Source organism: Mya arenaria, chromosome 11, assembly GCF_026914265.1.
Source record: "Mya arenaria isolate MELC-2E11 chromosome 11, ASM2691426v1".
Lineage (NCBI taxonomy): Eukaryota > Metazoa > Mollusca > Bivalvia > Myida > Myidae > Mya > Mya arenaria.
In genome coordinates, this window is record NC_069132.1 from 20,443,863 (window position 1) to 20,548,163 (window position 104,301).

Sequence of the window (104,301 nt, forward strand, 5' to 3'; positions counted from 1 at the left end):
GATGCTTTCTTTTTTGACGTACATCTGAAAGAAAAGGCGCCTACACGAAGAGGAGTTTTATCTGTAGCGAGCTCCTTATACGATCCGTTAGGATTTGTAGCTCCGGTGACATTGATTCCGAAGTTGATACTACAGAACGCATGTCGTCAAGGCTTAACGTGGGATCAAAAACTTAATGAATCCGACATAGAAAAGTGGTGTGATTGGCTTACAAATTTGCCAAAGTTGTCATCTGTCAAAATTGAAAGGTGTCTAAAGGCGGGTGACCTTGATATCTCGTCATGCAATGTAGAGCTGCATATGTTCAGTGATGCTTCACAATACGCCCACGGAGCAGCAGCATACATTAAGATATATGACAGACAAGGAAACGGCAAATGTTCGTTTGTGATGGGGAAATCTAGGTTAGCGCCCATCAAGACCGTAACCATACCGGGACTTGAATTAGCAGCTGCAGTAGTATCGGTAAAATTGTTTCTGATGCTGATTAAAGAACTGGACACAGAGGTCGACAACTGCTATTTTTGGACCGACTCAATGATTGTTCTAGGGTATGTTCGAAATACTTCACGGCGTTTTAAGACGTATGTAGCTAACAGGTTAGCTCTTATTCATGAACTGACTTCCCCAAATGATTGGAGGTACGTGCCCACAAACATGAATCCAGCTGACTTAGCTTCCAGGGGTGTACACCCGGAGGAAGGAGGGAAACTTTTTATATGGTTAAACGGACCAAATTTTCTGAACATGGAGAAAGATGATTGGCCACATGAACCTGATGGAATCACGACGGAGTACGAAGATGTTGAAATGAAACCAGCTGTAGTGACTAGTATGGTCCAGTCTCAATGCCAGGACGTGGTATCTGATATCCTAAACAGATATTCAGATTGGTATAAACTGCAACGAGCTGTTGCTTGGCTGCTTAGGTTGAAGACATTTATGATACACAGATACTTGAAACAGGAAACAAAGGAGATATTTACAGGTGGTTGTTTGTCACTGAAAGAAATTAAAACTGCTAGGAAGTTGATACTAATGAAGGTGCAGGAAAGTGCCTACGGTGACGAATTTATCAAACTGACTTCAAATAAGAAGATAGCAACATCAAGCTCGCTAGTAAAACTGTGTCCAGTGCTTAATGAGGGTCTGTTACGAGTTGGCGGGCGATTTCAGTACACTGAATTTTCCGAGGATAGCAAACATCCGATCATTTTACCAAGCAAACACCACGTGACAGAACTTATAGTACGGAAATATCACGAGGTTAATCATCACATGGGAGCTCATCATGTATTATCGTTGACTCGACAGTCGTATTGGATAATTCACGGAATAAGGACAGTGAAACATGTAGTCAGTGCATGCATGGATTGTAAACGGCGCTTCAGGAAAACATAACGACAGCAGATGGCACCGTTGCCAGTTGAGAGGCTTACTCCGGACAAACCTCCATTTACGTATGTTGGTGTGAACTATTTCGGGCCTATGTATGTCAAGGTCGGTCGTAGCCAACAGAAACGATACGGGTGCCTGTTTACCTGCTTGACGTCACGAGCAGTACATATTGAAATCGCACATAGTTTAGGAACAGACTTGTTTGTATGTGCATTGCAACGTTTCATGAGTAGAAGGGGAAAACCAGAAAAGATTTTCAGCGATAATGGTACTAATCTTACTTCCGGAGAAAGGGAATTAAGAGCAGAAATTGCCGAATGGAACCAGAGTCGTATCATGAATGAATTGGTGCAGAAAGACATAGAATGGCAGTTCATTCCTCCATATGCGAGTCATATGGGTGGAGTGTGGGAAAGACTGGTTCAGTCAGTAAAGAGAGCCTTAAAATCGGTAGTCAAAGAGCAGCTTTTGAATGACGAAGCACTAAATACTCTCATGACGGAGACAGAAAAGATTGTAAATGACAGACCGATTACAAAGGTAAGTGATGATAGCAGAGATCCAGAAGCACTATCGCCGAGCCAACTGTTGCTTTTGCGCCAAAATAGGTGTATACCACTTGGTGTCTTTAGCAGGAATGACAATTATTATAAGCGTTGGTGGCGTCAAGCTCAGTATCTTGCAGACGTATTCTGGCGACGTTGGGTAAAAGAGTATGTACCAAATCTTCTTGAGAGGCAAAAATGGCAAGATGTACAACGAAATATCGAGGTAAATGATCTTGTTCTGGTGTGTGATGAGTCACTACCACGTGGATGTTGGCCTCTTGGACTGGTAAACGAGGTAAGTAAGGGACGAGACGGTTTGGTTCGTTCATGTAGGGTACGTGTGAATGGATCAGTAAAGGTGAGACCTATTACGAAGTTATGTCTGCTAGAAAACAGTGCATAAACACGTTCATGTTTAAAACGATAGAAGGGTAGAAGTAGTTTTCAAGTAAGCCGTTGGTCTTGTAGTGTATGTTGGTTGGTAAGTATACAACATGTATTTGTGTACGTCTTATAATCACGCATTGTATAACCTTAAGATCCTATTTTGTTTTTGGAGCATTTAATTCCTAGTTGCTTTAGGTAAATTATTGAATGAACTTCAAAATTAAGGTTCATTAAGGGGCGATGTGCCGCAGCTAGGAATATGTTTATTAAATTCATCAGCTTTGTAGGTCGCTAACGAGTATGATTCATTGTAGTAATAATAGAACAAATTAATCAGACCCATTGTTTAGATTATTTGCTTGGGATATGCAAGATACGTATACAAAATATATTTAGCATGGTTACCATGAGAATGTTTTGTGTTTTGATTGGCTGGCAGCTGCGAGGGCTCTGGGCGAAAGTAAATTTGGTCAGTAAGTGAGGTGCGAGTGAAAAGACTTAAACGAATGTTTGGGCTTTGGTTAAATAAATCGGAATACGTACCAATGTTTAGTAAGTTATATTTTGTTACATTTTTGTTTTTTATAAATGAAGTTAATCTACAATATATAACGGAAAGGTTAGTTAAGGCAATTGTTGATAGCTACAAAACTTTAGAGCATTCGTAACTTTAAGTATTTTTGAATGTCCTGAAAATACTCTGTGAACATCTATTTGCTATGTTAATTGCATTATTTGGATTATTATTGTGTATATGATGTATGTGTCTTGATTATTGTGTTTGGGTTATTTCAGATAACCGTTCATACGTTCCTTAGCGTTCATGTACGTTCCTATACGTACAATAGCGTTAAGATGAGTTTCATTACGTACTGTTATGCTGACTGATTGACTGTTTGATTGTATGGAATAAATGTGAACGAGTATATTACAACGAGTTCCGGTTTATTATGTGAAAAAGCAGATCCCGCGGTTTAGTGAATTTGAAACCGCGACACTAATATGTATGGTGTGTACATAATCAAACCAGTGGTTCACTATTTTTACGGGCATAAAGACACTATACAAAGATTAATGATTTTATTTCTCGAACAACATTGGAATAATAAAGTTGTTATAGAGTTCTAGTCCGTCCACTATTTTGTGTCCTCCATGACTCCTCAACCGATAGAAGATTTTCAAAGTTAATTGGCAGTAAGGTTAACCATATGAAGTCGATGTTTAGAGTGCATGTGTCAGTTACCTCCCCACATAGGCAATGCTACATTAAGGAGTCGACGTCCGTTTCATGACTCCAAAGGCGATGAAAAAAATCAAAATAACTTCAAAAAGTGTTGCCTCATCGCGAGGGCGGTTCCATCCATCTACCTTCAAAATCAATGCAACACTTATATAGGGGCAAAGGTCGGATAGCCTTGTAAGTCTTTTTTGTGCCATAACACTATAAACCACGATGAGTTGACATATGTATATCAAACTACCTGTAGAAGTAACGTCAGCCTTAGGTGGCAGTTCTGGGCACTTTCACGCCTATTTTTAGTCTTATGATATTTATCTTACCAAAAGGGTAACGTGTATTTAACTACATGTAGATAGCTAAATAATTAAGTGGTTAACACGAAACAATTCGCGAACGCTATCAGGTTATCTTACGGCAGTAATAAGCCACAATACTTTTCATATTATTTATGATAGGTAAATGAAGATAGATAGTGACCGACGTCCTCCGAATTCGAACCCCGTCGATGAGTGGGGGGGGGGGGGGGGGAGGGGCAAACATCGTTCCAGGAGCTGCCTTATACGTTCTTTGATTTTACCCAGCAAAACCTGGTTTTTGAACAAAGCTGGTCATTTTTTAAGTAAGCATTACAAGTGGTTTAAAAATCTGTATTTATTCTAAAACAAAGGCCCGTTCCGAATGCAAACTAAGCCATAGGTTTCTTTTGTTATTGCGGTGAAAAGGATTGTTGTTTTGCAAATATTAGATTATCTCGATAAACAGGTTTAATTGAAAAAATCATTGCTCATTCAATTATACGTCAATTGATTCAATACTACGTTGACCGTTGAAATGATTTACTTTGGTACCACTGAGTTGGACGCAATGCCTTGTTTAAAGATTTTCATTTTCTTGAGCCTGACTGGATTAACGCTTGAAGCATCAACAAAAATACAATTTTACAGACCACATAATATAGCATCTATATCAGGAGATCTTCTGGCGGAATACACTGTAGATTCTATGATGGAGTGTTTGTCGCTCTGTTCAGAGCCCCATGGCAGCACGTGCGATGTGGCGCGGTTCCGGGAAGATTTTGGGGCATGCGAACTGATGCATTCCATGGAAACAGGGGCTCTTACTTGGATCCTGACCGACTCCAGTTGGAAAATAGTAATGCGGAAGAAGGTACGAGAGAGACGGTACCGAGTTTTTGTACATGTTTCCAAAACCGCGCGCATCCTTTTTAAATTAAGTCAAGAAGTTGTGAATTTATTTCCGATTTTTTCATTGGACTTTGCTTCTATGAAACGCAGTGGCGGATCCAGGTTTCTCAGTTAGGGGGGACGTTACTTCTGAAATTGACTTCTGTTGGCCGCTAAGGCCCCCATGTGTTTTCATGGTAATTCAGGGGGTCGGAGGCCTTCGCGACGGCCTCCAGCTCTTAAACTATTGCATGTATTTACTATGGAACGTCGGGGCTCATTGCTTCTTGCGAAATGCGTTATGCAAATGCTGTATATAGAACAATAGTTTCATTTTCGACCAATCGAATGGTCGGGTACGGAATTACGGAAGCTCGTTCTATGTGAAATCTAAATATAGTAACACCTCCTGAATAACGGATTTCCTTCGAATCTCGCATTTCGCATGAAGCATTTTTAAAGCATTTAGCATCTCGCATTTTGCACAAAAATCATTTCCCAAAAAGCATTTCGCATATGGCATAACACAATCAAATTGAATCGGACGAAATATTGTGCACGTTCCGAACTGCTCCCGGCAGTGAAGGGGATGTAAGACCCATAGGCTACTGATACTGCTACAGAAATATTATTATACGGTGGAAGAAACGATACTCTTTCCAACCTAACGCGTTTACAGCAATATACAGAGTTGCACATCTTGCTATTCGCAATCTAACTGACTTTCTGGCATATTTTCTCTAGGACACCTCTCTTTACTTTACCGTTTCTGAATATTATATTGTATTGGTATATGTTATTCTAATGAATAGACACAACAAACGTATTATTTTTCACCTCTATTACATGCAGATAAAAGTATTTTTCAAATATTTGTGTTCCTTTTTTCATTTCATACAAAATGATTCTGCTCAATTTATGCTAACAACGGTAAAAAATATTGAATCGAAGCTTTTCGCATTTCGCATTTCGCAAAAAGAATTTCGCATTAAGCAATTCGCAAAAAGCATTTCGCATAAAGCATTCAGCGTTTTGCAAAAAAAAAACATTAAGCATTATGCAAAAAAGCATGAAGTATTTCGCAAGAAGCATTGCGCCCCGGCGTTCCATAGTTTACACTGTTTTTACAAAGCTTGAACTGCGAGAGACACTTTGTAACCTAGTAACGCCGTTAAGCTGATCGTCACCTCCCTATAGATCAAGTTTTTTTCCCCGCATAAATTGAAAGACCTTGATAAAATTGAAAAAGTAATTCATACAGTTATTGGGCAAACTGTAATGTTTGTTCAGTGACACCGAGTGAAAGTGTCTGCTTTAAGCAAGTAGTCCGCTGAATTCTCGTGTATTTGATCTCTTAAGTTAATCTTGTTTCATATTATCGGATTTGGTGAAAATGTTACTGGATTGCTAAACGGTTTGGATCCGGATTAGAAGCCGAGTTACCCGGCGTCTGATCCGGATCCAGTCTGGTTGACGACATCACTACGGTCGCTATCGGCATGCTTAGAGTTACAAACAAAACTTTATCGAAATTACCCATTTACTTCATAGATACGCATGTATTAGCATCTCGAGCAGAAATTGTTTTTTTTATGAGTTTAAATGAATTGCCTCTCGTAAATTGTCCCTTACCGCTATAAACAGTGTTGACCCTTATCATACCGATCGCGACCATAGTCATTTTAAAGTTAACCAGCTTGGACGAACTAACTCGGCGTCTGATCTGGATCCAAGCTGTGTTACACTCAGTCAACTGTTTTACCAGTTTTCAGACGGACCAAACAAGTTTTAATGACCAAACACATGATAATTCAGCGGACTATTTCTTTGAAGGCAGGATGAGAGTTAAACCATTACAGTTTGGGAGCTATGGAAACCGGAATCGGATCTGAATCGAGCACAAAAAAACGACATTACCGTGTTCAGGCTTTAAATCTAACGGCATATCTCTTCGAGCACAGTCATCCTTTGAAAATAGCAGTCGAATCAGTTCCAATTCCCAACTTAAGGGTAGTTTGAAACTCTCCTCATGTCAAGTTTCATTTAATGCATTAATTCAAGCAATCCACATAGATTTGCATGAACTGTCGTGGAGGCTTTTATTTATGTCTTATGATCTAAAGACATCTCTGACTTTTGCACTCGGTAAAATTGATATCTTACTTGGCGATTAATGAGGATGATAACTTATCAATATAGACGGCATGTGGTTATTTTGAGTTGTTAACAGTGCAGAGTCAGAACATATGCCGTACATCCAAAGCAGCGTCTGATCTTACTCTAAATTTACTGCCATTCATTTCTAGTTTATTGTTTTAAGTCGCTTTATACTGACTTCTGCGAATATATTCAGAGAAGGTGAAATATTAACTCCTTTCCGGCTGATGATATAATTAATATGGAAACAGCTTGGATCCATATAAGATGACAAGCTACTCGGCGTCTGATATGATTCAAAGCTGTTTGACACTCCCGCCATATCAATCTTTCGAACAGATTTGTTTAGCATAAGACAGCCGCTTATAGTAATAAACTTTAAAATACTTCCAAAGTCATAGAAATGTGAAGACAAAAACAAATTATTTGCACAGAACGTAGTCTGCAGGGTGTTATTCTGTACATTGTATTTAGTCATTATGAAGAACGATCCGAAAAGTGAAACAGACGAGCAAGCGTCTGTTTCACTGACTTCTCAGGGTTAATACATTCAACACAATGTCGAATAAAACCAGAACATATTTTATTAAAATAACTGTTGTGTCCGATATTCCCCGCATGTATTTCAGCCGTCTGATATTCACTACAAAACTACGCATGTGTCCGATTGAACGGCGTTTTACTTCCTGCGTATAGCCGTAAAAACGGAGGATAGCCAAACGCTAACACATTCTACTGAATACGTCATAATAGATAATTTAATCGATAAGAGCGTTCCACAACGTCTCGGACCAATTATGTTTCGTAAGAGTCCAATGTGGTCAAATAGATGTTCGATACAACCACGGTAAATCGAGATCTATTTTTTTTGTGTGGAGCAAATCATAACCTTAAAAGCTATCTACAATGATGGAGCGATATTAATAATTTATAGATATACTTGGAAAATTTTAGGGCGGGGGGGGGGGGGGCGCCGGGTCCGCCCCCCCCCCCCTGGATCCGCCTATGAAACGTCATAATAAAGTAGTAAGAAAGTAAACATATATCTAGTCACATGACCGGAAACACACTTGCAGTATGCATGAATAAACTCTTTGCATTGGTCTGGTCGGTTTTCGCAGTAGGTATCATGTACAAGTTAGATGACATGAAGTGAAATTTAATGAATAAAAATGGGCGGATTGAGCGCTGCGAACCAGCCGTTCTTACTCATTAAGGTATTACTTGCGGTTATCTAACACACTTATAATACAACCTCATTGGCTAACACTCTGTTAATGACGTCGGGAGTGTTTATCGGATGAGTGGCAGTAGGCGGATAAAACACACGCAAAAGTTAAAAGTCTTTATAATTAAGCCTTGTACTTAATGAGGGCGAAGTGCAATTTCATTGGCCGAAAATTAGGTTGTATCTAACATTCTTACATAGTTATGCCCTTAAGATAAAAAGAAGCGTCCTAAATAAAGAACTATACAAGTCATGTTTTTCTGTGCTAACAGGTCTCCGATTGCCCCTACGGCTGGCTGAAGGAACGCACATCCTGTTACTTGCTGAACCAGGCCGGGATGACGTGGCCGGAGGCACAGGCGAGCTGCAACAGCCAAGGGGCGTACCTGGCGTCTATTGAGGACGAGCAAGAGAAGGATCTAGCCGTCAGCCTACAAGCGGCGCACTCCATTTCGTACCTGTTCCTAGGCGGCTCGTGGGACGGTGAGACGTGGCACTGGGACAGCGGGGAACCGTTTGTCTACACGGCATGGCGGAGCGACGAGCCGAACGGACAGCCGTACATGGTTAGCACAGCCAGCGGCTGGGGAGACGTTTATTACTTCAATGCGTTCCCCTCGCTGTGTGAGAAGTAACTTACTTACAACTTACGTGTATGTCAATAGCTAAACAGTGAATAAAATTACATATAATTTGTTAGGGTTAGCTTTTCTTTGAACACCAGCATTTCCATTTTATCTTACACCGATTGATTAAACATATGTTCAGTTTCTTTTTTGCTAAAAATTAAAAGAAATATTTGATTCCATTGGTTATTAAATAGCGTGATAAGCATAGTGTCGTGACCCCTAACGCTACGTTACTTCTTTAAAGCAATAGTGAAAAAAACATTCCCAGCAATAGTGAAAATAAGATATTTATCAAAAAGCACGCGTTTTTGCATACAAATAATAAACAAGAGGGCAAAAACGGCCCTTTTTCGACCACGTGAATTTAATTACCAACTAGACAGTGGTTATTAAGGGTGTTACTGCTTGCTTAGAAACCAAGTGGTTGTCGAGAAAGTTTATGTTTGATAAATAGAGTCCTTGCTTAAAAAGGGAAAAACACTATATAGAAGTATTTCTAGGGAAGTCAAAACATTGTCAGCTGGTTGTTCCCAGAAACAATGGATGTGATGACAAAGGAAGCCGACTGTTGCTATGGTGGTCAATGTTTGCTAAAAATGTCATTGATTGCTATGTGCTTAGAAAGAACGTCATTGGTTGCTAAAGAAATCATTGGTTGCTATGGATTAACCAACTACATGAGGCTACATACCGAATATCAACGGTCTTGGCCTAGCGGTTTCAAAGATTTAAAAAAAATACTATATAAAGGAAGGTCTACGCTGCTTGATTTCAGAGATTTTCAAATATTTTTACTTTATGAGTATATATAGAAGTCTTCGTAACCCCAGGGCGGGGTCAGCTTTGTTATCAATCTTGGTAAAGGACCACTACATGAGGCTACATACTAATTATCAATAGTCTTGGCCTTGCAGTTTCAGAGATTTTCAATGTTTTACTTGTTAAGAACATTGTTTATAGAAAATCTTGGATCAATGGGGTTGGGCCATTTTCACCCCAGTGTTTTTTTTGGGTAAATGACTACTTCGTGAGGCTGTATACTAAATACCAATTAAGGGTCTATGCCTTTGTGGGCTTGGTCAGCTTTGACTCCAGGGGCATGATTGAAACTTGTTTGAGGGCCAGCATTTTATGCTACATACACACTATCAAGGGCCTGTGCCTAGCGATTTCAGACAAGAAGACATTCCAATATTTCCCTACTTGAGTCTAAAGCCAGTAAAGAAAACTAGTGACCCCGGGACGTGGTCAGTTTTGACCCAAGGGGCATAATTTGAAAAAAACTTGGTACAATGCCATCATATGATGCTACATACCAAATATCAAGGGCCTGTGCCTAGCGATTTCAGACAAGAAGACATTCCAATATTTCCCTACTTGAGTCTAAAGCCAGTAAAGAAAACTAGTGACCCCGGGACGTGGTCAGTTTTGACCCAAGGGGCATAATTTGAAAAAAAACTTGGTACAATGCCATCATATGATGCTACATACCAAATATCAAGGGTCTGGGCCAAGCGGTTTAAGAAAGATTTCCCTATTTAAAGAAACTTGTGACCCCGGGACTGGGCCAGTTTTGAGCCCCGGGGCATAATTTGAACTAATTTGGTAGATTAGTACCCAGCTGTTTCGGACAAGAAATTTTTCCTATATATATTTCTGTAAAACATGTGACACCCAGGGCATGGTCAATTTTGACGCGAAGTGGTTAATCTTAGTAGAGGACAACTCGGCAATGTTCACACCAAATATCTAAGCTCCAGGCAGATCGGTTTTTGTCAGTTTTCCCATTTCGGTTGCCAAGTAAGGAAGTTTATTTCTTTGAACAAATTTGAAAGATACCTCTCAAGGAACATCCCTGTGAAGTTCAATAAAATTGTCCAAGCGGTCTAGGAGGCGATGTTATTTAAAACAATTGTCGACGCGGAACGCCGAACATAGACTGGTCACAATCACGAAGTGCTCAAGGTCCACTAAAATGGTTGGAAAAAAGTTTATATTAAAGAAAAAATAGATGCAAAACAGCTAGCCTTGGATAACCTTCAAGTGAATGGTATAGATGAATGGCTTTATCATGTTAACCGTACTGAAATTCTGGTCTCCAATATGAATATGGTCATCCAGTGTTCGAGTCCTTAACTGCCTAGCAAGTATGATGTTCCTATGCCCAAGTGTTCATCAGTTATTGACCTTAACCTTTGACCCACTGACCTCAAAATTGTTCTGGTTCATCTACTGGACATGACCAACCTACTTTACCAAGTTTGATGTCCATGGACCAAGCGCTCTTCAGTTAATGATAGTAAACAGATTTTCAGCTCAAGTTCCCCATGACATTAACCCTTGTCTCACTGATCAAAAAATCCATATGGTTCATCTACTGGTCATGACAACTTGCCTACCAAGTGCTCAAAAGTATTTCAGTTATTAATTGGAAACAGATTATCAGCTTAAGTTCACCACAACCTTAACCTATTGACGAAATAATCAATAGAGTTCATTAACTGGCCATGACCAACCTGTCTACCTACTTTGAGGTCCCTATGGGCCCGAGATCTCCAGTTATTGATAAGAAACTATTTTTTATCCAATGTCACCACCACTACCAGGACCTTAAAATAGGGTTCATTTGCTGTTCATAACCAATCCGCCTACCAAGTCTGAGGCCCCTTAACCTAAGCCTTAAACAATGTCATTATCAAATACCGTGGGGACGGACAATGTCGACAATGGGCATAAAAACCGTCGCAACGTCAATGGACTGTCCAATTATTTCTACCAGTATTTAAAGACGCTACGCGTCCATGGTGAGGATAAATTGTCTAATTTCAACAACACCCAATTACTGCATTGGACGTGTATGCCAAATTGTGTTTCCTTAGATGAACTGATAACATATATGTTGTGATTGACCTCTGAGGACCTTTATCACATCTCCATATGAAACAAGCGCCCCCGCCTCCCCCCGAGCTAAAGCCAACGCTAGTTGGTTAATGTTGTTTCTTTTCACTTATAGGGCATAACACAATATGTATTATTTTAATGATGAAACCCTCTAAAGATTTGTAGTCCTGTTCTTAACAACTAGGTTAAAGCATTGAAATTGAAGAGTTTCAAGTAGGGGTTTTCATTAGGGGGTTTCCACCTTAATATACATGACAGGATTAAGGTGCTCGTGTACTGAACCTCCTCTCATTGCCATCCATCTATATACCAAGCTTTATCTTAATCCCATCAGTAGTTTTGATGTTATGCTCCGGACAAGAAAAGGTAACAAAGAGCAATAACTCCGTAATTAGCTCAAATAAAGTTATTGTTCTTGTACACTGCACTTCCTCTCATTATATTCTATCACCGTATGAAGTTAAATTAAATTCCATCGTGACTAGGAAAATTGCAACGTATTGACCGACAACCACAGGGGAACTCCCTATATAACCCCGCGACTTTGTCAGGGTTATATATAAATGACAATGCATAAGTGACCAAGTTTCCCTAAATATTTGCAATATGGTGGGGCAAAAGTGCAAAAGGACCAGGGCTCCTTAGAGATTATCTCAGTATTCAGCTTAATAATTGAACAAAATTCCACGGATAATTTTCTCCTTTTTTATATATTGAACATGTCATGGAAAGAGAAATCTTAAATCTTATCTTAAAACACAGTAAACAAAACATGAATTTATTCAGAAACATAGTTTATTATTACGCTGTATCTTTTACAATGAGACATCAGAATGAATAAATAGTGAATGAATGATCGGGGCTCTCCTGCTGTCACTGGTGCAAGACAAAAATTATGAAATGTGAATGGAATGGGGAATATTGACAGACTTTTGTGATGGTGATGCGATAATGAGTTACACAAGTGGGGATCGTAGAAAACAGCAAAACTAACAGTAACAGGTATAGGTCTCGGGCAATTGACAGCATGAGAACCCCACACCCTCCGATGGAGACGAGAGCCCCAACCCCTCCAATGGAGACAGACCTACAAGGAATGAGCAAGGTGTACAGTAACTGTGACAGCTCAGCTATCCATGAAAACCAGTCTGGCAAGTTAACCTGCATGCATATAAATAGTTAACAGTGCAGATGTGTCGTCTTAGCTTGGATTAATGAAGATATGGCAAATCTGATCAACTTAAAATTTCATTCTGAAAAGAAAACATAACCTAATTGATCAGATATGGTGACATGGTCGTTTGTGTGATTAAGTGAAAACAGTACATGTTCCAGCTTTGTACACTAAGTATTGGTTTATAAGTAAGCTACAATTACAAGTTTTGGTAGCCCACCAGCAATGGATTTGTCAAACACTACACAAGTCTTGGAAAACAACACTGAATATTTACATTGCATTTTTAACAGAGTCAATGGATAAATTTTACAGAGTAGCAAATTGCATTCAAAGTTAATGTGTAAAAATGAGGCCATTTTTCTTGTTTTTTTCTTGAATACCAGTAATTCTTAATACCTGTTAGTTTGCAAGTATTCGGTACAAGTATTAAGTATGATTTTCCACAACATGTGTACAACACATATTGGCACATGAGGTTTTTGTCAACAACAAAGAAACAACCAACATTGCATAATCAAATAATGTTAACAATGAGCATGGGTTAAATGTGTTAACATTCTTAAAGAATTGACATTCCTTAATAAGAAAATAACAGTAAATTTGAAACAGTTTGCCATCTACTAGACGACATGAATTCATTGACTGTGGTTTAACACCGAGACTTAAATGAAGTTAAATTATTGTTGACCTTTTAGTGTATTTAAACTCTTATTGATTATACAGTTTGTAATCAAAGAAGTGTACAATTGACATCAAAACATAAATATGTACAAGACCTGCTTTGTAGAAGAAAGCCCACAACCATAAGAGATATGGCTCCATACAGAGATACTTTCAAACACTGTCAACTTTTTTTCCTTCGATTCAGTATGCTCGTCAAGTTTGCAACACAAACTTATTCAAATGTTGATTTGTTTTCAAGATGAACGGTAGAAAGTCCTTCGGTCCCCAGTCTTGCTCCCGTGGACAACAGTAAACCAACAGTATGTTCAATAATGACCTGCACACTGGGTGAGGTATGTGTTTTCGGCACCAAAAGTTCCAACTTTCACAACAGAGAAGCACGATGTCTAATGGTTCACTCCAATACTACCACATCCTCCCCTAGCTGTGGTTTTACTCGCACAATTCTCCACGGATTACGGGCTGTTCGCCGGAACTCGTTACCCTGTAGCTGTTTTCTTATCTTCCTGCAAACATGATATTTATACAGGTTACAGTATAATAATTCATTAAATTGCTTATATCTAAAACATTAACACATTGATTTTTTTTTAATTATCCAACATCTGACTTATTCGCATTGAAAAATGAAAAGTTAAAAAAATTCAAAACAAATTTATGAATTTATTTTACATTTAAATTTGAGATTTGTTTTTATATCTTTTAGCACTGGAGTGGAAATTGATCAGAAAAGACTACTGCTGTAACATGAGGAAATTAAACTCTTATGCAGATTCCAAAACAGATTAATTAATTTTCTGTAAGACAGCGGACAAGGGCCATTTCCTTGTACACTCAACAACAAGAACAGACATGACATGTGTAAAATAAGACTCATCCAACTTACTTTGTAGCGCTGGTGGAGATGAAGTACACATCGTCCGGGGCATCTATCCAGCTGATCATGGGGATTCTAAGACCCTTGGGAAGCATCTTACCACGCCCATTTATATGCTGACCTAGTATATTTGGCCGCTGAAATAAGAAAAAATTAAAATGGGTGATAGAAAAGGTTAAGAAGCACACATCATACTAATGTTAATTGGGTGTATCTTAAAAGAGTCGGTTGTAAATCGAATAGCCTTATGATTTTTTTAACCTTTCATAGCCATATTTAAGTCTATGAAATAAGTCACATATCAGCATAAATTGAAATATTCAAAGCCAAAGAACACTACAACATATCCTAAAAATAACCATTCTCCATATAGAACAGTGGTCAGTCATGTATACTATGAAGCAGGTATTGATTCTCACTGTTTTGATTACTGTATTAAATCTGGTTTGTCATTTACTCAGTTATTGGGTTTATTCAATTGATTAGAGATATTAAAGCATGGCCACCAGGTTTTAGGATTTTAAGTACCACCCCCACCCCCTGCATCACATTTTGTCCACAATATGTGTTTTAATATAACACACCTTATTGTAAAGGCTTTTCTTGATGCACAGTGGGGGTGTTGTAAATTTCAATATAACAAATTCAAAAATATTACCCTAACTGAACACACATTTCTGATTTTCCATTTTTTTAAATTTAAATAATGTTTTATGTACTTGATTTCTTTAACATATGCAATTAAAGCACATAACTGTAAAGTTCCTTTTGCATATTTTATTTTATGATATGCAAATTCATACAGGTCCTTCACTCTTATAAAAGATATGTTAACAACTATCAAATAAATAATTTAACAATTCAAAGAGTAAAAGCACAACCCAGACCTTGCACATAATTTTTGAATAATGATCACTCACCATCTGCTGTCTGAGAGCCAGGTTGGCCTGCTGACGTAACAAACCCATGTTGGGTCTCTTTGCTGCGGGGCCTGTAAATGTACATGGATTTTGTTCATCAAATGTTGGATTATCGGAATAACTTACACTACATCCATAGAACCATTTACCATACCAATCATCAGCACACTCATGTTAATCTTCTTTTAAACACTTTAAGTCAAAATTAGTTAAGTCATTTTTTTCACCTTACAAGCTGAACTCGAGCTACCCTTTACAAGGATTCGCTCATGTTTTGGCACCAAAAGTTATTTTCCCCGGTAATGCATCTTGAAAACTGACAACAAAACCTCAGGCCCACAAGGACTCATACGAAAACATAACAATAACTTAACCTTTTAGCCTTTTGTTGAATCACGTTACTAAAGCTAATCAAAATCGTGGACTTAAAAGACAATATTTAAGAATATATAAACATTTGTTCAAGCTTTCAGTATCTTACTTTTAACAATCCTAAGGCCTAAATTGTTTGGTTAGGGTTACATCCTTCTCAAAAATAGGTAGGGTAGGTAGGCTTTTTTTATATATTTTTTTTATTAGGCTTTATATAATTAGGCTTTATATAAGAATATCATTTTCATCATTGGAGAATGGTGTTAAAGCTATCTTCTGTATAAGCATTTAAGGTTTAAACTACATATTGAAAATCAATTAAAAAAAAAACGATTTTTATTTTTTATTTTTTCATATTTTTTTTTCAAACCGACAATAAAAACCGTAGGGTCGGCGCCTATTCCGTATGTAAGGTCGGGTAACCCGAACCAAATGTATTTTTTTTTTAGGCCTAATGATTTGCCACACTCGATATCATCATACAAAGTGAGTGAATTTTACATAAATGATTCCCTTAAACATGGAGTTTTAAAGTAAAGATTCCAAGTGATAAGTGACAAGGTAGAATTACAACACAGTTAGTTATAATACAGCTATATGCTTCACTTCCTAAAGGGTGACAGTGTACGGGGGAACACTGTTAACAAAGCGCTTTATCACCTTAAAGATGCATTCTTACTCCCAAATCAGTTTTACCACAATTAATAATATTGTGTTAATATTCCAAAAAGGATGAATAATTGTCTTAAAAAAGGGTTCTTATGAAGGATACGGAGTTAAATTTAAAAGAAATGCGCATATTTCTACCTTATGAAAATATAGTAGACCACAATAAATCTTTTAGCATTTCTGAAGAACTTATTTTATGATACCAAACATTATCAAAGATTGCCACGTTTTAATTTAATAATATCAATCTTCGCCTTATTGTACTGTTAATGATGTCAGCGAGCAACAGTGCAACTGAGCAGGAGAGACAGTTGAAATTGTTGCCCCCTGCAGTTTACTGTTGATTTTAAAGAGAATTCAAGGAATAACATATAACAATGGTAAATGACTTCTGGTGAGGCTATGTAAAAAGTGTGCACACCTAATTCTCCACTGTCGATGCCATTGCTGTGCTCGTAGCCACGCTTCTTCATGATGGAAGGACCAGAGACTGGAGACTTGTTCACAACATCTAGAGGCTTTTCTGTAATACAAGAAACAGGAGTGATAGTAATTTACTTTAACAAAAACTGTGTTTAAATAATACACAATACTTCTCAAACACCACACTTCTTTTTCTTCATTTCCATTAGTGTATGACAAAAAAAATTAATCTGTCAAAGTCTATTTAAAATCACTAAACCAAACAAATGTTGCAGTCAGTAGGGTTTTCAATCAGTAAAAACAGCAGCAGGGTACACTCACGTTTAGAAGGAGAGAGAGGTGGAAACATGAGCTTGTCTGGCTGTTTGGCAGGTCCGTCCGGCCGCTCCAGTATGGCTGGCTTTTCCTGATTCACGTCAATACCTAACCTCCCCACCACAGGCTGTATACGAGTCCGTGCTGTTAGATGCTTGGGCAGCTTGTAGTCACCTCCCTTCTCTGTAAGTCTATCCTGACCTGCAAATATATTTGTAAAAGATGTCATATTCATAAATGTTAATGCTAGTTTGCTTCCAAATTATAATTCACAAACATTGTACAGTATGGAACAACCTGTGATGCTGTCAACAATTTCATAATGTTTACACATATTATTTTTATACATTAAAGCTTAAAAGATATTTCTAATAGCATAAACAAGCAACAAAGCTGCACTCACATTCCTGTTTGATAACAGCGATGTTGATGGGTATGAAGGGACATCGGGATGCGTGCCTGGGACGTAGAAGGTCCTTGCATAAGTAGCGTGAGATTCTGGTGAGGGAAGTGGTCACAAGACAGAATGCTGCTCGTGTCTTCATCACCGGCCGCGGGCTGCCCGCCCGAATAGCCAGCCCATGGGCTGTAGCCAAATGACGGGCAAGTTGCTGCTTAGAACGGAACTCCTGCAATATGTTTATTAGGAACATGTTTCAGATTTTATATTACTCAGACTGTTCAACTAATTTCAAAATAATATTTATCAAAAACCAATGGGAAGAAGTATATTAGGTTCATATGAAATATGAAACCACCTGGTAGTTTATGGAATAAAATCCTACTTAAGTATCTGTCATTGTAAGAGTAGCAGTGGATTCTTACAATGCCTACCTTCCCACAGCCAGTTATGGTGCACCTGTGAATACGCAACAAATTGTTCTGGGCCACTCTCTCCTGCCTCTGGGCTGGGGCAGGCCGCTCACCATCTAAATTTACAAAGGGGATAATTGCAGCATACTAAATGCATTACATAAATAATATAATGACTTTTGACAAAAACGTAAGTTGAAATGGGACAGAGAGACAAAGTACACAGAGGTCACTTTTTAGTATCATATCAGTTCACTGATGACAATAATAGTCATGTTCAAATCCTATCTATATCTGTATACCTTTAAAATATTGTCAGACAGATGGGAAACTCACCCAGTCTGGTTGGCATTTTCAGTCCTCCATATTTCTTCCAGTAGATCCAGCATGATGAACACAGGCGGCATTGCATGTGTGTTGGACCCCACGCATACCACTGACTTGAATGGGCTGCTGTAAAAAAATCATGTTTCATATCAATTCCTCAGGGCAATGGCCAGAGAAATAATCAGAAGTATGTGTATCTTCAAACTCTTGGTTGAGAAGAAGGGGGAGGGCATGAAGCCTGAACTTTATTTGAAAATGTGTGCTTCATTTATTGCATTCTGTGCCATTTTAAGGGCATTTTAGAACTCATTTTAAACTTAAATTGTAAGCAAAATTTACATGTTAATATCATATAATACACTGGATACAAGTTCAGTATGTATAAAACTGACATAAAAGCTTTCAAATGTTTGCTTAAGATAATTTTCTAGAAATTGACACAGTAACATTAAACACATTAATAGCATAACTTAGAAGAACCAGCCTAATCCACATACATGTTAAGGATAGACAACTTTTGTAAAATGACAACAACATCAAGAAAGTTAAACAAAGTTGCAAATAATAATGATATTCTATATAAGGCTATAAACTGACCATAGCAGCTTTCACAGGCCCTGCCGGAGACCTGCCCATCTATGCCATTCATCTTGCCATTGATTGCTGCCGGGTTTGGCTTGTTACTGAAAAGAAAGAAAAAAACAACTTATTTTAGTATGTTCCTTATAATGTATGACAAACTGATATCACTATACAGCACTGAAGTAGGGTAACAACCAGTTTTTAAAAAAGGCTGGGTGCTGCAGAAAAGATACAGGGTGCTAAGAGTGAAAACAGCACATTGTATCAGGCTGTGAAGAACATAAACATTATAAAATTGTCAACAAATGTAAGAAATGTGTTTGAAGTAGTTATGAGATTCAACAGCCAGATATATTCATGTTGTATGTATTTTTAATCATGAACAATAGAAATAACTGATTACCTAAAGCATTCAATTATAAGAAGGCAGAAGGGGAGCTACCTAAAAAGGGCAGGGTGCAACACTCCCTAAACCCTAATTGAAGGCTTTATGTTCACGGACAGGAACACAGCAGTTATTCAAAATAATTTTACAAGACAATCAAGTCTCAGTCTTTTCCCCCAACATTTTTGGAAAGGTGTCCCAATTTCCCTCTGAAATAATTCTTCAACTCAAATTGGAGAAAAAAAATGGTTCTGGCTTTTTTTTTTATTTAAAGGTGTGATTGATTTCACAGGAGTTCTAACAGCTAATAATAGTCAATTCAGAGCCAAGGGTCTGTTAAAGCATGATGAATTCATGCCAAAAGCAGAGTAAAGTGGCTAAGACCCCTTTTGAAATTGTTTCCAAAGACAACGTCATTTATATTAATTTCAAGGTACTTCATACCGTTATGTATGCAAATCTTTACAACTGTGCAATAGTCTGAAGTTTGAAGTCCTAATTTTATGAGAAATGTAATTAACTTACTAGTTGGGAATGTAGACCTGTTTCAGTTTACTCTCTGCCTCCGCGGCCTTGATCCTTTTCTGCTGAACGTAGCGATCTGTTGTCTTCCACATGTAGTAATATTCTATAATACTCTTTAAGGATTTCCAGGGCAACTGAAAAATAACATGTATAAAGAGTCAGCTCAAATGGTAACAGGAAACAAATGATTTAAGATTTGTTTCCCTTTGACCATAACATTAGGCGTTACGTTATTTTAATTCCAAGTTCAGTAACAAGAATGCAACCTCAATCAATATGAATTAAGAGTCTTTTCCCTTACACAATATATATTTCTGTTTAAACAATATAGAAGAGTAAACCATAAGTTCATATGCCTATCCTACATACTTTTGCTGTCGCTAAAACGACTCCAGTTTTGTATTATAACCAAAACATGTAACTGTTAAGCAGGAAAGACCAGCAACTGAAAACGAGCTTTATCTTTTCTGTTGACCGAATGCAATACAAAGGTTGTATACTTACAAAGTCTTGCCTAATATCAATGAAGTCTTTTCCATATTTGTCCAAAGCCTCTTCAAACAGGTTTGCTTCCGAGGCTGACCATTCTTCCATCTCGTCCCGACAAAGGACTGGCCCTCCTGGCGGCACCAGGCTGCCGATAGCCTTACCAATGTCATAACTACTCCCATGTAATGTATGCATGGCATTGAACTGGAATACATTGTTACATTGTTTTAATTATTTGTCAATAAATGATAATTTTATGTCAAGAGTATTTGGATTACAGTTAAAGCCATTATAATTTGTGTTGTTTTTCACGCTAAATCAAGCATTTTTATCCAGTCAAGAGACATCAACAAGATGCTGGTTGAGTATACAGCCCTGCAAGAATTCAAATATGACAAGTTGTATCCGTCTAACTACAGCATCCTCCTGTGTCTAATGTCAGTGAGGCACTCACCAATGTGATATCCCTGCTGGCTGCTGCAGAGCTCATGTGAAGGCTGGGTTGGCGAACAGTGCTCGTGCAATCCAGGGCTCGGGCAAATGTACCCACAGACCTGCATATAAGAGTTTAAACATATTTAATTAACTTCTGGCAAGTCATTGTGCATACATACTATATTTCTTGAAACCTGCTCCAAGGATTTAGTTCAGCAAAGCAGGGGATTTTGACATTAGCCCAGGGGAATATCTTGTCTGATGTCACATGCAATATTTTTGGAAGGCTTTCAAAGGGATTGTGCCCTCAAATAGGGTGATATTTCATTAGGAGTTCTGTCGCAGTATGTAATATTAATTATGCATATTGTACACCTTGGTTTCATTTCAAGTATAAGAGCTTTGTTAAGTGGTACATTGAATTGCAAACATGCATGTATTTTTTTTTATTTAACGAACACTAAAGTAAACAACAGGCTTGATCCTATACGTAGAACTTAATTGACTAAAATCAAGGGATTGCAACAAGAAGTAAAATCGGTTCTTGAGTATTCCGATAATCATCTGATCAAGTACTAGGAAAAATGTGAATTGGTTTTTCATAGTGACATTTTCATGTACCCTTAAAGCTATATGTGGGTCATCGTAATATTGACCATTTCAATCAATGTTTTTCCTCCTAAAATAAGAGGCAACTAAAGTGTACTACATCAGAAATATTAACAAGAGGGCCAAATGGCCCTGAATCGCTCACCTGTCATATATTGCACATTCTTCCATTATATACAAATATTGAAAACCTAAGCCTATGAACACGGGGCGTGGCCAATTTTGACCCCAGGGCTAAAGTTTGAACAATCTTAATAGTGGTCCGATAAACAATGCTTCATACCAAATATCTAAGGCCTTCGCCTTTTGGTTTCGGAGAAGAAGATTTTTTAAGTTTTCATCATATACATATATAAGGAAACCCATGACCGCCCATTTTTTGACCCCAGGGCCAAAGATTGAACAATATTGGTACAAGTCAACTAGATGATATATCATGCCAAATATCTAAGCTCTTGTCACTACTTGATTTTACGTGTCTATCTATATATGTATATTTGTTATTAATTGTTGTATGTGGCCCATATTGAAAATTGGTATGTGTACTAAATATGTTATCCAGTTTAAATTAAGACGTTACTTGTCTTTGTGAGTTCGGAGAAGATTTTTTAAGTTTTCACTATAACACATATAGAGAAAACCCATCAGCCCCGGGGTGTGGCCAATTTTGACCCCAGGGCCATAATTTGAACAAACTTTGTAGAGTTCCACTAGACGATGAATCATGCCAAATATCTAAGCTCTAAGCAACGTAAGTTCAGAGGAGATGATTTTTGAAGTTTTCACTATAAACATATAGAGAAAACCCATGACCCCCCAAGGGGGCGGGGCCAATTTTGACCCCAAGGCCATAATTTGAACAATCTTTGTAGAGGTCCACTAGACGATGAATCATGCCAAATATCTAAGCTCTAGTCCAAGTAAGTTCAGAGGAGAAGATTTTTGAAGTTTTAACTATAAACATATAGAGAATACCCTAACCCCCCGGGGCGGGGCCAATTTTGACCCCAAGGCCATAATTTGAACAATCTTTGTAGAGGTCCACTAGACGATGAATCATGCCAAATATCTAAGCTCTAAGCAACATAAGTTCAGAGGAGATTTTTGATTTTTTTTACTATAAACATATAGAGAAAACCCATGACCACCCAGGGGCGGGGCCAATTTTGACCCCAGGGCCATAATTTGAACAATCTTTGTAAAGGTCCACTAGAAGATGAATCATGCCAAATATCTAAGCTCTAGTCCAAGTAAGTTAAGAGGAGAAGATTTTTGAAGTTTTAACTATAAACATATCAAGTATACCCATGACCCCCCGGGGTGGGGCCAATTTTGACCCCAGGGCCATAATTGAACAATCTTTGTAGAGGTCCACTAGACGATGAATCATGCCAAATATCTAAGCTCTAGTCCAAGTAAGTTCAAAGGAGAAGATTTTTGAAGTTTTCACTATAAACATATAGAGAAAACCCATGACCCCCCGGGCGGGGCCAATTTTGACCCCAAGGCCATAATTAGAACAATCTTTGTAAAGGTCCACTAGACGATGAATCATGCCAAATATCTAAGCTCTAGTCCAAGTAAGTTCAGAGGAGAAGATTTTTGAAGTTTTAACTAAAAACATATAGAGAATACCCATGACCCCCCGGGGCGGGGCCAATTTTGACCCCAGGGCCATAATTTGAACAAACTTTGTAGAGGTCCACTAGACGATGAATCATGCCAAATATCTAAGCTCTAGTCCAAGTAAGTTAAGAGGAGAAGATTTTTGAAATTTTAACTATAAACATATCAAGTATACCCATGACCCCCGGGGTGGGGCCAATTTTGACCCTTAGGCCATAATTTGAACAATCTTTGTAGAGGTCCACTAGACGATGAATCATGCCAAATATCTAAGCTCTAGTCCAAGTAAGTTCAAAGGAGAAGATTTTTGAAGTTTTCACTATAAACATATAGAGAAAACCCATGACCCCCCGGGGTGGGGCCAATTTTGACCCCAAGGCCATAATTTAAACAAGCTTTGTAGAGGTCCACTAGACGATGAATCATGCCAAATATCTAAGCTCTAGTCCAAGTAAGTTCAGAGGAGAAGATTTTTGAAGTTTTAACTATAAACATATAGAGAATACCCATGACCAAATATAGCCCACACAAAATAATACATTATATACATGTCAAAAACTAATCACATCATGAAATCTATCGTTAGGCGTGGAATCAGCAAATGAGCAACACTCACTGATAATAAACTGTGTAAAAATCATGCTTGACAGAAGCTTTTGTCTTTAAAACAAAGGGGTCATCTTTGGCTGGGGATCTTCTGGCTGCTTCCTTGGAGTTGTTTCAGATTCAACCACAGATGGTTGAGCATGCTTATAGTGCATTAAAGGTTAACTCTACACCACACAGCGTACATTTACACATCTTGCTGTCGGTTGTCCGTTTGAAGTAAAATATTGATTTGACTCTATTTAATATTATTTCAGAGTGAATTTTCTCCATATTGTAATATATTTGTTTACTTCATTAATATGGATAATTCTCAATCAAAGACATCAACCAATCAATATTGATGACCGTAGCAAAATAAGCCCATTAACCAAACTATGTTCATAACTTGTGTGTCAACGTGTATTGGTCAGTGAAAAGTCTCTAGTTGGTAAAAAATGAAATTATGTGGGAGATGTAACACTATCACAACTGTCCTTAATTTTGATAGGGTCAATAATATATGTGGCGGGGATTAGAGGTCCGTACATTGTGTCTTGTTGGCAGTATTGAATTAGTATTTAAAGTTCTCAGACGATCTACAGAGTATTCTGGTACTCGTAGCCATCTCTGCTAGAAACACCATACAGTCCTTATTTTCATTTGCATTATAAAATACTGTGCGTGTCAAGAGATATAACTCATTCAGTTCATAGTGTTTTGATTGATTTTACAACGGTTAAGCAGCCATCTTTCATTTGATATTAAAGTTGTTCACATAACAATCGTAAATTGATCTTAATAGAACCAATTCCTGGTCCTGGAACCCTCAGATCTGCACAAGTCCGGTTAACTACAGACAAATCACATCCCTGAGCTCTGATGCCAAGATCCAGTAAAAAAGTGGTATTTTCATGATTCCTTTGCTAGAGCGAGCACATTCTTTATCTGACAAAAAATAGTTATATGATGTACATAATCTCCTTTACGCATACATAGTTGCAAACTCCTTAAGTAATTGCAGCTTCCAGTTTTTCAGAATGGATAGACAAAGGGACAGACAGCTAGACAGCTAACCAAGAGTTCACTCAAGTGAAACAGGTAAGGCACCAATAAACTTCCACGAGTTAAGCCTGAGAAGCTGATGAACTGCCCAAAAACTATACATCGTCACCTTAGTGCAACAACTCAATAACTGCATATAGAAATAGAAGCAGATATTAAGTTCCTGCACTTAGGTGACAACATGTTGATTCAAGATTAATAATTAATCGTTGTTTACCGTGCAATGACTAGAAACTGATCTATCTGTCGGTCGGCAAGTTTACATTCTGGATCCCAGATCAGCTCTTCCAACTCCTCCACATTTCGACCATCAGTCTCTCCTGAAATATATTTGAAGTGATTTTAATTTGCGATGTTAACTGCACTGTTCTGAACAAGAAAGTTAGACAGTACATAGTAGTGATGTTCCGATGATCGATTATAATCGAAAATCGATTGGTTGGGCCTGAAATTGGCGACAATCGATTGTATTTGGTTATAATCGATCATCTAAAAAAAAATAATGAAAAATATAAGTAAGTGTTCAGACGTTATCTTTAACAAAATGGCAGATGAAAGCCACAATGAGCAAGTAAAAATGAAATATTTTTTTATAAACACTTAATTACTTCAATCATAGACATAACGTGTATGCATATAATGATCAAGAGTTTAATAATGTGCATGAATAAAACTTCACTTCAGGTTTTATCTAGTATTTTGAAAAACCGATTGTACTATCGATAATCGGTTACTTGAGTGGAACTGATTATCGATTGTAAAATTGGAACCGATTCCCAACACTAGTACATAGCGAGTTAAGCAAGTGTCGACAAATAATGAAGCTGTACGGATGTCCAAGAAGTAAGAAAAACATAGATCTGCCCATCTCAACGCCCAGTGATGTTAAAGTGAACCATCATTGGCTTTATTACATGTATATATGACAAAATTGAAATTAAGGTTCATCTTCAATTTATGTACAAGTTACTGTTTATTCTTACTTTTACTCAATCATAAATTTAGCATAAGCCGGGCAAAGCTCAGCTTCCGAATTAAAAGATTAGCAACACAAAAAAAGAAGTTTCTTTGTGTTTGACGCCAAGAAGCATGCCCAAACCACTAAAAAACTGTTGTAAATGGTTTCTGAATGATAAAATTCAAATCTGTTTGGCGATTCCATTGACAAAGAAGACATGAGCATTTAACACAAAAAGTAATGATCATTTCTTCAGATCAGGATGATTCTGACAAATATTAACGTTAAATATTCACCTTAAAGTGCTTTTTAACACAGAAACTCGTAGCTTTAACAATCCCTGTTCTAAACTAACAACCACACCACCAACCTTCCTGAAGTAGAGGTTGTATATCACACTGGTATTTTGACCCCACCCTGATCTCCCCCTTGTCAGCTAGTAATGTCTTCTGTTGAGGGTCATACACCAGGGAGTAGAAAAATGTGTCCTAAAATGAAGGAAGTAGAATTATATAAACTTTTTCTGAAATATAGTAATGGTCTGATATCCAATCTTTCCTTACATGTAATAAAGATGCAATCATAAGACAAAGTGTCTATCATACATTTTCCTTCAATTTCTTTCTGTTCAGTAATTAATGTTCTCTTTCAAAAATAGAACCTAACCCTTTTGATAGAAATAAAAGTATTAGCATAGTTAAAATACTTTACTCAGTCTATTTAATTACAATAAATTGATATTTTGCAACAATTAACTGAATGAAGGTATCAAAATAACCAACCTCCCTATCCAAGTAGGAAGTAAGTGCCTCCGTCTCATTGAGAAGGGTGACGGCACATTTCCCCCGTATATGAGTGGCAGGCAGGGTTTCAACCTGGCGCGAGAGGAAGAGCTCGCGGTGTTTCAGCTGGTGTCGTTGTTTGTCAGAGACCTCCTGGTCTGTCTCTTCCTTTTCCCCTTCCTCATCCACATTGCCATCACCCACTGCTGTCACTAAACAGAAGTGTTCCATGCATGATGAGTTTTTATCTTCATAGTTGTACCATAACTCCACAAGTTTTCAAATTTATTTCGAAGATTTTTTTATTTGAAATTAAATTTAAACAAAACCCCAATCTCTAAGGTTTAGAATTGAATGTTAGTTAAACATTCAACAAAAAAGAAACTTCCAATACATTATCACTGCATATGCAAACTACGTTCGAAAACTATTATCATGACAGCATTTTAACTTATGTATTTATTAAAAAGGAAAAACGAAATTGTTCCATAAATACACAATGATCCATGATATAAAAGGGCTGCCTTCTGCTATTCAGATGATTGTAGTAAACTTTGTAGTAAGAGCTCATGAATGAAGTTCTCACAACCAATCAGAATTTACTATGTAGGGACTATTTTCAACCTATTTCCATACATTAAGTCATTTGTACAAAATATCCAGACATTTTCATCTTAATTCCCTATTAAAGAAACATGCAGGTGCATCTCAGGGCATAAGGACCTAAGTTTGATACAAAGTGGACAACAGCCACCTTGGGTGCATCCGCATACTGTCACTCACTTTGATGTTTATCAGCAAGTAATGTAAGGGAACTTGAAATATCCCTTCTTCTGTAAAAACACATGACTTTGGCTTCAACATTGCCATTTGGTGTCTGAAAAAAAAAATCCCTGCATGACTGTCTTATTAAACATACAACCAATGTGAGCAATCAATACCTTGATATCAATCTATTTTAATAATGGATTTCCCCTTGGGAGCCCAATCAAGCGTGGAAACGAAACATTGTATCAAAATAGAATAAATAACCAGAAAACCCTTTTAAAACCAGCTAAAATGATTGATGATACCTTGTTTAGTTCTTCTATTCTTCTGATCTGGTATGGTGCCGTTGATGCTGTTTCGAAGAAGACATAGTCTGAAACCGAAAATGGCTTTGTTTTAAAAAATAATAGGCAAATAGTTCCCAATAAAAGGTAGTTTAACGTAAAAAGTTGAAGGCAGTGACATTTTATGTAAACGCACATTTAATATATAATAGTTTGCCATCGGCATACAAAACATCGAGAAAACAAAATTTGTTTAAATAAAGAAATTTCAAAAAAGATGGGTTTTCTCCCAAAAATACTCGACCGAATAACGTCCTACAAGAACCGGCTAACAAGTTAAAACTTAAAGCAAGTTCAGGTAAAGAAGCTTTTTTCGTACAATGGAATAAAAGAACCTAACGTAACAAATGAAGGTCCAGAAGCTAGATAAATGATACTATTCAGTTCTCTTAAAAACTTTATTTTTAAAGAATATCCTTCCGCATAAAAATCAACAATGAGGACCATTCTCAGACTTTCTCACGCTAAATCGAAAATCAATGCTTACCACCAACTCTATACATATTTGCCGCCATTTTTGAACAGGGAATAATTTCACGTACTCCAAATAAATAAATAATCACAAAAGTTTACAGAAAAGTACAAATATCACTTTTTGGGTGATGTCCATTTCAGTCACCCCTCACGACATTTCACGGAGTCGCCATTTCTATCGGCCTAATGTCTTCCTCCGCTTTTCACACATGACGTCATCCGTCCTTCGGCAGCGTTCAGTTTTTGATTTCAATACACACTTTGGTGATGACTGTGTCTGAAGAATAGGCATGTAGGGTGTCTATCGTTAGGCCTGATTGTCGTCTGCAACAATATGTAGGTCATCCGACATAAAAGTCACCCACATTGGAGAAATCTTGGAATTTCTAGAAATAGGAATCATTTATAGTCAATTAGTCACTTAAACTAAACATTTACCGACAGATCGATTTTATTGATAAGTATGTTAACTTCTTATAAATATAGTTTTTAATGATTGAAAATAGTACATAGATGATTGATCGAGTCAAATGGCGGAGAAGACATTAAAGCCACTACACACTGAAATGAAGGTACAACAAAAAATCTAATTTGAATGAAGAAGCTATTTCAAGTAAAAAATACCAAGAGTAGATTTCTATACCTAAAATAGAGGGAAACGTAAAAGCATAAATCCAAACAATTATTGTGGATAACTTCTTATGTCAGTTTCGAATGGAAACATTATGCAAGACATCAACAGGGGAATCTGAAGAACTTGGGGAATCTTGTAAAAATTAAGTTGAAAAGTTTTAGACTTTGTCCATATGCCAGCGATGAGAGGTCCCTCCTCCGTCGGCGGCACGCGAAGAGTGGGATATGTGGCACGTGTCAGACACTTCAACGGTCCCACGCGGCAAGTTCTGCACACTAATTCGTAATGTAGACTTTTACTACAAATTAGGGTTTAAAAGGTATGCGGCCCATATGATAATGTATATATATATATACTATTTACATTTAATGTGTTTAAATGATACCCTTTCACTGGCGGATTAAGGGGGGGGGGGGCGCACTCGACGCAAACCGTGACGCGCAAAAAGCATCATTTCGGACTAGAAATTGTTAAGGGTGTGATTTTTTTTTCTATTAGAATGTGCATTTTAGGGAAAATGTTAAAATTTGACCATTTTATATTTTAAATTTTCTACAAAAGTAGATACACCTTGATAAAGGTCTGTTTGGTACCGAATCCAACAGAGAACTTTTATTTGGCCTCATGCGTAAGGACAGTTAATCTCGGCAATGAAAACACAATTAATGGTCATGTAGAGGATCACATATTCATCATTTTTGTGATGCAAAAAAAGGTAATAATAGATAAGTAACTTGTTGGGTGAAACCGAAGTCAAAACCCAAGCCGTCGGGAACTATATGGAGAGGATACAAAAAACGACCTTTGACGCCCAACTGTGGGCATGACATTGACTCGTAAGTTTGATCTTGGCCTCAAAGGTATGTGTCCGGAACAGGCGCTCTGCGCGACGGATCGATTGGCTAAACTACTCGTATTATGGGATCCTTCAATCACACATTATGGAGTAGATACGAAAACAAATGACATTGAATTTGACTTTGATATCGAGAGATGTGGCCGGAACATGCACTCTGCACGTCGGCTCGATGTGATGCACGTTTTACAAGTACCGATTATTTTGAATACGTTTGTATTACTCCCGTGGCCTTGATCTTGAACGTAATTGGCCAACGAGCATCCAGGATTTTTTTAGCCAAATTTCTCAACTTCTGTTCAAAGCCAAAGTCACTTTTCTTGTCAATATATGGTTTATTTTTACAAATTAATACAATATATGCTGGTTGTAATAGGTACGATAGCTCCTCATTACCCTACCCACTACACTGCTTCTGATAACCCTGCTCACTATATGAAATCTTCTCATTACCCTGCTTACTACATGAAAGCTTCTCATTACCCTGCTCACTATATGGAAGCTTCTCATTACCCTGCTCACTACATGAAAGCTTCTCATTACCCTTCTCACTACATGAAAGCTTCTCATTACCCTTCTCACTACATGAAAGCTTCTCATTACCCTGCTCACTACATGAAAGCTTCTCATTACCCTTCTCACTACATGAAAGCTTCTCATTACCCTGCTCACTATATGAAAGCTTCTCATTACCCTTCTCACTACATGAAAGCTTCTCATTACCCTTCTCACTACATGAAAGCTTCTCATTACCCTGCTCACTACATGAAAGCTTCTCATTACCCTGCTCACTACATGAAAGATTCTCATTACCCTGCTCACTATATGAAAGCTTCTCATTACCCTGCTCACTACAAGGAAGCTTCTCATTACCCTGCTCACTACATGAAAGCTTTTCATTACCCTGCTCACTATATGAACGCCTCTCATTACCCTGCTCACTACATGAAAGCTTCTCATTACCCTTCTCACTACATGAAAGCTTCTCATTACCCTTCTCACTACATGAAAGCTTCTCATTACCCTGCTCACTACAGGAAAGCTTCTCATTACCCTGCTCACTATATGAAAGCTTCTCATTACCCTGCTCACTACAAGGAAGCTTCTCATTACCCTGCTCACTACATGGAAGCTTCTCATTACCCTGCTCACTACATGAAAGCTTCTCATAACCCTGCTCACTATATGAAAGCTTCTCATTACCATGCTCACTACATGAACACTTCTCTTTACCCTGCTCACTACAGGAAAGCTTCTCATTATCCTGCTCACTACATGAAAGCTTCTCATTACCCTGCTCACTACATGAAAGCTTATCATTACCCTGCTCACTACATGGAAACTTCTCTTTACCCTGCTCACTACATGAAAGTTTCTCATATCCCTGCTCACTACATGAAAGCTTCTCATTACCCTGCTCACTACATGAAAGCTTCTCATAACCCTGCTCACTACATGAAAACGTCTCATTACCCTGCTCACTATGTGAAAGCTTCTCATAACCCCGCTCACTACGGGAAAGCGTCCCATTACCCTGCTCTCTACTTGAAACCTTCTCACTACAAGAAAGCTTCTAATAACCCCGCTCATTACGGGAAAGCTTCTCATAATCCTTCTCACTACAGGAAAGCGTCGCATTACCATACTAACTACAGGAAAGCTTCTCATAACCCTACTTACTACATGACAGCTTCTCCTTACCCAGCTTTAATTTGTTAAATTCGTCACGCCTTGAGGCTGAACATCAATTTTCGAACGAAAATATTCTAAAAAGCGATCTGATCTTTTACCAGCAGTCTAATAACGCGGGCTTTCGCAAAGTTTGACTCATTCCAACACAAAAAATAAAATAAAGGTAAAATAAAAAAAATAAATATTGCACGTGGTCTTCGTCCGCTTAAGTTCAAATTCTATTCCCGGTCGTATAATTTTATTTTCTAACTTAATTTTTCATTACTTTTGTATTATTTATAAAAATAATGTTGTCCAAATAATGTTGTCTAAACTTTTCACCTTGAGTGTTTTCAATGAGATACGTTAAAACGAACTTATTTTTCGAAGCAGCTAATAGGCCTATAATTGAAAGTTGCCAACACGTTCGTGTGTATGACCAAAAAAAGGAAGCGTGTGTTTGACCGCGAAGGGGAAGCGTGAGTTTGACCGGGAAGGGGAAGCGTGAGTTTGACCGAGAAGGGGAAGCGTGAGTTTGACCTGGATGGGGAAGCGTGAGTTTGACCTGGATGGGGAAGAATGTGTTTGACCGGGTAAAGGAAGCGTGTGATTTGGCCGGGTAGGGGAAAGCTTGTGTTTGACCGGGAAGGGGTAGCGTGTGTTTGACTGGGAAGGAGAAGCGTGAGTTTGACCGAGAAGGGGAAGCGTGAGTTTGACCTGGATGGGGAAGCGTGAGTTTGACCTGGATGGGGAAGAATGTGTTTGACCGGGTAAAGGAAGCGTGCGATTTGGCCGGGTAGGGGAAAGCTTGTGTTTGACCGGGAAGGGGTAGCGTGTGTTTGACTGGGAAGGAGAAGCGTGTGTTTGACTGGGAAGGGGAAGCGTGTGTTTGACTGGAAAGGGGAAGCGTGAGTTTGACTGGGAAGGAGTAGCGTGTGTTTGACTGGGAAGGGGAAGCGTGAGTTTTACCGGGAAGGGGGAGCATGTGTTTTGACCGGTTAGGGGAAGCGTGTATTTAGTCCGGGAAGGGGAAGCTTGAGTTTGACCGGTAAGGGGAAGCGTGTGTTTGACAGGGAAGAGGAAGCGTGTGTTTTGACCGGGAAGGGGAAGCGTGTTTTAGACCGGGGAGGGGAAGTTTGAGTTTGACCGGTAAGGGGAAGCTTGAGTTTGACCGGTAAGGGGAAGCTTGAGTTTGACCGGGAAGGGGAAGCGTGTGTTTTGACCGGGAAGGGGAAGCGTGTTTTTGACCGGGGAGGGAAATTGTGTTTTTGACCGGGAAGGGGTAGCGTGTGTTTGAGCGGGAAAGGGAAGCATTCGTTTTGACCAAGAATGGAATACATTTGCTTGACCGTGAAGGGGAAGCGTGTGTTTGACCGGGAAGGGGTAGCATGTGATTGGCCGGTAAGGGGAAGCGTGTGTTTGACAGGGAAGTGGAAGCATGAGTTTGATCGTGAAGGAAGAGCGGTAAGGTAAATACCGAAATTCAAAATGTATTTCCTTGTCAATTGGTGTGGTACTTTAAAATGTATCTTTTGCTCATAGACGACATACACAAAACGACATGAATTAGACATCGCTAGTATTCTAAAGAATTAGTTTTGTTCCAAAAGTTTGAACAATAACGCTTAGACAGAAAACTGTAGTAAAACTAAATCGTTAAAATGAGTTATACGTGTTGCAATTAATTTCTTCCCAGACAAACGTGCTTAGTGCACAAAAAATGTGATTTGGTCATCTTTATGGTCTGACACAGGTCCTCTGTTCTGACAAGAAAATGTTTAAACTTTTATTTAAGTTACCACTATATATAAAGACAATGAAGAGAAGCTCAGTCCTGCCTGTGCATAAAACTTTCCTGTAAACGTTTTATCCATTTCTTACAAGATTTTGAAGTTCCCACAACAATCATGAAAGGGGGGGGGGGGTGCAGAGAGTGGAAGTGTGGTAGCCGAAAACCTCATTTTGGGACGTTTTTGGGGGTTCTTTTTTAATAGTGTCGGGACTTTTAAGAGGTAGAAAGCGTTATTCAGGCGCCTTTAAAGGAGTGCTCCGGACTCAAGGGGTGGGATGCGTTATTCAGGCGCCTTTAAAGGAGTGCTCCGGACTCAAGGGGTGGGACGCGTTATTCAGGCGCCTTTAAAGGAGTGCTCCGGACTCAAGGGGTGGGACGCGTTATTCAGGCGCCTTTAAAGGAGTGCTCCGGACTCAAGGGGTGGGACGCGTTATTCAGGCGCCTTTAAAGGAGTGCTCCGGACTCAAGGGGTGGGACGCGTTATTCAGGCGCCTTTAAAGGAGTGCTCCGGACTCAAGGGGTGGGACGCGTTATTCAGGGGCCTTTAAAGGAGTGCTCCGGACTCAAGGGGTGGGACGCGTTATTTCAGGCGCCTTTAAAGGAGTGCTCTAAACTCAAGGGGTGAGACGCGTTATTTCAGGCGCCTTTAAAGGAGTGCTCCGGACTCAAAAGGTGGGACGCGTTATTCAGGGGCCTTTAAAGGAGTGCTCCGGACTCAAGGGGTGGGACGCGTTATTTCAGGCGCCTTTAAAGGAGTGCTCTAAACTCAAGGGGTGAGACGCGTTATTTCAGGCGCCTTTAAAGGAGTGCTCTGGACTCAAGAGGTGGGACGCGTTATTCAGGGGCCTTTAAAGGAGTGCTCGGGACTCAAGAGGTGGAACGCATTATTCAGGGGCTTTTAAAGTAGTGCTCGGGTCTCATTACTTAGGCGCTTTCCAAGGATTGCCGGGACTCAAGGAGGTGGGACGCGTTATTAGGGGCCTTTAAAAAGGGGTGCTCGGATCTCGCGGGATGGGACGCGTTATTCAGGGACTTTTAAAGGGGTGCTCGGGTCTCAAGGGTTGGAACGCGTTCTTCAGGGGCCGTTAAAAAAGTGCACGGGTCTCAAGGGGTGGGACGCGATATACAGAGGCATTTAAATTAGTGTTCGGGACTCATTATTCAGGCACTTGTAAAGGATTCATCGGAACTCGAGCGCTTGAACGCGGTATTTAGGCGCCTTTAAAGGGGTGCTCGGATAACAGGCAGTGGGACACGTTATTCATGAGCTTTTAAAGGATTGCTCGGGTCTCAAGGGGTGGGACGCGTTTTTCAGGCACTTTTAAAGGAGTGCTCGGGACTTAAGATGTGGAACCGGGATTAGGCAAAGAGATGTGTGGTAGTGTGTGTGTATGTGTGTAGGTGGGTGGTTAGTACGGGAAGGGTAGTACTTTACTACTATGTTTGTTATTGCAACTGGATGTGCTGGTGGTACCGGTAGTTTCAGCAGTATTGCAGTAGTCACGACTCACAAAGAGTAATTGTTATTCAGCAACGGTGAAAAAAATCCTGTCACGCGGTAGCCGACTGTCTAAACTATACAAACCAGATAAAAACAGTATTGCAACTATGGTATGCACACACTGTACTCTAAAAGTTATCAGTAAATTTTGTACCATTTTACTAATTTGTTTTTAAATTAGTTCATACTAGTATCTTCGTATAAATTCAGAATATTCAATCAAACTTCTATACGAAATTGTATTAAATATCGGAATAGTTTTGGCTGTATTAGACGGTTAACAAGTTAATTATTTTTATACAACGAAAACAATATTGTATATAAAAACAATGCTTTCATGAATTCCCGATTTTTTTAATTTATTTTTTATTTTATAATAGGATTTAATTTAAAATGTTGAATTTGCACGACCTTGCCCTCGCTGCTATTTTTTGCACTCATAAAACTGTTCAGTCTTCACAGGAGAGCAAAAACACAAATCGATATTTCACGCATACGAAATTATTATACTTGTGTTAGACAAGGTCATATATAAACTGGGCCTAGTTTACAAAATATGCATAAAATATCAAGCGAACGCGGCCTCGGCCTAACTGAAGCGCGAGGCCTTTGTTTGCTCAAGCACAAGGGCCGTACAGTAAAAGAGATATTTCTTATTGATAGGTTCACACAATCTGTAACACCACTACTATTTCCTCTCTCACGTGAAACCCTAACTTATTATATGGGAATTGTAAGACTAATCTTTGACAATTTTGTAATCTCAAAAGTTTAAATAACACCTTAATTATTCTTATGTAATATATTTGATAATAACAGAACCATGCGCTAATATCATGGAACATGTGAATTATCAGCTATTTCATCACGCAAGAACATAATAACGAGCTATTTTTCTATGGCATTCCATTTCAAGCCTGGCACGGAAATCTGAAGAAAATACAAACAACAAGATTGTATAAAAACATATTTAGAATTGTCTATACAATGTACTCCGAAGAAATTACAAAGTTCCGCTTGTATTTTTTTTCATGATCTTGTATTGCGTTTGATTCTTCTGGTCTGAACGTTTTCTAATTATTTTCTGTTGTATTCCTTTGCTTTTGAGTCACTTTAAAACGAAAAGAAAATAGTTGAAAGAAGTGTTTCCATGGAACTTGTGCGGTGAGCAATCGACAAATCAACCATATACGCGATAGACGCCATTGATCCCAAGAACATGGATCGGTTCCTGATTCCAAATTGCAAGAAACACAGACCCCAAAACAACCATATTCCTAGCAGGTTAAGTGTAATCATGGTCCTTTTTAGTAAAGAACATCGGCGATGTCCAAATTCCACATGCATGATACCGGAACGGTTCGTTCGTTGGTTCGAGACTCTAGACTGTTTCCAGGACATATCAAGATAATTACACAAGTACATGTTCGAAAACATTTCCCAGCGGCAATGTCATGTTAAAGAAACTGCGAACACTACAGTTCGTGTGGAATAACCAAAAACTGTCGTCACCGATACCCAGTAACAAAAAGAAGAACAGTGACATATTTGAGAGTGTAGAAGTATATCATATTCGGTACTAGTGTTGTTTCTCTTCAAAATCTAGAAAAATGGCATGCTTGCCAGAAAGAAGCCCGAAATTCTGCAGGCTTGATAGAGCTGGAATGGCCGGACACGGCATTGCTCGTGCGTTTTGTTAAGACCGTAAGGTCAGTATATATATATACAGATCGTCGGTAGTAAATACCCTGCTCTCATGGTATCTAGTGGCCAGTGCCTGAGGGAGACTCGAATCTACGAGATTTCGAACATGAACAGTTAGTGTGTTCACTGTACGGCAAAGCTTAGTTGGCTTTCCATTTCAGTAAAACTCGCGCTCAGTGCTTATTTGTTCCAAGCTCTGCCTAAATATTTGCAAAAAACATCTAAGAAATGTTTCTCCAGAATTTTACTGAACGTAGAGTATATCTACTCATAACCTAGACTGCCAATCATGGTCGGGACAATGCTCCATCTGGACGCCTTGGCCGACGCTGTCAACTTCACGGTAACCTAGAAACACGTTCACGAGCTACATGTACCCAAATCAATAATTATGAGTACAAAGATACGATTAGTAATTATTATCTCCGATATCAAAGCACGCGCTATTCATCCTTTTGTCGTCTGCTGAAAAAGTCTAGCAAATTTACAGATTAAACTCTTATGTTTAAATAATTGATTTGAATTATGGACGACCCTCATTTAAGAAGCAGTAATTAATATTCAAATCGAAATATTGCAGGCCTCGGCCTCAGTAAACCTGTCTGCGCACGCAAGAAAATAGTTCTCATGCGACATCAGAATCCCATATGACCCCCGGTTACAAAACGCTTACAAGTTCTTTCAGTCAACCCCCCTATGAGTGCCTCATTTCGACCGTATTGACTATCACATGTACATCTTTGTTACTTCGTATACAACTCCCAGTACATACCTGCGTTAAACAGAAGTTAACTAATCATCATACATAATAACATACACTTTAAACCAGGCACGATTACAGAAATCGTAATGAAATATAATGAAATACAGCTCATGGTAATTTCAATAATTCTTTGATATATACAGACGAAAATGAAGCGGACGGTGCCTGATCCGGAGCGATCATTTGTTATTGATTAAGTTCTTGGAGGCCGTCAGGATGTATGTATGTGTACATATTTATATAGAAAAAATCACGACATTCTCTCTGGGCAATACCTACCTATAGACACAAATAGCAAAGGCAAAAATGAACAAAGTCGTGAACAACGGAAACATCTTCAGATCTGTACGAAACGTTTCAGTACTGCAACCGGCACTTGGGCAATAACTATAGCCACAAAATTAGAATAAATATGTTGAAAAAGCAAACACTCGAAAAATCAAGTAAAATTTGAAGATATGAGAAAAAAAGATATGAGAACGCATAGAAGCGAATAAAACATTTATGAGCGTTACGTCAAAATGACGTCACGAATGTCCGTCGCTTCCAGTAACAACGGCGTTATTTTCAATTCCGAATTTCAAAAACATGGGAGCAGGCCATGTATTCTCCACAGGACCGGTTAAATAACACTCCCGACATCAGCCCCCCTGCCGCCAGGGCAATCGTGCAGCAGATCCACCTAGAGCGCGTGCTCCATCGGTTTGGCTACTTCGCGTGCTCCAAGAACCTAACGGGCCGCGTCTCCCCGCCAATCTTGTCCACACAGAAACAACCAAAACCGACTAGGTACGATGATTGGTTTACCCGCCCGAACCTAGTAAAGCATACAGCGGGACGACAACACGATGTGCTCGGTGCGTGTGATGTTGCACGTGCAGTGCGAAGCCCGCGATCTAAAATACCGGGCGCGCCCGCTGACAATCCTTATATGCAACGCGCCAAAGTTACTGTTGGCGGGAAGTTATTCGGTGGCGTAAATCTCACAAAGCACGATATACAACCTGAAGTTCACAACCCAACGTTGTTTAAACCATTTTTCTCGCAAAAATCACCGCGCAGAGTGCCTCCCATATACAGAGAAAAGCCCACAGAACCAGAGGGCGACCTTTTCAAATTCAAGCAAGATGAATTGGTAAAACACATAGATCTTGTGAAAAGGGAAAAGCGCAAACAACTGCCAGTCTTAAGTCCCCTAAAACAACCAGCAGCCAGAAACAAGAAGCTAGGCAAAATCAAAAAGGAAATGGAGTTTCAGCAATGGGAGCACGATCATGCGCGCTACTTTAACCGGACACCGAAACTGTACAGTGAAAACGACCTTTCCGTGGCAGGCGATATAGAGCGGGCGTGCCGACAGACGGCGCATGCCGACGAGGAAGCATACAGAGAGAAGATATCGGCCAGTATCAAGCACGGGGTGAAAAAGCGCGTGAACTCGTTCGGCGATCCCCTGAAACTGCACACTGTCTATATGACTTTTGAAACAAGTGGTCCCTATGTACAAATGTAATGTGTTCGGTATGTAGAATTTTAATAAAATTCGAAACATCCTGAATTATTATCTTCGTTCAATCTGATTTTCTGTTTAACAAACTGACTTCAAACAATGCATTATTATAGAAATATGTTCATATCTAACATGCATGGAAATTAGATACACATGTGTGCAGGCTGTGGATATACCAGCCCATGACTCACACTATTGCCTTTAATTGTCATATACATTACAGTCTAAATGCCTGATGGTGCGCAGAAAAAAACATTTATAGAAAAGATGCATTTCGTCTCGGTTACCGCCGTATGAACGTTGTATCTGAACATTAAACCATTTCCACAAAGTAATTGTTTCATAACACGAGAAAAGCAAGTAAATTTTTTAATTGCTTGCATTTGGTGTAGCCATTAACAAGCAGAAAATACTGTTATCATATAATCTAACAAATTTTAACACTGCAACTAGCAGATACAATTTAACCAGATGACCTTGACGTTGAAGGCAAGCATGTTGTATGAAGTGTACACAGTCCACAAAATAGGATCAATAATGCCATTATCTCAGTATTATCAAAGTGAAGTATTTCCTCCCACAAAAAGTGGCCTGTCTTCAGCAAAAAGAAAAACACATAAAAACAAGCCCTCTTAATTTGTTGTTCATTAGATCTTATACAGGGGTTTCTGATATGTTATTAGTACATTATAAGTTAATTGATTCCAAATTGATGATAGTTTACAAATAGAGTCAGAAAAACACATGGCCAACATTTATGTGAAGGAGACACAGATATAAACCTGAACTGATCTATGGATAAATTTCATTTTTCTGAAGTGTTAAAATCTGAACTGCACTTAAAGTACATTAATCACAATATGAATGTTCACCTGTGGTTAAACCTGCAAACTGTTTGGGTAACCACTCAGATGTGGTCTATTTGAATAAACAGTATCTAAAGCAAAACTGTGAAATCATCATGTGACGCAGTATTTCTTCCCAGTTTAACACAGACCCACATGGAACTGAACGCCTTGAGGACCGATCCCAGCATAGTCACTATTTTTTAAAACATGGTCAGTTACATCTCCACATATTAACTGAGTGACTTAAGTCAACTTCTGAAAAAATGCAGTGATGTCCCCTGACTTGACGGCGGCTCCAAGTCTCCTTACGTTGGCCCGTTGTCCCGCCTGTTTGGCTGTAACTTTGTTGTGACAGCACACACACAGAGTGCGCAGGTTGTCAATGTCACACTGCCCACCGCCCTGCCAAACTGGCACTATGTGGTCTGCATGCCAAAACTGGAAACATAAATATGCCTGATGTTATCCAGAGTATTTAAAATACATTTTCTATGAATGGATTTCCTTACACTATTAGTTCAAGATCTTAACTTGTTTTTACAAAAAAATAAATGACTGTGTGTTTATGAAAATAAAAAAAATAAAAATAAAAAAGGACCATCTTCAACAAAAAGCTCAAGGGCTTTGTACTCTTCTTGTTTACAATTAAAGCATAAATGGAATTGATTGTTAATTAAGCTAAGTATGGTCATCATATGACATCACACCAAAAACGCTCACCAGTCCAGGAGTTGGTTTAAGGACCATCTGTTGCTTGACCTTCACCCCGAGGGCAGCCAGCAGGGAGCGCCCAAGAATTTCTGCGCGTTTTTTAGGGTCATGGGTTTCCCTGAAACATGTTTCATATTAGGTCTTAATGCTAGTTTTTACTTTTAGGAAAACTAGAAATAAGTAGTACTTTAGTTTTCAAGTAGATGAACAATAAATGTCAATTAATGTACAAAAATCCCAGTATAATATATAATCTAATATGGTCACATGAGCCTTGTTATACAATTTGTAACACTTCTAACTCAAGCTTTCATACTTGTCAAACTTTTCAAAGAAACAAGGGTATAATCAGTTTACATAAGTGTTTGTAGTGTTTCTTGCATTTCCATATCTTTTGTACAAATAAAATGGGGAATTGAACCCAATGAATGTTATTGGGCCTTACTTGATGTGCCTATAAAGGGCATGGGCGTCCAGTTTACACATCTGACAAACTCCATGCTCAGCCTCATACACTTGGTCACGGATATACTCTGTGTTAGTCAACATCTGGCAGAATATTAAAGGCTGTTGTTTATTCATTTTTTTTTTAAATAGGTTGTGAAATGAAGATCAGGGGCAATATTCATAAAGCATCTTAGTGAGAATTTTTAACTTAGTGAGAATTTCTTAATTTTTGATGATTACTTTCAATAAACTCTATTTTCATTAGAATAATTCATATGCATATATTGTTTAGACCATTTTCTTGCTTATTTTCATATTTTTGTTGTACAAACATGGTTTGTTTTCTTAAAATTTAAGCTAAAAAAAAGGCAATTTTCCACTATGTTAAACATTTTCACCAAGATGGTCAACAAATACGGCCCAAGTCTTAATCTTGATAGATCAGGCCCCAATTTCTCGAAGCTTCTCAAGTACCATTTACAGGATGAAGCTAAGCCTACTTTTTTTTGTTTTTCATAATATTAACTTCTTCAAGAGTTTTTTTTTATACTTCAGATAGGAATTATCTTGATGATAATCACAATTAACCATTTTTTCCTTTATCAAAATTCAATTTAAGTATGTATTTTGGCTAACTGAAATACGCTACTTAACCCTGTTAAGCTTAAGAGGTCGAGATATTGGGGCCTGGGTCTGATTCACAATCGACATGAGCCCCAGTTTGCGACTAAAACAGTGAGTTTTTCAATGTCATGAATTGTCCTTCATCAAGTTATTATTACAGAAAATGTTTTCAAAACTTTCTTAACATATGTGGCCAGTTTAACCATTATTGTTCTTCTTATAACAACTACAATAAAATGAAGCTTTACAGTTTTGAGGCTTGAGTCTCAAATTCAGACTAGTGAATACAGACCCAGAATAGTCTCGAATTCAGACTCGACACATTCGTGAATACAGACCAAGAATAGTCTCAAATTCAGATTCAACATTACAGTGGGTACAGACCCAGAATAGTCTCAAATTCAGACTCAACATGTTAGTGGGTACATACCCAGAATAGTCTCAAACTCAGACTCAACATGTAAGTGGGTACGGCCCAGAATAGTCTCAAACTCAGACTCAACATGTTAGTGGGTACAGACCCAGAATAGTCTCAAACTCAGACTCAACATGTAAGTGGGTACAGACCCAGAATAGTCTCAAACTCAGACTCAACATGTTAGTGGGTACAGACCCAGAATAGTCTCAAACTCAGACTCAACATGTAAGTGGGTACAGACCCAGAATAGTCTCAAACTCAGACTCAACATGTTAGTGGGTACATACCCAGAATAGTCTCAAACTCAGACTCAACATGTTAGTGGGTACAGACCCAGAATAGTCTCAAATTCAGACTCAACATGTTATTGGGTACATACCCAGAATAGTCTCAAATTCAAACTCAACATGTTAGTGGGTACAGACTCAGAATAGTCTCAAATTCAGACTCAACATGTTAGTGGGTACAGACCCAGAATAGTCTCAAATTCAGACTCAACACTTTAGTGAAGATAGACCCAGAATAACAAATTTCAATTGTATTCTTTTTTTCATCCTTGAAAAACAACAGAACAAAAGAAGTTAATGGTCAAAAATGCATTTTTCAATGTTTTGCCTGGGACTGGGGACAGCAGACAAATATTAACAAATTGACATATAACAACTTTTAAAGTGTTATCATGTAAACAATTTGTCACTCATTTCTATGTCAAGTATGAAATGTTCCGTTGATTACATAAAGACAATACCAATCAATATCCTTATTTCCATGAACAACATGAAGTATTACATGTACTTATAGACTATCAAGTTATACCATCAATACATAATTACTCTATATACACTCTAAAACCAATAATTAACATCATACTCCCAGATACAATGCTTAGACTTGACCATTAGAAATAAGAATTTGTAATTAAAAATATAATTAAATTTTAATTGTAACCATTCATTTTTTTACAATTTTCAACAAAGAATTCTTTTAAATGCAAATGGTTTACACCCTAGATGTTTACTGGATGTTTCAATGTTACTCAAATACTCCCTATTGATCAGGCCAATAGTTTGCTTTTATTTAACAATAAAAAACACTCTGAAGCTCCAACTTTAACAGCTGAAAGGGCCCAACAATGGGTGAATTGAAACTGCCACCATGGGTGATTTAAAATTGGACAGATGGCCTTTAGTTTAATGCAAATGATTTGATTTGGTTAGCCTCCTTTTCCACCTACACCGTTTAACTCATCTTCCATCAATCATGGCTGTTTGAAATATGTATTACTCATCAATACCTGATAATTAACATGAAGTGGAACAAAATGAGCAAAATCACATAATATACATCCTCTTTTAATACAAGTATATAAATTATTTATATAACAATTACAAATGAATGAATTGTATACACCAGCGGTACTCTAGGGAACTGTAGTTCAGCTTTGAGGAAATCTGATATAGGTTGGTACAAATGAAATTTCAGATAAGCTGAAACATTTTGACCTGTTCGTTTAAGTATGATAAAATTCTTGTTACATGTCATGTACATAAGCTTAACAAATATAATACAAAGTTATGATAGCCTAGGGGGGAATAATACATTATAGATAAGTTACTCTCTCGTAAACTAATAATAGTAATACAAGTGGTGTTCTAAAAATAGATTCTGAATCTCAAAAACAATTTCTTTATTGATAAAGTAAGTGGACCAGTTACTATTTCTGTTTTGATTTCAATAGATTATTAGTGTTTTTCCTTACTATTTTATGACCCAAGACATACTGATCTGTTCTCAGTTGGTAAAGGCAGTCGTAACTATTCTAAAATCATGCACCAACCAAGTATGCGATTGGAGAAACCCACACTAAGTCTTGATTAGTAAATACTAGTATTTATACCAATGTAGCCCTCATACTTATAAGTGGACCGGAGAAAGCTGATTATCAAATATGAAATACCCCCAGCTCTCAACATTAGCCCACATACCTTTTTATTTCTTCTCAACACTATGTAGATCATATTTTTTCAAGTTTATGATACTGTTTAAATAAAAGAAACCCAGTTAGATGAATTCAATACATCTTTATTGGTATATAGCATTATAGATAAATAGTTTCAAGCATGATTTGTCAGACAAGTTATTCAATTACCAATAATGTATTCTGATTTAAAACAACTGTACCATAAAACAGACGGTAAATACATGTATAATGAAAAGTTCTATGTTTAGTCACACAAAAACCTGAAACTGAGCTGGTAAATTCATCCTTGTACACACCTTGCACTGCTATTTGTCAACTAGTAATTATTGTGCAGGGACCAGTCAAATGTTTATAATAATATATATCTAATTCCTAGGAGTTTAGGAAATAGCAGTGGGGGTTTTCCCTTTCCAAATGCTAAAACAATAAATTTCCTGAAAATCTGGACCCCAAGCAAAGGAACAATTGTTGAATTCTTGAAGAAACAATCTTTATCACATCATATTCATCTATCAGTTTTGTCTATTTCTTTAAGCATTCTTGTTGGCTTCTAGGCAAAATTGGAATTCCTAATTTTTAATCCAAATTACTCATTTTTCCCAATCAGAAAGGCCCAGGCTACATGTCATTCCCAAAATGAAGAACGCCACATAATAGCAAGATATTTCATCTTTACAATGGCGTATTTGCAATAGGATTTTCAGTTATCAAAAATTGCTTTTTACTTCCATTTATTGTGTTGTCTGTAGCAGAACTTGAGGTAAAGAGAGCCAGTAGTATATAAGCATGTATCCTTCAAGCACAAAAGAATCAAAATCTTTAGATCCTAAAGTACAACCAGTGTGTGCCTGTGTGTGTGTATACTGATAAAATTTCATTAAGATATGAAAATATACTTAAAATAAACTTAAATGCAGATTTAATCTTGTGACCTTGTATATATTATATTATGTTTTAATGTGTCTAAGATATCATGCAGAAATAAACTGTGTAAGAGGTTTTCATCATACTATAACCAATAATTTTTCATTGCAAAATCCGTCTCAAAAGCAACAGGAAAAAAACATCTTTTAAACATACCCAGTATTTCTGTGCACAGTCGCGTGAGCAAAAGCGTGTTTGCCAGGCGTTGTCCTCGTTGTGTATGGTTCGTTGTTGGAGGAGATGGTTGGCATAGGGCTGCAGACACTGCAGGCAGTGTGGCGTACCATCCTCTCCCAACACCTGCATGAAGGTATACATAGGTCATTATTTAAAATACATAGTAAAATAAGTGTACCCTAAAAGAAATAGTTATTTAGAATTTCAAAATACAACTTTGTTTATTAAAGATATGATCAGTATCCCTGACAAAACATCGCATGATGAATACTTCTCATTCTGACGACTATACATACTTCCGAATGTGAATGCTTACCTGTTCTGTGCCAGTTGTCTCCCCCTGTTTGCTGCCTGGATTCACATCTTTGAATCTCACCGAACCTATGATATCTACTAAGGCCCAACCACAGCAATACTTTACCCCTTATAACTCTAGGTACATATTCAGCTCTCCCCCTGATTGCTGCTGGGCCAGCAGGTTTGGCCAGGAACCTCACTGTACCCCCATGTCAGCCCTTGTCACACTTAAGTTATATTGAAGGATCTCTATCTCCCTACCTGTTCTGTACAAGAATTCCACCTGGTTGCTGCTGGGCCAGCAGGTTTGGCCAGGAACCTCACTGTACCCCCATGTCAGCCCTTATCACACTTTAGGTATATTGAAGCATCTCTATCTCCCTACCTGTTCTGTACCAGAAGTTTCTCCCTGCTTGTTGCTGCCCTGTCCGGCAGGTTTGTTAAGGAGCCTCACTGTACCACCTATATCTTTCGCCTTCTGTTGAGCCGCACTGCTCACATCAGACTGCAAATATAACACACCAATATCTTTAATATATGTACACTGAATATAACTATCTACAACTTGTATATGCAAAATGAAATTGTTATGACTCTTTCTATAATAATAAATATTTTATTATGTATTTTATTCTGCCCACTGACATTGTTTATTTGTAGCATTTAATCATGAAATATTCTTCTATGTTGGATGATCATGAATTTAGACAGGCAAACCATAGTGTACCAGTGGCAAGTAAAATACAGGTATAACTATTTGTGTGTACAATAGGGTAAAACTGTAGAAACTGGGCCCTGTTTCAATGGGGATTGTTAGGTCTAATCCCCCTTTTGGTGTAAACTGCATTGTTTGTAAAACTATTTATTGTATAGATTCTCCACTTAACTTTGCGAGTGAAAACCTGAACACTCCTAAACATTATAAGGTAAACCACTACAACATCTCATTGAAACAGGGTCTTGAACCACATAATAACCTTTCACATAGTAGTATGAGTCAAAATACTAAAATGTGGATGCAAACGAATGGCAAAATTGATATTCAAATATTCAGTTATTCTTTCAATCAATTATTCAAATATTCGATAACCATACTCCATATTTTAGAACTTGTTGTAAACAATTATAATTATTCTCTATAGTAATAGCTGGAGCATTTTAAGCCTTCTTTGTCGTAGCCAGTATGTACAGCGGACCCTGATTACCCCAAATGAGACTCTGAAATTCTTTCAGAAAGAAAAAAGGAATACACTTTGAACAATCCAACAAAATCGAATAATTTCAATTCCACTGCCTTCATATTAGTAAACAATGTGATATTAGATGGATTCCTGGTCAAATGGCATTATGCGACGTAGGACGAGCAGCCTCATTCTGGGATTGACCTCTACTTAATATATCTATGGAAAAACAAAAACAACTCTAGTAACTAGTATTGTATCTATTGTACACTTATAGAGAGAATATATCCTGAAAAGCTATTCTATACAGCTTACTGAAACTAATTAAATTTGCTGATGTCACTTGTCTAATAGCCAATTATTGTAATATTAAGGGGAAGTTATCTAGTACCCAATGATGTGTCCCTAAATGACATATGATGCATGTTTAGTGTTTTGTCAGCACATTCACACCTCTGACATTATGGGTCAATCGTTGTAAAAACAAGACAAACTAAGTTTATACACAACAACAGAGTTGTACGCAAAAAGGTTTATTATTCTATTGATTCAACAAAAAAATTGAATTTTAGAATACCGATTTTGACATTTGAATACCAAACGATCAAATATTTGAATATTTATATGCATCCCTACTAAAATGATGTCCCTTAAAGACAATTCTCATTGTATAACATTTGAACTGTTCAAGTGGGTAAGGGTGGAATGATCCCACTAACATTGGTCTTGTATCTTGGGTAAGGGTGGAACAATCCCCACTAACATTGGTCCTGTATCATGGATAAGGTTTGAAACGATTACCATGAGTAAGGATTGAATAATTTCCACTAATCTTGGTCTCATAGTTTGGTAAGTGTGGAAATGAACCCCACTAACCTTGGGCTTGTATCTTTGGTAAGTGTGGATATGAACCCCACTAATCTTGGTCTCGTATCTTTGGTAAGTGTGGAAATGAACCCCACTAACCTTGGGCTTGTATCTTGGTTATGTGTGGAAATGATCCCACTAATCTTGGTCTCATATCTTGGATAAGTGTGGAAATGATCCCTACTAACCTTGGGCTTGTATCTTGGTTATGTGTGGAAATGATCCCACTTATCTTAGTCTCATATCTTGGATAAGTGTGGAAATGATCCCACTAATCTTGGTCTCATATCTTGGATACGTGTGGAAATGAACCCCACTAACCTTGGGCTTGTATCTTGGGTAAGGGTGCAAATGATCCCACTAATCTTGGTCTCATATCTTGAATTTCTGTAGAAATGATCCCCACTAACCTTGGTCTTGAATCTTGAGGAAGGGTGGAAATGATCCCCACTTACCTGGGTCTTGTTTCTTTGGTAAGGGTGGAAATGATCTCCACTAGCCTGGGTCTTGTTTCTTGGGAAAGGGTGGAAGATTCCCACTAACCTGGGTCTTGTTTCTTGGGTAAGGGTGGAAATGATCCCCACTTACCTGGGTCTTGTTTCTTGGATATGGGTGGAAATGATCTCCACTAGCCCGGGTCTTGTTTCTTGGAAAAGGGTGGAAGATTCCCACTAACCTGGGTCTTGTTTCTTGGGTAAGTGTGGAAGTGATCCCTACTAACCTGGGTCTTGAATCCTGAGGAAGGGTGGAAATGATCCCATCTTACCCGGTTCTTGTTTCTTGGGTAAGTGTGGAAATGATCCCCACCAACCTGGGTCTTGTTTCTTGGGTAAGTGTGGAAATGATCCCCACCAACCTGGGTCTTGTTTCTTGGGTAAGTGTGGAAATGATCCCCACCAACCTGGGTCTTGTTTCTTGGGTAAGTGTGGAAATGATCCCCACTCACCTGGGTAAGTGTGGAAATGATCCCCACCAACCTGGGTCTTGTTTCTTAGGTAAGTGTGGAAATGATCCCCACCAACCTGGGTCTTGTTTCTTGGGTAAGTGTGGAAATGATCCCCACCAACCTGGGTCTTGTTTCTTGGGTAAGTGTGGAAATGATCCCCACCAACCTGGGTCTTGTTTCTTGGGTAAGTGTGGAAATGATCCCTACTAACCTGGGTCTTGAATCCTGAGGAAGGGTGGAAATGATCCCCACTCACCTGGGTAAGTGTGGAAATGATCCCCACCAACCTGGGTCTTGTTTCTTGGGTAAGGGTGGAAATGATCCCCACCAACCTGGGTCTTGTTTCTTGGGTAAGTGTGGAAGTGATCCCTACTAACCTGGGTCTTGAATCCTGAGGAAGGGTGGAAATGATCCCATCTTACCCGGTTCTTGTTTCTTGGGTAAGTGTGGAAATGATCCCCACCAACCTGGGTCTTGTTTCTTGGGTAAGTGTGGAAATGATCCCCACCAACCTGGGTCTTGTTTCTTGGGTTAGGGTGGAAATGATCCCCACAAACTTTGATAAGGATTGAAAAGGATTGAAATGAAATGACCGTCACTTACGTTGGTTTTGTATCTTGGATAAGGATTGAAATGAAATGATAACACTTAACCTTTGTCTTGTATCTCTGCTGATTGAGTGTTTTACAGCTGCGCAGTCTCTCATACTCCTGAAGGGGGCTGATAAATGGTCTACAGGATTTCACCAATAGCCGACACTTTGTCTCAGACAGGCTGAAATAGTAGGTTTAGTTGAAATGTATTTCATTTGGTAACTCAGACCTTCTTGAATAATACAACTGAAAACTTGTTATCTTGTATAACATAATATTGTATGCAACCAGCATATACCATTTTAACACTAGCAACATAGGTAATTGGATGACCAACCAAGGATTGTAACTAGTGTCAATTGTTCACCACTATCTGGTATAAAGAAAATATACATTTATTTGTAAAAAGCAAGTCACAAGTTACCAATGATTATCATGGTTATAATACCTTTTAATATGCTGACTGGTTGCCATTTATATTCATGACATCATCACTCAAAAAACCCTGCACACAATAGAGTTAATATGGCCGCCATAGCTAGTTGACATGGGTTGAAACTATCATGTTAAACATATGTTAAATTTCCGATGAGGAATTATTTTTTTTAAACTGCATACCCATATTATTTATATTTTATCTTTCCAGTAAAGGTGTATTTGATAAAAAAAATCCTGTATATTTATAAAACCAGTAAGTCAGAATTAGTTCTCAATTGAGCATCAGTCTTAGGCTTGACTGGAGATGTCTAAGCAAAGATGAATCTAAGTCATGAATCTACTGACCTGGACCATTCTCTAACAAATCTCTGTGCAAGGCGGAGATTGGCAGGATGGAGCAACACATCTGGCAGGCTGTCTGTGTTCCCCACTTCGACATCAGTCGGCACGAAGTTCACATGCAGTGGGGCTCCATCTGGCCCGTGCAGGTATACACGCCCAGTGTGTCTGCTCACCTGGAAGCTAAGCCGGCTATAGACGGGCAGGTTTTCTATGTCCACCACACGTCCCTCTTCCTCTCTTTCTGAAAACAGGGGAGATATCATTCATTATTGACATTGCTATGTTTGAAAGGTTTCATTTAAAGTTTTATTTAATTCAATGTTATTTTTGAAAAATTTAAAAAATTGACTGTAATAATCTCACTTAGTCTGCCTTATATCAACTGAAAGAGACAAGTTTCTTCATCAGTTTTAAGAATAAAGTTCTACCAAATGAACTGTGATTTTGAGCCATTGGACATACTTTTAAAATTACCAATCTGTTGTAAAAAAAGCAAAAAATTCTAGACTTCTTTCATTGAAAGGAATGCAGCATAATTTAGACAAAATAGTTAACTCATGATTCCATAGCAACCAAGGTTTTCATCATAATTTATTTGGTGTTGATTTCAATGGTCTAATTGGCTAAAATATCATTACGAATCATCAAACTTCTCAAGAATTTCAAAATTAGCATTCACTATTCCAATAGATATCATCAATTCTTCAACACATGTCCCTTTTGGAATTCAAATACGGTACATTTTTTCAGTATTGCTTTCAGAAAACTCACTTTTGAAACAATAAATGGGGAATATTATGTGAGCCGGTTGAGCTGTGGAATTGTATCACTTAGAGTTACTTGCTATAATTCAAAACACATAAGACTGAGTTGAGTGCCATGTATCTTTACGCAAGCAACAAGAAATCATTCAACAGCACAATCAACCGACTAACATATTATTTATTTTACTTCATACCTTTGAAGTTGTTGTTTTTCAAAATTAAAAACAATGATATATTTTCTTTACCAAAGCATTTAAATTTGAAAACAAACATCCTCTTTTTACAAGTAGTATTGCACTAAGCTTCTGTGTCATATGGAATCAGGAAACACAGTGTGTAATACATAAAATCTTTAGTGTCCACATTTCAGTTGTAAATATGACAGGTATGAAATAAAGAAATATATGGCTCAAATTCTAACAGCAGTACACAAGTAAAAATGCAAAATTTAAAGGCCTAATAAAAACAATGTTATGATACCCCAACTTGGCCAAGTTGGCCCTTCAATACAATAGTGACAACCTTTCTATGACAGATTCCATTTTTCCCTAAGCTCTCACCTGGCACATCTGTGTCCTGGGCAGCGATTATGTCATCAATTTCAGGAGAGCCAAAGGACAAGTCATGTTGGTCTGTTGTTTGGCATTGTTTGGCACATATTGCATTGGAATATTTTGATTCATGGTCTGTAGTGGCTGGAGTACTTGTTGCTTTATTAGAAATATCTCCCTCTCTCCTTTCACTGTTGTCTGTACTTTCAGTGCAAAATACTTCATTTCTATTTGGTTCCATCTGCTCACCATCCCTACACAATGATCTTTCAGTATTATTTGTATTACTTCTTTTCGCATCTCTTGAAGGGCAGAGTGGACTGTTAGTTAAACCACTCTTAGTGGCACCTCCTGGAGAGCTTCTGGATAATGCATATGGGCTTCCAGGCTTTAAAGACTTGAATCTGTATCGTTTTGCAGATCCACCAGGAGTTACAATCTGTTCCTGGCCTTCATTTTTTTCTGTTTTATTCACCATTTCATGTTGACTTTCCTCTTTGACCTCATCGACCTTACTATCTACAAATAATCTCTTAGATTTAAGAACATTTTCAATAACAATTTCTTTCCTTTTTGGCACCTGGGAGACAAAACCATCTGACATGTTGCTAAAATACTGAGACTGTAATGTAACATCGGACTGCCCATTGCCACTATCTACATCATGGTTCTGGTTGGACTGACACACACCTCCCATATTATCATGAACATCATCCATATTTCCACCATCTTTAAAACATTCATGGACATTTTCTACCCTTGTTATAGATCTATTATATTCATCAATGGCAAAATCTTCTAGCTCTGAATTATGAGATCTAATATCAGGAACAAAGTCAATTTCATGCCCTAAGTCATCATCACTAATTTCATTATCGGTTTCACATGAGTTTTGAGACAAACTGTCCTCCATTGTTTTTGACGTAGAGCGATTGGCATATTTACTGAACGGTATTGCACATTTGCTTTTCACTTCATTGTCTTGTACACTGCTGCTGTCACTTGGTATTTGAACATTTCCCAATGTTTTGGACTTTGCTGGCTTTTCCTTGTTTGGAGTTTCACATACCTCACAGTAGAGTAGAGCCTTGTGGTTCAGGAATGTACATGCTGCACAACTCCACTTTCCATTATCTTCACAAGACTTTACTATACTGTCAGATCCAGAGGTCTGTGAGCTGCCTTTGCTGTTGTCATCATTCAAACCGGGAATGGGTTCTTCAGTATCTTCAATTTCTTTCGCAACTGATTTCCTACAGTTTGCATTTGCAAAGGCAGCTTGTAAATCCATCTTGGGCATATTAGAAACAGATTTCTTTAAATGTTTTAAAGAACCCTTTCTATGTTTACCAGATGTTTTTATTTTTTCAGTGAAATCATCCTCATCATCTATCACAATACATTCTATAGGCTTGAACTCACTTACACTATCATTTTCACAGTCATCAGCTTTCCCAAAACAATTTTTACTGAAACTGTCAGAAAATTTTCTCCTCTTTCTCGCTGGACTTTTACTAGCATTCCCGACATCGATAAATTTCCCATTAATATTCATGTTTTCTTTGTCTAACACATCCAGCACACTTGGCTTTGTGGAATTCAAGGCAGCTTTAAAACTGGCTCCAGGTGAGAAGAAACTTCGGATGGATTTTTGACCAGGCTCCTGAAAGTGATGACCTTTTTTTAAAGTGAACATTACTTAAATTTTGAATCTAAACCATTTCTATCATTTCTGCCTTAGCCTTCGCCTTCTTACAAATGAAATAAGAGTGCCAAATTTCCTTATAGTTAATGAAACTAGCGCGATCATGAGATATGAAGAATATTCCATTCAATTTATTTAAGCACCATCACAGATATTAATCAAATTCATAAATATTACTCAACAAATTAACATACTTTGTAATGTACCAGTATACATAAGCCAGAAATTTTACATTCATTAGCAAATTTAACAGTTACATTTCATGGTGCTTACCAGCTGTGCCTGAAGACACTGTGTGATTGCAGAAGTGTCAGCAGAGATGGTAGACGGTACCCAGACATCAGCATTAGACAGGACATCTACCTGGTACTTGTTTCCCGCTGCAGCCTCCATCTGACGCTTATGGCCTGTCAGGGTTGTGGATGTTACTATGGTCTGTAACAAAAGAGATGGTCTACACTTAAACAATGTCATCTATGTAATCAATACAAAATCAGAAATAGGCAGTCTTCTTTTTTCATCCAAGTTCATTATAAACTACTATTAGGTAATTCAACTTTTAACCTAATTGACATGATGTTGTAATTTATTTCTTCAGTGAGTTTAAAATTTACAACCTATTTTCATAAAACAAAAAGGGACTGGCCTTCTTACACACAGATGACCAGACCCACTCATCCATGGTATCCTTAGCAACGAGATAGTGTACATGTACGGAGGAGGCTTGACCAATCCGATGGGCACGATCCTCACACTGAATCATTGTCCCAGGTGTCCAGTACATCTCCGCAAACACAACCACTGTCGCTGCCGTGAATGTTAGACCCTTGAGATGTTAAGATAAATAATGCTGATGCACATCATATGTACAATTAACATGACAAAAACAAGACCGCAAACTGTCACAAAATACGTCCGTCCTAATTTTATGTCACCCAAGTGATAAGTGGTTGTACGTTAAGCCTTAATTGGAAAATGGACACTGTAAAGACAGATTTTGCCAATTCAAGAGTCATAACTTTGGAGTGACTTAGGTTATCAAATCTGGTTAAGTTATTTTGCCCTACACATTCTGACCTGACATGATTGGAAAAGGGTTTCTAAAGTAACTGATCGGACAAGACCGATTTTAGATTATAAATATAAGTAACGGGCAAAAACTTGTCTGAGATATTATGCCAATTCACATTCTGACCAAATTTGGTGATGATTAGACAAAGGATTCTAAAGTTAATGATCAGACAAGACCAGTTTCAGGTTATTTCTATAATTAAAGGGCAAAAACTTGAGTGACTAAAGAGATATTGCTGTTTAAGGAACTGGTACAAAATATTATGCCCAAACTCATTCTGACTAAATCTGGTAATGAATGCACAAAGAATTCAAAAGTAATTGATTGGAAAAGTGGATTTCAGGTAATTTCTATTATTAAAGGGGGATAACTCTGGATTAAATACAACAAAATGGCTGGTTATCATACTTGTTTGAGATATTATGTCAATACACTTTCTGACCAAAATTAGTGATGATTGGACAAAAAATAGGCTTCTTAAGTTATTGCGCTAAGGTAAAGTACATACTGGCAAGTAAAACTATAATATGTCCTGTATTTCTTTTTAACAGGTGTATGAAAATGAACGCCTTGAGAAAAGTGTTCTCGTAACTGTTCGTAACTGTTAAGGACATCTGCCAGATGGGAGAAATTTTAACAGACTGCCCATTAAACCAGTACTTGAACAGGAACAGAACAGAAAGTGAATGAGGAATAGGTAAAGAATGTAGAAATGCAAATCTGTAGCAATCAGCAGAAAAGCATATTAACAAGAGTGCCACAGAGCGAACGCAAACCATCGTTTTCAGAGAAAAAGAGACATTACTCGACAATTAATATAATAAGAGTTATGGACCTTCATAACATGTGCTAATTGTCTCTGGCAACATGGGAACCAAGTTTCATTTGAATGTCTTGAACAATTTTGGCCAATGTTAAAGTTTTTGCACTGGAACAACGACACCAAGGCTTTGACTATACCTTATTTCCTTCATAAAAAAAGATGAGCTTAAAACTACAAGTAATTCATTCTCTCAGTTTCTAAGCTTTCAATGACCAAACTTGTGATGACGCACCACTCCAGCAGCAAGAATGCTCAGCACCGCCACTCTTGTTTCAGGGTCTGACTGGAACTTGTGGACTAGATGCTGAAATAAACAGAGATACAAAATGGAACATGTCTTTTGTATTCTTAATTAACTGTGACCATACAAATGAAATGCAGATTGTTTGCCACATCTTTGTAAAAAAAATCATCAAATTACCGGTAGTGAATAGTTTATAATTTTTATGTACTTACAAGTTTGAATATTCTCGTTGACTAATTTTAGCAAGGGATATGTCACACAGATTTTCTTCAATACAATAATTCAATATCAAAGCAGTCGATGAAACATACAAAATATATTACTCACAGGTCTTTCTGATGGAGGTGTGTCCCCATCAATCCTGATGAAGTTGATGTGTTTATCATGCAGTGACTCTGACAGCCCATTCATCATGGCGTGATGGTAGGCAAACACCAGGAACTTCAGGCTGGGATTCTCACATAACATTTCTATGTACTCCTTCGCTGGACCTATCTGAAAACAAAATTAAGCAAGTGTTAACAACATCTTGCAGTATTGATATCATTACATAATGTTTCACTGTGTTGGAAAAAGTAATCTTAATTTAAACTCCTTCCAGAAATAAACTTCAAAGTCTAGCCAAGGAATGACAGACATACAACCTCTTCTAAAGTATCAGTTGTTTCAGTTCAAAGAGTTTGAGTAGCAGAATGAATACTTGACCAAAAAGCAAAATTACTCATTAATTATCCTTTTCATATGAAACTTACATACATGACTGTGTAATGTATAACATGTTCCTACCTTGGCCTCCCCACTCAGCTGGTATAACCTGGACACGAGGGCAAGCATGTTGCTATCCTTGGTGTCATGTTCCCCTGCCCCTGTGAGGACCTCAAACTTGTCCTTCCCATTACGCTTCAATAGGGGACGCAACTCATCAAATGTCTGACGGATCTCCTGCAGTTGTCAACATTGTTTTTTTATATACAAAAAAGGAAAAACTTTTTTCAAAATTATACAATGGTAGGTAAAGTTATTTTCTCCAACACAAGTTGTGCTTCAAAATGTGTTCTTTCTCACAGTAAGAAAGTTAAACTTGATTTCTGAGAAAACTAATTTACTGCCCTAATCACAGTATAATCAGGCAAAATCCTGATTAACAAACTCACATTCTGGACATGATAGTGTGAAAATTAAGAAGACCACCACCTGAATTCCTTTATCGTGTGCATTAAAGGGGCTATATGACATATGATGAAATAGCGAAAAAAAGAGAAAATTTTCGAAAACTGACATAAACTTGGTTTCGATGTGTACAATGCATTGAACTAACTGTTAACTAACTAAAGTACCACACTAGTTAACAATTAATTTAAATTTCACAGTTTTTTTGTATTTTTCCATTAAAAATGATTAGTAGGTATTACTTCGTAGCAAAGTTGATACAACACTGGACTGCAATTTTGGCAGCACCGGTTCAAACCTGGTCTCCGACTAGATTTTGTTTACATTTTGGTATTTTTTTATTATTTTTTTTTACCATTATGATATAAAAGAGTAAAACATTTTATTAAATAATTGTCCTGAGAATCTGTACAGAAAAGAACTTTTTTTGGTGCCAATCTGGTGTATAGTCCCTTTTATACAATATCAACATAAAAAAAATTAATTTGATATATTCCACCTTTTTCATGTCAGAATCTTTGAGTTCAAAGAGAACTTTCTGCCTCTGTTTGGGGGGCAGCTGGGTGAGGACCTGTGATTTCTCCCGTCTTATCATCAGGGTGGATGCCAGCATGTGCTGTAGCTCCTCCAAGTTACTCGCTCCACTACAAGCAACAACAGTTTCCACTTGACCGGTCGTAAAGATATTGACAGGATCATGAGCAACCTTTATTTCGAAATTCAAACGGAAAAACCAAAATCGTTCAATTTCCTTTTCACCGAGAAAAGAAAACTGGAGACATCTACCAGTACATGTAATCATATAAACATATTTTTTGTGATAATCAGTATTGTTTGAAAAAAATATTTTGTTTTATGATATATGTATAACAGAATGAAACATACTTGACATTTCTCCTCCTGACCTTGCCGATCCACTCAGCCTTGGCATCACAGTAGCGGGCGGTGTAGTGCCACCATGAGCCAAACTTGTCCGGGCAGATGGCATCTATCTGGGGGTACAGCTGAAATTAACAGCATGTCAAGTTTAATCCTGTTGCCATTCTGACTAAGCTATTAAATACATGATAGTTATTTTAGTGAGGTAATCTCTTATTTTTTCTGAGTAGGAGTTACAGATGTTAAGAAATTAGGGTATTGGAAAATTATCTTTGTTTTACCGAAATGCCTTTTATGCTTCTTTACAAAATTTTGATTTCCTACATGAACATTGGTATGTAAAATACTGCGAATTATCACCTCCACAGGCCTGGATAGAGCTGGAGTACCAGAGAGCAGTACCCGCCTGTTGGCATTCTTGATCAGTGGAACAACCGTCTTTGCTGATGCTGTCTTCACATTGCGGATGTAGTGAGACTCATCTACTATAACCACCTACAATGCATTTCATCAGTCAGTGGTTGATTTTGGTGTGCATCCATAGCCCATACTCATTGTTTGTATCCAGCTGCATTGTTTATGAGTAAAATGTGCTCGGGAGTTTGGGTCAGTACCTAAGGTTGTGAAACATGAAAGGAATGCCCTCAACAAGATTTGAAAATGAATCACTGATCAGTCCATCAGAAAACTACATCAGACAATGGGGAAACTAGGACAACAACTTGGTACTTCTGTATCCATAAGTTTATAAATTTATATTATAGCCCATTTGTGGTGACAGCTGTTTCCTTGGTAGAAACAAGTACTTTTGTCCTTTATTGAGGCTGCAAGAGATATGCTCTGGTAGAGATCAAACATGGACTGGTGGACTCTATACCACAGCACTCTTTTGAGTATCACGCTTTGAAGACCTTACTCTAAATCATTCAAATAGCCACAACTCCACCTTATTTCAAAATTAATGGAATTCTTAATCCTACATGACCCACCTGAAAGCCTTGACTGAAGAGGGCCTCCTTTAAAAGCCGACTGGTGGCCTTGCTGAGAAGCCCAAATGTCGTGATTGTCACCTTAGCCTTGCCAATCTCACTGAAATGGTTTAATAAAGAAGTTTTCTTGCAAATCTTATTCATATATTCATGCTTGCCGTATGAGAACAAACATACAAAAACAGGCATTTGAATTTCACAATAGACACTACTTTAATGTTCCATGAAATAACTTTTTACTTACATTTCATAGAAGTTCTTTTTTCATTTTTTTTTTGCTGATAATCAGAATTTCTCTCGTTTTTATAAAACAGTTTTAATATTGCAAACAATACTTTTTTTAATATTGCAAACAATACTTTAAAACGTTATTTATTTTCTATATTACTCCGAGAACCCTTGTTACCATCTAACCTCATACCTGACATCACTGCCCGACTGTACCAGGTTGATGTCTGCAGGGTCAATGTCTGGGAGCCATTTCTCAAACTCTTCAATCCAGCAGTATCGAAGTGACGATGGCACAATTATCAGGAGGGGCCATTCATCACGGTAGTAGTAGGAGACAGAGATGGCCTGCAGGGTCTTCCCAAGACCCATCTGGGAAAACAGAGAAATATTGGTTTAAACTGAACAAGAAGGGTAAAAAAGGCCGTCACTAAGAAGGTCTGTACCTTATGTATTTAAACAATATGCAGTCTTCACAATACAATTTTGAATTTTGTTGCCTGTTGCCCTTTCAGGGCGGAATTTGTCAAAATGAACTTGCCCAAAGCAACTCTTACTTGCCCAAACAAATTATTATCATATTGAATGTTTTCCAAAAACCTTTTTTTAAGGTTTGTTATCTATAAGCATTTTGTTCTGTTCTTTACTATGAAAAGATATCCAACAATTAATTCAATGCGTTGGCAGAGTTCTTGTCATTCTATAAATGTGTAAAATTGCTTTAAATTAGACACAAAACCTTGAAGAATTTCAATTATCAATTATTTGATATTGTTTTTGCTGACATACCACTTGCCCATTCAGACTTGCAAACTTAATATGTAACTTCAGCAATTTTGAATTCCCTGGCTTTCTGGCAATAGGGTTATAATGAAGACGATTATTATTATATATGTTTCAAATCATTTGATAATATTCATAAAGGCACTCTTTACCATATACTGTTTACCTTAAATTATAGATGCATTGTTCAAAAACACTCATTTTTAAATTTATGCTAATTGTCAGCTTACTTAAATACTTAAGGTGGTTGATGTGCATAAACTACAAAACACCTACCTCATCAGCAATCAAGCATCTGCAAAAAATAAATATCTTTATTTAGAATCTTTTTTAAAATATAACATTCAGAGCTTTTTTATCAAATTGTAACAATGATTTAATCAAAAGAATAATCGGTTTACCAAGAAAGCATGCAATATGTGTTGATGCAAAATATGGCTTCACAACGTAGTGATTTATTATAATGTTTTGGTTAAATTTAAGTGTGGTCGCTTCAAAAACTATCTTTTGCAAGTTTGGTGTTGCCCGATATATATAATAATTATAATATTTATCTAATCTGACACAACATAGCACATTGCAGGCCTGCTTGAGCATATTAACATTATATAACTCTATATTTTGAAGTGAAGTACTCCATTGATTGTACTGGATATATGAATTTTGTTAAAAACATTGAACCATGTACATTGCCAATGGCCATACATGACGTTGCTATATTGCTGTATGTCTTTTAAATACAAGAACTAAGCTTTTGATGGTTAATGTGTACACAAAGAAAAGCTTAAAATGATCCAACGAACACAACCACTACAAGGCTGTCACTAGTAGACAAGTAACATGAAGAAATTCAAGAATAGAAACCTAACATTTGATTTTTTAGTTTTGCTGAACAATGAAACAAGATGTCAGCAACATTAAAATTTGGTTGTGGGATAATAATTTAAGTCTATATCTATAGTATTCACAGGCTATTGCATACGACCACTGTAAGTAGCAACAAAAATAGTCAATGACCGATTCTATCTTTTACTCAGATTCCCAATAACAGGTAAAACGCGAAATCATATGACTTCGTCCAAAATGAGTTGTTTCACACAATTTCAGTTCTTACCGGCCATTTTTTCGAACTGCAAACAAGACGCCCTTTTTCTGGAATGGCATAAGCCTATGTAACAGTTTCGGTGGAAGTTTTGAAAGTATTTCAGTGTCAGTTTCACCCGCCATTGGAAAATTTAAGAACAGGGGCAGTAACTCTTAAACATTGAAAGGTTTAATAACACTATTTTTTTCCGACGCCAAGTCAAAACCTACGCCCAAATGCTCAGGCAGTTCTATCCATCCCGAGAGATAAAAAGAGGTCCTAAACATGTCCATATACTAGTTACTTGTTACACACGTGAAGTGTACAAGATACAAGAACATTTCACGCCGAATACACATTACAAAACTTGCTCACCAAACTAATGCACTAGTGAATTGTAACCACGCCTACCCCCACCCCCATGCCCGGGGGTATACCGGGGATAGCCGGGAAAATAGGCCGTGTTTTTACCTTCCAGGTGGCCCCGCAGTGCCGGGTGAATGCGTTGGTGTTATCTTCGAGCAAAATATATCGGGAATGGGCCATACCTAGTCCCTGGGGTGCGGGGGCATTTGGCGGGGATTTTACCATCAGTTCCTCTCCGCAGGGCGGGGATTCTACCCGGGGTTAGCTGGACCGAAAGTCATAGTCCCCGCTAAATCCCGGTACTGGTAGGGCTGTGGTTACAATTGACTGGTGCATAATTTCCGACAAAATTCAGATCAAATTACATATCAACAATGCAACACAGACCTGGAAGTTAATAAATGCTTAAAAATAAGATTAAAGTTAAATAATATAACTGGCACTGATAGTATACCATTTTAAATGATTATAAATCGATGTAAATATATATAACATTTAAGTGTAAACCGGCATACCAGAATATTAAAATTTATCACTTTTTACCATAATTTGTTTATTAAAAATATGCTTACAAGATTATTCAGACGTTATGCTCATGTATGAATTTAATATGAATTAAAATAAATAATTGCAAATAATATTGATACAAGCAGATTGCCAAATAAAACACAAAAACTGCGCAAAGTATATGGGTATTGGAGACATACATAAATCTGAGAAAAATGTGACAATGTACTTTTAGAGTAAAATGAAATGAAGCATAACTAAAGGGTTGAACATGCTAAAAGCTATATGAATGGAGATTAGAAGCAAAATGTATAACGACACACGAAACTCTCGAAATTTGGTCCCGACCAGGTGCCTGATTTTGGTGATTTTTTACTGATTATGTATGACAAATGTTCGTGCTGAATGTGTCGGCCCAGTATTTGGTGACCATGCAAGTACCTAATCAATGACTGAGGCTTACTTGTATCCATGCCCTCTAGTCAATTTTATTTATCGACGCAGATAATGCATGCTCACCTGGTACATCCACCCAACAATGGCAAACTAGGCATTTTAGCAGCGGATAAATGTTGGCTTGTGAGGTGATGATGAGACGTCATCTGGCTGGTGCTACTAGTGGTCTTGTAATGCGCCCCCAGTTTCAATTAGACGTCCTGCTCCGGGCATTCAACGGCCGGTAATAGTTGCGTGCCGGCGGCACCTAGCATAGTCCAAGATAAACCCGACCAGTAATATTTTCATGAGACATTGATCTCTTCTTAGCAGTTGTCGTGGCCAGGTTCCCACGGAAACAAGCCCGCAGGAGCTCGCGGTTTGCAGCTAGTCTTGATTGCCACACTTGGATCAAGTTCTCTGGTTTTGTTTGTGATGCACGATGCTCATTTCACAAGTCACCGGTAAAGAGTGCTGTCTTTTTCCGCTTTTATCTTTGCCCGTGGTCATTTTGTTGCACCCCGCTGCATTCAATTGTTTAATTTAGATGTTCTTGGTTGATGTCCTATAGTCGAGTAGTATCCACGTGTTGGTTGGTGTCCCGCCGTCGAACAGTATCCACGTGTTGGTTGGTGCCCCGCCATCGAACAGTATCCACGTGAAGGCTGGTGTCCCTATATCGAACAGTATCCACGTGTTGGTTGGTGCCCAGCCATCGAACAGAATCAACGTGTTGGTTGGTGTCCCACCGTCGAACAGCATCCACGTGTTGGTTGGTGTCCCACCGTCGAACAGCATCCACGTGAAGTCCGGTGTCCCTATATCGAACAGTATCCACGTGTTGGTTGGCATCCCGCCATCGAACCGTATTCACGTGCTGGTTGGTGCCCCGCCATCGAACAGTACCCAAGTGTTGGTTGGTATCCCGCAATCGAACAGCATCTATGTGTTGGTTGGTATCCCCCATCGAACAGTATCCACGTGTTGGTTGGTGCCCCGCCATCGAACAGTATCCTTGTGTTGGTTGGTATCCCGCCATCGAACAGTATCCACATGTTGGTTGGTGTCCCGCCATCGAACAGTATCCACGTGTTGGTTGTTGTCACTATATCGAACTGTATCCACGTGTTGGTTTGTGCCCCGCCATCGAACAGTATCTACGTGTTGGTTGTTGTCCCACCGTCGAACAGTATCCATGTGTTGGTTGTTGTCCCTATATCGAACTGTATCCACGTGAAGGTTGGTGCCCCGCCATCGAACAGTATCCAGGTGTTGGTTGGTGCCCCGCCATCGAACAGTTTCCACGTGTTTGTTGGTATCCCGCCATCGAACCGTATCCACGTGTTGGTTGGTGCCCCGCCATCGAACAGTACCCAAGTGTTGGTTGGTGCCTCGCCATCGAACAGTATCCACGTGTTGGTTGGTGCCCCGCCATCGAACAGTATCCACGTGTTGGTTGGTATCCTGCCATCGAACAGTATCCACGTGTTGGTTGGTATCCTGCCATCGAACAGTATCCACGTGTTGGTTGTTGTCCCTATATCGAACTGTATCCACGTGTTGGTTGGTGTCCCGCCATCGAACAGTATCCACGTGTTGGTTGGTGTCCCGCCATCGAACAGTATCCACGTGTTGGTTGGTGTCCCGCCATCGAACAGTATCCACGTGTTGGTTGTTGTCCCTATATCGAACTGTATCCACGTGTTGGTTGGTGTCCCGCCATCGAACAGTATCCACGTGTTGGTTGGTGTCCCGCCATCGAACAGTATCCACGTGTTGGTTGTTGTCCCTATATCGAACTGTATCCACGTGTTGTTTGGTGCCCCGCCATCGAACAGTATCCACGTGTTGGTTGATGTCCCGCCGTCGAACCGTATCCACGTACGTGTTGGTTGGTGTCCCTCCATCAAACAGGTGCCCCGCCATCGAACAACATCCATGTGTTGATGGGTGTCCCGCCATCGAACTCCATCCACGTGTTTGTTGGTGCCCCCGCCATCGGACTTTGTGCACGTATAGTTTGGTGTCCTGCAATATCCACTTTTGTAATATCTTTTGCAAAACAAATGCCCGAAATGAACATGTTAATAAAACAAATATTTTATATATTACTCACCAAATAAGAGAGTATTTTAAAAAGGGTCCTGCCGGATATACAATGTGGTTCAGGCGAGAGCCTGATTATCCTGCTGAATCTGGTTTTCATGGAAGTTTTGCATTAGTTGCATGAATTATTAGACGATTTCAGTTCTCAAGTGAAGTTAATTATAGTAAGACGTCATAATTGTCGTCGCTTTAACGATCTCAGATTTTATTAAAGCTGTAATATCAATTATGCTTGCATGAGGAAAATGTGTTGTTGTTCTACAATATGATTTTATTTGATATCGATCAAAATTATAGTGCAACTTATCTTTGCAGTTACTCCTTTATACCAGTACTTCTTCCCTCAGCGTCAGAGACATTCCATTGGGAATTGTATCTGGTTTGGCAGCGATAACTGCAACATACTTATCGACAGAAACAACCGCCTCTTGTCGTGGATCCGGTGAAAGAACCCGTACGATGATGAAAACGCGACAGTACGATAATGATAACGTGATAATACGAAAGTACGATGATGATAATGCGATAAACTATCGTGTTTTCACCATCATACTTTCGCGTTTTCACCATCGTAATATCGTGATTTCGCGTTTTCATCATCGTACTATCGTACTGTCGCGTTTTCATAATCGTACTATCGATAGTACGATGATGAAAACGCGATAGTACGATGATGTAAACACAAGTACGATGATGAAAACACGACATTACGATGATAAAAATGCAACAGTACGATGGTGAAAACGCGAAATCACGAAACTACGATGATGAAAACGCGACAGTAAGATGATGAAAACACGATAGTTTATCGCGTTTTCATCATCGTACTATCGCGTTTTCATAATCGTATTGTCGCGTTTTCACCATCTTAGTTTCGTGATTTCGCGTTTTCATCATCGTTCTATCGAGTATCGCGTTTCAGATCAACACATTCACAAGGGATGGCCCTAACGGCATTCCGTATCCAGGCCCCTCCTAAGAACCTGCAGTACCAGTAAAAAAAAACCTCTTCTTTTACTTCTTCCACAGGTAAGTTCATTTTCAAAGTGTAAACAATTTGACCGAATATCTAAAAAAAAAATGTACACAATTATTTGTCCAGCATTCAAAGATTATTGAAATCTCTTGAAAATACAAACACATTTAATATATAATGCATAAGTTTTGTTTTCAATGTATTTTCCGTACCAATAGGATGGAAGTACATAAAGGGGTTCCGGGCGTTCACCGATACAGAGCCCTTGGAAATCCCGAAGCATTGCGCCACTATATGGCTGAGTATGAAAGGTGTGCGAAGCCGTTCTCCAGCAGAAGCCAGCACTGTGCAGGTACTTCCGAGTCCTCGCGGTTGGCGAAAAAAAAGGTTGTGTGTAACGGACCAAGGAGGGCTTACCCTCTGACATTGCTCATCTTTTCCTCCCTGCAGCACATCATGACAGACTTCAACATGGCCCTCCAGGTACTAATAACCCCCATGTACGTTTATGGCAGTATAACATTAATTTATTAAAAAACAAAAAACAAATGTTTGTCAAACAGTATGCCCCCCTGAGCGCCATGTTGTCAGGATTATTTGGACAATTGAATGAAATATGCATGGACCGCCAAGTCAAGTTTGAGGGCCATGGGTGCAGGCAGTGTCAAGTTATCACACAGACAAGCTTTTTGCGTCCAAGGTTACTATGACCTTGACCTTTGACTCGATGACCCCTTAAATTAAAAGGGGTCATATACAGGTCAGGCACAACCCCCTAGTCAAGTTTGAGGGACATGGGTGCAGGCATTGTCGAGTTATAACTCAAACAACATTTTCGCATTCAAGGTCACTGTGACATTGACCTTTGACTCGATGACTCCTAAAATCGATAAGGGTCATCTAATGGCCAGACCCAACCTTCATGTCAAGTTTGATGATCATTGGTCCAGGCTTTGTTGAGTTATCACTGGGAGAATCTTTGTTAACTTTTTCGTGTTAAAGGTCACTGTGACCTTGGCCTTTGACCCGATGAAACCTCAAATCAACACGGATCATCTAGTTGTCAGGCCCAACCTTCATGTCAAGTTTGATTACCAAAGGTCCAGGAATTCTCGAATTGGCTTCAAAGTCACTGTGACCTTGACCTTTGACCAGATGATCCTCAAAATAAATAGGGGTCATCTACTGGTCTGGCCCAACATCCAAGTCAGGTTTGAGGGCCTTGGGTGCAGGCATTGTCGAGTTATCACTCGGACAACATTTTATCATTCAAGGTCAATGTGACCTTGACCTTTGGCCCGATGACCCCCAAAATCAATAGGGGTCATCTACTGGTCAGGCCGAACCTCCAAGTCAAGTTTGAGGGTCATGGGTGCAGGCATTGTCGAGTTATCACTCGGACTTTTTATCATTCTAGGTCAATGTGACCTTGATCTTTGGTCCGATGACCCCAAAATCAATAGGGGTCATCTACTGGTCAGACCCAACCTCCAAGTCAAGATTGAGGGACATGGGTGCAGACATTGTCAAATTACCAATCGGACAACCTTTTATCATTCAAGGTCACTGTGACCTTGACCTATGACCCGATGACCCCTTAAATCAATAGAGGTCATCTACTGGTCAGGTCCAGCCTCCATGTCAAGTTTGATGACCATAGGTCTAGGCATTGTTGATTAATCAGACAAGCTGTAAAATCCTTATACCATTTAAGGTCACTGTGACCTTGACCTTAGACCCGATGGCCCCTAAAATCAATAGGGGTCATCTACTGGTCAGGCCCTATCTTCATGTGAAGTTTGATGACCATATGTTCAGGAATTGTTGAGATATCACTCGGACAAGCTTTGGTCTACCGGCGGACCGACCGACCCACCGACCGACCGATGGCATGTGCAAAGCAATATACCCCTCTAAATCGAAGGGGGGCATAAAACACATTAGTTTTATATTAAGTATGAAGTTAAAAGGTTTCTTCACATTTAAATAGGCTGGGCCCCGTATTTGCCTTTGGTTTGCCATTTAAAAGATATGTGTATATTTAAAACAAATTTAACTATGCTTAAAAAGTTGCCAAATAAACAATTTCAATTACATTCAATTTCATAAGCGTGTGTTCTTCATATGATATAATTTTATTTGCAAAAATACTTTGTACTTTTTCAGTGGTTTAATTGAGAATGAGGGTGATGCCATTTGTGAACGCTGAGAGCCTCCTGTGAGAAGCAGTGGAGTTCCATATACACTCATTGAAGAACCTGTCATCATACAACGAAAACAGTCCAACCAGAGGATCCTAAGAGCGGTCATAACAGAAGACTCATTACAGACTTAAGGGTCACTATTAAGGACAGGCAGCTCCCTAGCATGTCACCGAGACCCTCCTGACATGCTTAGCAATAACGCATTCTAACGGTGATCAAGAGTGTTGTTTCAGCGTACTGAGGAAAATATAAACTGCCTCGGCGTCAAGGTTGACCACAGAGACTATCCACAATTTTGTGTTAAATTAAAACAAGAGAGCCGTGATGGCCCTAAATCGCTCACCCGAGTACAAGTGTTTAATCTTTGTAATCAATATAGCTTGATATTTGCTCTCAAAGCTGTACATATGATTTTGAAAAATGTAGCTTCAAAAGTAGGTCAAAAGGTCACCTGACAATGTCAATATTGATGTGTTTTCAAACTGTACACTTGCTCGAAATTTCATAACAGAGACTTAAAAAATAAGAAAGGTCAAAAAGTTACAATTAAGGTCATCCAAGCACAGCTTTGATATTTCTTTTCAAAACTGTACACATGGTCAAAATGTCATTGCTGCACCTTTAAAAACAAGATAGCAGGTCAACAAGTCGCAGTCATACCAGGACAACATTGATATTTGTTATCAGAACTCCACACGTGGTCCAAGTGTCATTGCTGTAGCTTCAAAAATAAGAAAGTAGGTCAACAGGTCACAAATCAAGGTCATCCAAGCACAACATTGTTATCTGTTTACAAAATTTCTTCGCTATAATTTCAAAAATACGAGAGAAGGTCAAAAAGGATGGGCCTGGCTTTGACCCAAGGGTCATAATTGCACAATCTTGGTAGAGCACCACTATATGATGCTTGTAACAAATTATTTAAGGGTGGGCCGAGCAGTTTCAGACCTGAAGTTTTTCAAGAATACCCTATATAAGTCCACAGGAAACATCAGGGCATAGCCAGTTTTGACCACAGAGGCATAATTTGATGTTCACAAGCAATTGTGTTAAGTACAGACATAGGAACGACGGACTGTGCACCATCCAAAAGCAGCAATATACTGCCTTAAACTCTCAGGACTTCATAAAAAACAACAAAAATAATATTTAAGTATTAATGTTCCCTTTTTCCATCCTACACAACATAGCTTTCTATCTTTAATCAAGAGAGAAATTCTTGTATACATATATATATATATATATATATATATATATATAAGCTGTATTCGCTAACCACTTAAAAGATAAGAATGCAACTTACAATGGTCTACATGTACTTTAATGGTAGTCTGATTATTAAATTCATCATGGAGTAAAAATAAAATTCTTCTTAAAAAAATATAGAGATATATATTATTACTTAAACCTATAAAAAGAACAATTATTACCTTTGAAGTGTGACTACTGTGAAGAATTAATAAAATTTAAAATATATTCCCTTGTTACTAAAAATAGACAACTAAAAATAGACAATAATGCAATCTCCAACAGAAAGGGAGATAATATAGCAAGATTTGCTGCCCCTGCTTCTAGTGTAAACTTTACATATCCATCAGATTTTAACAAAATTATAGTGAACTTGTAACCCATCCAAGTCCATGTTAAGGAACTCAACAAATTGTTGTAATTCAAGTGTTTGTAAAAAATAATGAGGTCAAAGCAATCAAGAAAAGAGCTTTGAAGTTCTTATTGGATTAGTACTGAAAGTTCAAAATGTTACGGGTTTATTTTTTGACTTTGTGTTTTGAACATTTAAAATAAACCTTGTTGTTTTATTTGTATGATAAACTTCAATCAATGAACATTACACATGGTCTCTACAACTTATACTTGTAGTTGAAAATATTGACCTAGACAGTTTTATATTAGTTTATATTATATTTTGAGATCTCTCCGAGAGGAAAAAAGCTCACTTAGGTAGTTTTCCTACTCTAGAAATATTGTATGTGCATGTATATGTATACATCTCTACAGAAACTGCACATGTTGATGGATAGGGGTATAAGTGATATAAATTAAATACAATTGCACTTGTTTATATTGCTCTTTATTTCACTAAAACTAACGTATCACAATTATTTAAATGAGTAAGTCACTGAATAAGTCTACAAATCGTTCCACTTTTATCTGAGTACTGATTGAGCTGTGCAACACAGTCCTGTATAATTAAAACAAAACATTCTACAATCATAAAATGAATGTAGAAGAAAAATTAATTTCAGACCTAAAAAACACTATTTTTAATTGCAAAATTTGTTTACATATGTAACTTGTGCATGTCATTATATTTCAGAAACTCTCATCTTCAGAGTGAGACAATGAATTCTTTATTTCCTCGTACAAATGTTGCCTCCTCTGCATCACTGTTTTGATATTTATTAGAATCTGTGGGTTTCTGTAATGCTGACTTTCGACTCCTAACTGATCTGAAAATACATACAAACATAACTTAATGCAATGTATCATGATGTACATGTATATCATTCATGATCATTATTGAAAATTACTTTAAAATTGTTGTAGTTGGTTTAAATTGCTTTCATTTCTTTTAACAACAATGTTTTCTTACCAGTTATGCCGTTACTAAGTACTGCTACTTGGTTACTTACCAGTTATATCATTACTTGGCACCGATACTTGGAATCTAACCAGTTATGTCATTACTAGGTACTGGTACTTGGTTTCTTACCAGTAATGTTATTACTTAGAACTGGTACTTGCTTTCCTACCAGTTATGCTGCCACTACTTTGAACTGGTACTTGCTTTCCTACCAGTTATGCTGCTACTACTTAGTACTGGTACTTGGTTTCTTACCAGTTATGCCATTACGTAGTACTGGTACTTGCTTTCCTACCAGTTATGCTGCCACTACTTAAAACTGGTACTTGGTTTCTTACCAGTAATGCCATTACTTAGTACTGGTACTTGCTTTCCTACCAGTTATGCTGCCACTACTTAGTACTGGTACTTGGTTTCTTACCAGTTATGCCATTACTTAGTACTGGTACTTGCTTTCCTACCAGTTATGCTGCCACGACTTAGAACTGGTACTTGCTTTCCTACCAGTTATGCTGCCACTACTTTGAACTGGTACTTGCTTTCCTACCAGTTATGCTGCCACTACTTAGTACTGGTACTTGGTTTCTTACCAGTTATGCAATCATTTAGTACTGGTACTTGGTTTCTTACCAGTTATGCCATAACTCAGTACTGACACTTGGTTTCTTACCAGTTATGCCATAACTTAGTACTGGTACTTGGTTTCTTACCAGTTATGCCATAACTTAGTACTGGTACTTGGTTTCTTACCAGTTATGCCATAACTTAGTACTGGTACTTGGTTTCTTACCAGTTATGCCATAACTCTGTACTGACACTTGGTTTCTTATCAGTCATGTCATTACTTAGTTCTTGTTCAATCCAACCATGTCTGTTTCTGAAGAACCCTGAAATAAGCAAATGTACAAAGAATAAACAACAAATCCTTTCATTATTTACAATATGTAAACTAAAAATAATATGACATTCAGCTAACCAAGGACACAATGGAAATAACGTTCTTCAGTAATGATAGTAAAATCTATTTTAATAGCCCCTTTATATCAATACCAAAATCATATAAGAGCACAGCAAGAGCATCACAAGCAGTTGCTAAAGTTTGTCTGTTAATTGTGGATGTAGGTAGGTTATGGCGGGTTGGGTTTAGTGTGTGTATTGGTAAGAACCAACTGTCAAATAAAGGGCCCTGCTAGTGAACACTAGTAGCAGTCATTGGTTCCAGCCCCACACCGGTAACACTTTGATAGTAACTAACTATTATTCAGCCAGAGTTAGCTCCTACTAATTTATTTTAGCTCGATTGGAAAGACGCCTGAAATTAGAATATGAATAACCCTTAAGTCCATTTCCTTGGAAGAGACCAGTACTGATGTCCTTTTTGAGAGGCCATGAGGAAGCACCTTTGTGGGGGCTCAAACCCGCAACCTCTTGGTTAAAAGGCTGACATTGATACCACTTCACCACTCTTATATCTTTATATAAATTAAAAGTGATTTTTTAAGCCAGATTTATGGGCTTTGATATACATGTACTAATTTGCTAGGGTATTAGTTTCATGTAAATATCTTGGGAAGATTTTTTAGTAATGGCCATGGTCTAATGATTAAGCACATCAAAACCGCTGTCAATGAAATGGCTATGAATTTCTCATATCTTTTTTTGTCTAAAAACATGAAGATGAAATTATCCTTTCTGCTTTAATGATGTACAGTAGTCAAAGTGTTTGATACTTCGATTAGACCGAACTTCTTTGAGACGCACACTCACTGTGCTCCAGGGTCAGGGCTAAGTTGTGTTTGGTTGGGCCTTCTCTACGAGGGTCAGTGTGTTGGTCAGGTAAAGACCAATGGCCAGGTAAGGGCTTGGCTAAGTCTAGGGGAGCCTTCAATATGTAGTAGCTCCGGGATCTCATCACTACTACAGCACTGGTCAGTTTAATGGTCAGTGTCAATGTGATGGCCAGTACAGCAAACGTCCGTGTTAGGGTTTGGCTGTGTCCTTGTGTGCTTTCTTCATATGGTATCCCCGGGAACTGGTCTGGGTAAATCCCTTGCCACATATGGAACACTTGTATGGCTTTTCTCCTTTAAAGAAACAAAACACAAACTTACAAATAATATAAATTGGAAAACCTGGATTTCCTTCAATCAAGAGTAATTTTTATAAGTTGGATAGCATTTTTTTCAAGAACTGCCTTTATATTGTTCAAGAAATTACAATTATATACTGGTTCATGGTGTATAACTGGGTAAAGGGATGTCCTACCGCTCCTAAGTTATAGTGAAAAAGCATCTGAAAACACAACTAATTTTCTTTGTCCTATCTTTTTGCACAAGAAATGGAAATACAGTCAAAGTGAGCTAGTCAAAATTAAACAAGATATGATTGTCAAACAATATGCTCTTTTGAGCGCCATGTTGTCAGGAATAATTGCACAATTGAATAAAATATGCATAGGCCGAAATGCCAGCTGATATGACCTGATGACCTCAAAATAAATCGATTTACGAGTTGAAGGTCATTATGACCTTACCTTTGGACCTAATGACTCCAAAATCAATAAGGGTCATCTACTGATCCCACCCAACCTCCATGTCAGTTTTAACGAACAAAGGTCTATGTGTAGTCTAGTTGTCACTTTGACAAGCTTTTTTTGCATTCAAGGTCACTGTGACCTTGGATTTTGACCTCATGACATCAAAATCAACAGGGGTCATCGACTGGTCACACCTACAACCTTCATGTCAAGTTTGAGGGCCATGGGTGCAGGCATTGTCAAGTTATCACTTGGACAAACTTTTCGCATTTAAGGTAACTTTGACCTTGACCAACTTTGACCTTGACCCTTGACCCCAAAATCATAAGGGGTCATCTTCTGCTCACACCCAACCTCCAAGTCAAGTTTGAGGACCATAGGTCCAGGCATTGTAGATTTATCACTTGGACAAGCCTTGTTCTACAGACCTACTGACTGACTCACCAACTGAAAAGCAATATACCCCCTTTTTTGGAAGGGGGGCAAAATGATGTTGTTGTTTTTTGTAAAAAAGCAGGGCTGTATCAATGAAGCATCTGTAAACTTTGAATTTCTGTATTTCTGAGAAAAAAAGAGTTTTTATTTTAAATGGTGTTTTAAGTTTTAACTTTAGATACTTATGTAACAGACTCTTGCATTGTCTAGTTGTTATAACTAAAACAGTGAATCATTGATATTTCTTTCAGCATAATTATCTATTTCTTTCAACATTAATTAAAAGTTGTAAACACCAAAATACCTGAGTGTGTGACTTTGTGTTTTTTGAGAGATGAACTTTCAGCAAAGCTTTTCCCACAGTTGGCCACCTCACATTTGTATGGCTTCTCACCTGTAGTATAAGGATAATAACAAACTGCAAAAACTAACATTATTATAAACTACTGAAATACTGTTTGAATACATAAACATTTCAGACGTCTTTTGCGTGTTCCAAACTATCAGAAGTTCCAATTAATCAACTACGGCATAGAATCAAAATGCAAAGCCGAAGTTTTTCACCAATTGATACTTTTCCACAACTTTGAACTGTGTCTCTTTATACTGACCAGTGTGAGTGCGGGCATGGCTGTTGAGCTGGGAAAGGGTGGTGAAAGCACGGCCACACTGTGTACAGGGGTAGGGCCGGTCCCCGGCATGGGTTCGCTGGTGGGCCGCCAGGTGTTGGGCTGTGCTGAACACACAACCACACTCCTGACACCGATGGCTTCGGGATCCGCTGTAATGTAATATTACCACAGTAAGAGTTCTAGCCTGGAAAATGGACAGAATTAGAAGGGGAAGTATCATGGAGTCTACATGTACTGCTGATTTCCCTTTGACAACTACAGTTAAGGAACACGCACCATGTACTTCACTTACAACAAATTTGATATATTTTGTATATTTCGTTTGTCATTTTATTATAGAAATCAATGGATGTTTGTATTTGTTGCCATTTTATATATTATACGGCCACTTGGGTTGATGACCATCTGGTTAATATATATTCTCTCTTCTTTTTTTTTTAATATCTATAGAAATTCTCTGAATCAATTTTCTGAATGAATTTGGCCTATGGTGGGTGGGCCATCCCTTTCACCTTTTGTTCCTTTTGAAAAGGAAAGATGTAGGAGAATAATCTTGACTCCAGGAGTTACTACCTGTGAGTATTGAGATGGTAGTGCAGGTGACTTCTGTAGGCAAATGTCCTCACACAGCCGGGCTGGGGACACACATACTGCAAGTGGCCCGTCATGTGCTCCTCTAGGAGAGACTCGCTCATAAAGTGCTTCAAGCAAATATGACACACAAACAATACTCTCTTGTTGTGGATGTCCGGGTCAGAGCCAACCTTCAAGTTGACATGCTCACTATCCAAGGGAAATTCATCTGTTTTTGCTTGTTTAAAATCTTCATCTAGAAAAATAACAGTTTGATCTTTTTTCTGTTCTATGTCTGTTGGCAGGGACATTAAACCATTTTGTACTGTTATATTATCTTCATTTGACAATTCATTAGAATTTAATAAATTTGGAGCACCTTTTGATTTTTCGATTATAACTGTGGGACAATTTACAACTTGTGGCATGTCTTTGACTTCAACGTATTCCACAACATTTTCCTTTGGTGGAATATTCTGGACAGCAAAATTAAGTTCTCGATCACAGGTCACCAACTGACGTTCTGACTTTTTGCCTACAACTGGATTTTGAAAACAACTGGTATCTTTACCCACATCTGGTTTAACAGAAATGGCCTCATCATTGTCTAACAATGAGTTTATACTATTAAATGCCTCAACTGAAATTTGCATATCAGTTCCACACGGTGTTCTTGATCTGTGACCTAACTCTTGGTCATTGCACTTGAAAGAAGCATCAGAATGTTTAACAGGTAATTTTACTGGAGTATCAACAGACTTATTAAAACTCTCCAGCGAGTATTTCTCTGGAGACAGAGTGGCAGAGTGGGACTGTGTGCTACTGTTCACTCCCCCAAGTTCATCCTGGGAGATATTGTACTCATGCATGATGGCTTCCTGTGTCTGTGAGATGAGTGAGGCGGTGGCAAGGGCGTGGATCTCATGTAATCGGGGACGGGGCAGGTTGAAAGGGTTGTACAGGCTGGCTCCCCGGTCATCCCCACCCCCACCACTGCCGCTGAGGGACGTAAGGAGCAGGGCCAGGGGATTGGTGCCCGGTAAGTCCCCCAGGCTGGGGAACAGCTCAGCCAACGATGAGTCTGCATCAATAAAACGAGATTTTAGAAAGTTGCAGACAAAAACTGTAGAGTATTTATACATTATTGTATTAAGATACATTAAATAAGATTTGTATTTTGCATCTTGCATCAAAAATGTTTTAAATACTGACTGATTTTATAGAATCAAGCTTCAACAAAAGTTATTACCAAACTCATAGTCACTCTGTGAAGAACTTGCAGATGACTGGTTATCCATTTGTATGTTCTGAAAAATAATTACAAAATTATTTTTCTAACCATAAAAGGAATCATATGTTCCAATATTTCATTCTGATCTCATTCCATTCACACTTATTTATATACATTCTTACCAGGTCTGTGATTTCTAGAACCATATGGACTTTGACACAAAGACTTCAATAATGTAGGTATAGCAATAGACTGTGTTATTGCTTTTTACCTAACTTTTCTATGTTTAGAAGTGTTGAACAACGTAAGAAATACCATATCATTAAAATGGATGGCCTTTAGAACAAATAGTTTGTTTTTTACAATAATGTCAAAAATGAAAAAGACTTTGGGAGGTACTTATAATATTTGTCTGTCTGTCATCAGGCTTTTGTTCCAAATACTGTTGTGTTTTACATGATGTACAACTTAACATGCTTTTTTATTCTAAAAAATTCACATTAATTTCATTTATATTTAACTTTTAACATCATGTAACGAGAAGCATGTATGTTTAAGTTTAAGAATCTCTGAATCTCTCTCTTGTTAACTTTTCATGTTTCATGATTCTGGCTCAAAAACACTTGCTTTATATCGATGGCCTCACTTCAAAATACCTAAGCTGCATTAATTCTGTTTTGGAATTATTACATCACTGCCGATAAGAAAATGGTGTTGCATCATGTGATCAAAATGTCGAGCAATGATTTAGACATCTCACAGAAAAGAAAAATGCTGAACCTCCAGATATTGTAACTACAAAAATTTTAACTTTGGCATTCTGTAAAAAAATGTGTGATTAAATAACCAAGGTTAAATACTAAGATTGTTGCTACTGAAAACATGGGATTTTGTAGCTTCGACATTTGGAAGTGAGGCCATCGATATGCAATTTTATACTAAGTCAATGGCTGTATCACTACTCTAACTTGATGTCGTCACACACGATTTCAGGCTCTATATCCCATATTTTTACATGGTGGAGGGCCATTACCCTGCACTTACTGGGCGAAGCAATACACAAAACTACAGGTGCACAACTTTACATGGTAGTTAACATTCCTGTAAAGTTTTGTGACTCCAGCTTTTATATTTTTACAGATAAGCCCAACACAAGATTGCATTCTTTATAGGCTATTTTTTTTAACTTAGTCAAGGGTCATTACTCTGCCCTTATTTGGTGAAGCAACACACAATGCCCCAGTTGCACAACCTCAAATGCTAGTTAACATTCCTCCTACTTTCCGAAGCTTCGTGACTTCAGCTTTATATATAAGTATACTTTTTGAGATACGTGTGACACAAGAGTTGGAGCATAAAGAGTCCTGGCATAAAACAAGTGGACCGACGGATAGACAGACAGAGATAGGCAGGGTGTTTACTATAAGGCACCTTAATTACTTTCTAAAGTGAAATGTGGACCTGATACAATTCATGAGAATTATCATTTTCTCAAGTGACATTTAAACATGATACAATTCAATTAGAATTATAACTCTCTCAATCATTATTTTCTTAATCATTCTGGTCTTGAAAAGACAAAGGTCAACTTAGGGGTCCAAAGGATTTTAACTTCCAAAATGAAATGAATAATAATTCATTTTAGTTCATTTATATAATCACTTTATCCACAACCACATTTCAAAGTAAATAAAATATCACAGTTATACAACAACATGTATGTTTATGATAATACTTAACATAAAATAAACTCATTTATCTTACTCAATTGTTAACATCATTTTTAAATGTTGTATTCTGAATGCACTCATAATAAATTAGTGCTGTATGATGGTGAGTGCAGTGTCAGATTTACATGGATAGTAACATATGATTAATCTGGCTTTTGAGAATACTGGTAGTTTCATGATTTAAACACACATATTCATGTTTTGTTAAACAAACTTTTGACTAAAGTGTTCACTGTAACTTGTGTCACTCACTATCCACAATTTTTACATAGAAGGCAAACATCAGGACTGAGCACCCTCTTTTTCAGAAATATATCTATGAATGTCATGTTCTTCATCAAAGTACACTTTCTCAGACAGAAACCTTTGCTCACACTCACTATACCAGTCTTCAATGTCAAACTCCGGAAAGAAAAAATGTATTTCACGTTTCGCAGTTTCATCAGCATCGGACCCATGGGTGGAGTTTCTTGTGTCTGTGAGACCAAACCTCCCTCTAATGCTCTCCGGTTCATCATGTATGGTCTTAAACACCTTGGTTGGTCCCATTAGCTTTCTCCATTCAGCTATGGCGTTTTCACGTGCAAGGATATGTGTGCTAATTGGACCACTTGACATGAAAGATACGAGCCGGTTGTAGAAGAATCTTCCCTCATGTTCCTTGTAGAAGTCCTGAACTCGTGCACGTGTCAAGTGCATTCTCTTGGACCGAATAAAGAGAAACCCACTTTTGTGAATCATGTTCTTCACTTGATGGACAATATGGGGGTGGGATACGATGTCTGGCTTGAAGATGGCCAGTGTTAACTGCAGGGTTTTCGCTCTAGCTGCCATTAATCTTACTTCTGAAAAACTATAGTTCTGTATTCAAATAGCAGTCTTTTTATCTTCTTATTTCGTTTCAGCACCAAAATCTGAAGTATAAAAGGACAATTTTGTTTATTATAAATGAAAAGGAAAAATTGGAAAGATTAATAATGACTTTTCCATTTTTAATACAATTCAGGAAGTATCACTTAAGTAGAACTGTTTTGTTTAAATGACTTGTAAATTTTGAGAACTGTGTTTATCCAAAAAATCTAGAATATAATTCTGGCAGAGTATCTAGTCTTCTACTAACCAGTTTCAGGATATATCCATTTAAAAGGCTCTGCAGCATTTGTGTTCATCTGTTTGTACTGTGATGTCAGCATAAGAAATAAGTATTTTATTATAAACAGTAGGACTGTTTTAAATTTACACCTGATAACTTTATACATATTTTGAACCATTGTGCTCTGTGTCACAATTAAAGAAATTGAAACTTAAGTATAAATATCCTGGCAATCAATTTTGAAACATTTTCTCTGAAATTTAAGTTCCCAAAGAACTTCAGGATCTCTGACTATTCAACTACTCTACCTTGTTTTACATAATTTGCTATAAAATCATGCCAGCTCACAAAAGTGTATTCAAACAAATCATTTTAATAGAAAATCAGGCCATAAAAGTAACATTGACACCAGTTTAACATTTTGTATTTTGAACTTCCAACTGATCCAAGCTTTAACCTTTAGAAATTTCATTCAAAATTAGGGATTTTTCTTATTTGTATTACATATATATAATTCCTAAAAAGTTAATTTTAGATATGTGGCATTTTAATGAATAAATATCCCAAAACTGGTTTTTCTTTATCCACAGCAATCATTTTATAAGTAGGCATTCTTGTCAATTTTGTGTTCCTTCAACAGGAGTATGCCTAGGTACCCACAGGTGTACAGGAGTATGTCTAGGTACTCCCAGGTGTTCAGTAAACCTGTGAGGAAAAGTGTGCCCATTGTGGGGTTCGAACGCTTGACAAGGTTAACACTAATCAACTGAGCTAACCAGGCGGCTTGTTTGTATCCACCCACACAACACTCCTCCCCTCCAATAACCTTTTTAGGCGAACAGACTATTCCTGTCGTGTACCGCTGCACCATTAGGGTAAACATTGGAGTAAATGTGCACCCTTTGCGTGTCTCGATCCCACGACCGCTAGAACACTAGCTTAACCCTCTTACCAACTAAGCTAATCGGGTGGCTGGTTCTTAGCAACACATACTGCACTATGTCCGAACTCAACAGGCATCCGAAATAATAAACTTTTATACATGATCACATTGTGTTTTCAGAGAAGTCGGCGATATATTGTCTTGTGTGTCAATATGTCTGAAGATATATGGATGTGCTTTACTTACTTATTTCTCGATAAATGTCATAGCTAAATGTTCTTAATTGGATATTTAATTGTAACAGCTTGTTCCCTTTTACTTCCGGTTCGTCAAACTTTCAAGAGTGACTTCCCTTTTAACCAAGTTTGTCAGTGCTTTTCTTGATTTTCGTGATTATTTTCATGATTATTTTCATATTTTAAATATATGGTATTGTTGGATTATAAATGGTATTTCCAAATTGTATTTAATCATTCTGCAATAACTAAATGAAATGAGTCATTTCACCAAATTAATTTATACATTTATGAGCGCTCAGGGATACTTTTTTTATTATTTTGACATAAATATTGTATTTAATGTCGAAAAGATGAATATCAAACTCAAAATAAAGTGACGCGCACGAAGCATCGTCGGACTCCATGGCGTTTTGTTGGAGTTTACTCCTCTTTCTTACTTCTTCGATTGGAAACGATTCATATGTCATAACAGACCTATAAACCATGGTTTGTGTGTCCTTAATGTCATTCATAAGGGCTGTCCTTGGCACAATCTTTTCAGCAATATAAGGTCAAAATTGTCATGGTCCTAAAAAATCAAAATGCTTTTAAAAATCTGAAATTCAGGTACATTTAAATTATTGCTCTCGCATCCAGTAGACAGTTTTTGTTTTTTTTAAAAGTTGATATTGTAAGAGTCAATAATGTTTGTCAACTTTTTAGTTAATAAACCCTTAATAAATTTCATTTTAGGTTTAAACATTGTTATTTCATAGTTCTATGGATATGTTGGAATAATTATCTTATTTTGTGGTGTGCGTGTTTTTTTTAATTTGAAATCAATTTTAAATGATTTACACAATGAATCAACAAATTGAAAGTAAAAAAAAAAAGAATTAATATGATGGTGACAGATTAAATGAAATCATGAATGAATGATTACAATCTGGAATGAATGAGAGGATAAAAGTATGAAAGAATAAATGAATGAATAAACCAGAGCAAGAATAAATTGATGATTGAGGATTTTGGTGTGAGACAAAAGCTAAGACAGCTTGACCGCCCAGATGAAGTTTTTCAAGTACCTGTTTGGTATGATGTTGGTCTATGAGGTCAATAACCTCAGCAAGTCAATGCAACAAGCTTCAATAGCGGCATCTGAGGGATAGTGATAGTCTTCTGTCTCACAGATAACCTCAGCAAGGGGCTGCAGCAAGCTTCATTACAAAACCATTGGCCATACGACAGTGCTCCTATGTGAATTATTCAGCTATCTTAGGCAGCTGAAAATTCCTGCTAGGGAACTGTTCTCTGAAGTGGAAACTAGTCAGATATCTGTTGGTGATTACTGCCACAAGTGAAAGGTCTTTCTTGGTGCTGTGACACATCAAGACATACCTTTGTACATGATACATGAACATCTTAAACACTTGATGTCGCTTCACTTTCATAAGAACAGAGCTCATGCACTTGACTTTAAACAGGTGGCAAATGAGTTAAATGTATCTAGGGAATGTCGTTGTTGTGTGTTTGGCTCATTGAATGAACTGTGAAATGAAGTTTTGTACATATTTCTATGAACAAAGTTGAGTTAACAGTTAAGATAGTCTATACGTTGAGTGTTCTTGTGAAATTTAAATTGGATATATACATTTCCAAATGTAAATGCAAATATAATTAATCATGATAAAAAATGTTTATGTCTATCCATGATCAATACTGTTGTAATGTTCTTTACCTGTAAGTGTAACTATAAGATGTATATATATTGTTGTAACAGTTTGTACTCATTTGATACTTTTATTAAATGCAAAAACAAACATGGTGTACCCGTACATTGTGAAAACAAATTGCTGTTATGTAAATATCCCACTCGATTATAAATGATAATGCTGCTGAAGACAGGTCTGTTCATGTGTTTCACAACCATTTCTTTTGTGCTAAAATATTCTGTTTGGCTTTACACCTCATGCGCTCAAAAACACTGAAAAATGAACCACAGTCTTTGACTTGTATATTAATTCATCAACTGGGAAGATTAAAAAAGAACTTTGATATATTTTGTTATTTCTACAAGATGATAATCCTATAATCTTATTTTTGCAGCATATTAAAGAAAGAAGTGAAGATGACCTCTGTACTTCTTATAGAACCGTTTTACACGGGCTCCCACAGACAGCTGATGGATGTTTTGCAGAGTGAAATACCTGGGTCTGCATTGGTCACAATGTCCGGGAAGAAGTGGCCCTGGAGAGCCCGAACAGCTGCGCTGCACCTCAGCCAGAACATTCCCAGACAACACAGTTTTAGGTTTGCAATATTTTAGACATTAATAAGTTCAAAACTTTAAATCTTAATTGAATATAAGTTGGTTGATATTTTTGCTAGAAGTGCACTGAATCATTGACAGGTATCGTACATTCATCGAATTACACATGTTTATCTTATATTTGTTACATCGATTCTATTTCAGGACAGTGTTTGCCAGTTCAGTGTTGAACATGGCAGAGCTGATAGCCCTGAGGCCTGACCTGGCAAGCACACACAAGGTGCTGTACTTCCATGAAAACCAGCTCACCTACCCTGTACAGGTCCACAAGCAAAGGCCTGAGAGAGACTTCCAGTTTGGATACAACCAGATTCTCTCTGCGTGAGCATGTTTGTGTATTTTATTTTCGAAAATTTATATTAAGCATTTAGTTTTAGTTTTTATTTATTTTAAATTGATTGTTTAGAAATATTCATGATGTTGTTGGAGAGTTTTTTGATGTGAAGGAAACTCTATAACCTGGAGGATTCCCACTTTCCTTGCGTGTTGACCACTAACCAAACCAATATACTGATACTCCCAGGTCAGGAATCAAACTGGGGATACCTTGGTGAGAAGTGAGTGCTAACCACTAAACTAACAGGGCAACTTTTTTAAATTCAGTGGTTGGTTCCAATTTAAGTTAGAACTTTGACCACTGATGAACTAATAATTATAAAGTATAAATGTTTTTTGATTATCATGTTATTCCTTTATTTCAATACAGCCATTGTCTGCCTTCATGTTAAGGTCTAAGCAAGGTCATATTAAAATGTTGATAAACATGTCATATATTAAGCATGCATTATTGGACATCATTATGTTGCATTAAATTATGTCATCACAGTGAAAACAAGATGTCATCATTAAACATAACAAATGTACGTCAAATATAGGGTAATATCTGGTTGGACTTTTTTATTTTTCATTTGCTGATTTATCACTAGTTGCATAATGCCAAAAGTGAACAGCATGAGTATGAGACATTATTACAGTACATGTTACTTCCCATAAACTAGACATTATTATATATAACACATGCATATAGTTACCAGTATACATGACATATATGTTCTTTCAGACTGGTATCAGATGTGGTGGTATTCAACTCAAGCTACAACATGGAGACATTCCTGGGAAACATCAACTCCTTTCTGAAGCAGATGCAAGAATACAGACCCAAACACCTGGCTGACCAGATCAGGGACAAGTGTAGGGTGCTTCACTTCCCCATAATGTTCCCTGATAGAGATGGTGCTGTGAATGAGAAATCAAATGTGGAGAAGGGCAGAACAAAGGACTTTTGTTTAAACTCATGTCCCGTGAAGAGTAATCATTTTGAAAGCATAATGTCATCTGCTGAACATGAAGAGCAAACATGTAATAACAACAAACAATCTAATGAAGGTGTTATTTCTGATAGTTTATCAATGCCATGTACATGTATTCAAAGTGACAGTGCAAGTAAGGACTGCATGAAGCCAAGGTCAGGCTTAGCTGAACATTCTCAGCCAAAACAGGAGCACGGAAGTACTGAAGAAAAAGTCCTACATGAAATGGAAAACAATTTTTGTGTCAATACAGACACTTTGGGGACAAGTGTTGAGCTACATGATGATAGGTACAGCAGTTCAGCCAAGAAGATGAAGGTTGAGCACCAGTTCCTCCATATTGTCTGGCCTCATAGATGGTATGCTACCTTCCTCATCAATTTTCCGATTCAATAGATAACATTCATAACAAGTTTAACTACACCTTAACTCACTCAGCCATATGGTACTGTAGTTCTGTATTTGAAGATATCAACTTTAGTTAACATAAGAGATATTGTCAGATGAGTTTGAAATCTTTTTACAAAACTAATGACAAAACTTCCTAAACTTCTGAAATTAATAAGTGTTAAGAATGCTACCTGTAATTATAACAGTTTTGAAACTGACTGATACTGATAGTTGCATAATGGTTATAATTCAAGTTTACCTGATATTGCTTTTATGGGTGCACACTGTTCAAACCTTACAGGGAGCATGACAAAAACCCTGAGGCATTTTTCCGGGTGATGTATCAGCTCCGGGACGCTGGGTGTCAGTTCAGACTCTCTGTGCTTGGGGAACAGTATACTGATGTGCCTGGTAATGTCACTATGATTGTCTATGTATGAAGGTTTTTTGTCTATGTTTGAAGGTTTATGGTCTATGTATGAACGTGTTTAAAGATGTCTTTTGAAATGGGAGACTGGCAGTAGTATGTTTTTTTTTGTATTCAAATGCTTAATTTAAAAGCTTAATTGTTAGTGTTATCAAGTTTCCAAAACTTTGATGGAGATGTTAGATGGAGCAGAACAAAAGGGAGATGCTGGCCATCCTCATTAAGAGTGAATGTCCTCCATACCTATACAGTAAATCTTTGTTTGTGATGTTTTTTAGCTGAGATACCATGTATATTTTCTGCCAACTGTGTTGTTTTTTTGTTCAGTAAAAGCAATTATAAATGATTGAGGAAAACCAATACTGCATGTACTTAATTAAGTTTTTTATTTACACAACATCATTACAACCTGGTTGTTCCAGTCATATTTGAAGAGGCAAATGCAGCATTAAAGAATCATATAGAACATTGGGGCTACCAGGCGTGTAAGGAAGACTACTATAATGTTTTACGGGAGGCAGATGTGGTTGTCTCCACGGCAAACCACGAGTTCTTTGGAGTTGCCGTGTGAGTTGGATAGTTGATTAAGTAATAATACATATTGTATAAAATCTTAATGATTAAGAAGGGTGGAGTAATTGAAGTTTATAATGTGTTTTCCACTAATGCTGATAACCATTGTCTGTTCAGTTGTATAGCTGCAAGTCTTATCGCATAAAGGTGGTGCTTATTGTTGACCAATAGGTGATGTATTGGCATGAAATGTAGGTTATTATCTTAATCAGTTTTAACAGCAATTAATTTGTTCAACCTACTATATTTAAAGACAGTTTAATTTTGAAAACGACTGGCTTGGCAGTCAAAAGTCAAAATATTTATAAATTATACACAAAGAGCTGGTATTTAGCAAAATAGTTATAAATATGCAATGTGATAATAATTTGTAAGATAAGACAGATTCACATTTTTGTATCATCTGGTAATTTTTGTTTGTTAATAATTTGAAGCATCCTGCAAGAACAGATAAAAAATGTATAATTGATTTCCCCTTTTTCACAGTTTGGAAGCAGTTCACCTTGGTTGTTTCCCCCTTGTTCCAAACAGACTTGTCTACCCTGAGTTATTTACAAGTAAGACTTTCTTGTGTATTTACTTGCTTAACTTTATTATGTCTTTCTGATAACATTCCCATGCCTCTGGGATGGATATAATGTTCTGTAAACCAAAGTGATCCCTGGATTCTATACAGTGGCAATTAATCTTAATATAATTATTAAATACGCTGTGTTATACAGTGTGTGTATACCACGTGATAAATTGCGTCATAAATGCTACGTCGGAAGGCAATATTTTGCTTCGATTTAACACTTAAAACAATGATAACTTTTCATTTTCTTTACCATTTTTAATGAAACATAGCAGAGTCTAGGCCGCTTACGGAGCCCCGCCTATGGTCTTTGACCAAATTTTGATTGAGAGTTTAGTTTCTTATAACACTTCGACAAACCTTTTCACGATACGGCCGTCTGACGGAGCACTGTCAAAACATTGTTTAGTAAACAGGTTTGTCGAAGTGTTTGATGAAACTAATCACCTTATCAAACTCCGGTAATAAAACAAAGGTGGGACTCTCTTAGCGGCATAGACTGGCCTTTATTTCATTTAAATTGATGTAGTAAGCGAAAAGTTATCTTTGATTTAAGTCTTTATTTTAACTAAAATATTGCCTTCCGACATAGCATGTATGACGCAATTTATCACGTGGTATACACACACTGTTATATTTTATTGATAAGTTATCAACATAATTGTTTAAATCATAGTCTTTTTGTATGTGTGAATTTAGAGGGGTGAAACAGCTATCAAGCATAATTACAACATTGATTTCAAAACAGGTATTTTTATTTAGCATAATATAATAGATTAATCTGAATAATGAAACACCTGAAATCCGTTAGGCCCTTATTCAGACTTTCTATTTCAAATGTTCCTTCTGTTAACTTGTATTGCTACTTGTTTTTAAAAAAATATGTTTGTGTTCCAGAGACTCATTTGTACAACACAGACAACCAACTATTCAAGGAACTCCGCAACTTCTGTAACAACCCTCATGTGCTGAGACATAAACAGACGCAGGTATACTGCTTGACATCCATGTCACAATCAATACTTATACTTATCGAATGTAGGGTACCCAAGTACATTTGTATGTCAATTTAACATACAATGTATTTGTAACCTTATTTTGCCTAACTGTGGACAGAAACAGATTTTTTTTCTAGCTTTTACAGCATAAATAAAATAGTAAAGTGCCTGTTCAAGAATCTATATAAACAAATAAAAAAGTAACATCACATGGAGCCCTGCAGTGCGTTCAGTCAGGCGAGCGTTTACAAAACGCTCGCAAACGTTTTGTTTTGTATCCCTGTTGCAACGCAGCGCATACACGTTAAGCGGGAAAACAAATAGCGAACGTTCGCCGCAAACATCTTTACTGAACGCTCGCCTGATGAGCTACAAATGAAACTGGTCAGTTTATTAAAGAAAATAATACCCATTTGATGTTACTTTTTTATTTGATGATATATTTATAATGTTAATCTTCTTAAATTTTTCTAGATTATTGACTAGACTGTATCTAGGCTAGAAAAATGATTTGTTTCTGCCCCCTATGTTTTGCCTATTTTTATGCAGATTGAATTATTTTCGTTATCATTTACAAATACTTACTCTTGTTTAAGTAGAGGGACTGATCTCCCTAGATCCCCCTAGAAATGCTACTTGAGGTTCCATGTGTTGTTATGTTCTAATTTCAGCTCAACACAGAGCAATACAGCTGGGACGTCCTGAAGTCAAGATATTTGGACCTGTTTCATATAACATAACTACCTGTATTTCAGAAGAGACGTTGTTTTACTGTAGTTACCATGAGTATTATATGTGTTACTAAATGTCTGTTATTAAATGAAAAACCGAGCGTTGTATTGCTTTATCAGTAAGAGTTGAATGTTCCAACTGCATATATATATATATATATATATATATATATATATATATATATATATATATATGTTCGTTACCAACTGTTAAGCAGATGATTTTAACAGTATTTATTGCTGTGTAATAATGAAACATTCACTTTTATCTGTCTGATTGACTATAAATAACGCTTCTGTTTATGGTGAGCTTGGGAGGTTTCCCTTAGATATTGCACGTAAAGGGCGAATTCTGAAATATTGGCACAAAATTATAACTAAACATCACGGTTCTTTGGTGCATGAAGTGTATTGGGATCAAGTGAATAATAATATTCATGGGTCATGGGCATTAGAGGTAAAGCAATTGCTTAATAGTTTGGGTTTTAGTTATTTATGGAACAATACTGACATTTCCGTTCTTCAATTAAACAGTGTCGTACAAAGATTACATGATCAGTATTGCCAACACTGGTTTTCTCTATTAGACACGTCATCCAAATAAAAAACTTATTGTAGTATAAAGCGTAGGTTTAGTTACGAGAATTATCTAAATTGTATTTAAAACGACAAGCATCGTATTTCGCTAACCATGAGTTTCACTTTGTGCTTGTATGTCCTTTTTACAGAGACATACGGATTGAATGCTTGCCTAGATCTTTTTGTCATTGGCCCACAAAGCAAAAGTTTAAATTGTTCATGTCAGCTGAGCAGAATAGTACACAAATTAAACTTGCTAAATATGTATATCTTTCAACTTTAAGACGAGAAAGTATCATTAACCAATAAATGTTTATTTTATTTCATTTCTTTTTTTCTTGTATTGCTATTATTGCTTGCGTTAGAAACAACTGTGTTTTTGTTGTTGCTGTTTTTATTCTTTTTTCTTTTTTTTCTTAAGCCTGACCAGTGAACTAAACCAAATAATAATTATGCTATGAACAGAGGCCTTACAACGATCACTTTTCATCACTAACATACCCGCTGTTGTCAAAACATGCCTGACCGCAAACCTTATTAGCGAGGGTGGTCAATCTATAGTTATTGTTCAGTAAAGGATTAAGGTACGCCACTGTACAAGCTGTTTCACGTTAATAATTACTTTTTATACGTGAATTATCAATATCCTAATAGTTAATAATCTGTGATATCATATTATCATGCTCTTCTCATGTATGTAAATGAAATGTTACCGCCAGAAGTAAAGGCGATGAACTTGAATGTTTGTGCTAAAAACTATTGAATTGAATTTACCTAGAACAATCTGAATACTTATGAAGGACACAATTGATTGAATACCTTTTTGTAGTGTGTACATGATACAGTGATACAACAGCCTATTCATGAATTGTAAGTTTACTTGAAATTGGTGAACATGACATCAATTTAAATTGACAACGACGGTCTTCGAATGCTCATCGTACTTGGAGCAAGTGTGATGACATGTAAAAAATATGTTGCAATCATGTTTACTACAAACACTTCTCTGCACGACTAATTTGATCATTCTTAACATAATTAACTGGGCTATCCTCACATGATTAACTGAGCCATCCTCACCTGATTAACTGGGCCATCCTCACATGATTACCCTGGGCCATCCTCACATGATTTCCCTGGGCCATCCTCGCATGATTTCCCTGGGCTATCCTCACATGATATCCCTGGGCTATCCTCACATGATTACCCTGGGCCATCCTCACTTGATTCGCTGGGCCATCCTCACATGATTTCCCTGGGCCATCCTCACATGATTTCCCTGGGCCATCCTCACATGATTTCCCTGGGCCATCCTCACATGATTTCCCTGGGCTATCCTCACATGATTTCCCTGGTCCATCCTCACATGATTTCCCTGGTCCATCCTCACATGATTTCCCTGGGCTATCCTCACATGATTTCCCTGGGCCATCCTCACATGATTTCCCTGGGCTATCCTCACATGATTTCCCTGGGCCATCCTCACATGATTTCACTGGGCCATCCGCACATGATTTCCCTGGGCCATCCTCACATGATTACCATGGGCCATCCTCACATGATTTCTCTGGGCCATCCTCACATGATTTCCCTGGGCTATCCTCACATAATTAACTGAGTAATCCTGGCAATATTAACTGGACCATCCCCACATTATAAACAGGGCCATCCTCACATGACTAACTGGGTCAGCCTCATATGATTGAGTGCGTCATACTCACACGATTAACTGGGTCTTCCACACATGACTAACTGGACCATCCTCACATGATTAATTTGGCCATCCTCACATAATTAATTGGGTCATCCTCACATAATTAATTGGGTCATCCTCACATGATTTATAGGGCCATCCTCGCATGAATAACTGGGCCATACTCACATGATTAACTGAGCCATCCTCACATGATTAATTGGGCCATCCTCTCATGATTTACTGGGTCATTTTCACATGATTAACTTGGCCATCCTCGAATGATTAACTAGGTCATCCTCACATGGTTACCCTGGGCCATCTTCACATGATTAACTGGGCCACCCTCAATTGATTAACTGGGCCATCCTCGCATGATTAACTGGGCCATCATACCAACATGATTAACTGGGCCATCCTCACATGATTAACTGGGTCATCCTTACATGGTTATCCTGGGCCATCCTTACATGATTAACTGGGCTGATTAACTGGGCCATTCTTACATGGTTACCCTGGGCCATCCTTACATGATGAACTGGGCCATCCTCACAAGATTAACTGGGCCATTCACACATGAATAACTGGGCCATCCTCACATGACTTACTAGGCCAGCCGCACTCGATTAACTGGGCCATCCTCACATGATTAACTGGGCCATCCTCACATGATTAACTGGGTCATCTCACATGATTAAATGGATCATCCTCACATGATTGACTGGGCCATCCTCACATGACTTCAAAGGTTATTTGCAGACCGTCATAAAATAGCCTTTGGCCAGTAACAACAAAAATATGGCAAAAGCATAAAACAACTATGGAGAATAACGGAATAATAATAAATATACATCATGTAGTTAAATATCAAAATACATTGTTATATTGTTAAACATTTAGAAGGAAAATACAGAAATAAGCAAAGCTTGACACAATGAGCATTGCTATTGTACAAGGTGAGTATTTCTTAAATTAATGGCTTCTTAAAAATGTAAATTGATATCTTAGTTGTTCTTTTGCTTAACATTAGTCGTTTAAATATATCTAAATTTGGCCATGATATTTCACCTACGTATTTTAAACGTAAGTGTCTAAATTTACTTCACCATAATAAAAAATGGTAATTCTTTTTTAATAACATTAGCGTTACATCATTTGCACAGTCTGTTTTCTCTCGCAATACCTTTCCTGTTCTTCAAAGTGTACGTCAATGCGGAATATTATCAACATGGAGTTATCTCCTCTTCATTGATGAAATACTGAACATCCTTGAATATAATGGAAAATGGTTTAACACTGCACTATATCCCATGTGGGAACCCCACTCTCGCCGATGATCTAACGACGTTGCCCGAACAAAGTGTCACTTAAAATCAACTCGCTGCTGTCCTAGAATACGCCAACAAATTGGGCTATGAATTTACTTTCAGTAAATGCCAACTCGTTATATTCCAGAAAAAAACATTCCTCGTGAAACAACAGTACCTTTTGGGCAGCAAACACTGGTCAAAGTACACTCTGCTCAACACCTCGGTGTGAACTTGAGGTATAACCAAAGCTGCAGTGAAAATATTAACAATCATTTACGAAAAGCATACTCCTCCCTTTTCAGTGTACTATCAATTGAAAAATCCGATGGCGATGTTAACCCTTTGAAACATGGCCTCTCTTTGAAACATGGCCTCTCTCGTGACAAAAAAGCACACCCACAGCACTGTACGGCGCAGAATTATGGTCCATCGTTTCCGCTACAACAATGCTGCGATTAGATAGGTTAAAACGCCTAGCAGCTAAACGAATTTAACATTTACCGACATCGACACGCACGGTCGATATGGCCCTTAGCATGCTAGGCTGGTACACAATGGAATACGACATTCATAAACGTAAACTTAGATGTTCTTGCAAAAACTTTGTACTATGTCCACCTCATTGCCAACTCGTCAGATATTCAACTATAGACTGAACCTATACGTAACAAAGGAATTTAAACATCAGACAGGCTACATTCCGGATATAATTTCACTTTTGCTAAACTACGAACTGATTGGGTCTTTGAATGTGTACTACATGGCCTCTAAACGCCAGCTCCACCACTTTACGGTGGTGCAAAGAAAAAGAGCTATCCACACTCCCGTGATGGAGCTGTGCCCTATGTTTACATGAACAAACGTGAGTATGATTTATATTTTATTTGATAATTTCATTTAACAGACTTATTTCGAAAATCGGAGAATGTGGTACCGTGTAAGAACACTTCTACTGTAGGCTGGTTACTATTTCGTTTCAATATTGTGCAACTTTATAAACATGTTGTCAGCACACCTTTCACAATCTGGATGCCATACGTCTCATGCCGAAGCTGATGCTGATCTACTGATCGTGAAAACAGCCATCCGTGCGGCAGAACACTCTCAAGTAGTTGTCATTGGAGAAGACACCGATCTGCTTGTCCTTCTTTGCTTTTACGCAAATTCAGATGCAAACAACATTGTTTCACATCTGATTCTAAAGCTTCATTTAAAGACCATTCATGTGCTTGGGGAAGAAGTGCGAAAACTGCTCGTATTTATCCACGCATTTACAGGCTGTGACACGACTTCTAGATTGTATGGTATTGGTAAAGGCGCCACTTTGAAAAAGACTGTGTCTGATGAAAAAATCCGAAACCATGCTAGTATTTTTCTGAAAGACTCGCTACATGACGAGATTGAACTTGCTGGTATTGCAGTTATCACAAGTGTGTATGGAGGAACACAGTGTCAGGGATTAGATCTTTTGAGATATTGCAAGTTTGTTCATAAAGTACAAACCAAGAAAAGTGCTGTTCTGGTGCAGTCCCTTCCTCCTACTTCAAGTGCAGCTAAATCCTCACATGATAAACTGGGCCAGCCTCACATAATTGACTGGGCCATCCTCACATGATTAACTGGGCTATCCTCACATGATTAATGGGCCATCCTCACATGATTAACGTGGTCATCCTCACATGATTAACTGGGCCAGCCTCACATGATTGACTGGGCCATCCTGACATGATTTACTCGGCAATCCTCACATGATTAACTCGGCAATCCTCATACGATTAACTTTACCATCATTTTCATGATTAACTGGGCCATCCTCATATAATAACCCTGGGCCATCCTCACATGGTTAACCTGGGTCTTCCTCACATGACTTCAAGTTTCAAGTTTCATCAATTACATGACTAGCTGAGTTATCCTCCACATGATTAAGCGGTCCATCCTTTACATGATTAATTTGGCAATCCTTTACATGATTAACTGAATCATCGTTGACAGCATTAACTAGGTGATCGTTTACATGATTGACCAGAAAATCGTTTACATGATTAACTGGGTCATCATTTGCATCATTAACTAAGTTATCGTTTACCTGATTAACTGAGTTATCAGTTACATGATTAACTAGGTCATCCTTTGCATCATTAACTAAGTTATCGTTTACCTGATTAACTGAGTTATCATTTACATGATTAACTAGGTCATCAATTACATGGATCACTTGGTGATCCTTTTCATGACTAACTGGGTCATACTTTACCTGACTAACTGGGTCATACTTTACCTGACTAACCGGGTCATCCTTTTCATGACTAACTGGGTCATTCATTACCTGACTAACTGGGTCATACTTTACCTGACTAACTGGGTCATCCTTTACTTGATTAACTGGGTCATCCATTACCTGACTAACTGGGTCATACTTTACCTGACTACTTTGGTCATCCTTTACTTGATTAACTGGGTCATCCATTACCTGACTAACTTGGTCATACTTTACATGACTAACTGGGTCATCCTTTTCATGACTAACTGGGTCATACTTTACCTGACTAACTGGGTCATCCTTTTCATGACTAACTGGGTCATCCTTTACCTGACTAACTGGGTCATCCTTTACTTGATTAACTGGGTCATCCATTACCGGACTAACTTGGTCATCCTTTACATGACTAACTGGGTCATCCTTTACCTGACTAACTGGGTCATCCTTTACATGACTAACTGGGTCATTCTTTACATGACTAACTTGGTCATCCTTTACCTGACTAACTGGGTCATCCTTAACATGACTAACTGGGTCATCCTTTACATGACTAACTGGATCACCCTTCACATGACTAACTGAGTCATCCTTTACATGACTAACTGGGTCATCCTTTACATGACTAACTGGGCCATCCGTTACATGATTAACTGGGTCATTAGATTGCAACGTTGATGTGAATTTGAAAGCAAGCAGAATAATCTTAAATACATCTTGGTGAGCAACCGAGGGGAATAGATTAATATAGGTCATTACGCAGAAAATGGAAATGTGTTGGATGAAAAACCCTGTCTTACTTACTTTCTACTACAAATAATCAAAGCGTCCTTAGCCAATGTCGGGTGTCATTATAATTAGTATATACTTTCCATTTCATATATTATTTTATACATATAGGTATACTAGTATGAAAAAGTAGTTATATTGCATTAAAATTACATCAATTTATATTACCTATGTAATGTCAGAGACTTATCGGTTACAGTTTAATGCCACTCTAAATATTTTTGGGATTTGATTTTTATTGCCTGTGAACAGATATGTAAAATGAAATAAAATTTGAGAAAAGCGCTTTCATTAAATGGAGCTTTGACTCATTTTCAACGTAGAATTTGCCAGCAATACGGTGTCCGACGATACGGGTTTATGCAATCTTTGGTACACATGTTTAAAAACACCATATGATAATTTGATTTTGGTTACAAACAACGAAATCGTGACGGATTAATGCCTCCTTTTCAACCCGTTTTAAATTTTGCCAAAAATAAGTGTCCGGATAATAACTCATGAAAAGGATTAATGTATGGTGCACAGGTATCAGGTCGAATTATTTAAAATGAGTTATTTCAAAAAGTCATAAAATCACTTCTTTGTAATGTGTTTCATATTTTCATTCGCATAAAGCAACTGTGAGGTGAAACAATGCGCGCAAATAGAAAATTCGAAGAAGGAATAGGGATCTAGTTCTTTATTGAGGTTTTTTCCAGGATTATGTTCTTTATTCGGACTTTGGTGCGTTTTAAAGCACTTTCAGAACTAAAAACCACTCGAATAAACAATGAATTATTGTGAAGTCATTGTGTAGACCACTTCTGAATAATTTTTCGACCAAAAAAAGAATAAAAAATGTTTTCAATTATTTTTATATTGATCCATTTTTTACTAGCCACACTTAATGGTCGAATCGTCGAAATATTAGTCCTTCGTGTTAAAATGGTAGCTTTGTAGTTCGTCTGATTAGTTTATGGGAAAATGAGAACCATACCACAAGACGCTTGCTCTAAGACAAACACCAGTAATGTGATTCATTTTCCGTTTCATACTCATTTTTATGGAAAGATGTCAGGATAAATTCGACTGGAAGTCAATGAGTCGGTTCTTTGTCAGTATTTTATACACTACCTTTATAATATGCGTTATAATTTATTTGGAGATCTATATGAAAAAAAAAAACGTTCGTCTGGCTTCCCCAGATGTCTTCCCCAGATGTGGAAGATGAGTGTTCATATAAATCTAACAAAAACGAAATAATAACCTAAACGTATGATTCGGATTCACCACCCATAAGCTGACACAGTACGTCTATAGAATTATTATACCTACTAGGGTGTTGCTTATTTAATGCACTGAAATTTGAAGGAATTTCAAACAGGTTTTGTTCACATACAGCGCACATGTACTTGTCACAAGCCATATGCGGAATGGGCATGACTTTGGTTCACATACAGCTCACATGTACTTGTCACAAGCCATATGCGGAATGGACATGCCTTTGGTTCACATACAGCGCACATGTACTTGTCACAAGCCATATGCAGAATGGACATGCCTTTGGTTCACATAGAGCTCACATGTACTTGTCACAAGCCATATGCGGAATGAGCATGACTTTGGTTCACATACAGCTCACATGTACTTGTCACAAGCCATATGCAGAATGGACATGCCTTTAGTTCACATACAGCTCAAATGTACTTGTCACAAGCCATATGCGGAATGGACATGTCTTTTGTTCACATACAGCGCACATGTACTTGTCACAAGCCATATGCGGAATGAGCATGCCTTTGATTCACATACAGCTCACATGTACTTGTCACAAGCCATATGCAGAATGAGAATGCTTTTGGTTCCCATAAAGCTTATCTGTAATTGTCACAAGCCATATGCGGAATGGACATGCGTTTGGTTCACATACAGCTCACATGTACTTGTCACAAGCCAAATGCAGAATGAGAATGCTTTTGGTTCACATACAGCTTATATGTAATTGTCACAAGCCATATGCGGAATGGACATGCCTTTGGTTCACATACAGCTCAAATGTACTTGTCACAAGCCATATGTGGAGTGAGCATGCCTTTGGTTCACATACAGCTCACATGTACTTGTCACAGGCCATGTGCGAAAATGGCATGCCTTTGGTTCACATACAGCTCAAATGTACTTGTCGCAAGCCATATGCGGAATAGGCATGCCTTTGGTTCACATACAGCTCACATGTACTTGTCGCAAGCCATATGCGGAATGAGCATGCCTTTGGTTTACATACAGCTCAAATGTACTTGTCACAAGCCATATGTGGAGTGAGCATGCCTTTGGTTCACATACAGCTCACATGTACTTGTCACAAGCCATATGCGGAGTGAGCATGCCTTTGGTTCACATACAGCTCACATGTACTTGTCACAAGCCATATGCGGAGTGAGCATGCCTTTGGTTTACATACAGCTCACATGTACTTGTCACAAGCAATATGTGGAGTGAGCATGCCTTTGGTTCACATACAGCTCACATGTACTTGTCACAAGCCATATGCGGAATGAGCATGCCTTTGGTTTACATACAGCTCACATGTACTTGTCACAAGCCATATGTGGAGTGAGCATGCCTTTGGTTTACATACAGCTCACATGTACTTGTCACAAGCCATATGCCGAGTGAGCATGCCTTTGGTTCACATACAGCTGACAAGCCATATGCGGAATGGGAATGCCTTTGGTTCACATACAGCTCAAATGTACTTGTCACAAGCCATATACGGAATGGAAATGCCTTTGGTTCACATACAGCTCAAATGTACTTGTCACAAGCCATCCGCACATGATTTCCCTGGGCCATCCTCACATGATTACCATGGGCCATCCTCACATGATTTCTCTGGGCCATCCTCACATGATTTCCCTGGGCTATCCTCACATAATTAACTGAGTAATCCTGGCAATATTAACTGGACCATCCCCACATTATAAACAGGGCCATCCTCACATGACTAACTGGGTCAGCCTCATATGATTGAGTGCGTCATACTCACACGATTAACTGGGTCTTCCGCACATGACTAACTGGACCATCCTCACATGATTAATTTGGCCATCCTCACATAATTAATTGGGTCATCCTCACATAATTAATTGGGTCATCCTCACATGATTTATAGGGCCATCCTCGCATGAATAACTGAGCCATACTCACATGATTAACTGAGCCATCCTCACATGATTAATTGGGCCATCCTCTCATGATTTACTGGGTCATTTTCACATGATTAACTTGGCCATCCTCGAATGATTAACTAGGTCATCCTCACATGGTTACCCTGGGCCATCTTCACATGATTAACTGGGCCACCCTCAATTGATTAACTGGGCCATCCTCGCATGATTAACTGGGCCATCATACCAACATGATTAACTGGGCCATCCTCACATGATTAACTGGGTCATCCTTACATGGTTATCCTGGGCCATCCTTACATGATTAACTGGGCTGATTAACTGGGCCATTCTTACATGGTTACCCTGGGCCATCCTTACATAATGAACTGGGCCATCCTCACAAGATTAACTGGGCCATTCACACATGAATAACTGGGCCATCCTCACATGACTTACTAGGCCAGCCGCACTCGATTAACTGGGCCATCCTCACATGTTTAACTGGGCCATCCTCACATGATTAACTGGGTCATCTCACATGATTAAATGGATCATCCTCACATGATTGACTGGGCCATCCTCACATGACTTCAACGGTTATTTGCAGACCGTCATAAAATAGCCTTTGGCCAGTAACAACAAAAATATGGCAAAAGCATAAAACAACTATGGAGAATAACGGAATAATAATAAATATACATCATGTAGTTAAATATCAAAATACATTGTTATATTGTTAAACATTTAGAAGGAAAATACAGAAATAAGCAAAGCTTGACACAATGAGCATTGCTATTGTACAAGGTGAGTATTTCTTAAATTAATGGCTTCTTAAAAATGTAAATTGATATCTTAGTTGTTCTTTTGCTTAACATTAGTCGTTTAAATATATCTAAATTTGGCCATGATATTTCACCTACGTATTTTAAACGTAAGTGTCTAAATTTACTTCACCATAATAAAAAATGGTAATTCTTTTTTAATAACATTAGCGTTACATCATTTGCACAGTCTGTTTTCTCTCGCAATACCTTTCCTGTTCTTCAAAGTGTACGTCAATGCGGAATATTATCAACATGGAGTTATCTCCTCTTCATTGATGAAATACTGAACATCCTTGAATATAATGGAAAATGGTTTAACACTGCACTATATCCCATGTGGGAACCCCACTCTCGCCGATGATCTAACGACGTTGCCCGAACAAAGTGTCACTTAAAATCAACTCGCTGCTATCCTAGAATACGCCAACAAATTGGGCTATGAATTTACTTTCAGTAAATGCCAACTCGTTATATTCCAGAAAAAAACATTCCTCGTGAAACAACAGTACCTTTTGGGCATCAAACACTGGTCAAAGTACACTCTGCTCAACACCTCGGTGTGAACTTGAGGTATAACCAAAGCTGCAGTGAAAATATTAACAATCATTTACGAAAAGCATACTCCTCCCTTTTCAGTGTACTATCAATTGAAAAATCCGATGGCGATGTTAACCCTTTGAAACATGGCCTCTCTTTGAAACATGGCCTCTCTAGTGACAAAAAAGCACACCCACAGCACTGCACGGCGCAGAATTATGGTCCATCGTTTCCGCTACAACAATGCTGCGATTAGATAGGTTAAAACGCCTAGCAGCTAAACGAATTCAACATTTACCGACATCGACACGCACGGTCGATATGGCCCTTAGCATGCTAGGCTGGTACACAATGGAATACGACATTCATAAACGTAAACTTAGATGTTCTTGCAAAAACTTTGTACTATGCCCACCTCATTGCCAACTCGTCAGATATTCAACTATAGACTGAACCTATACGTAACAAAGGAATTTAAACATCAGACAGGCTACATTCCGGATATAATTTCACTTTTGCTAAACTACGAACTGATTGGGTCTTTGAATGTGTACTACATGGCCTCTAAACGCCAGCTCCACCACTTTACGGTGGTGCAAAGAAAAAGAGCTATCCACACTCCCGTGATGGAGCTGTGCCCTATGTTTACATGAACAAACGTGAGTATGATTTATATTTTATTTGATAATTTCATTTAACAGACTTATTTCGAAAATCGGAGAATGTGGTACCGTGTAAGAACACTTCTACTGTAGGCTGGTTACTATTTCGTTTCAATATTGTGCAACTTTATAAACATGTTGTCAGCACACCTTTCACAATCTGGATGCCATACGTCTCATGCCGAAGCTGATGCTGATCTACTGATCGTGAAAACAGCCATCCGTGCGGCAGAACACTCTCAAGTAGTTGTCATTGGAGAAGACACCGATCTGCTTGTCCTTCTTTGCTTTTACGCAAATTCAGATGCAAACAACATTGTTTCACATCTGATTCTAAAGCTTCATTTAAAGACCATTCATGTGCTTGGGGAAGAAGTGCGAAAACTGCTCGTATTTATCCACGCATTTACAGGCTGTGACACGACTTCTAGATTGTATGGTATTGGTAAAGGCGCCACTTTGAAAAAGACTGTGTCTGATGAAAAAATCCGAAACCATGCTAGTATTTTTCTGAAAGACTCGCTACATGACGAGATTGAACTTGCTGGTATTGCAGTTATCACAAGTGTGTATGGAGGAACACAGTGTCAGGGATTAGATCTTTTGAGATATTGCAAGTTTGTTCATAAAGTACAAACCAAGAAAAGTGCTGTTCTGGTGCAGTCCCTTCCTCCTACTTCAAGTGCAGCTAAATCCTCACATGATAAACTGGGCCAGCCTCACATAATTGACTGGGCCATCCTCACATGATTAACTGGGCTATCCTCACATGATTAATGGGCCATCCTCACATGATTAACGTGGTCATCCTCACATGATTAACTGGGCCAGCCTCACATGATTGACTGGGCCATCCTGACATGATTTACTCGGCAATCCTCACATGATTAACTCGGCAATCCTCATACGATTAACTTTACCATCATTTTCATGATTAACTGGGCCATCCTCATATAATAACCCTGGGCCATCCTCACATGGTTAACCTGGGTCTTCCTCACATGACTTCAAGTTTCAAGTTTCATCAATTACATGACTAGCTGAGTTATCCTCCACATGATTAAGCGGTCCATCCTTTACATGATTAATTTGGCAATCCTTTACATGATTAACTGAATCATCGTTGACAGCATTAACTAGGTGATCGTTTACATGATTGACCAGAAAATCGTTTACATGATTAACTGGGTCATCATTTGCATCATTAACTAAGTTATCGTTTACCTGATTAACTGAGTTATCAGTTACATGATTAACTAGGTCATCCTTTGCATCATTAACTAAGTTATCGTTTACCTGATTAACTGAGTTATCATTTACATGATTAACTAGGTCATCAATTACATGGATCACTTGGTGATCCTTTTCATGACTAACTGGGTCATACTTTACCTGACTAACTGGGTCATACTTTACCTGACTAACCGGGTCATCCTTTTCATGACTAACTGGGTCATTCATTACCTGACTAACTGGGTCATACTTTACCTGACTAACTGGGTCATCCTTTACTTGATTAACTGGGTCATCCATTACCTGACTAACTGGGTCATACTTTACCTGACTACTTTGGTCATCCTTTACTTGATTAACTGGGTCATCCATTACCTGACTAACTTGGTCATACTTTACATGACTAACTGGGTCATCCTTTTCATGACTAACTGGGTCATACTTTACCTGACTAACTGGGTCATCCTTTTCATGACTAACTGGGTCATCCTTTACCTGACTAACTGGGTCATCCTTTACTTGATTAACTGGGTCATCCATTACCGGACTAACTGGGTCATCCTTTACATGACTAACTGGGTCATCCTTTACCTGACTAACTGGGTCATCCTTTACATGACTAACTGGGTCATTCTTTACATGACTAACTGGGTCATCCTTTACCTGACTAACTGGGTCATCCTTAACATGACTAACTGGGTCATCCTTTACATGACTAACTGGATCACCCTTCACATGACTAACTGAGTCATCCTTTACATGACTAACTGGGTCATCCTTTACATGACTAACTGGGCCATCCGTTACATGATTAACTGGGTCATTAGATTGCAACGTTGATGTGAATTTGAAAGCAAGCAGAATAATCTTAAATACATCTTGGTGAGCAACCGAGGGGAATAGATTAATATAGGTCATTACGCAGAAAATGGAAATGTGTTGGATGAAAAACCCTGTCTTACTTACTTTTTACTACAAATAATCAAAGCGTCCTTAGCCAATGTCGGGTGTCATTATAATTAGTATATACTTTCCATTTCATATATTATTTTATACATATAGGTATACTAGTATGAAAAAGTAGTTATATTGCATTAAAATTACATCAATTTATATTACCTATTACCTATGTAATGTCAGAGACTTATCGGTTACAGTTTAATGCCACTCTAAATATTTTTGGGATTCGATTTTTATTGCCTGTGAACAGATATGTAAAATGAAATAAAATTTGAGAAAAGCGCTTTCATTAAATGGAGCTTTGACTCATTTTCAACGTATAATTTGCCAGCAATACGGTGTCCGACGATACGGGTTTATGCAATCTTTGGTACACATGTTTAAAAACACCATATGATAATTTGATTTTGGTTACAAACAACGAAATCGTGACGGATTAATGCCTCCTTTTCAACCCGTTTTAAATTTTGCCAAAAATAAGTGTCCGGATAATAACTCATGAAAAGGATTAATGTATGGTGCACAGGTATCAGGTCGAATTATTTAAAATGAGTTATTTCAAAAAGTCATAAAATCACTTCTTTGTAATGTGTTTCATATTTTCATTCGCATAAAGCAACTGTGAGGTGAAACAATGCGCGCAAATAGAAAATTCGAAGAAGGAATAGGGATCTAGTTCTTTATTGAGGTTTTTTCCAGGATTATGTTCTTTATTCGGACTTTGGTGCGTTTTAAAGCACTTTCAGAACTAAAAACCACTCGAATAAACAATGAATTATTGTGAAGTCATTGTGTAGACCACTTCTGTACAATTTTTCGACCAAAAAAAGAATAAAAAATGTTTTCAATTATTTTTATATTGATCCATTTTTTACTAGCCACACTTAATGGTCGAATCGTCGAAATATTAGTCCTTCGTGTTAAAATGGTAGCTTTGTAGTTCGTCTGATTAGTTTATGGGAAAATGAGAACCATACCACAAGACGCTTGCTCTAAGACAAACACCAGTAATGTGATTCATTTTCCGTTTCATACTCATTTTTATGGAAAGATGTCAGGATAAATTCGACTGGAAGTCAATGAGTCGGTTCTTTGTCAGTATTTTATACACTACCTTTATAATATGCGTTATAATTTATTTGGAGATCTATATGAAAAAAAAAAGTTCGTCTGGCTTCCCCAGATGTCTTCCCCAGATGTGGAAGATGAGTGTTCATATAAATCTAACAAAAACGAAATAATAACCTAAACGTATGATTCGGATTCACCACCCATAAGCTGACACAGTACGTCTATAGAATTATTATACCTACTAGGGTGTTGCTTATTTAATGCACTGAAATTTGAAGGAATTTCAAACAGGTTTTGTTCACATACAGCGCACATGTACTTGTCACAAGCCATATGCGGAATGGGCATGACTTTGGTTCACATACAGCTCACATGTACTTGTCACAAGCCATATGCGGAATGGACATGCCTTTGGTTCACATACAGCGCACATGTACTTGTCACAAGCCATATGCAGAATGGACATGCCTTTGGTTCACATAGAGCTCACATGTACTTGTCACAAGCCATATGCGGAATGAGCATGACTTTGGTTCACATACAGCTCACATGTACTTGTCACAAGCCATATGCAGAATGGACATGCCTTTAGTTCACATACAGCTCAAATGTACTTGTCACAAGCCATATGCGGAATGGACATGTCTTTGGTTCACATACAGCGCACATGTACTTGTCACAAGCCATATGCGGAATGAGCATGCCTTTGATTCACATACAGCTCACATGTACTTGTCACAAGCCATATGCAGAATGAGAATGCTTTTGGTTCCCATAAAGCTTATCTGTAATTGTCACAAGCCATATGCGGAATGGACATGCGTTTGGTTCACATACAGCTCACATGTACTTGTCACAAGCCAAATGCAGAATGAGAATGCTTTTGGTTCACATACAGCTTATATGTAATTGTCACAAGCCATATGCGGAATGGACATGCCTTTGGTTCACATACAGCTCAAATGTACTTGTCACAAGCCATATGTGGAGTGAGCATGCCTTTGGTTCACATACAGCTCACATGTACTTGTCACAGGCCATGTGCGAAAATGGCATGCCTTTGGTTCACATACAGCTCAAATGTACTTGTCGCAAGCCATATGCGGAATAGGCATGCCTTTGGTTCACATACAGCTCACATGTACTTGTCGCAAGCCATATGCGGAATGAGCATGCCTTTGGTTCACATACAGCTCAAATGTACTTGTCACAAGCCATATGTGGAGTGAGCATGCCTTTGGTTCACATACAGCTCACATGTACTTGTCACAAGCCATATGCGGAGTGAGCATGCCTTTGGTTCACATACAGCTCACATGTACTTGTCACAAGCCATATGCGGAGTGAGCATGCCTTTGGTTTACATACAGCTCACATGTACTTGTCACAAGCAATATGTGGAGTGAGCATGCCTTTGGTTCACATACAGCTCACATGTACTTGTCACAAGCCATATGCGGAATGAGCATGCCTTTGGTTTACATACAGCTCACATGTACTTGTCACAAGCCATATGTGGAGTGAGCATGCCTTTGGTTTACATACAGCTCACATGTACTTGTCACAAGCCATATGCGGAGTGAGCATGCCTTTGGTTCACATACAGCTGACAAGCCATATGCGGAATGGGAATGCCTTTGGTTCACATACAGCTCAAATGTACTTGTCACAAGCCATATACGGAATGGAAATGCCTTTGGTTCACATACAGCTCAAATGTACTTGTCACAAGCCATATACGGAATGGACATGCCTTTGGTTCACATACAGCTCACATGTACTTGTCACAAGCCATATGTGATATGAGCATGCCTTTGGTTCACATACAGCTCAAATGTACTTGTCGCAAGCCATATGTGGAATAGGCATGCCTTCGGTTCACATTTAGTTCAAATGTACTCTTCACTTGCCATATGCGGAATGGACATGCCTTTGGTTTACATAAAGCTTACATGTACTTGATACAAGCCATACGCGGAATGGGCATTACATACAGCTTACATGTACTCGTCACATGTCATATGCGGAATGGGCATTACATACAGCTTACATGTACTCGTCGCATGCCATATGCGGAATGGGCATTACATACAGCTTACATGTACTCGTCACATGCCATACGCGGAATGGGCATTACATAAAGCTTACATGTACTCGTCACATGCCATATGCGGAATGGGCATTACATACAGCTTACATGTACTCGTCACATGCCATATGCGGAATGGGCATGTCTTTGGTTACCATACAGTTCACATGTACTCGCCACGAGCCATATGTGGAATGGGCATGTATTTGGTTGACATACAGCTCACATGTTTTTATCACAGGCAATATGCGGAGTGAGCATGCCTTTAGTTCACATACAGCTTACATGTACTCGTCACAAGCCATATGTGGAATGAGCATGCCTTAAGTTCACATACATCTTACATGTACTCGTCACAATCCATTTACGGAATGAGCATGCCTTTGGTTCACATACAGCTTACATGTACTCGTCACAAGCCATTTACGGAATGAGCATGCCTTTGGTTCACATATAGCCTACATCTGCTCGTCACAAGCCATATGTGGAATGAGCATGCCTTTGGTTCACATACAGCTCACATGTACTCGTCACATGTCATATACGAAATTGGCATGCTGTTGGTTCACATACAGCTCACATAAACTTGTCACGAGCCATATGTGGAATGAGCATGCATTTGGTTCACATACAGCTTACACGTACTTGTCACAAGCCAAATGCGGAATGAGCATGCCTTTGGTTCACATACAGATTACACGTACTTATCACGAGCCATGAGTGGTATGGGCATGCCTTGGGTTCACATACAGCTCACACGTACTTTTCACAAGCCAAATGCGGAACGGGCATGCCTTTGGTTCGCATACAGCTCACATGTACTTGTCACAAGCCAAATGCGGAATGGACATGCCTTTGGTTCACATACAGATTACACGTACTTATCATGAGCCATAGGTGGAATGTGCATGCCTTGGGTTCACATACAGCTCACACGTACTTTTCACAAGCCAAATGCGGAATGGGCATGCCTTTGGTTCGCATACAGCTCACATGTACTTGTCACAAGCCAAATGCGGAATGGGCATGCCTTTGGTTCTCATACAGCTTACATGTACTTGTCACAAGCCAAATGCGGAATGAGCATGCCTTTGGTTCTCATACAGCTTACATGTACTTGTCACAAGCCAAATGCGGAATGGGCATGCCTTTGGTTCTCATACAGCTTACATGTACTTGTCACAAGCCAAATGCGGAATGGGCATGCCTTTGGTTCTCATACAGCTTACATGTACTCACCACAAGCCGTATGCGGAATGGGCATGCCTTTGGTTCACATACAGCTTACATGTACTTATTACACGCCATATGCGGAATGGGCATGACTTTTTTTATATTTATCTCACATGCGCTTTTCACAAGCTGTTTGCGGAAATGGAATATGTACAAATGTACAACATTTTTTAACTTGATTCATAAATTCATTCATGATCTTATTCAACCTTGGCGAAACCATGCAAATGCTTTTTGAACCGCAGACTGATATTCCATCGTAAAATTCTCTTACTCTAGAACACGTAATCACGAAACATTTACTATCATGCTTGCTTAACATTGAACTTTAAATCGACATAAAATATTACTTCAAGCGTTTTTGAATATCTTTTGTTTGGTCCTTCGATCCACTGCGTTGGTCTGTCACCTGCATTGGGTGGTTTAAACTTTAATATTGAGTTTGTATTGTTTGATGCGTGAAGTCAGCCGGACAGTCGGAAAAGTTTTCCAACCGGAGCAAGCATTTTCTGGTTGGATATTATTGTTCTGGCAGATTGTAGATAATTTCCGGCCGTTTTTTTTTGAGGGGTTGGGGGCTGAACTATATATGATTTTTATCTGGCCGTGATTTTCGGTGTTATATGGTGTTGTTGACGACGAAGAACGCAAGCGCCA

At 38.1% G+C, this 104,301-nt stretch overlaps 9 protein-coding genes across 17 annotated transcripts; 2 read left to right on the forward strand and 7 right to left on the reverse strand.

Annotated features, from left to right (window-relative positions):
• The first annotated feature begins 7,985 nt into the window (after window positions 1–7,985).
• Window positions 7,986–8,836, forward strand: LOC128207334 (ladderlectin-like). Of its 2 annotated transcripts, none has more exons than XM_052910185.1 (2): window positions 7,986–8,034; window positions 8,415–8,836. In XM_052910185.1, exons 1-2 carry the CDS (start codon window positions 7,996–7,998, stop codon window positions 8,775–8,777), a joined length of 402 nt encoding a protein of 133 aa, XP_052766145.1. In that variant the 5' UTR covers window positions 7,986–7,995; the 3' UTR covers window positions 8,778–8,836. The 2 variants fall into 2 exon arrangements, with proteins under 2 accessions (XP_052766145.1, XP_052766144.1); XM_052910184.1 differs by having other exon boundaries at window positions 8,001–8,131.
• Window positions 8,837–12,363: 3,527 nt separating this feature from the next.
• Window positions 12,364–28,070, reverse strand: LOC128208879 (metastasis-associated protein MTA3-like). Of its 3 annotated transcripts, none has more exons than XM_052912551.1 (18): window positions 27,890–28,070; window positions 27,364–27,431; window positions 27,074–27,167; window positions 26,291–26,502; window positions 25,879–25,996; window positions 24,768–24,870; window positions 20,685–20,784; window positions 20,246–20,434; window positions 19,742–19,875; window positions 18,847–18,932; window positions 18,259–18,372; window positions 17,935–18,038; window positions 17,513–17,738; window positions 17,116–17,310; window positions 16,793–16,894; window positions 15,331–15,401; window positions 14,420–14,547; window positions 12,364–14,039 (listed from the first exon to the last, which is right to left on the reverse strand). In XM_052912551.1, the coding sequence occupies exons 1-18, from the start codon at window positions 27,915–27,917 to the stop codon at window positions 13,928–13,930; spliced, it is 2,184 nt and encodes a 727-aa protein (XP_052768511.1). In that variant the 5' UTR covers window positions 27,918–28,070; the 3' UTR covers window positions 12,364–13,927. The 3 variants fall into 3 exon arrangements, with proteins under 3 accessions (XP_052768511.1, XP_052768510.1, XP_052768512.1); XM_052912550.1 differs by having other exon boundaries at window positions 18,259–18,375; XM_052912552.1 differs by having other exon boundaries at window positions 17,944–18,038; window positions 18,259–18,375; window positions 27,890–28,069.
• Window positions 28,071–29,763: 1,693 nt separating this feature from the next.
• Window positions 29,764–32,022, reverse strand: LOC128208395 (TRIO and F-actin-binding protein-like). The gene is made up of 2 exons (XM_052911954.1): window positions 31,478–32,022; window positions 29,764–30,925 (listed from the first exon to the last, which is right to left on the reverse strand). Exons 1-2 carry the CDS (start codon window positions 32,020–32,022, stop codon window positions 29,764–29,766), a joined length of 1,707 nt encoding a protein of 568 aa, XP_052767914.1.
• Window positions 32,023–38,385: 6,363 nt separating this feature from the next.
• LOC128209902 (DNA annealing helicase and endonuclease ZRANB3-like) lies at window positions 38,386–59,548 on the reverse strand. Its single transcript, XM_052914161.1, has 20 exons — window positions 59,424–59,548; window positions 58,586–58,604; window positions 57,720–57,898; window positions 57,299–57,398; window positions 56,670–56,804; window positions 56,316–56,434; window positions 55,930–56,074; window positions 55,047–55,202; window positions 54,588–54,755; window positions 54,249–54,320; window positions 52,768–52,947; window positions 52,395–52,556; window positions 50,426–52,079; window positions 49,105–49,342; window positions 48,382–48,502; window positions 45,120–45,239; window positions 44,417–44,560; window positions 40,312–40,415; window positions 39,876–39,984; window positions 38,386–39,593 (listed from the first exon to the last, which is right to left on the reverse strand). The coding sequence occupies exons 1-20, from the start codon at window positions 59,534–59,536 to the stop codon at window positions 39,399–39,401; spliced, it is 4,233 nt and encodes a 1,410-aa protein (XP_052770121.1). The 5' UTR covers window positions 59,537–59,548; the 3' UTR covers window positions 38,386–39,398.
• A 2,310-nt stretch (window positions 59,549–61,858) lies between these two features.
• LOC128208396 (uncharacterized) lies at window positions 61,859–62,641 on the reverse strand. The gene has a single exon (XM_052911955.1). It carries the CDS (start codon window positions 62,639–62,641, stop codon window positions 61,859–61,861), a length of 783 nt encoding a protein of 260 aa, XP_052767915.1.
• Window positions 62,642–67,312: 4,671 nt separating this feature from the next.
• LOC128209033 (oocyte zinc finger protein XlCOF8.4-like) lies at window positions 67,313–78,041 on the reverse strand. Of its 2 annotated transcripts, none has more exons than XM_052912846.1 (8): window positions 77,949–78,041; window positions 74,015–74,072; window positions 72,766–73,846; window positions 72,172–72,341; window positions 71,865–71,954; window positions 70,357–70,673; window positions 69,380–69,476; window positions 67,313–68,455 (listed from the first exon to the last, which is right to left on the reverse strand). In XM_052912846.1, the coding sequence occupies exons 2-6, from the start codon at window positions 74,061–74,063 to the stop codon at window positions 70,570–70,572; spliced, it is 1,494 nt and encodes a 497-aa protein (XP_052768806.1). In that variant the 5' UTR covers window positions 74,064–74,072; window positions 77,949–78,041; the 3' UTR covers window positions 67,313–68,455; window positions 69,380–69,476; window positions 70,357–70,569. The 2 variants fall into 2 exon arrangements, with proteins under 2 accessions (XP_052768806.1, XP_052768805.1); XM_052912845.1 differs by having other exon boundaries at window positions 70,351–70,673.
• On the reverse strand, window positions 76,009–76,560 carry LOC128208397 (nucleoside diphosphate kinase 6-like). Its single transcript, XM_052911956.1, has one exon. The coding sequence runs from the start codon at window positions 76,558–76,560 to the stop codon at window positions 76,009–76,011; it is 552 nt and encodes a 183-aa protein (XP_052767916.1).
• An 11-nt stretch (window positions 78,042–78,052) lies between the features above and the next one.
• LOC128209032 (glycosyltransferase-like domain-containing protein 1) lies at window positions 78,053–85,347 on the forward strand. Of its 5 annotated transcripts, none has more exons than XM_052912841.1 (9): window positions 78,053–78,069; window positions 80,027–80,230; window positions 80,394–80,570; window positions 81,310–81,918; window positions 82,251–82,360; window positions 82,799–82,943; window positions 83,436–83,506; window positions 84,421–84,512; window positions 85,193–85,347. In XM_052912841.1, the coding sequence occupies exons 2-9, from the start codon at window positions 80,049–80,051 to the stop codon at window positions 85,259–85,261; spliced, it is 1,455 nt and encodes a 484-aa protein (XP_052768801.1). In that variant the 5' UTR covers window positions 78,053–78,069; window positions 80,027–80,048; the 3' UTR covers window positions 85,262–85,347. The 5 variants fall into 5 exon arrangements, with proteins under 5 accessions (XP_052768801.1, XP_052768799.1, XP_052768803.1 ...); XM_052912839.1 differs by having other exon boundaries at window positions 78,066–78,151; XM_052912843.1 differs by lacking the exon at window positions 78,053–78,069 and adding an exon at window positions 78,074–78,091.
• Window positions 85,348–86,907: 1,560 nt separating this feature from the next.
• On the reverse strand, window positions 86,908–99,209 carry LOC128208398 (G protein-regulated inducer of neurite outgrowth 1-like). Its single transcript, XM_052911957.1, has 3 exons — window positions 98,451–99,209; window positions 91,092–91,799; window positions 86,908–87,360 (listed from the first exon to the last, which is right to left on the reverse strand). Exons 1-3 carry the CDS (start codon window positions 99,207–99,209, stop codon window positions 86,908–86,910), a joined length of 1,920 nt encoding a protein of 639 aa, XP_052767917.1.
• Window positions 99,210–104,301: the final 5,092 nt, after the last annotated feature.

What these genes read in the sequence shown, in the direction of transcription:
- LOC128207334 (XM_052910184.1), top strand. Translation starts at nt 8,087, where the DNA reads ATGGGCGGATTGAGCGCTGCGAACCAGCCGTTCTTACTCATTAAG. An exon ending in AGCCGTTCTTACTCATTAAG is followed by an intron (nt 8,132 to 8,414) that starts GTATTACTTGCG and finishes CTGTGCTAACAG; the next exon opens with GTCTCCGATTGCCCCTACGG.
- LOC128208879 (XM_052912550.1), bottom strand. Translation starts at nt 27,917, where the DNA reads ATGGCGGCAAATATGTATAGAGTTGGTG. An exon ending in GAATAGAAGAACTAAACAAG is followed by an intron (nt 27,168 to 27,363) that starts GTATCATCAATC and finishes TTTTTTTTTCAG; the next exon opens with ACACCAAATGGCAATGTTGA. An exon ending in ACTTGCTGATAAACATCAAA is followed by an intron (nt 26,503 to 27,073) that starts GTGAGTGACAGT and finishes ACTTCTGTTTAG; the next exon opens with TGACAGCAGTGGGTGATGGC.
- LOC128208395 (XM_052911954.1), bottom strand. Translation starts at nt 32,022, where the DNA reads ATGCTCCCCCTTCCCGGTAAAACTCACGCTTCCCCTTCCCAGTCAAAC. An exon ending in ACACACGCTTCCTTTTTTTG is followed by an intron (nt 30,926 to 31,477) that starts GTCATACACACG and finishes GCTTTCTTGTAG; the next exon opens with TGAGAAGGTTTCAAGTAGAG.
- LOC128209902 (XM_052914161.1), bottom strand. Translation starts at nt 59,536, where the DNA reads ATGGCGGGTGAAACTGACACTGAAATACTTTCAAAACTTCCACCGAAA. An exon ending in GTCAGGAGGAGAAATGTCAA is followed by an intron (nt 56,075 to 56,315) that starts GTATGTTTCATT and finishes TGTTGCTTGTAG; the next exon opens with TGGAGCGAGTAACTTGGAGG. An exon ending in AGTGTCTTCAGGCACAGCTG is followed by an intron (nt 52,080 to 52,394) that starts GTAAGCACCATG and finishes CATCACTTTCAG; the next exon opens with GAGCCTGGTCAAAAATCCAT.
- LOC128208396 (XM_052911955.1), bottom strand. Translation starts at nt 62,641, where the DNA reads ATGGATGTTGTTCGATGGCGGGGCACCTGTTTGATGGAGGGACACCAA.
- LOC128209033 (XM_052912846.1), bottom strand. Translation starts at nt 74,063, where the DNA reads ATGGATAACCAGTCATCTGCAAGTTCTTCACAGAGTGACTATGAGTTT. An exon ending in ACAGAGTGACTATGAGTTTG is followed by an intron (nt 73,847 to 74,014) that starts GTAATAACTTTT and finishes TTATTGATGCAG; the next exon opens with ACTCATCGTTGGCTGAGCTG. An exon ending in CCATGCCCGCACTCACACTG is followed by an intron (nt 71,955 to 72,171) that starts GTCAGTATAAAG and finishes CTTATACTACAG; the next exon opens with GTGAGAAGCCATACAAATGT.
- LOC128208397 (XM_052911956.1), bottom strand. Translation starts at nt 76,560, where the DNA reads ATGGCAGCTAGAGCGAAAACCCTGCAGTTAACACTGGCCATCTTCAAG.
- LOC128209032 (XM_052912839.1), top strand. Translation starts at nt 78,129, where the DNA reads ATGGTATTGTTGGATTATAAATG. An exon ending in CTACCCTGAGTTATTTACAA is followed by an intron (nt 83,507 to 84,420) that starts GTAAGACTTTCT and finishes TTTGTGTTCCAG; the next exon opens with AGACTCATTTGTACAACACA. An exon ending in TGAGACATAAACAGACGCAG is followed by an intron (nt 84,513 to 85,192) that starts GTATACTGCTTG and finishes TTCTAATTTCAG; the next exon opens with CTCAACACAGAGCAATACAG.
- LOC128208398 (XM_052911957.1), bottom strand. Translation starts at nt 99,209, where the DNA reads ATGACCTATATTAATCTATTCCCCTCGGTTGCTCACCAAGATGTATTT. An exon ending in AGTATGACCCAGTTAGTCAG is followed by an intron (nt 91,800 to 98,450) that starts GTAAAGTATGAC and finishes GATGTATTTAAG; the next exon opens with ATTATTCTGCTTGCTTTCAA. An exon ending in AGTATGACCCAGTTAGTCAG is followed by an intron (nt 87,361 to 91,091) that starts GTAAAGTATGAC and finishes TAATCATGTGAG; the next exon opens with GATGGCCCAGGGAAATCATG.